This window comes from Anopheles maculipalpis, chromosome X, assembly GCF_943734695.1.
Source record: "Anopheles maculipalpis chromosome X, idAnoMacuDA_375_x, whole genome shotgun sequence".
Taxonomy (NCBI): Eukaryota; Metazoa; Arthropoda; class Insecta; order Diptera; family Culicidae; genus Anopheles; species Anopheles maculipalpis.
In genome coordinates, this window is record NC_064870.1 from 16,528,543 (window position 1) to 16,672,721 (window position 144,179).

General features: G+C 41.8%; 1 protein-coding gene and 1 pseudogene across 1 annotated transcript; both read right to left on the reverse strand.

Annotated features, from left to right (window-relative positions):
• Positions 1-11,830: 11,830 nt before the first annotated feature.
• On the reverse strand, positions 11,831-100,487 carry LOC126563939 (uncharacterized; annotated as a pseudogene).
• On the reverse strand, positions 81,233-92,106 carry LOC126557999 (uncharacterized). The gene is made up of 4 exons (XM_050213934.1): positions 91,810-92,106; positions 83,946-83,993; positions 81,927-82,382; positions 81,233-81,852 (listed from the first exon to the last, which is right to left on the reverse strand). The coding sequence occupies exons 1-4, from the start codon at positions 92,104-92,106 to the stop codon at positions 81,367-81,369; spliced, it is 1,287 nt and encodes a 428-aa protein (XP_050069891.1). The 3' UTR covers positions 81,233-81,366.
• Positions 100,488-144,179: the final 43,692 nt, after the last annotated feature.

The window sequence follows — 144,179 nt, forward strand, 5'->3', positions numbered from 1 at the left end:
ATGATGGAAACGAATCATTTTGCCCCTACTCGTTCTTACTGTCGCTTTTTTTTCTGCTTCGCATTTTTTGTTTCCCAAAGTCACGGTCGTCGAATCGATTGCCTTGTCTACCGTGCTGCCGAAAGAGGAAAGCCAAAAAGCAAACGCTACCCTCAAAGCCTTTTTCGGTAGTTTTGGAAGCCTTCCACCGGGGGCAGCTGTCTTGAAAAGGAAAGCTCATTCACTCACTAATCGATTTCTCCGACGCATGTATCGATGCCACGCTGTCGTACCATATGGCTGTAGCTGATTAGCTTTGGAACTACTTCGCCGCCCGGAGCGTTTAATTTAAATCTCTTCTACCGTAGGCAGACGGCATTTATAAGCGCTCCCGGTTCTTTGCTTGTGCGAGCGTCACTGGCTCGCCTCAGTATCGATATTGGCTTCCTCTCGTCCATACCAACCTTCGAAGCTTATGACTTTGAAGTCAACGGCGGTTGCTTTTCGGGAAGCTTGGAGGGGAGGAAATCTGATAGAGCGCCAGATTATGAGTGGAATCGCCAGGACATGCACTCAAGCTAACAAGTTCGTTAGATTAATGGAACGCCACTATGGAGGCGTGGTGGATCGCAGCACCAGGTGAGGGTTTACTAATTTTCACACTGGCGAGAAATTTGGAACCCCCTCTTGCGGAGCTTAACTGAGCGGATCGAAATCAAAGTATACTTCCACCATCGATTTGCCGCCATCAAAACGGGTTAGGGTCTGGAAACGGTTCACGCTTAACAAATTGAATGCACACTACTTGTCGAGCTTCCGAAGTCCCTTCATTCGAACAAAGTTTGATCGTCCCACGGTGGTACGATACCCAGTAGCGGGTAGATTCTAGACTCATTCCACACACTAGTACACATTACCCTGCGGTAACGCCTTCAAACCTTTAAACGTTAATCGACTACGCTAGAAGGTACCGTAGGGCTCTCGTGGCAAAAGCTCGTCCCGCAGTGTGATTTGATTCGTGCACACCGGCATTCACCACCACATTTCTTTACCTACCGGCAAACACGGGCAAGGCGAAGATCAAACAGAAGTCCCACCCCACCCCCCACAAGAGTTCCACACTGGAACGCGAACATTAAAGTGTGCCTGTCTGCTACCGTGCTGGCAGCGTGAAAATTGGGTACGCTTCGAGCAGCACAGAATGGAGATGGCAGCGAGTGTGTGGGAAAATTATTTTCTATAAAGCCCCAGGTTTAGCAGCATCCTTGGGTTAACTTATCAAGACACCCTGTCGTCGTGCAGAGATCTGAGGGGAAAAAAAATTCTCTGTCAAGGAATTTCACCCAAAGGTGCGCAGGAGGCGGGATCCTTCTGCCGCGAAAACGCTTCGTTTGCATATTTTACATACCCAACGTAGTGATTTTTTTTTGTCGGACTCGAAAAAGCTTTCCACCAAATAGCCCATTTATTTTGAGAAAAGTTCATTGAACCAACAAATAAATAAATAAAAAAAAACTTTGTTCAAATTGGATGAAGATATCGTCGAAATGGGGAAAATTTGCGTTACCAAACTGCTATTGACGATGATAAGTTGGCACTCCGGCACCTGGGTTTTAGACTTCTGAACAATGTAGTTGGTATCTAATAGAGCTTTGTTGTGATTCTACCATTTAAAATCTTTTGAAGAACAAAAACCAGATCTTTCACTTCAATTTTCATATTCACTACAGAAGGTTAGGTTACAAATTTGTAAAAACATAAATGTCTGTCTAAACTAAATCTATTAAAATTGTCTATATGTTAATGTACAACTTACATATATACTAAAGCATTTTAGTAACAATAAATTTCACGTATATTTTGCAGTTTCATCGCCAACATGGGGTTTTGACTAGATTTAAAAAAGCAACAGGGCATGAACGTAGTATTTGTTCGAAGGTAATTATCTAACCTGGCATTTTCACTTTGTTCTTACATCTTCTGCTGTTTTGTAATGGTAGCTAAGATTAGAATTTCCAGTCGTCCTCAAATGTGTCAATACCGATAAACATGACAACGTAAAACATTTTTTTTAAAAGGATCATGGAAATAAAAGTTTGTAGTTTTAGCTCTATAATCTCAAGAGGCCTACCATACCTATTTTCCTTGCCTTGGTTAACTTGTAGCTGGATAGAAACTCAGTAATTGTTTCCGGTAGCGTTCACCTTTGATTGTTTCTCCCGGTTTCAGAAGTTCGTAGTAGATGATGCCGAGCTGGTCCCACCAAATACTCAGCATAACTTTCGAGCTATGGATGTACGGCCGAGCTGATGATGTTGGGGTATGACCGTTTTTTTTTTTCGTTCGAAAAGAAAACAGCAACACCTCCAGCATATGGCGCTTTTCCGGCTCAAAATCAGACATTTTCAAGAACTGTAACATTTACTCGCACGAAATAAGCACTAATTTGTTTACACAGTTTGATTATGTTATTCCCGAACTAGATTTAAGACGTTTGTAAATGTCAAAATCACGCCACAGTCCACAGTGGCCAAATCGATTTCAAAACGGCCGTTATTTATTTGTGGACTTAATATTTTGTATGTCTAGTACTTGTTTAGTCATTTCGGTTAAACGAGGCATAAATTGTTACAAATTTTGGCTTATATTTTTTCTAAAATAAAAATGTTATTTTTTTGAGTAAATTTAAGGCACTTTTCTGCTGGATGTTTATGCTGCAATATATTTCTACTGTCTCATCGCAATACGTTTTCTGTTCCTCTTCACATATCGAACGCCCTTTCCGTGCCGAACTTCTTTCATTTTATTCCTTTTTGTTTTTCTATTTTATATTTATTATTTATTTTTTCACATTTTACACGCAGAAGCTAAAATTGGATACGGCCTAAATGTATCGGAATGGAACGAAAGAACGTATTGGAACAATTTCACTAGACCGAATATGCCCTAGATAAGGCAAATAATAAGGAGGAAATGTCTTTATTATTTATTATGTCAATTGTTTCAGTGATGACACACGGTGATTGACAATATGGCGACGCGTCATCATACTTATTGATAAGTTAATCAAATACATTTCTAGGTTCTAACCGGAACGGGCAACACTAATAACAAGAGCTGCCCTTGGAAGCTTTCAGCACTTCAACTCGCTTACAGCTTATAAAATAATTCGATAGAGGTAAAGCCCATACGAAAGAAATTTATTTACAAACATCGAACACGCAAACTTAGCACTCGTCTTGCTTTCATCGCAATTTCTAAAGCATTTCAAAATGTTGGAAACGATGTGAAACTGTTAATAAATCTTCAAAATCAAAATTTCGATTTCAGTTTTTTCTCCATTGCACCACTCTCCACTCCATGCTTGTGAATGGCACCAGGTTCATAAAAAGCGATTACACTCAGAACCAGCAATGTTTAAGACTATTTTCTTTGAATTACGTTTTAACAAATATAACTGAGAAAATAGTGATAACTTTCTAAAAAAACTGAGCTTTTGAAAACAACACCTCGTGGAAAATCAACGAGAAACAGTTGAGAATAGTGTTGATAAAATGTTGACGTTTGCTCAATACCGGCTTAATTATATGTAGCTTTTTGTTGCTTCTTTTAGAAAGTGTATCCTCGCGGCCACGGGAAAAGCAGCTGCGCAGACACTTGATGAATTTATAAAAAAAATCTTAGCTCTTGTGGCCCTGAGCCTAAAGGTTTTCTTAGACAAAGTGTACAACGAAAAAAGCCTTAATTTAAAGTTTAAATACACATAAGAAAAATTCAAGTTCATGACATAGTACAGGCTTATTTAACATCGTTTGTAAACAAAGTACGGACATACATAACCATGACACAACACTTTTGCCGTCTAAAATATTTATCCAGTGTGCTTCCCTAGCCGTTGATCGTACCTGATTGATGAAGTATTAAGCTGCTTAACTCAGGGTTACACTTCGAGACGAACATCTTCCCATTAGCCACCTTTGTCAGCTCTCCGCTTCAACACCAAATGGTTGCAAATTTTCTGTACGATACGGATAGGCGACCTCCAGCTCAAATTTGACAGGCGATCATCTGGGCGATACACTAATCGGTTGATCACAATCTGGACGATCTTCGCACCAGGGTTCTGTCGGAATTTCGCCGTGTTGAAAGCATTATGTTACACTGGCTATTAGTGTGTGAGGCATTATTCTCTGCCCTTTCTCTTCGTTTCCTGATGCAATTATACAATGTAAAAGGGGGAAAGCGTTGTTTTTTTTTTCAAAATTTTTACTTGCAGCAAATGTAGCACCTAAATCGAAGAAGCCCGAGGCAAAAACGAATGCGACCAATACGCAAACAAACAACACAATGGAGTGGAAATCTGATTCGTGACGATCCCCTTACATTGCAAGATGCGAAATCGCGCAGTAGGATTATAAGTTATTCAAGGCGTGAAAATGATATGTTGCGCGAATAGTCAACACCTCTTAGATGAAACTGTGTGTGCGGTGCTGCTCCCTTGAGAAGATTTCTACCAGAATGGTTACGGATGGACGGTAAATCTTTAAGTTTCATTTACACCGGCGCAACGGCAAGCGGCCGGTCGGATCGCTGTAGAGAGCCTAGAAATTATTACCTTCATCACCCTTTGTCCGGATGGCTTTCAGATTTGTCAAATAAACGGAAGAAAATGGAACGAGAAGCTATATTGAAGAAACGTCCTATCCCAAGCCCAAGTTCTCATAATAGCTGACAATAGGAGACCATTTCACGGGGCAGAAAATGAATGTGACAGGGAAACAACGTTGCCCTAAGCTGGATGTTGGAACGCACAACGTTCTTCTTTTTTTTTATTCGAAGGAAAACTCATTTGTCACAGCCTTAACTGCATTGTAGCAGTTTCTCGATTCCCGAAACTATTATGTAGTGGCAAATCCCTTCCTCTTTATCTGACATTAAAACGAAACGCTACAAAGCATCGGAATCGTATTCATCCGTACGAAGGGGACCAACAAAAAAAAAAAGGTGGTGAACTAGAAAAAGGTCCCTGTGTCAGTGCAGCTGCAGCAGGTCGAGACACTCGTTACACACACATATAAAAAAAAAGTTTGATCCGCTTTTCAATGCGCGGAATGCGAGGAAACAGCGCACAGCTAACTACGGGAAATAATCGCTCCTGTCCCGTACCCGTCAGGAGTACCACCGACAGACAAATGCCGATACAATCGCTAATGGTGCGGAAAAGCTGCCCTCATCTAGCACGACCCTGACCATGACCCGTTGGAACTTCGTTAGTCTACCGGCAATCACCAAGCAAGGGTATTCCTGTTGCACGTTATCCTAACGATATTCTTGCATTAATACCACAAAACCCTGCAGGTGGCAACACGTTCCTTGCGGTGGATAGATTTGGAACAGTCGCGAAACGGCCTAAGTCGCAAAGCTACATTAGTGACACGTGCACGAAAACTACAACAGTTTATATATCCTGATATGTCTCTGCTGTACTGCATAACCGAAAATGCAGCACGGGAAGTCACGCGCTAGTTCACACACACATATATGATGAACACATTTTGGTTGAAATCCATACTACAGTGCGATGCATTCGTTTAGCCGCATATAACATATTGATAAATTGCTGAAAAGAAAACCTTTCCACTTCGTTTCTTCTACATCGTTATTAGTTTTTCAAATCATTGATTTGTAATCTCAGCTCATCATTTGTTTGCTTTAGCTAGCTCCAATCGCTATAAAACTAAAATAATTTATTTTTATTTATTTATTTATAATTAATAATGACGGTCCAGTGCCGTATTGTCAACACCGCTTGTGTTGAGTAAATTTTATAATCATCTTGATAAGGCATTTCCTCCTTATGCTTTGCCTTATCCCGGGCATACTCGGTTATAAAACTAAAATAAGATGTTGAATAAATAAAATTAAAAATAAGTAAAATAAATAAATTAAAAATTTTCACAAAATATATTAAATTTTGTTTCCCTAGTATTTGGTAGCTCTTTCTTTATTTGAAATGACTTCGACGGTTCAGCTTGGGCATTGAACTAAAGAAAATTCATAGTTTTTTTCGTCGATTTGCTCCCAGCATTCCTTTATGCATACTTTGAGGTCCTTTTGCATTGCTGAATTGACACTCTTTTGCGTAAACCTTGGATTCGATTTGTCCCCAAATGTTATCGATAAGATTACAATCTAGACTACAATCTTTCCACTCAAGAGTGGTGATTTCCTTCGAGTCAAGTCATGTATTTGGTAGGCGTGCTCCATGAATTGAGATCCTGCCGATTCATCTGGTTAGTCATCCAAATCATACCAACAGTGGTGGTAACAATCAGGACCATCCTAATTGCATTTTTATTCATTCATTAGTCTAGTGCATGTGGGGTTGCGCAAACTTCAATCTATAGACTTTATGTTGAATTGTAAGTTTAGGTTTTGGTTTGGGTTTGGTCCATTTTATGTTTGAACACACGAATAAAGATGACGGCAGATTGGTGCACTGGGAGATCGAGTTAAGTCGTAATTTGGCGGTGATTAATGTGATTTTGTGTTGCTTCGTAATAAATTCGTCCTTTTTCTTTGGCTGTTTATTCTTTTTCACATCTTTTTTTTTATTTTTTAAATATAACTACGCACTACCTGTTTTGGTTTGTTGATATCATATGCAATCTTACGATAGAATTTAGCAAAATTTGCTAAGGCACAAATTTGGCCCTTTACGACAAAGTTCATTTGATTAACTCTACCCATGCCTGGAAAAATCAAAATCAGAGCTAAACACAGCAAAAGTAACACTGAATAACTAAGAGCAGACTTACTTCTAAGCAGAAATGGCATGAGTTTTAGGAAAGATAACAGGATTTCTAACAAAATACTGATATATATTCACTGCATCTAAATGTAAAACAAAAACTATAATAAAAATTATGATAAAATTTTAACTACTACCATCTGGCAAATGCAGAAGCTGTTGAAAATTGTTTATAAACGTAGTTGAGCATGTTGCTACAACAACTATGTATAATATGATTTCTTGAAACAAAACGCGAAAAATTATTTTTCTGATGTGCGGCTAAACGAATGCATCGCACTGTATTAGACAAGCATTTCAAATATTATCAAAAACAATCTCTCGAAAAGAATTAAGTAGCTTGAACGTTGTAAATGCTTAACAAATGTAATTTATGTTTCTGATTCTTAAATATTTCCTGAGCAACTGTGCGAACTTTCCCAGAGAATTTTCATAACAAAAGGAAACTAAAAACGTTTGTATTTATGAGGATGATTTCATTTTCATACCGGGTGTCCTTAGGAAATAAAAATCAATTGCTGAAAAGATATTTTGTATTACACGCCACGCACAAAAAAAGTACCATACATGCTTATACAAATACAAACAAAATCGCAATAATAGACCATTTTACTGGAAACAATCCTAGCACACAGCAGACGCAGTAGTCCTACTTCTTGTAATCAGTAACCAAAACGAAAGGGAATGATTCAAGGGAGCCACTGGCCGGTCCGTTCAATTGAATTAACAAATGACAAACACCTAAAAGGTAGCCCGTAATGTCTTGCAGACGAATGGGTGCTCCTTTCTGGAAAAATAGTTTCATTGAATGCGTGATGCGTCCTCGTCCATCCGCTATCTATACGAGCGAGACGTATTGCTTTGTCTTCGGCTCTAACTTCAAACATACAGCCAGGCTGTATCTGCACACCGATACCGCAGGAATACGCAGGAAACCAACTTACCACCATCGAGGGACAAATCGAAGAGGGTGCTCCTACAGCGCGCACAGCCACAATAGCACAGCGGGACACTACGCAGTGCATGATTTGCAGCTCTAGACCGTTTGTCGCCGGATTTTAGCGGGGAATTGTCACGTTAAAAGATCAGAAGGCATCTCAGGTAGTGAGGTGAAATACCGGGTATTGTTTCGCGGTGTGAGAAACGCAACGGCCAATTGAACAATTTTTTTATTTGGTTTTACTTATGACATTTGAAAACGCGTTTCTTGTTGGCTTGGTCAACATAAAATTACCATCTCAACTTTTCAACTAGGCAACACACTTTAACAAGGATTAAAATGTGCAAGGATATTACCGTTAGTCTTAGATCATTATAAAGTTTCCTTATGATATATGATAAGTTATCCAACGAAAAATAGCATAAATTTAAAAAATCAAACACTAACTTATATCTACAAGGTTGTAACTGTTATAAAATTTAATGAAAAAAAGAAAATAAAACCGAGATACTCTTATGAAATGAAAATGCAACACAATGTGCTAGGAAACAAAATAACACACAAAAACTTGTTTTTTATTCCTCCTTTTTTGGCCTATGAGAAAGAACCAATGATTACAAAAAAATATTTTTTAGTTTGTAATTATGGACATGGTCGTATCTGTTTTTAACTCAAATAGTCATTTCATTTTGCTCAAATTACATAAAAAGACTCAGGATCGACTCTTCCGGATCCTGCAATACGGTAAGCTTGTCCCATTCGTTGCACAGATAGTTGGAAACTATCAAAGGGGATTCCGAAACGGAAAATCTAACACTGACCAGATCTTCACCATGCGGTAAATATTGGAGAAGATGGCTGAACAGCAATTGAACACGTACCATTTCTTCATAAATTTCAAACCCGCATACGATAGCATAGCCTGGGTAAAACTCTACGAGGCCATGAGCTCTTTTGAAATCCCGGCTTAACTGGTCAGGCCAAACTGTTAGAATGATCAACGTTACATGCCAGGTGAAGGTGGATGGAAAACTTTCAGAGTCCTTTGCTACCACCAAAGGCCTGCGTCAAGGAGATGAGCTCGCCTGTCTCCTATTCAACTTGGCGCTAGAGAGGGCCATCCGTGACTCGGAGATGGAGACTTCGGGAACCATCTTGTATAAGTCAACCCAGATCCTGGCATACGCTGATGATATGGACATCATTGGACTGTGGCTCTCCCAGGTAGCAGAGGCCTACCAAAGGATAGAGTAGCCGGCTTAAATCCTCGGGTTGCAGATTAACGAGGCAAAGACCAAATTGATGGTGGCACCATCAGCGGCCCTACTAAAAAATCCGGAACTACGTGAGGGCGATGTACGGATTGGTTACCGCAAATTTGAAGTCGTCCAAAGCTTCACCTATCTCGGTGAAGTCCAAATCAGCACCGAAAGCAGCATAGAGACGGAGTTGTGCGCTAGGATGCTGGTGGCCAGTCGGTCTTTCTACAGCCTGAGGAAAGATCTCACCTCAAAAAACCCTGGTGCGATGGTCGAAGCTATATCGAAGCTGTATCGTACCTTTATAGCCCCAGACACTCACATACGCCTCTGAGACATGGACCCTGTCCAAAACAGATGAAGCCCTCTTAGCCGCGTTCGAGAGGAAGATGCTTAGAAGGATCGTTGGCCCCGTATGTGTGAGAGGACAATGGAGGAGACGCTACAACGACGAGCTGTACGAACTTAATGACGTCCTCACCGTCGTGCAGCGAATTAGGCTCGCCAGGCGCCGATGGGCTTGTCATGTTATATGCATGACACCGGACGATCCAGCTCAGAAAGTTCTTTAAGGCTGTCCACACAGACAGACGAGGCGTGGTAGGCCCAAATTGATGTGGAAGGATGGCGTGGAATCATCCGCCATCAAGGCCGGGATAACGGAATGGCGGACGACGGCGCGAAACCGTGAGCGGCTGCGGCAAGCTTGGGGTCTTGGCGGTTGCGGTTGTAGCGCCTGATAAGTAAATAAGTAAGTAGAAAAAAACACATTTGAAATATGAGTAGAATATGCGAAAGTTAAAAAATGTTTTTTTTTTCCCCTTTTTCAAATACATCTCTATTCATCCCTTGATTTTTTTTTTTTGGAAATTTACGTATATTTTAAGGGAAATATTTAGTTACATATTCTGCCATTAAATAACTAACTATCTGTGGCAGACAAAAATAACCAAAATGAATTGAAAATGGAATGAAATAACTAGGTTGACTGTCAACAATTGTCTAAAATCAACTAAAATGTTAGTAGGGAACGTAGTGGTGCTACCAAAAGCTTTAATTGTTGCAAGACATTAGACGAAGAGTAGTTTCCCGAGAGAGTAGGTGTGTTCTAGGATGAACTGTGCATGCCCAGATACGGTTATGAGAAAAGGAAAATGGTCGTGATTTAGGACAAGGAAACTCATGTCCATATATGGGCATGAACATAAAAAAGACCTTGACCACGACACAGTTAATGACTAAAAATTTGCTATTTAAAGAGTATGTGAAGCTTATAATTTATCTGGAAGGGTCTGCTAGCGTGCAGAGCAAATTAATGATATATATAATTAATTATATATATAAAGCAATGAATGATATATCCAGTAACAACATCAGCCTTTTAAGAACACTTTAAAATTGATCTCCTCTTGCTCAATATGTTAAAAATATAAAATCTAATAACTCTTTATCACAAAATCTGCTTTACCCACTGTGCACTTTTCCCTAATAGCTCTGGTGGTTAGGTTTCCTAACTTAATATTCATAAAATAAACATGGAAAATCCTCTTCACAGTCATTATGAGGAACAAACAGTTCGTTCGTAGTGTAAGACACAACTTCCGTAAGCTATAGAGTTTGTATTTATTTCCCTTTTCTCTGAAAAACTTATATAAATTAAGAAATATCCTCAGCTAATTGAACCAGACAAAGTTGCACTAAATTAAGGCATTGTCCACTTGACATCCACTGCTACCTATATTCCACTACCATTGCTCCCTCCGACACCACTAATACCTTCCGGGAAGGTGTGAGTACACACAACAAGAAACACGATGTACACTACTGCTGGTAGTGCCACACCACGCTTGCACAACCGCGCACAACCAGTGCAACACCAGCGGAACAAGTACGAGACATTCGTCTCGCAAACTACACCAATCGGCCAGGCAATCGATACGCATATTCGACTCACGTACAGCCGATAAATGAATTTACGAGTGCCACCCGACACAACCACCGGGCATTGTTGGCCTGCCGTTTGCTTCAATTATCACGGGAATTGCCGGTCGTAATGGTTTCGTGCAGTGCGAATAAGAGATTGTGTGTGTGTGTGTGTGTGTGTGTGTGTGTGTGTGTGTGTGTGGGTGTGTGTGTGTTTTATTTTTTATTTCGTCCCTTTTGCGTTGGTTCAGCTAGGCATCAGGCAGCACTTGGGACGCTTCGATTTTGCAAGTCACTGCTTCCGCATGCGGTCAACGTTTTCCGATTGGAGCTATCTTTATTGCCCGCGTCCGGAACTGTTTGAGTTGATCGTAGTGTTGTGTTGTGACGGTGAAAGCGGTTCCGTTTACATGACCACCAGGGTTGTTTTTCGTTTTTCTTGGTTTAAGTGTGCGCGTTTTCGTTGCTGCGAAAAAAAGGAAGAAATTAATGGTTCTTGAAACCCACGTTTAATAACCCAAGAAGGTAAAGGATCGACATTTTGTTACTAACGATGGTTTATTTGCTGAAAGATATCCAGCCATATTTATCGTTGTCAAATAGGTCACATTAAATTGGAATGAAGATCCAAGACATTCAATAGCTAAACGGAGGAATTTGGGTTAAATGGAACCTTAACCGGATCTGTCTAGTTCTTTGGAGCAGTCTGTAATAAATCAAGGTGCTGCGTGCTTGAGTGCTATTTTACGACTGATCCGTTTATTCTACTTATTACATACACTTATCTCAAACGCTTACAATACTTTTACATACTACACTTATGCATACTCAAACGCGACACTACATTCTCCCTCTTAAACGAAGTTTACTTTCCTATCTCGGATATTTTGATCTAGGTTATCGTCCTAGTCTTTTTGATCACTTTAATGGTGGACATGTACGTGTTAGTGACACATTCTTTTCTTCCGATTGCAAACGGTGCACATTTTTATTTGTACAACACGTCGACACATGACCTACTTTCTTGCTATTGAAACACTGCCACATGCGTGCAGGACATGTCTGTGGGTTATGAGATCTGCCGCATCTATAACATTTACACTCATATTTTTGCTCACTCTGTCTTTAATGTGACTGCTACCGCTGTAGTTGTGCACCTTCGGGCCGACGCTTCTGCTTGGCGCATACTGAATTGGCGCCATTTTCCTCGGTTTCACTTTCGCCGTAAATGCCTCGTTCTGGTCATCTGTAGCTTGCCACGTTCTCGCAATATTTACACTCGAAAGTCAGCTCAGACTCACGAAAAAGACGCTTTCTCTACTCTTCGTCTCGAACCCCAGCAACCAGCTGATCCCACAAAGAATCCGACAGACAGCACTTAAATTTACATGATTGTGCAAGTGCTTTCAGCTCCACTATGTACTCTCAGACCGACTGATCTCCTTGAAGACAGTTTCTTAAGTTGAAACGCTCCGACACTATATTCACTTTCTGTTCCAGCTATTTTTTTAACTTAATGCACAGTTTATCATAGTTGACGGTTATTGGCAAATTCGACTCCAAGCTGTACAAGGATGATCATCCGTTCGCGTTAGCAGCATGATCGTTCACTTCGATGCTCTGAAGTCGTTTACTTCGAAGAAAATGCCATGAAAATGGGCTCAATCTCTATAATCAATGACATGATTTTTCTGCTTTATTCTCGTCACCAAATATATGTAATAAATTAAGGTTATTACAATTATTACGTATACTTACATCTAACGCTTACAATACTCTCACATACTACGCTAACGCATACTCATAAGTGACATTACACAGTTATAAATAGAACCATTATACAACACTAAAGTTCAAATGCTACATCTTGGAGCCTCTCGTTACTATCACTTACGTATACAACCTTAACCTTAAATTTACATTAATTAGTGCAATCAAGCCATGATTCCGTTGGAAGTCTTTTTATTTATTCTAACCTCAACCGTCCCCCCTGTAGTGGGGAATCACTATCTAACTACATGGCATCAGCAAGTCTAGTAAGCCATTCGAAGACCGGCGTGTCCTAAAAAGGTAGTTAAGCCAAGAAACAGAAGAACCTCAAAGTAACGCAACGCAAGTTGCTGGTCGAGTAGTGCGCAATGTATACATTTCACAGGAAAATATTTCTTCCAAAGCTTTCCGTTTCCTGACATTCTTTTCAATTTTTGTGAATAATTAGCCTGCAGAACACCGGAACGTCCATCCTGCGCTGAAATGCTCCGTCCGCTAAGGGAGAGCGACCCGGTGATAAATGTTACCCAGACGCTTAATTAATGAAAGCACGACATCCAACCAAAGCCAAGGTTTTGTTCGGTACACCGGAACAAAACAGTCGCCCGACAGCTCGATGCCCTAGCAGCTACAGATGGATGTGTTATTTATCATTTTCTTTTGAACCATCCGACCTACTGGTCTGACCGCATGCGAGAAGTAAGTCTTTTTGTAGACGGTAGTTTTTTTGTTTACCATTGTTTGCACTTCTTTTTTCATTTGCTAAAATTATTCCCAAACGGACGTCAAAGATCAAGAGCTCATCGTGTCTAGAAAGGATGCTTCAACGCCACCGGTAGTCATTTTCGAATCGAATTGAAACGTTTAGATGACATCCGTCCACGTACGCCTATCGCAAATGCTTCCTCCTGGTCACGGTACCAATAGCCAGTGTGCGTTGGTGCATTACAAAAAGCTCCAATTTCCTTTCTTGCGGTGGGATGATTCATAAGTTTGAAACAAGCAACAATCTGCATCCTATTGCCATAACCCGCGGGAAGGAAGTCGCCTTTTGCTTTTGCTTTTATTTTCCTTTGCCGATAAATCATCCGGCAACTGCGTACCAATGGCTCGATTTCGGGGATAGCTGTACTGGTGTAGCATCCCGCTGCGTTATTGGCGTGTTCGTTTGTTTTTCCATTTGTTTGCCTGTTTGTTGTAATTTTCATCGTTCCCGTTATCGTTAAAATTATTTATGAATCCCTCTGTCTGGCTGTTTCGTTTAGCACATGTATCAGCGACATTGTTGTTGCTCCGATTTCCGAAATCAGCATCCTAGGAGAGAAAATTTTTCCACACTTATTCTCCTGTTATCATCCTGTTAAGCTTCAAAGGAAACAACAACAACAAAAAATACAAAAATGCGTAACAGCCATCCACCTTCTACCAAAACAGCTAACCGACGAATGCTTTGGTAAACGCAAAGAATGAAACACAGGTGAAACAAAGACAAAACAACACCTCTGTGATCCAGATCTAGTGTACGGGGCGTGAATCGGACGGGCGGGAACATATACGAAAAAAAAAAAAAAAGGCAGATAGAGGGACCCCGGCATGGGGTCCCCGATTTCGCGTCTTGGCATTGCGATGCGCATACTAATGAGCGATAAATCATCACTTGAGATTTCGAGCGCGTTGCCCTCGACCGTGGCAAAGGAAATTATGTGCCAGCTTTCCAGCTTCCAGCGTGTCCGGTCGCCCGAACCGAAACCCAACCAGCTGATTTATGCTGACCGACGGCGAAAGCCATATTTCATGATTAGAAGCAGTGGCCACGCAAACAGGGCAGCGAGCAGAAGATTATTGGATTAGAGCGATTTTGTCGTCACCAATCACGCGTAATTAACAGGCCTTCCTTCTGTGCGTGGTAGTAGTAGTAGTAGTGCAGTGGCGAAGGTTAACAAGAGCGCCGTCCAGGCGACCGTAATCGGAAGTCCCGATCTGGGACGCATTTATCTTCCCCACGGTTCGAAGCGAACAGCGCCCCGGAGGAAACATTCGGCGGACGATTCTTTCACGTGCGCCCAAGGTATGGGAGATATCTTTGGTGTGATTTAGACTTCACCTGTAGTGGAGATACCTTCAGGACATTGCCATTCTAGCTGAAATATTCACTGCAACATTTGCGTTCAGCCGTGTAATGCTCTTCAAAGTAAGGTAAATATTTCTTACCAATATAATAACGTCTTTTCGAAAACAACAAACTGCAAAACAGCAAAATTCTCTCGGTCTTCAAGGGAAAGCACCAAGATAGCCAATCAAGTGAAACATGTGGGAACAGAAACCGGAAACTCTTTGACGTAGGACGAGCGGGGACGAGCTATAAAGTACATCAAACTGAAGTAAAAATAAAAACTCAACAACCGTCAAGGTCCCTTTTCGCTCCGAAACCCGAGCGTGATTGAGATTTATTACGCAGTAAATAAGAACCAAGCCCACATTACCGGCACCGCTCGTTTGCTCCCAATCACGGGGACAGAGCGAATCAGGTCGCGGGCCCAGTTGATGTAATTGTCGCAAAGGTTTCGCATACAATTCGCTAGTTGGAGAGGTTGTGTCCATCGGTTGAGCCGTTGCTTGATCGAAACAGGCCACATAACGGGGCGTTTTTTGTTGAGATTCTTGCAGTTGTCAATATTTCTTTGTATTACAAATACCCAACTCACAGGGAGATCTTAAATTTTTGCTAAACAAAAACTCTATTCTGCGACTTAAAGGTGGAGAACGCTTAGGGGAATCCGTTATCAACATATTTTCATTATTTGATTAACGGACTTACTGAGTGCTAGAAAGACGAATATCCTTGAAAGAAAGATATGAATGTTCTGCAGTTAAGGTTTTATGATTTTAGAAAACACACATTTGTAACTTTGATGAAATTTTTATTTAAAAATAAAAAGGCGGTCCTGATGCAATTTGCAGGTGATACAATTGTCGCGTAATCGGTGGTCTAGTTGACAGGTGGCTCGGTGTGTCGCGTATCCATGGCAATTGGTGAGCATGTGATAGACGGCGAAAAAGCTGCAGAGAGATTTGCCAAGGATGTAGGAATGGGTCGGACGTATATGTCTTATTCGAAGGCGGGATAAGACTCGTTGATGGTGACTGGGCACGAATCCAGCAAACAACGATTATCGCGGATGCAGGTATGGAGTCTAGGAACTGGATGTGCCTTCGGAGGTACCGTGTTCCAGAGCGGCCAGAACACTGACACTGTCGGTAAAGATGACGTTCGATCGGTCGGTCTGAAGTTCTTCATCGGCAGCTAGTTGGATAGCTATTACTTCGTCAGCGAATATGAAAGTGTGATTAGGGAGCTTGATGGCACAGTTATCGTGACTTCAATGGATCACACAGCTGGCTGCCCGGATGGAATGTGAGCCCCGGTCCAGTCGTGTGAAAATTGGCGCCGCTGTCGCCTCAAAACCGTACCGCGATTGTGAGTTTTTATCATTGATTTGAGCTTTCGATTTGAGTAGCGATCTAGTTGGCATCGGTGTTCATTTCGTAAAGAAAGGAATAAGTATCTAATCCTATCCGGTTCCTCCGATCATCGTTTACTTCTTAGTCAGCTCAGGGTTGAGGCCATGATGGCAAGGCTAGGTCTCCAACCCATTTCCAGGATACTACTTTCTTGGCTGATTCAGGCAAAGAGTTCCCTGTGCTTTTCTACGCCTAATGCCGAACGGGTCTCTGACGAGCACCTTCATGGTTAGGCATGAGTCCAGAATTCTCATCACGAGCTTCAATCATTATATCCTTCTGGCTTTGGCATTAAATCAGCTTCGGCTGATGACGGTTACCTTTCGTTTCTACGGTATTTGGAGGTAGCTTGTGAGGTCTCTCGTAGGTCCTCTTCTCTCCCCAAACCAAGTGTCTTGTCGGAGATCCCATGTAGTTATTTAAAGTCCTGTAAGATGCCAGTCGAGAAATAACCATCCACCCCTAACGTACAGGACGTACGCTACGTATCCACTTTTGCTTAATTTATCCATAAAACCCATCTTTCCAATAGGTTGGATTTCCCGGTATAGTCAAGCTCAGATATTTGGAAAGATCTGTTTCCGTTAAGTGTGGTGTTGACGTATTGAGTCGGAATAGAGTATGTAGAGTCTGAATTATCCTTCTAGAAGCGTGGAAACCGTGTACAAATCAGCGCTACATTACTATATAAACTGGCAATAGAATAATCCTCCGTTCCTCCGTTAGTCATGCTGATTAACATGCAGAATAATAAAAGTCAAGGTAGCCCAACATAGCAGGCCTTGCCCGCTTGAGGTCATTACCCAAGGAAAAAGAATATTTAATAATTACATACTGTATTCAGTTACTATAATAGCAATAATCCATCAAGCATATAAACTAGTGATGGGGAAGTAACGCTGGACTTGTTGGATCGGGACAGTTGTAACGTACCTATAAGTCGGGACACGAATGTAACGTACCTGATAAGGTCCAAAAATAAAACAAAACTACTTGTCACCAACAAGTATAAATTTAGCCCTGTAGTAGAAGAACCTAATAGTTTTGAGATTGCGAAAATGATAGGTAGATTCAATTTTTCATATAAAATTTTTTATTTAATAAAAATGCTACGGAGGACAATGCGGCACTGGACCGTAATAATCAAATATAAATTTAAAAAATGCTACGGAGGATTGATACCATCACCGGTCCTTGTACCTATATATACGAGACTAACAGAAAAGACACATGTACTTTCATAAGAGCAACAGAGAAAATGTCTGCACTTGATGAATATTTGTGAAATTTTTCACGCTTTTTTTTTTAAAAAACGAAACTGTATTATATTTTTTAGTTCCTGAAGTACGACCTGGCCGTTTTGCTTGTTACAAATATTTGATAGTTGTGCATTGATTAAAACAGTTTGAAATTTTGTGAGGACTGTGACTTTTAAAGCCCTGTCAGACTTGATAATTTTGGTTGGAATAAATTGGGAATTTTGTTATGGATGAAAGCGATTTGACACAAGTTACCATAGAGGGGAAAACTGAGTTGCACTTGACCTATATACTATCTGCCACAATGCAAAAAAATGAATTATTCCATCTATGCGATCACATGCACACCATGGAATTTTCTGTCAAAAATTAAGGAAATTAAATTTTGAAACAAAATATCTATAACTAATAATAACAATAATTTAATGATAACTACTAGGCTTTCTGTTAGCAAAATTTTTCTTTGACGTAAGCCTCAGCTATTTCGACATTCAGGTCCAAAGGAGCTAGGCTCTCGTTACCGGTACTTTTTTTTACAAACTGGTTCGTTAGTTTTTTCCGATACTTTTCCCATCACTATATCACTACACAAACATCAATTTAAAATGAGAGTGACAATTTTAGAACCAAATGGACGAAGTGAAATAAACAGTGGAAAAATATTTGAATCTTACAGCGTAAAGCGTTACAGACATACACTTACACTGAATTTTATCTTCAATCAATTATCATTGGAAGATTATTTTGCAGCAATGCTCCATAGTGGCCATAATTGATTGCTGTCTTAAATCATGTCCGATGGCCGTGCATTGACACCGTTGTTTCAAAGAGACGTCAATATAAATAAGTACAGTGAATAGTTTAATATCAAAACTAGACAATTTTTTTAAACATTTCAAAACAATGGTTTCAGCAATGTTTTTCTACCTTTACTTTAGTGAACATTACCAGTTTGTCTCAAAAACGCTGTATAGTAGCAAGCAATCGCTTACTGATATGATTCTTTAAGGAGCAATATCATCCCAGCTTATTGCTCCCCAACTTTAGCAAAAATTACACCATTTTATTTTTGTAACATTTCCACCATGGTATCCAATCCTCTACCCCTCCCCGTCTTTAACCATTCTTTCATTTACCAAAAATAAACCATGAAATCACATGACAATAAACCAAACCAAACGATTTTTTACGTAATAAACAAGATCGTTAATCTCAAATGATCTTTCCTACACATACACACATCAAAAACGTTTCCATCGATTTTTTTTTTTCGCAATACAAACATTCGGACACATTAGACCCACGCAGTACAACAAAATGTTATCCTCCCCTCAAAATATCGATCGTATTTCATTTTTAGAGCGACAATAAAATGCGACCCCACGTGACAAGCGCGCTCCGTTTCCCTTTTCCAAAATACTTCCAATGTGTGTTTGGTACCTTTTTTAAAGTTTCGTGTGCGTGTGTGTATTTTTCTCGTGTATTTGTTTTTATTTTCCTTAATGCCGTTGTCTTTCTTCACCCAAGTGATACCAAAGAAACGCAGACCGTGTTCTGCGACGCGGTCTCAATTTTCTCATTTTATTGTTTGCTGCATGTAAAAAGTATTCATTTCCTCCGTTTGCATTTCTTCATCCTCGTGTTGACTTTGCGATCGATCGTTGTCTCGTATCTTCGTTTTTTTGACCTGTCTTTTTTTTTTTTTGATTCAACTGCTACTCCATCCCCAAATCCATCGTTGACGTACTCCCACCATGTGCTTAAATTCATGTTCATTTTTGCACCCTCTACCTTCAACAGCAAAGTTTTTGTTTCGTAAGATCTACCAATTTGCGACATCGCGACGACCGACGAGACACTTGAAGGTGCTTCACGTATAGTTTATTACACTCTGGGCATCGTTCAATGGTAGCGTGCATTGTTTTAACGCGCAACATGGCAACGGCCATATTGTGCACCCAACCGTCCCAAAGCCTTGGATGAATATCTATTTCTTCGGCTCTTACTATTTCTGGTTTTTGGTGCTGTAACCCAAGGAGTGTGTTAAAAAGCACGTGATGACCTTCGCTACCTTCAATCCGTTCCGTAGGAACATTTTGTGACCGGTAACATCCTTTTCGATGTATGTGTGCTGTATCCTTAGCGACATTCGTGTATTTGCCATATGATAAGCAATAAATCGTGTTAGATTTATCGACATTTGTTCCTCCAAGAACCAATGTGTACCATAAATCTGGGCATGTTGGCTAGAAACGTACAGAATCAACACTAGCTATGTGTGTATGTGTGTGTCCTGACAAGTGTCGAGATTAGCCATAAAGAACGTCCAATCTAGCGGTAAAGCACAAAGCTATCAAACGCTAAAGACTATATGAAATCGGACCCAGCTATTGAAAATCCCTCACGTACTCAGGATCGCAAAAGATAACATTTCAGCAATGTAGGCGCACTTTAATCAACGAAAATGGCTAAACAAATCAGGATACGAATCAGGATGCATACTCACCGAAACAAAAATAAAATAAAAAAAGAAGTGGATGCAAGACATTTCATACATACGAAGAAATTCTAACGCTAATAATCGGTATCACCGGGGAAGTGGGGACACTGTGAAGGACCATTAGCTGCAGAACATATCATATGTCCTTTATTGGGTTTCTAGATCTCCATTTTCGATGAGCTAATGGAGAGGAAACTCATGTTTATTTAGCATTGCTTTGGATTGCATTAAAGAAGCCATTTTGGCTTTAGACTAATCACGCTTAAAACTAGATCATTTGATTTTTTAAAGTCCAGTATAAGCCAGCCATTTTGACTGGTTTTCTGATCCGATTAATCCTTTAGTTCAAATTTGGAAAAAATGGCAGCATTTTGTGCAAAATTTTACAGCGATTACGGCTCATCAGCGAGAGACTTTGTGCATCAATTGGTTTTGCACTCTGTTGGAAACTTTATAAGATTCCCAACGCCCTGTCAGTTAGGAGGCGCCAAGAAGAAAAGGAGAGATAAGAAGGATCAGAAAAGGGCAGGACGAGCCTGCCCCGAGATCAGTTCCCTAACGATCGAGTCAGTCGAAAACCAATCACGAGCGGATAAAGATCGGAAAAACTAATTTTTTGGACATCGGACTAATTTTTTGGTTTTTTTTAATCTCTAAGAGCTCAGCAATAAAGGAAAAGCTAAGCTATACGCCAAAAGCAAAAGAAGCCGCTCGTTTTTCAACATACTTCAATATAACAGTATCTCTGGTAGATTGACCAAACTCATCCGTATGAGCAGCCCGAATATTTTTTTAATTTCATCCTTATTGGTAAGGTACCAAGTTTTGAAACGATATGTTGATTAATTAGTCTGAGCTGCATATACACAGCGTGAGATGAACAAAATGCAGCCATGTAAAACTTCATATTTTTTGTGCGTTGTAAAAAAATGTCGGAAATAACATCAAATTTCACAATCAATTCAGATTTGTTACAATAAGTCACCTTTGGCACGAAAAATGACCTTCAAATGGCGCGTGCTGAGTGCGATGGTGCTGAGTCCTGTTGTCCAAGGACTGCAGTCAAAATGTTTGCAATTACGCCATCACGCTTAGAACTCTATCACGATAAATTTTTCTCCTCATGAAACCAACAATAAATTGCTTCGTTGCGCTTGTAAACAATATAATGAGCAGTCACTGGAAGAAATTTGATAGCTGTCAGACGCGCGGTGCAAAAATGACAGCACTCTGAATTTGGTTGCAGTTTTTAATCTCATCCTGTATATATTTGTTTGAGCCTTCATGAATTATTACCTTATTACAAAAAAAATTAGAATGTTTAAACCATGTTTTCACCTTGACTCGTGTTTCAATATTTTGTAAAATGCAATTAATTGCACTTTGGTATCGTAAATATGTTGTGCTACACACTTTTCTATCTGTCCAAAGAATTATTTTGTGAATAAATATTATGTTTTATGTGGGAAACAAAGTGATTTATGTTTAAAAATGAAAAAAAGGGTTATATAGAATACTAAATATCCACCCATAAACATGAACAGTCATTCTGGCTGGTCCTGTCAAAGTGGCACATTTTTAGTTGTGATCGTTCTAATGTTAATATAACACGACGAACAATCGATTCAGTGTAAGTTTTTATTTCATAAGACGGAGATATGAATATTAAGGTTAAGGGTACTGATATGAGTTCATGTAAATCTTCCTTTTCTTGGCTTAAGGACCTCTAAAGTCACACCGGTAATTGAATGGCTTACTAGACTTGCCAATTCCACATAATTGGTTAGTCAGTCCTCACTACAGGGGGAAGGGTCCGGATGGGACTTGAACCTCGGTCCTGTCGTTTGAAGATTTGCGCTGCTGTCGCCTATACTACAGGCCCGCCTGCCGTCATGTTCGTCTAATTATCCTTTTTCATTGATCCATTTTCGTCTGGGAGATTTTTTTTTCGCAAAACAATTGTCATTTGAAGGAACTGCTGAGGAATCAAATGACTATAACAAAACAGTTCAATTGAGCTCCTATAATTTATGTTAAAGCCTTCCTTCATGTTTTCTTCACGTTTAATTAAAGTTTTTGTAAAGCCTATAACATCCTCAAACGCCACTCCAAAATGTTCATCAACATAGACAACCACCATTTCGCTTCCACGTTGGTTTCTCCGTAAATATACACAAACTCTGCCAGCGAGTCCCAAATACGTATGTTGACTAAATATGATTGCAATGGTTAAAATTTGTCTGAAATAACTATACAATCTCACCGGATTGCTACGTCTCGCACTAGCAATCGCCGAATAGACAGAGTGGCAGCAGTGTACGTGTCGCGTGAGGAAAAACAAACACTCCGGAAGGCAATAGAAAGGAAAACTCCCAGCCGGACAGCTTGGAAGAAACATTGGTTCCGCAGGCGGTATGGTCCCGCGTTCCACCCCATTGGTGGGACGTAATTTTCCTTGCTTCCGAAAAATCCAGCCAACCATACGATAAGATAAACACAGACACAATATTTTCATTTTGTGCATCGTTTCATTCGCTGTGCGGCGAGGGTGGGGTGTTTCCAGCATTGGGATAGCGCGTCCCGCGACGCCTACACAACAAATGGGAAGAATCCGAGTCATCGCCGTGTTGGCATGTTCTGGCTGGTGACGAGGTCGACGAGGTAGGATGGGATGACTTGTTTTTGCTTCGTTTGCATCCCGATGGCAACTGTTTGCCGAAATTTCGTACGCGTTGCCATGACGGGTAGAATTCCCAGCCCAGCAGTGCCCAGTCTAAAGTAAGCAAACAAATAGCCAAGGCGTACTGTCCTGCAATACAGAGTTGCTACCAAGATTAAGATTACTTCTGTTTGTTGCAAAAAAAAAGAAATACACCGACGGAAGCCTTTTAAACAGATCTGTGTGTTTGTTGTTTTCAAGATTTGCAAAAACCACCATCGTTCGGTGTCAGTTCATCGATTAACAGCGTTTCGGTCGGTAGAACTTTCTGTAGCGGATAAAATATCCAAACACGGTCCAGCAGATCGATACAGAATCGCTGTTTCAAGCTATCCGAAAAAGGTTGCAAAACGAAGCGGCGCGTTCCGTTCGTAATCGCGACATAAGCAACATAATTCAAGCCGCCATTCACTGAGGGTTTGCAGAAAGCGCGACCAGACAATCTGCACGCACAACCCGGACGAACAAACGGGCAAGGTGAGTTCTTTTATTGAGTGACAATTTAATTCAACCTCGTGTCACTTATCTGATTCAATTTATTCTACGTGCGGCTTCCTTTGCTCCTTCGCAATCTGCAAAAAGGGGCTCAGCGCCGTCTACTTTCTCTCGTTCTCTCCCTCGCTCTTTCGCTATCCTGCTCTATTTCTATCTTCCCTTTCTTCTTTAACTTTTTGAAGCTTTCCTGTTTGGTAGCAACGCCTAATGAGGGTTCTGCTGGCTTGGGTGTCAGCTCGATACTGGACTCTGCAAGAGTCACAGCCAATGTCAGCCCTCCGGTTGATGGATGTACATTTTCGCGTGGAACTACTGGGAGTGTGGTGAAAACGGGTGTAAAAACATTTTGCCGTTAAGAGCCTCGCGAGAGATCGACTTGGATGTTGCAACATCCTCCAGGAACAGAAGGGAAAGTGACTCAGGATGTCCAAAACCTTTTGAAATCTTAAACGACAGTAAGCCTCCATGAAGTAACGAAACGGTCATTTTGCCTCAGTATGCAATGTACATATAAACAAATGATTTTCACTATGAAAGCGACAGATAGAGAAAGCGAGAGAGAGAGAGAGAGAGAGAGAGAGAGAGAGAGAATAAGGCGCAGGATGAACAACAATAACAATTACAGCATCTTCGCAAGGCTTTAAACTATTGTGGCATAAAACCGTTGTGTGCCTATGTTAAAGTGTTTGAGCTTCTGGTTTACGAGCCTCTACTAGCGTCAACACGCAAAGAGATTAGCGTTCAACAACACGGTTTTATGCCTAAAAGATTCACAACTAGACATTGAAGGCCAAGTTAATGCAATTTATACGGACATTAAAGGACAACCTTCAATAATGTGTCTCATGACGTTCTTCTTGGCAAACTCGAGAGACTAGGTCTGCTAACACTCTTGGTGACGTGACGCCGAACGTTTTTACGCAGTAATCCTGGACACATACACCACAAGATCTTTCCGTTCACACTCCATTTTTTCCATTGAATCCGTACGCCAGAGAACCATCGAACTCTTCAAGCCACATTATGTGACTTTGACTTCTGGTGCAAGCCCAACGCTTTAACTATATCCATCGATAAATGTGTCTCTATCACAATAAGTCGATCGAGAGCACTCTTCAGCCATGAACTAAACGGACAAATCCTTTGTCCGTTTAGTTCATGAACATCCATGAACAAACGGACAAAAAGATTGTGTCAAAATACGAGGTTGTCTTTCGAAGATCAGCTCGACCATATCGTGGCAAGGTGCAACCAATTGCTAGGTTTGGTTACAAACATGATGTAGGAGTACCATGATGTACTCTGCACCATGTCGCTATACTGCTCACTGGTTCGATCGCTGAGCGCTGTTAGTACAGTCAGGTGGCTTACCTTCCCCGACCTACCGACTCGATCCTTAGCGGGGCTCTATTTCATTCTAAGTATCGTAGCCTGGACTATACGTCTAGGTGTCCAGGGTTGCCGCAGCTTGAACGTATTTAACGATCCAGACTTCATTGTTGGACTCCTCAACGGGTCCATCGATTTTCCAAGTGTACTGGTGGAGCTCGTCGGTGGACCTATACGTAATGTTCTCAGTCACGGAGCCCCGGACCATGAGTGGCCTACATGCGTTATCTCTTCAGCTCGGTTGGTAGGGCGTTTGATCCGGGAATGTTAGTATCACAATTAATTATTCGAGCCTCGAGAGAAAATCTTTCAGTTGTGCGTCAAATGGTATGGTAATTTTCCATAACTATTGCAAACGCCATGTCGCCGACAACACCTAATCAATCGGTTTTATTTAAATAAACAAACAAGGCGCACCAGTTTCAGTGTTGATGTTGCAAAACTAAAGGAACAGAGGATCTTACCGCATTACCCAAAGAGATAATTGATAATTGATTTGCCGCCGTTGACCTGCTTTGGTAAGCTCACGTAGGGCTGAAAAATTGAATTTGTTTCTAGGCCAGTTTTCAATAGTGAAACCTCCAAATTTTCATTCAACTAGATAATATACACATCTGCGGTCATAATCCCCTTGTTATTCCAAACTTCCGATTCCTGACCACGCAAACGATCGCCAAACCATAACGGTCCCCACCTACATGCTTTACCGTCTTCTGAATGTATAGTTTCTTAAGTGCGTCACTGGATCTGCGCCATACCCTGGATCGACGATTTTGTCCAAACAGCTCATACTTGCTCTCATCTCTCCACAAAACGCTTTTCCAAAAGTCTATGGACATCCCGGCGAACTTTTTGGCAAATTCCAATCTCTTCCGTTTATGTTTCATGCTTATGAAAGGGCGCTTCGATGCCAAACAACTTTTCAAACCACTTTCGTTGAGGCGCCGGCGTATGGTACGGCGATCGACATCCAGATTTATCGTTTCCTTAATTTCCCTAGAAGACAACTTAGGGTTTTGCTTCGCCAACCGAATTCTTCTCGCATCATCACGACGGGTCGTCACGCGATGACGTCTTTGTCCAGATAAGTTGCGCACAATTCCAAAGGTTTCGTGTTTTTTCCAGATATGCTTCACAGCTCCTATAGAAATCGAATACTTTTCAGCAATTTTCCGGAAATCAATTCCTTTTTTGCGATCGCTTAAAACCAGATTTCTCACATCGAGCAAAATTTGTTTTCCTGACATTTTACACTTTTCATATGACGCAATATTTCGATCCACTAGCTTTCCAGTAAAAGAACTGTCAAATAAGCCACAGGGCTATTTTTACAGAGATGTCAGAACGTTAGTTAATTATCACGGCAAGAAATAATGTCTTTTTAAGTGTATGATTTATTTTGTCCATGCTTAAAAACCAACTGTTGGCTATAACAACTTTTTGTATGCATATATAGTTATTTTTCGCTTCTAAAGACAGGCTCTGAGAGCATGGTTTTTATCTGAAAAATAAAGAAAATATTCCCCAAATAGCATTTTTACTTTGCGCGTATGATTTATTTTGTCCAGTACTGTATTTATAAATATATATAAACCATATCTTTCAGTCATCGTCAACCAGATAATGATAAAGATAATACAATTGTTAAATGTCATCGATCGCTCTATCGAGTAAACGCAGAGTTGCTGCACTTCAACAACTAGCCGCGCTTCACTCGCAAAGCGGCAAACTTGCTTCTTGTATGGTCGACCTAATGATTAACCCCGTAAAGGAGAGACATGGACAGTGGAGGCGTTTTTTGTCCGGGATAAAGTAAAGCGATGGCGTCGAAGCGTCCTCCAGAGAGGTTGGGATATTTGGCAGACGATAATGCGATCGTGACCGTGTACGGCATCGAGAACTTCTATAGCAGGCCAAAACCGCGAAGTATCTGTCAGCGCCTGAAAAGTAATTAAGTTATCAAAATCGAGTAAAGAGAATTGAAGTGTTTCGAATTCAAAATTACAGCAACAACTGTAACACATCTATCGCTATTGATTTGCGTTTAGTATTTTGATCTTACTAGATCACCGTAAACACAATAAAACAGTCTTCGTACTCTTACCTTTGCATGAAACGTCAACACTTTGGAGAGCATATCAGCGTGTTGCAGCAACGATCGTTATAGTTTCCACCAACTCTCCGCACCTGGACCGTACTGTTGACGATAGCGTGATGTTTTACGATCACGTTTACCGCCAGAACCGTCCACCACTCCAGGAACATGGTGGAGTCGTGTATGATGGGCCACTAATTAGATCACAATGACCACACTGCACATCCCGCCACACCCGAACAAACATTCAACCGCACAATGGTCCGACAACCATGCACCGTCTTGGGCGTGTGTACGGGGTCCGTGAATGTATATCTGTGCACATGTATTTTATAACGACTTTACAACCTTTGCCTTGGCGTACACGGTGCTGCGTGTGGCCAGACGACCAATCGTTCGTATATAGTTTTTATTTTCTGTTATTTGCTGTGCCGCAATGGTATGCTTTTGTATTAATGTACCTTTCAAACTCTGCGAAACAAAAAAACACGGTGGCCCATCCTGCTTCCAGACACCCTTTGCCTAGCACTGGTGGTTTGAAGGATCCCACATCGGTTGGAGCCTTTGACGCCCAACGAACGAGATTTTTTTTAACACAAGGACATCACATAGTGGCGCACCCGTCGCGTGTTGTGGACTGACGGGGAGCAACGTTCAGTAATATTTATTTTGTTTTAAATGCTTCGTTTTATTATGATATAATTTTATAGCTACAGCACTCTTGGACTCCCAGCCGTGCCGAGTGTGGTTTTGGATGGATCGCGAAAAAAGAAAACCCATCATCCTCGTTAGGGCTTTTTAGCTACAAGGTCAGCGTCGTGTTCACCGCAGAGCGGTTGCAGTTAAAAATCGGCTCTCCTCGAAACAAGGGTTTGAGCCGTAAAGCATTTGTTTTTTTTTTACCTTTTAGAACGCAGTCCCGCCGGGCTGGGTCGATGTTCGAGTCGATGATTTTTTTTTTGTAGCGGTTTCGTGTCGCCATCCTACCACCTTCTCGGTGGAGGTAGCGGCGTTTTCATTGCGTTGTCTACGTTTTCTACGCCACCAGCAGTTCTCCAATGAATGGTAGACGGTACGGACACTGACATCCGAAACTGGGGAGATATAAAAGCGTCTGGACTTTGTGCGAGACCCCTCGCACTCGCACCGTGAGTGCACCGTGGTCCGAGCGCAAGTGACACACGGTACCCCGGCGAGTCCGGGATCATATTTTGATATCGTTTATGGCATCAAACATCGTGTCGTGCCATGTTTTGCATGTTGGCGATACTTTTTGTTAGTTTGTGTTTTTTCTCTCTCTGTCTCTCTCTCTCTCTTTCTCTCTCTCTCTCACTCTTCCGCTCAGCCATCGTATCTTACTCAATTGCTTGATGCATTTGGCGCAAAATACTGGCAGCAGGGATAGGAGAAGAAATCCAATCTAACTGCACCTGATTATATAGCTTGCGATGCAGTTCAAGTCAAAGTTGTACGAGTATGTGTGCACGCGTGCGTGTGTGTGTGTGTCGGTATGCTGGCGCGGTTTAACTTGTTTGCCCCTGGCAGTTAAATTAGGGCAAATGAAGATGTTACGCGATGTTCGAGCGGACACGAACCGCCTTTCGATACTGCTCCACTGTTTTACCATCCCCAAAAACCGGACCACGATCTAGAAGTTCATGGCTCGAAACGTGATTGTGAGGTAAGGTGTTCGATGGAAAATAAAGAGAAAAACGACTGCTCTGTACAAAAAAAAAAAAGACAACGTGAACTGTGTTAGGACAGGACACGAAGTAATAAATAAGTAAAGCGACCAAGTAACAGGTCTGGCGTCAAGAGAATCTCTCAGGTAAATGGCGCGAAGCTTTCCGGGACCGCCGTGTACGCAGGTGGTTATCAAATAGGAAAACTCATGCGCCAGAAAACATATGGTTTAATTACATCTAGGAATTATCTGACATCAACTAGACCGATCAATAACATTACGGAGAGTAATACTGCCCGTGAAACAGCAACCAATTTGCTGTTTAGTAATTTACCTCCTTTCCTCCATCTTTAAGCAGAGTATCAGAATGGCAATAAATCCTAGCTCACAAATCTAACCCCAAAACAGACAATCAGCGGGAAAGAGGCTTCCAAGATAGTCCTAGAGCTCTCACACTTTTCACTACCAGGCAAAAGCAATCGCTACCAATACCTTGCATTGCTCCAGTCTTTTCTGTGCCTTGCGGAAGAGGAGAAATATTCGTCAATGCTTGTCTACGTATGCACAACGCTGTATTGTATGACTTCTAAGAAGTTAAACAGAACCACAACGTAATAGTATGTCTCTTTGATCCACCAGTCCGAAACACAGAACGGCAAGGTGATGGATGCATACGATACGACGGTATCAATCTTGTCTCTTCACCCCATTTAACCTGTGTGCGTATCGGTGTCGGCACAAAAGGATTTCCCCCAGAACCCAGAACTATAACCAAAACCTCATACCGCTTCAAAATCGATCCTTCGAGCAACAAAGTCACATTCTGTTGCTGGTTTTGGTCAGCGGATCGGTGCGTATGTAGCGTTGCATCACAGATTGAAGTAGAACATGGTATTCATTTATACTTCCCTTTTTTCTCTCTAACTAGTGTCCAAACTGCTACTACAAAACACCATGTCATCTGGTTGCGTGGTCCAGATGTAAGACAATTTCTTTTTCCTCCCGTAGACGTTTGTTACGAACGTCAATCCTGCGGGTGGATGAGCTCCAGTAGCAGAAGTAGAAGCGCTAGCGATGCTATAAAATTCAACTTTGAAGCGTATCTAGTGGCCATGTGTGGTTGTATTCCTTTCCTTCAGTATAGCTCCAGACTCAGAACGTCTCAACGCAAAAAAAAAGAGTCACCGAAAGGAGAAAAACCGACAAATGATTGAGTACAACCAGATACAACTGTCCGACCGCATGACCACCGTTTCAGGTGCGCCACTAGCAAAAGCACTTGCCGTTCATCACCGCATGTCAGTGGCCGTTTATCAAGTTTGCTTCACTGCCAACGGGTACGTATCGCTGCAAGTGGCAATCAGTTTTGGGTTGCTTTTTTATGTTTTCCTTCGGTGTGTGTCTGTGTGTGTACATCGGAACTAAACCTCCAAATTTCCACAGGTCAACTTTGAAATTACACGATGGGATAGAGTACGGACCAAATCACTGATGAATTTTGAGAGCACAGGTAATAGTTTTATTTCGTTATTGTAAATTTAAGTAATAATCTTTGGAATTGGATCGGAACTGATAAGTAACTAATGGCATTTGCAGCGGTGAATTTCGCAACACGAGACCCCAACCGATGTAAAAAAATAGAGTTCCTGACCGTAGGGATAGGTCGTACTATATTGAAACTGCTAAGATCGATCTGCACTACCATAGGAAGGATAAACGAAGATGTTGGAGTTTCAACTCAAGTATCGAACCATCAACTTATACCCAGGATAACATTTGTACGTGTAACAGTGGCAATGATGCCTTAGTAAAGAAATAACAATGTACATATTCTTGAAGCGTGAATAAAGTAGTTAGTCGCACAGTTACTGTCCACAATGTTTCTTCACTGTTTGAATCCGCAATATCACAACAGAAGATAATGAGAATCGCCTCTGATTGGTTGGTATTTTTTTTTAATTATGTTATAAACACCCTTAGTCAGTACCTCCTGAACAAAGCATTTTTTTTTTTTCGTTTATTTATAGAGGCTTTGAGTCTTAAAGACTACATTCGCCTCTCTACTGTGTATAAAAGATGGTTTAATCTAATACAAAACTATCGTATATGTGGCTTAAATATTATGGAAAACTATTGCAATTATGGCATACGGCCCACGGCGGGTGGATTGGATGATCGGTGATAGTTGTTGGTTGGTAAGTGTCTGTAGTTCTGCTTTGGCTCTGGTGATGAGTGCAGTTACGTCGAGTCCTTTTTCAAGGATCCGAGCTGCAGCTTCCACTAGTTGGTTGGTGATGATATGTTCCATAGGAAGAAGGCCGTTTTCGTGGTCAAAGCATTCATTAATGGAAGATTTTTGGATGAATTTTGTTCAAAAAGTACTCGAAAGCATCTTTTTCGTGCAATTGCGTAAGGGTGCAGTTTTCAACTAAAAATTGCGGAAAAATCTACCGCCAGTTCAAGAACTACAGGACGATCTGCCGGAGGAATGTGACCGCAACAATTTGTCGTCCGTAAAAGCTTCTGTGCCAACCTATATTGCGTCTTAAGAGACCGAAAAGCTGAACGATAGTGGAAAAGTATTTGAAGTTTTTTCATGAAGAATGGCCGGGCCTTATTGCTGTGTGTTTTGGACTGACTTTTTTTTACAAAGTGTAAGAACTAAATGTGTTTAGCAAAACGAAGGGATAATGTGTGTTTTTACTGTGTGATAAGAAAGCAGGCTTGATCTTGTTTCTGTCTTATAACTTTAAAACAATTTTTTTACAGTTCAATTGGTGGTTTAAATTGGTCGTGATTAGTTTCAATCATAAATTCGTTTCATCTCATTTGGCTCTTGATTCTCAATAGGTGAGGCGACAACGAAGCCGGACTTTACACAGCAGATCCGGGATTAAAATTCCATCTGGACTGTTACACCGTAGTGAGGATTGACTATTCAACTACGTGGTATCAGCAGAGTCTAGTAACCCATTAGATGGGCGTTGTGACCTACAAGGACGTAAGCGAAGAAAAATATACTTAACAGGTCTTTAACGATCACGGCATTGGACCGTCATAATCAATTGTAAATAAATAAATAAATAAATAAATAAATAAATAAATAAATAAGGTCTTTAACGATCAGTCCTAAATACGGAGACTTAGAACTCCGGGTGGGTTTACTGATCGTTCCAGCTCTGTCAATACCGGACAGACCACCTCAGCATTTTAATTATTCCTAGCATTGTAAAAATACACACTACTTCATAAAAGTAGTACAGTCATTGTAGCTGAACCAAACAATTAATAATTGTATTAAATTATCATACACTTAACTTAGACGATGCAGTTTATTACCACCAAGAATTTACAACAAAATGCAAAACAAGACCCGCCATTGCAACGTACAAACAGAAACTAGACATCTACCATATACATCTCGAAATCTCAAAACTTTTTGTAAAAACCCTGATTTGTCCACCTGTGCGCAGTGTGCTGCCCCATTGTGCAATGTACACTCGGCTACCATCTTGACAAAGCACTACTTTCGTTTTACAGATTTGCACTCATTAGATTCTCGGCTCGATAACTTCACCACTTGTCCTGCCTCTGGCACTGCTTACCCATCCTTCTAGTGCCAATACGGCTCGTGTTGCGGTCGGTGAACGATGGTCAAAATCATTTTGCGTACAATGGAAAGTGTTCGACCGTGCCGGTTGACCGGTAACTGACAGGTGCATTGGATGTTATAGTATTCCCCCAGATCCCTTTGCACACAGCTTTGAAGCTGCCTCGATCAAAACTGCTGCTGTGTGTTCGGTGCATATAAGAGCAAAGGCACAAAAAACACACTCACAACATGAAAAAAAGCTCTACGCCAAGCTGAGAAATGTAATCTGTCCTTTTTTGTCACTGGCCACTGTTTGGTTCTTTCGTGCGATGCATGGACCGGGGTGGACGTTGGTCGAACACGGATAAATGCCGGCCGTACTCGAACAGGATAGTCCTGCTATCGGAGATGACCGATACCGACAGCGCCTTTACAAAGCTTCGCCGTAATTCTATAGGCGGACACGTTTGCTATCCTCAGGAACAATCCTTTTCCATGTAGTTGACCTCGTTTCCATGGCTGCTCTTTTGCTGAACTGATGAAACTTTTATAGGTAGAAAGAAGTGGTAGATTTTTTGGTTTGTTTGTTACTTATGTACGTTGTATGTTGTTTCGTTTCTGTAGATCGGTATTACAACAAGTATATTCCCAAACATACTTCAGCTATGGATGACGATTGTCTATCCAAGTCCTGAACAACCAATTTTGGTATTGGTTGTTTTGATATTGCTTGCGTCTCTGTTCATTAGTGTGTTTGGGTTGACGGAATTCCAGTTATGCTTGACGTCTTGTTGTTTGTATGTTTGTAAATCTTGTTTGTTTTATGATCTTACAAACCGAACACACTGTACAATATCAATTACAATTTAAAAGACGGTACAAATCACAATATTCAAGTTCACGGTCTCAATGAAACTGAGTCTGTTCATATTCACTTCTGGAAGCGTTTATTTGAGATCTTTGAACACCTAACGTCGTAGAAAAAACTAACTCTTACATTAACTGATGAGGTGTGAGACTCTCTTTGTGACGCACCTCACATCTACCAAGCCCGTAGGCCATCGACAACCCCACTTTGATAAAGTGATTAGCAATACCCATTTGTTCTAATTTCCCTCCTGCAAGCTCTGACGTCGTGGAAAAGAGCAGTGACGTTCATATATTTATCCTCGCCGCCAAACATAAAGCTCAAGAAGCGACTGACCGCCGTGACGCATCGATAATAAATTGTGAAAGTTTCACTTCTCGCACCGAGGAACAAATTTTCACACTTGCGCGGCAAGTTTGCATAAATCAACCGTAACAAAATTAGGCATTGTTTTGCAGCACTTTCGTGAGCGATTGTTTTACAATTTGGGCCACAAACTTTTCACGGAACATTTTTCACCTAATTCAAAGATGCATTGCGACGCATTTGGCGCAAAAGGAAGATGTAAGGAGCCAAAAGGTTATCAAGTTGGAACGAGCAAATAATAATTGGAGCAGTAAAAATATTGCTAGTCAACCCATTCTTATAATTGACATGGCCAATTTGGACAGGCCGGTTGCTAGGATAACAAATGTGCCTTACAACTTCAAAAGTATTTTACTTGTCCTTTCTGACTTCCGTTACTTGGTTTTACGCGTAGCTGGAAGTAAGGCCATCGACCGTCTAAAAAGGATTCAAATTCTGGTCCTGCATGGCAGCCAACGGATCTATTTTTTTCCTTTAAAAGAAGTTTTATGCCATTTTGGCTACATTCACAGTTTTGACATTAAAATTTTCGGTTTTAGTGCATTATTTCTAAAAGCTAAGTTCGATTTTCCTCTCTTTGTTTTGTTAAATTTTTGTAACGCGTTTTAGTGTTTTTTTGTTTAGATTTTTTTGCACAAATTCGTTTTTTTGTCGTTTGCAATTATGTCGTCGATGTTTACATCAAGTTGGTGTTTTGTTTTTTGTTATTGGTGTACCCCTAACAATCGGCCAGTATGTAGCGGATAGATAGTTCACATCCACAAAATTTGCAATTTGGCGGATCTTCCTTTGCCAGGATGTAGCGGCGTGTAAGGTTTGTATGCCCTATACGTAGCCTGGAGAGTACCACTTGTTCTTTGTTGTTGATGTGATCCGTATTTGGTATGACAGATGTTTATTTGTACCGTAAGAAGGTGTCTTCTGATGATTTTTTCAAGTCCTTGTTGGAGATCGTTTGGTTATCAGGTTCTAAGTTGCGACCTTCGTACGTCAGAGAGTCAGCTTCTTCGTTGCCTTTGATCCCAGTATGGCTTGGGATCCAACCGAAAGTAGTGAAAGGTTTTAAAGGAAGGTCATCAAGAATTTTGAAATAAGAGGTCTTTTGATTTTCCGTGTTCTAAGGCAGCCAAGACACTAGCGCTATCTGAAAAGATAACGTTAGGTTTGGTGGAGCATGTCTCTTCATCTGCCACTATGATCATCGCTATTGCCTCAGCCGAAAAGATTGTGGTATGATCAGGGAGTTTTATTGCACATTTCGATCTGGTTTGAAAATATTCCACAGCCAGCTGAATCTTCGTACACTGAACCGTCTGTATAGATGTGATGGTTTAGTTGATATTTTTGCTCGATTAGCTCGTTGAAGTGTATTCTCGATGTGGTTGTAGTGCATCCGGCTTGAAGATTTGTTTTCATTGACCAATCTATCGTAGGACTGTTTCGGTTCCAGGGACGTTCTTCAACACGTGTTTGCTTGTTTGGGGATGCGATGATTTGTAAGAGCGTAACATTCCTCTTTTGCTCTTTCCAAGAAAGTTTTGGTGTCGATGTTTTTCCTTATGAGACATCCTGCGGCTGACACTAGTCTGTGGGTAATGAGATACGAAAATGGAAGGTGGCCGCTTTCGCAGATTAACGATGAAATGGGGCTGGTGACAAAAGTGTAATCGTCAGCGTATATAAAGATTTGTATTTCAGTAGGTAAATACCCAGATAATGATTCCATACCGATCAGGAACAGTGTTGGGGATAGAATCGCACCTTAGGGAACCCCATTTTCTAGTAGTTGGCTTACTGGAGTGATGTGGCCCGATAAGAACCCTGAATGTTCAATTTTTTTAGGAAACTGTCGACGTATGATGTTAAACGGCCTCCGAAATTTTATTTTTTTAACTGACTAAGGATTCCGTAACGCCATGTTCGATTGTAGGCCCTAGAAATGTCGACTATCGCGCTGGCTATGTGGGTTTTGTTTGTTATTTTTCCTCTATTTAGCAGTTCTTCTAAGGCTGCTACATATGTTACTGTTCCCCGTCCACTCCTAAAGGCGCGCTGACTAGAGTTTATTAGTTTCCTATTCTCTAGTTCTCTAGACTAATTTTCTTCTGTTTACAATTATTTCCAAAACTTTACTGATGCAATTGAGAAGAGATATTGGTCGATAGTTGTCTACTTCAATATTTGTTTTGTGTGGTTTTTGTATAGGAATGATGTAGCTTGTTTTCCATCCATCAGGAATAAAACCTTTTTTCCAGATATTGTTGAGAATTTTTAGAAGGTCAGACATTCCTTTACGAGGAAGATTTTTCAGCAAGGGGTAATGGATGTCGTGTGGTTCTGCAAAATTTAAATTGCATTTTTAAAGCGCCCAACATAGCTCTTTTTGAGTAAAAATTTTGTTGTATTCCTGGTCATTTTGGGAATTGAATTTAATTTTATTTTCTTTGACTCGTGATTTGTGTGATTTAAGGTACTTGGAGTAATTTTTTGTTGCCGATGTATTTCAAAAATTATCTGCAAAAATCTCAGCTACTTCAGTTGGAGCTGATAATATTTGATCATTCTTTAAGAGAAACGGGCTATTAGTTTTCCTTTAAGCAGGTTTACTCGATGCCACAAGTCTTTGGTGGACATATCTGGATTTATTTCTCCAACAAATTAATTCCAGATTTTTCGGTTTTTCCAGCTTTTTAGGCTGACATGGCAGCTTTATTTACCTCTCGATATCGCTCGACTTAAATTTCTAGAAAGGTATTATTTTTAATTTTGCTGGCTTTTCGGAAAACCTTAAGTGCTTTCCTTTTGGTACTGATTGTGGAGGCTAATTTTTTGTTTCACCAAACTACATGCTAAGAGCAGTATTGTCCATTTGATCGTGGAATACTATTTGAGGCTGCTTATATGATAATGTCGCTGAAAGTTGACATATTATTTTCTGTTGAATGTACTGACAGTAGTGAGGTTATGTTGTCCTGATATTTTTTTCCAGTTTGCTTTATAATACTTCCATCGAGAGAGGAAAGATTGGAGAGCTTGACGATTAAGGAAGATGAGGTAATACAATGATCTATGGTTGAGGTAATACCATTTGATGAAGATGTTCTGGTAGGATGATGATTAACTATGGTACGAAGATGATTTTTTTGTAACAATAAGCCTCTTGAATTTGATTTTGACATTCTCATTGTCATCGGACCCCATGAAGGAGTAACATAACCCACTACAATAACAATTAAATTTTAAGGATCGTGTCTATTACTGGACAGCAATTCTCAGGCAATAGTCCTAACATTTTAAAGAATTATCAAATGATAAGTGTAACGAGCAGCTAGAGGCCCCACTAGAAGGTTGCGGTTGTTGTATTTATTGTTTTACGTGGCTTTTTTTCATTCGCCGCTGCCTTTCTTCTTCTTCTTGGCTTGATGACCTTCTGTGTCACGCCGGCCTTCGAAATGGCTTACTAGACTTAGATGGATAGTAAGTCCTCACTACGGGGAAAAGGACCGGATGGGATTTGAACCTCAGTCCTACCGTTTGAAGACCGGCGCCGCTGTCGCCTTCACCACCATCTATTTATTACACCTATTTATTACAAAGTAACAATCAAATTTCAGAATATATGACGACGACCCTCAAATAAATTAATATTTTTTCCGTCTTCTCGATATTATTGGACACCACAACCTGCAGGTGCTCACTTAGTCAATATTTCTCCCTTTCTCGGTAATATCCATGGCATTCTGTTAGAAGGTGCTGTACTGTGACGTCTAGGCCACAGTATTGACATATCAGTGGTGATTCTATCTTCAGTCGATGAGTGTGGGTCAAACGTGTTTATCCAATTGTTATCCTAGACAACATTCTTTGCTCGTTGTGGTTTGAGAGATCAGCCATTGTCAGCTTGATTTTCTTAAGATGGTTCTAAGGTTTTTGTATTGCAAGTGTTTTGCCGACTCTGTTGTACCATCTCCACTAGAAGGTGGTAGTAAGTAACTGCATCTGTTGCTTTAACAAAATCTGAAAAGTTAACCCTCAGTTCAAGGACAAATGCGCACCTCCGAAAAAGAACCCAACCTGGATCACTCGAACAAGAATTGCAACAAACTGAGCACAAATTGAAAGGACAAAAATCATATGGAAGGCGAAGGAGGTTGAAATCTTTCAAAGTCCGATTCTACTATCATAAATATAGAAAATGTAGGGAAATAGGATTGAGCTAACCCTCTCCAACTAGGCGCTACACATTAGCTAAATCCAAAATCAGGAGATCATCTCGTATCACTGACGCCAGTACGTAGGAGGTAACCAATAAAATAAATAATTTGAAATGATTAAAGCACGCGGTGTTTGAGCTATGAGGAACAGTGCAGATAAAGCTTTTCAAGTCAGAATACTCGCATACACTGCTGAGACAAGAACTCTGTCCTCAAACAGTTACAATCCTCGAAGTGACGTTCGAATTCAAATTAAGTGTGTGTTCGGAGCTCCAAGCTTTTATGGAGCTCTAGCAGCGTCCGATCTCCTTAAAATAAGTTGTTTGGACAAAGGAATATTCGACATTTCCTACATATAATAGGAATATAATAGGAAAGGAATATTCGACATTTCGAGGCCTCGCACAGAAGGAAGCCTCTTGGAAAGTGGATAGGACGTGTTCATCATGAGTGACATCATGAGCAAGCGCTACTCCAGTGGGTCACACACTTTTCTGACAATTTTCTACGCTACGCTGAACCATTAAAACGGGCCCCCGGGAATCAGATGCTTCGATGAACCCCAACATCCGTTATGCTTCGGACATCCACCAATATTGTTTTGTTACTGCCCCGATTTTTTCTTACTTAACTGTATAATTATTTACGATAAACCTTGGGAATACAATAATAGAACTGAAGCAGCTGATCTTTCTGACAAATGTACATGAGATAAACATGGGATAAGCTTGTCCCGATACGATAACATAGCCTGGGTAAAACTCTACGAGGCCATGAGCTCTTTTAGAATCCCAGCCAAACTGTTAGAATGACCATGACCAACGTCACATGCCAGGTGAAGGTGGATGGAAAACTCTCAGGGCCCTTTGCTACCACCAAAGGCCTGCGTCAAGGAGATGAGCTCGTCTGTCTCCTATTCAACTTGGCGCTAGAGAGGACCATCCGTGACTCGGAGGTGGAAACTTCGAGAACCATCTTCTATAAGTCAACCCAGAAACTGGCATACGCTGATGATATAGACATCATTGGACTGTGGCTCTCCCAGGTAGTAGAGGCCTACCAAAGGATCGAGCAGGCGGCAGAAAACCTCGGGTTGCAGATGAACGAGGCAAAGACCAAATTGATGGTGGCACCATCAGCGACCCTACTAAGAAATCCGGAATTACGTGGGGGTGATGTACGGATAGGTTACCGCAAATTTGAAGTCTTTCAAAGCTTCGTTGGCCCCGCATGTGTGAAAGGACAATGGAGGAGCTGCTACAACGACGAGCTGTACGAACTGATGGCGTGGAATCATCCGCCATCAAGGCCGGGATAACGGATTGGCAGACGACGGCGCGGGAACGTGAGCGGTTCCGGATTCTGCTGTGGAAGGCCAAGGCCACAAAGCGGTTGTGGCGCGTGATAAGTAAGTAAGTGAGTCAGTACATGAGAGCTTCAAAATGCATCTTGCATCTAAGGCATGCTCTCTGCAGCAACAGCTCTTTTTACGCTTGAACTTCCTATAACTATACACTAAGCGACTACAAGTTGAAAGTCTTCTCTGATTTACATGATTTTAGTTGAACGTTTCATCATCGTATGATTCTAATGGTACGCCCTCTGAGAGACAAAAATCTGGGCTGCCAATTTGGAATCGATGTTCATTATAAAGGTACTTCATTAATGCTTCCACTGCACATTCTTGAGCAATTTTAAATGAGCAATAATGATGCATTCTGCACTACAACCAGCAACCCTTGGTATGCAAATATCAGCTCGCATCCATTTGCAAATCGGACTGGAGCATCTGTTGTAATAAAAAAGCATTCCTTTTTTTACTGGTTAGAACCTGGAACCAGTGAGAGAACGACGCGAACACAACAGAAATAAAAAAGACACAACTTAAACTCAGATACAAACTCTAAATCAGATCCCTCGCTGATGCACCAACCGTTGGCTAGTTCTCGGGGCCCGATGGCGGCGATCCATTAATCTTCGACACCTCTTAAACGATTGCAATTATTTAATTTCAATTGGAGCTACTCCACTGCGGGCAGGGTGAGCGAAGGCTGGTTGCGATGCGCGCTATGTGAAGGGTGCAAAATTGGAACAACCCAAACTGCCCCGAAACAACAAACACATTATCCTTTGATCCTATCTACCAACGGCTTCCACCCGCACATCCTTCCCTTTCAGTTAGATAGCCGTCTTGGTCCTGTGTTTCGTAAGATACATCTTGCGACGATGTACGGATTGTAAGAGAACGGGCAGTAAGAGGCAGAGAGAGAGGCAGAGCGAGAGAGAGAGGCAGAGAGAGAGAGAGAGAGAGAGAGAGAGAGAGAGAGAGAGAGAGCAATGTATCCAGAAAACGCCAAGGTATCGAAGAATCGTTCAGCGAGCATGCTTGTCCGGTTCGGCGGCGGCCCGCGCGAACAGATTTTATTTATTTATCGATTGGCACATTTAAATTTAAATACGAACATAAATAAAGCATTTTCTCGCTTTGGCTGTGCTGCCAGTTTCCCATCTCCCGCCAAGCTTTCTCTACGTCTCTGTCTGTGTCTCTTTCGCTCTCTCACTCACAGCAATTCTCCCTCAGACCTTCCTAACCTTCCACCCACCGCCCATAACTGCATCAGCTTGCGAGCCGCATCACATCACCTCTCAGAATCCGAAGCATATCAGCAAAGACGAAGCTGCAGCAAGAATGGTCAGGCATGAATAAATAAAAATACACACACACACACACACACACACACACACACACACACACACACACACACAAACACACAGAGGGACGAAAATTCGCTAGGCGTTGCCTTTATCGTGATCGCTTTCGTCCGCACTACGATGGTACACACGTTGGCGCTCGAAACAACAAAAAATCCTGTGAGCTTTCGCTGCAGTTTGTTGTTTGTGTTGTATCATTTTCATTCATTTTTTTTTGTGTATCTTTGTTTTGGTTTATGTGCGGAGGAAGCAAAAAAAAAAATTGCACCGCTTAACGCATCCCATCCAAGGGTGGAGAGCACTTAATGAAAGCGCTGTTCCGGTTAGCAAAGCGATAAACTAAAGGACCGAGGCTTGCGTTCACTATCGAACGCAAAATTCGGCGCCCACGCAACGCTACGTTGTCCAGGCGCTTATCACGAAAACTGGCAATGCGTGTATGTATGTATTTTTCTTTTAATTTTAATCGGAAGGTAAAACCCTAAATCTCCTCCCTTCCCCACTCGTCTAGCGACCCTGCCAGACACCTGCAAGGGAAAATGATTAAAGTGTGTCTTTGCGAGTGTGCGTGTCGCCATGAACGGAACATAGCGGAACATCGTACGCAAGGGTTTACTTCTTGTTGTTTGAGATTTTTTTGCAAAACAAACAAAAAAAAATGCATAAAAACGAACGAACGGTACCAATGCAGAATGGGGCAAAGAAATTTCGATGAATGTGCTATAAATCTTACTGATTGTGACGCTGGAAAAGCGCTCCCCCCTCTCTCTCTCTCTCTCTCTCTCTCTCTCTCACTATCGTGCTCGGTACGCGTAATTCAATTCCCACCTTTTGGTGCTGTTTTATTTGTTTCTCCCTCCCCCGCTTGTGTGCGTTTTCGTTGTTCTTACGTTATCTTGACCCTTTTCCCGTCCTGTTCCATCATCCCCCCCCCCCCCTTCTCCTCGGCTATTCTTCCCAAAACCTCAGCCCTTGGCTCCCCCGTCAGGACATAGACAACACACAGCTAAGGTGTCTGCGACTGGAACTAATTAAAAGATATAGTCAGCACCACGTACTCCGGCATCGCCGCAGGAACTTCGCACCAAACACAAGGCAGACGTTCAGTCATACCACCGAACTGTCAAAGATTGCGGAAAAGGCCAGCGTCTGTAGCCGATACGAGCGTTAATCAATCTTCAGCCACGAGCAACGCAAACCCCAGCCAGATTTATCGCCACAGTTTGCCATTCTGGCCCGTTTTGTTTTCGCAAAATTTCGGGGGCGGTAGAGGAAAGTTTTTGTTTTTTTTTTTTTTTTTTTTTTTTTTTGGAGATACCGGCCAAGAATTTCAATTGAAGTGTCCTCGAAACCGGATGACCATCAACCCCTGTGTGCCCTCGTACGGCCAATCGTGACGATCATGAGATCCTCAGACCTTCAAACATCACCAACCCGCCGCACGTTTGACAAGATTTATGGTGGTGTGGTGTGAACGCGTATTTAAAAAAAAGCACACACACACACACATACCGATACTTTCGACCCATCTGCATATGGGCGTAAGCAGCACAAGAGACTGCAACGGAGTTGAACCTTCATCGGTCGGTACTAACCCCAAGGCCCAACGAATAATCACCCGTGCCCAGATAATACCGGCCATAGTGTTTTGCCTGCAGTTGGTGTGAATTAATTTCAAGCGAATGGGCAAGCATCCCCCATGCAACAAATTAATTGATGACGGCAAAGCCACAAATTATTGGCGACTGGTCGGTAGGCAAACAAATACCGGTGCGGACCGGTATTTGTTGGCCGGATTTATTGTTGGTGCATGTCGTTTCAATGGGATGATTTTGATTGATGATATCGTGTTAACGTTACTGTTTTTTGTTTTGTTTTTATTTTGCATGTCAAAAAACACACGCGAAATATTCACCAACAGCTTGATGCACAACAGCTGCTGCAGGCAAACGATAAAATGAAACGAACTGTTGAGTTGATGGGATCTATTCCTTTCAAGCCACGAAGCTGTTGACAGTTTTATAATAAAGTGCGGTGCGGAAAATTCTTTAAATCGATGGATCGATGGACAGTGGCCCCAATCTTCACACGGAAGCACCGGGGTTCAAATCCCATCCTGACGTTTTCCCTATTAACGTGGTATTAGCGTTTAAGTCTAGTAAACCCGATTCGATGGCCGACGTGACCTAGACCTAGTAAGTGGAAGGATAAAGCCTTCTTCTTGCCCGAACGACTTATTGGCTCACGTCGGCCATTGAATGGATACATAAATCCACCCATATCGTTTAATGTGTTACAGAGACCTAGTCTAACAAACCTTAAAGCGTAAAATCGAACAATAATCGTGCCACTGTTTTTTTTTTTAATTTGTATTACTCTTGCCTGCAACAATGATTAGAGCACAATAAAAATAGAGAAAACATTACTGAAACTAATTACATAATTAATTATAAGACTCCTAGGTAAAAATGAATATTGTTAATCAAGTATGTATGAGTAAGAATATATTTATCAAAAAATGGTGTATTTCATATGTTGATACTACATGGTTGGATACTCACCTCACTACGGAAAAACGGTCCAGATTGGATTGGAACACTGTTTCTGCCCTGTCAGGAACGGAGTCGCTGTCGCACCACCGGACCAACCCCAGCCCAGACTTTATTTTTAAAATTTGAAATTTGAAATTTATTCCAACTAAACTGTGGCGCGATATCGACGTTTCTAAACATTTAAAAATATGTCTTCTTCTTTTTGGCCTGCTCTGGATTGAGCACGTCGCGTCGACATGGCCAGGTTGCCAATCCATTTCCAAGTAACTCTAGGGCTGCTTTCGATCTCCGACAGGTTAGACACAACTTTGTCTAGACAACGAGCTCGCCGTGCTTCTCTACGACTCGTGCCGAACGGGTCGCTGACGAGCAGCTTCTTGGTGGGGCATGAGTCTGGCATCCTCATCACGTGCCCCAGCAAACGTATCCTTCCGGCTTTGACTACCGTCAGGATATCAGCACCGCCAAACAGCACACACCAAATATAGTCCTTATCACCCGCCGTTCGAAAATGTCGAGAGCGTTGGCCTCCTCCGTCAGCATAGTCCAAGACTAGTACCCGTAGAGCACTACCAGTCGTATCAGTGTGCAGTATATCGTACATTTCGTGTGTTGTTGAAGTCTTTTGGATCGCAGGAGTTTGTGGAGTCCGTAGTAGGAATAGGAGTCCACGATTTCACTGAAGAATGCGCCTTCGGATATCGCTGCTAACGTTGTTGTCCGAAGTTACAATCGTACCAAGGAAGCAGGACTCCTCTACCACCTCGAGATCGTCGCCGTCAACTGATACTCTGCTTCGGAATATCAAAGCTCGCGTTTCGCTTGACACCCTTGAAGGCGATGTTGATAAACAAACGGGAGAGTCCATCCCCTTGCGAAACTACATTACGAAACTATCTCCTTGCACTTCACCCAGTCCATAGCTGCCCTTAACAGCCGTACAAGCTTCCCGGGGAATTTGTACTGCTGCATGGTGTTCCATAGTTCGATCCGATCTATGGTATCGTAGGCTGCCTTGAAGTCAATGAACAGGTGTTGCTTAGGGATCTGGTGCTCCCGGCAGACATGCATTCAAAACATGTAAACTGTGTAAATAGACGAGTGATTATTTCGTACATGCAAAAGTCCTTTTTTCATGAATATCTCTTATTTTGAGCCGAGTATGTGCTGAATACGGAAGGTGTGGCTGTTTATGTTTTAATCGAAGAAAATGGCAGCCGAAGTGTATCGAGAACTTTTGAATGTTTACGGAGCAGCTGCTCTAAGTAAACCAAGGCGTCGGGAGTGGTTTCGGATTTGTTTTAGTAGATTCTATTTGAATTGCACTGGTTTTGTCTGTGTGCATTGAAGCTCACGATACTTTTACAAAATCTTCGGATAATTGCTCGAGCAATATCGTCAGCGTAAGCATTGGCTCATGATCTTTAAGTCATCTCCTTCCGTATGATATAGAGGTATATTTTTTAATCACTTCTTAAGAGCTTAAGTTCTTAAGAGTTAAGACAGAAGTTAAGAGGTTAGACCTATCATTTCCAATTCTTTCATAATTTCTGCCTTCGGTTGTCCGTTCAGCTTGAATATTTTATCTTTAAATGATAGTAACGCTTCCTACAACCGAGCATGCTCAGGATAAGGCAAAAAACCAAGGAGGAATTGCCTTGAAGAATTCGTACAAAATCTGCTTTAGAAGGATGGAAAATATGGCACCGATCCCTAATTCTTAAACTAAAATTAAAAATCCTATAATAGTAATATTTGAAAGCCGTTCTTCTCTTTGTTACTTTGTGTTATTTTTGGGTTGAAATTGGATTACATGTTTTTGCAGTGTATTTTCTAGCCTTGATTTAAGCATGCGATTAAAAATTCTTAAATCTGACTTCAGCAAAGTAATTGGTTTTAATTCGTGTCTATTGTTTGCATGCTGTCCTTGTTGTAGATTAGTTATTAGTTATAAAATTTTGATCCTACTTTTCTGGTATTGTCTCGTGAGATATTTTTCTTCTATAGGTTCTTCTCCTTCTCAAGATTTACATTTGCTACAGGTCTTGGCTTACTGTTTCTAGCTTGATTGAGTTGATTTACTAATCCCTGGATTATCAATACTACGTACTAGGAGGCAGATCGGATGCCTTCTGTTTATACGGATGTTCATAAGAATAAAAGTACAAAAATCGAATCGAAAAATTCGAACCAGCAAACGAGCGAGTCGACTCCATAACTCTATGCTAGTTCAAGCCGTTAGTTCGGGTCGTCTTCTAGGTGCAATGGGTTCGGGATCACCATATGCTTCGATGCAACAACAGGACGATGCGAACTCGTTGCACTCACGGGTTGAACTTGATTCCTACAGGAACGAACCTAGCACCAGTCCGATGCAAGTGTCCAAAAAGTGTCGAATGACGCATCACTACAATGTACCTAATTTCTTCTACCGTAACTACTTTATGTGTACTTCCGCTCGCTTTTGTGATGCCTGCTGTTGGTAAGATAAATAGAGCCCGTGAGCTGTTGCCAAGATGTCGTCAGTAGTAGGTTAAAATGTTTCCGATTGTACGCTATCACTCGCAGACAGCTGCTGTTTTTTCGCAGAACTCCTCAAGCTTCGCATCTAGTCTTTTGTGAGCCCTGCGTTGTAGTATAGCGTTCACGAAACCGAAGCCAATCCGATTAGTGATCCCTTGGCCCAACGTCTTTCACATCTCCGCCATCTTCGCCAGCAACATTCACCCACATACAAACAATGTTAAAAATAGCAAACTGATATCGAAAAAAAAAACTCCCCCCGCTGAAGTTGAGATGGCGCAAGATATCCGAAACTTTACCCAGTCAGGGCACGAAGGCATGGGTGCGCACGCCTGCCGGAAGGTGTTGTAATCTTCGAAACAATTCATTCGTTATCGCTTCGGCAGCCAGCCATTAAGCATTCGCGTGATTCCCAGTTACTGCAGGATTGCTCTCCGAATCGGATCCGGTTGCCGTTTGCTCCGCCGAAGCTCACCGTTTCCTGCACCTTCCAGCAGACACGTGATATGAACGTGTTCGCGATATCGATACCACGACCCCCGCGCATCATCTCTTTAAGATTTCATTTCAATGTTATTTATTTTATTTGCAAAACCCTCAAACCACCAGTCCGCATCCTTCGCAACGCTTCGATTGCAATCCGACTGATGCTGGGTAGGATGTAAGCTCGGTTCGTTTTGTTCGCAACGGCACACGGATGCACGAAGGAAAGCGGATCTTGTGACGCCATCTAAGATTCTGACAGCGGAAACGGACAGGCGTTAAATGATGCCGTGTGCTTTTTACGCGTACGAAAGAGAATATTTCGTACTTGTCGTCCTACTGGCGTGTTGTAGATAGTGTGGAAGATGCGCAGACAAAAGCGAAGAAATCTTTACTTCCGAGCACATGCTTTGGTAGATCTGGCAGAATAAATATCTTGAATCTATCCTTGCCAGCTGACGCACGCTCGGTATGCATATACAATGTGGTTCTCGAAAAGCAATACGCATGGCGTAACACATTTCAGACTTAAAATAAATATCTAAATACTTCTATTTTCAATATTACTTGCCCAATTCAATTAGAGCCCAGTATGTATGCGTTTCAAATTTGTACTACTTACGCTACTCAATCATATTAGAACCGTTTTAGGTACACCCTTCGTCAATTCGACAGATTTACGTTTCTTCAACAAACAGTCTTCAGTAGAATGCATCTTGATTAGATGACCCTAGAAGATTGTGCGCTCCGTCATCAACTAACTGACGATAGAACGGTTAGTTAGTTACATCGCTAATGAACACTGGTAGTTCTTTGTGATATCATTGTCCAGCCCATAATCCAATTCCTCAACTGTTTTAAAACACTGACACACAGTCTTCTGCAGAGCACCATTATTGGTGCTCCTTCTTTGCAACAACAGAAAAACCCTCATCGTTCGTGCGTACACCAAACGGATTTGTAATCATATAACGTAGCAAGGATGTTCCTTTGGTTTGGTCCCACCAACCAGAGGTGCAGACGTACATGCATCCGATGGTGATAAGATACAGCACTACTCACTCTGTTGCCCCGTAAGGTGACGTTCGTTCAAGAACACTACCTCAGCAAACAACGCCAGCATACCGACGACGAGTGTGACAAGCCGGTGGAGTTATGTTACGATGAAATTTTCCAAACCGGATACCGATCTATTGCGGCCAACGTTAAACCACCGTAAGCTGCTACCTTTACCGGTCGGCTTCCGGACTTGAGCATTTTTCGTTCGTGCACAAACGCAAATCCTCATCCCAACGGTGCGTGTTTCTGTGTGTGCTTGAGTGTGAGTGCCAACATAAATCATCTCCACTCACACGCCTTAAGCCCCGGGTTCATCCCCGGTGCGTTCTGGCGATGGAACGGGTGAAATTGGTCTGGGTGGAAAAGAATCGTCCATAAATTTTCGCCTTTTGCTTCTGGCTATCACCAATAAAGATTACAGATATTGTTATTACCATAAGTTTACCTTTCGGAGGTCCCATTCGCCCGGTTCAAGTTGTCAGGATGGGTTGAAGCGTCGAAATCCAGTAAATGGAGGGAAGGCTGCGAGACGTACCGCATTGCACAATGCCGATTGTAGACCTGAGGATGAGGTGTTTGCGTTGGGGCAGGAACAGTAAACAGCGTAACAGTTAATTTCTGATCCCGACGCTTAAAGGATTCCACCGCGGTTTGGGTGGTAATGGAGCGCAGGACAACACAATCTCGATACCACCGGTGCTGTTGCACGGTAGAATTCTGACTACTTTAAACGTTTTGCTGCAGCAACACGTCTTCCATGAGGCTCTGATCAAGACATGGGAAGGATATTAAAATGTGATGTTTTACCAATTCTAGACACTGGCATGGCACTAATCAGACCGTACCTACAGTGCAGACTATTCAAAATCGGACACTTCGAATTCAACCGTTCTCGCTGCATTCCAATGCAATTATTAGTTTTTTAGACTTGTAAAACATCATCAAAAGTGTGCAGTGGGCTTCTTCTACTTCGCTTCTACACGGTGATGTGGAAAAAGAGTTTGGAAACCTCTTTTCTACGAAAATAATGGGGAACAAACACTCGGACACTTTGATTTACTAGGAATTTTCGTATGATATGAACAAATTAAGCGAAGATCAAACTAGAACGCATCACTTCTTTCTGTAGCGACTTAGTGATTGGTAGAAAAAGTTCGTTTCAACAATGTCGAAGCAAACAACTGTTGAAGTTAGAAAAATTGTAATTTCTAACATGGAAAAGGGTAGAAGTGTCAGAGAAATCAGTTAAATCACCAATATTAGCCATTCAACAGTCCACGAAATGATGAAAAATAATAATAATGAGGGTAGAATTGCTAATAAAACACCAAACAACGAATCAAAACGCAAAATTGATGATAAAGACGGACGACACATTATTCGATAAATACCGAACAATCCCTTTCTGACCTCAGTTGAATTAAAAAACAACATCAGAGTTATTCGTAATATTGATGTAGATTCTGCAACATTTCGGCGTTATATAAGAAAACAAAATTTGTTCGGAAGGGTTGCAATCAAAATATCGGTCATATCGGAAAAGAATAGAGTGCTTCGGCTCGAGTTTGCCAAAAAATATATGGACAAAAATTTAGAATTTCGGTGAAAGGTAGTCAGATCTAATCCATTTCAAACCTAAGTTTTCATTGTATGATGTATGTTATTATTGTTATTGGTAGGTTCTATTTACGAACGAGACAAACATTAAACTCTACGGATCTGATGATCGCCGCTACGTGTGGAGAAAACATGTTGAAGAATTTAATGGCAAATTTACCATTAAAACAGTAACACACGGTGGAGGCTTCGTCATGCTATGGGGTTGTATGACATCAAAAGAAGTTGGCAAATTACATGTTGTACGTGGAATCATGGATACTACGCATTACATCGAAATTCTTAAGGCAAATGTTCAGCCAAGTGTTGAACAATTGGGTATTGCAGATGATTATATGTTCTATCAGGACAATAATCCGAAGCATAAGGCATGGACGACACTAATGTGGTTGTTGCACAACTGCCCATCAGTGTTAGCAACTCCTCCACCAGACCTAAATATAATCGAGTATGTTTGGTACCAACTTAAAAAAAATGTTGCAAAACGCAGACCTTTCAATTGAAAAAGGCTGGTGGAAATAGTAAGCGTAAAATGGCATAAAATCGATTCAAATTTTTGTTTGGAAATGGCCCAAAGTATGCTGAAAAGATTGCTAAAATTCTGTAATAGATGCTCATGGTAATGCTACTAAATATTAATATAGCTTTTTTCAAATACATTATACGGTGTCCGACTTTGAATACCCAGCACTGTAAGTATTAAGATTCATTATGGTTTCAAAAACTGTTGGTGCAACATATTATAATGACCAGCATGATATCGAGGAAATGATACTGAGTTCTAAACATCGATTCACACTTACACCGAATATAGTAATTCGAAGGTACTACGGCTACCAATAAACTTTAACGGAGATTGTCATATGCTAAAATATTGCTGTTTGCAACAATGCAGTTGGATCGGCCTGGTGACAGAGGCAACAACAGCGCCGGTTTTCAAACTGCAGGAGCGAGGTTCATTTCGTCGGAAGCTACCAAGCTGGATTTGTTGGAGGCAAATCGACAACCGACCAAATCTTCACTCAACGGCAGATCCTCCAAAAATGCCGGGAGCACCAGATCCCTACGCACCACCTGTTCATTCACTTCAAGGCGGCTTACGATACCATAGATCGGACCGAACTATGGAACACGATGCAGCAGTACGGGTTCCCTGGGAAGCTGGTACGGCTGCTAAAGGCCAATACTGACGGGGTGCAATGCAAGGTGAGAGTTTCGAGCATGCTGTCGGAATCGTTCGAATCTCACCGGGGTCTGAGGCAAGGAGACGGACTCTTCTGTTTGTGGTTCAACATCGCTCTGGAGGGTGTCATGCGAAGCGCGGGCTTCGACATCCGGGGCTCGATTTTCACCCGATCTCTCGGAGTGGCGGAGTGCGAGGCGTACACCCAACTGAAACGCGAGGCCAATAGAATTGGAATGAGCATCAATGCGACGAAGACAAAATACCTGCTTGCCGGAGGCTCTGACCGTGATATAGCCCGACTCGGAAGCAGAGTATCAGTTGACGGCGACGATCTCGAGGTGGTAGCGGAGTCCTGCTACCTTGGTACGATTGTAACTTCGGACAATAACGTAAGCAGCGAAATCCGAAGGCGCATTGTTCAGGGGAATCGTGCCTACTACGGACTCCACAAACTCCTGCGATCCAGAAGACTCCAACAACACACGAAATGTACGATATACTGCACACTGATACGACTGGTAGTGCTCTACGGGTACTAGTCTTGGACTATGCTGACGGAGGAGGCCAACGCTCTCGCCATTTTCGAACGGCGGGTGATAAGGACTATCTTTGGTGTGTGCTGTTTGGCGGTGCTGATATCCTGACGGTAGTCAAAGCCGGAAGGATACGTTGGCTGGGGCACGTGATGAGGATGCCGGACTCATGCCCCATCAAGAAAGTGCTCGTCAGACCGAGTTTCCTGGAAACAAATTGGGGACCCTGCCATGTCGACACGACGTGCTCAATCTTGAGCAGGCCAAAGAAGAAGAAGAAGAGCGGGGTTCAATTGTTTGAAATCTTTGTCGTTAACAGTTAACATACCATTCTGCTTATTCTTCTTATTCTTAGACTGTACATCCTCACGTGATCCTTAAATCTGTTGCCGTTTCTGCCTTCCTTGTCATGAAACAAGGCAAATGAAACATGGCAAATGCTCCTTACACCACTCCTGAGCGATCGAAGTCTTATGGACAGGAGCTGAATCCTGTTGGACACCAAAAGCTTTCATTTCGAAAAAGCTTTAAAAAGTGGCTTTAAACTTGTGTGGCTTTGAAGTGGACGAACGTGTTCTACATAGTACTCCTTGTTGATTTTAACACTTCTTTCAATAAATAATAACCTCAACTTCCCTGTGGTCGAGATGGCTCCAAATTCCATAATCGCTGACGCATTTTGAAACCGCTCGACTGCTTATTTATCGGCTGATATTTCCCGAATAGATGCTCCATAAACACGATCATTCCGCTTATTCAAGGATACCTTCAGAGTGAACAGTTTTTCGTCCGAAAAGATGATATTATGACCTGTGTGCGTCTTCAGCAGCAAGCTAGATGTGGTTACCTTGTCGGCAATATTTTTGATGGTTAAGTCATTCAGAATTTTCTGCTTTTTAAACGTATTGCAACCAAGGTCCTGTTTCAGAATGCTTTGCATGGCAAAGGGGCTCATGTTCATTTCACGCGCCATCTTTCTTCCCGAGTGAGCTCGATTCCGCCGGACACGTTCCTTTACCGCTTTTATTGACGGTGGACTCCGGACTCTACGTTTTTTGCTCGATTTCTTCTTTGGAACAACCGTGCCGGCCCCTCGTAGCGCTTGACGGTCCGGCAGACGAATAATCTGATCAAATTGCGATGAGACAAATTCTGCCTAATCTGAATGTTGAAAAACCTTGCAAATGCAAAATTTATATTTTCCTGCGGCTTAAATCCATTGTGATTACTAAAAACCTGAACTAATATCTAATTGTATGTTTTGCACATAAATAGTAAACAAGTTAACTTGTCAAAATATAATCATGTGTTTGAAAGACAGAAGACACAATAAAGGAGAACTCGAAAAAGTGTATCACTTCTCACGATGTCACCCTGTAAACTCAACAAAGTCAAACTGTATCCAAAAAAAATCCATACTCTAAACAATATCCCGAAACGTCAAAATTAAATGTCTTAGGGCAGTTCCTGCTGACCCAGGCAATAACCGATTCGATTTTTAAACTACAGCGTTGGATCTACAGCTACGGCGTGCAGCAGTAGATTTTTTTCATTTTGTAAAATCATTACGAACATCTTAATTTTCAATCGCAATTTTGTTTTCGTTCAAAAGTCACCTACTCATTGCCTAGGAAAAAAGAGTAAGAATATTTTGCGACCTATGATAATCTTACTTTTTTCCAGTTATCAGATCTGATCCACACAAAAGTAGTAAAAAAATAAAGCAAAGCTGCTCTAAAAAAGGTTTTTTTCTTAGGAAATTACTATTGCCGAATAAACTTTTTTATAGACTATAGTGCTTTGAATCTGAAATGAGATTTATATTCACCTTTTTGATTGATTCAAAGCTAAGCTATTTTTCACAAAATCTTTATTCTAATTTGACAAAAGAAAAACTAACTCGATTCTTTCAAAATTGACATTTCAATTGACGTTACATTGCTGACTGCTTCTGATTCGTTTCTTCGTTATTTGTGCTTAATGATTTATTATTATTGTTGCTAATTAATTACTACAAAACCAATAACATTTGTTTTAATTCTTATTCGCCCTGTGTACAAGAATCAGTTCTAATACTTAAAAATAAAATGGGACGTTAGGACCAAGAGAAAACCTTGCGTTTTTAAGCAACAGATAATCACTCTAAATCAGCGACTGACGTTGTATGTGAAAATATTTTTTTGCTTTAGAGCACATCGTTAGTAGAAAAGACATCTTTCTGCAGTTTTCAGTAGAATTTATTGAGTATTGCTTTTTAAGCGATATTGGCCCAATTTGGACGAGCTTCAACGTCAAAAACAGCCCATTTTTAACAATAACGCAAATTGCTAACATGTCTACTTAGTCTATTTTTTTATCCAAACGGTAATAAAGACAAAGAATCATACTTGAAATTAGGTTTATTTTTTCTTGGTTTGCTATTGTTTCTACAAAATTAGGAACCAAATCGCATTGTCTACTTCGTAGAATATTTGCTTCAAGCTAAAAATGATTACATTTTGATTGGGGCCTTAAATTTTGTAACGTTTCGCATTCGAAATCAGGTCAGTATACAGTGTAATGAAACAGTAACGAAATAAATAAACCATCGACCCTCTCTCGCGACTACTAATCACCCAAACTGTCAGGCAGGAGCAGTTCGATTGAAGTTGGTTGCGCTTTCCAACGTTGAATTCATACCCAATTTTGCAGCATTATTTGCCACACTGCCACCCACCAAAAACCCCACTTCATCCCCTCCCATAACGCGAGACAGTACCCAGGACAATGGGTTACCGACAGACGCGATATCGACCTCGTGTATCACCGAACGCGCCACATCCATGTACCGAAAGGATGGTTCATTAAACGACCGGAGCACAGAGACTGTACACTACCCAAAAATAATACAGCGTTAACAACGCAAAAAGCGAGACACAAACAGGGATGACAACAACAAAAAAATACACTCCTAACTCTGCACAAGGCAAATGTCGCGTGAAGCGTTGGGCGTACCGGGGCTGTGCTTGGTGCATGGTGACGGAAGCGTGGCGGAAAATAATAAAGCTGACAATGTTAAAACGACAAGGCAAAATAAAACAAATAACCGATGCGATAGCCTACTTGCCTTTATGTGTTCGCTCTCGCTGTTTGCGGCCGCACCGGTGTCCACCAACTTTCGCCCTTTCCTGCGGCAAGTTCTTGGGGAGTTATGGGCCCGTTTTGCTACATCCAGAGCCCGCATCGCCAAAGACATCGGGGCTCGATTTGCGCACCCTGACACAGTGCGGTGCCGATTCCATCGGTAATATATCATTGTCGTTCGGTTTTTCGCGACACGCAGTCGCACAGCAATCCCGTGGCCCGTGTGGGGGAATCCGTGTGGGGAAAACAATAAGCCGATCCGGACGCGACGACCAGCGGAGAGTCGTAGAATGGGTTCTGGCTGCAGGTTGCAACGATGGATGAGCTTGGGTCATCGGCCATTGTAATGTGCCCTCTCGCTAAGGATCTGTCCGGGCCCTTCGTCACTTCGTGCATCTACCAGCACCCGCTCTCCCCCTCCCTTCTCTGCTCCTTCCACCCCTATCTACCACCCACCACCATGCTGTTTTGGGATTGGGTGATAAGTGACACGTTTCACGTGAGACGACACACTTCAGACGGTGTAGAGTTTTGTTTTGCCCCGCAGCTACGGCTTTTTCCGTAGCTCAATAAAATGCTCAAGACTAACATCCTCGTTATTTATTTATTTGCATTTCCATTTTCGCCTGCCTACGGGCCCGAAATGCGTAAATGTTGTTGCTGACGGTTTTTGGTTTTGGTTGTTGTTGTTGTTGTTTTATTTTCTTTTTGCGAGAGAACCAACATTTCGAACGCAGATGTTGCAATATTGTTGCATCTTTTTGGAACGATAATCCACGTAAGAAAAATTCGAATCGTTTTCTTTTATACTTTGTTCTAAGTATAAATATGGAGTTAAGCAATATGATTAAACTGCATTATCGATTGCTTCTTCTCCTTTTTCCTGGGTTGACGACCCTTCTAGTTCACGCCGGTCATCTTACGGCTTACTAAACCTTCTGATGCTACGTAGTTGGATGATCAGTCCTCAAAAACGGGGGATCCCGCTATTGTGATGGTGGTTCTGATCACGGCATCTAAACAATATTATTAACCATTATGATCAAACGTCTTTATTGAACGCTAACTATACAGGGTGTTACGGGTTTGCTTATAACTAAAGATTGGAATGGCATATCAACACAAGCGAAACGGCAATCGAAGGCTAACCTACTATACAAAGAGAATGAAAAATATTTAACCAGCCCGAATTGTGAAAATGGATCACGTGCATCATGATGATCCTTGCCGGAAAGCCGAACCAGGTTGAGTGTGCGCAGTGTTCTCTAAACACTGTTAAAACCATCCAGAGCGAGATGGAACCAAGCAACGGCGATTACGAGAAAGTAGGAAGGAGAACAAAACATTCCCGACGAGAAGATAGCGTTCCCAAGGGCGCTATCTTGACCAATATACCGATGCAAGATCCGGGAGTTTGAATTCGGTCGTTGGCACGCCGTATGGGTGAACGGTAAAGAAGGTGTTGAGCTAGTATCTTCGGTATTCTTCGTACAAGCGCCACAAAGGTCAGCTGCTCAACGAAAAAGACTGCATTCGTGACTTGCGTCTGAAGAACCCGAAGAAACTGCTAAATATGAATAAGCATCCGGTAGAACCTGGGATGAGCTGGTTCTTTTCGGACGAGAATTTTTTTTTTGTCAGGACCAGAAATTAAACGTCCGGAACGTGATGCCACTGTTCTTCTTTAAAAAAGGCGTCCGGATCAATTCCGATCACTATATTAGGATACTGGAAACGATAATGAACCTTTGGACTACTAGAGTGGTCTACGGTAGGCCGTATGTACTCCTGTAGGATTCCGTACTTTGCCTTTGCCTCTTTGTGCCGAATTAGTGACCTCCTAACTCACCGAGTCTGAATCCTCTGAATTATTATGTTTAGGTCGCAGTTGAACCTGACATTAACAGATCGTCCAACAACACTACGGCGGAATTGAAAATTAGCCGTTTAAAAATTAAGTTTTTGCGGCCCTTCCCAGGGCCACGACTGCCAGGGCTTGCTCCAGGGTCTCGAAAAAAATCGAGGCAGAAATCGATTCCCAGAGAGGATATTTTGAATCATTTACAATTGATTACGATGGACCAGTGCCTTATTGTCGGGATATTTTGAATTACGTATATTTAAAATACTTTTTGTATTAAAGAACCTAACGACGGATTCATCCTGCATAAGGCTCCAATAGAACTGACAGCGCCAATTTGACAGTTTACAACGCCGTAATAAGTATTTCCATTGACCGTCGACGATTTTACGAAGCGAGATAGGCGAAGTAACACCTATATTGAGAAACCTAGCGATGACGTAAAGATTTGCATGTTCGATATACTAATCAAAGAGATGAAGCTCTAGCATCAAACATCAAGTCCATACACCCAAGATGGTGAGCGCAGTGTGATATTTTAAATATAACTGAAATACTACTGTGCCTGAAAAATAAAGGACTTTGCGTTTCTTTTTCAAATGTTTTTTTTTTTTCGAAGTAATCCCCTTCCTATGCAATGCACCTCTTCCAGGTCTTCTCCCACTCCTCGAAGCAGGTGGATAACGCGGATGCTGCGATGCTCATTTAGTTCCGCCGTCGCTGTGGCTTCCATCTCCTCGATAGTGTCAGACCAGTGTCCACGAAACAGCCGTTTTAGCTTGTTAAACAGCCAGAAGTCGGCTGTCGGCACAAGCTAGCAGCCAGAAGTCGGCTGATTATCATGGTGGAGAAACCAGTTGTTGTTTTTCCACAAATCCGGCCGCTTTCGCCGGATGGAGGCTCCCAAAGCTCTCGGCGATTGTTGACCAACAAATCCTTAACTTGCACGATGTGGGCGTCGTCGGTCGAGGTGGATGGTCACCTCGGATGGTCACACGGCCATTCTTGAAATCACTGTACCATTTGTACACATTTTTATTCGACATAGATTCTTCCTCGAAAGCTTTTTGTAACATCCGCAATGTTTCCGCAGCGTTTACTTCATTGCGCAAACAAAATTTGATACATACGCGCTGCTCCACAAGCATGGACACGGTCAATATGGAGAAAACACTTGGCGCAGCTCCGAAAACAAATTGTCACTCTTAGCTGAGTTGATGGTATGACTTGAAACGTGGCAGAACTGTCAAAAACATACTAGTACATATTGATAAACGAAAATTGGACATCCAATGTCACCTTAATTTTCGAACACAGTAGTACGTACGCTCCGGTTGAATGCTGAACTTGATCTTAACTTATTACTTTGCTATTACTATTACTTTAAATATTTTGGGATGGTTTGGTGGTCTAGATAACTTCTTCTTCTTCTTCTTCTTCTTGGCTTAACGACCTTTCTAAAGTCATGCCGGCCATCGATATGGCTTACTAGACTGCCGATAACCACGTAGTTAATTAGTCAATCCTCAAAACGGAGGGAACGGTCCGGATGTGATTTTAACTTCGGTCCTGCCGTTTGAAGACCGGCGCCGCTGTCGCCTACACCACCGGGCCACCCCGGTCTAGATAACATCGGTGGTGAATTCACACGGTAGGACCGGGGTTCGAATCAGTTCGGCACCGTTCCCCCGGAGTGAGTCGAAAGATCTTTCAATGAATTACATGCGTATTTTAAACTGTTTAACGACGAGAGGGATGTTCTGACAGTCCCGGATGGTTCCGAACTGATATAGCGCTTCCATTTCTCGGAATTGGAACCGGAATCACACCCGTCGAATCTGTATGTGCGACAGATACCAATAGATTATAGCCGTATTTGGATAGTCCTAAATACGGTACAACGTCAGCCCTACACGCTCTACTATAAAATAGAAAAGTAGGAAATAGCAAACGCTATTTCCGCTTCGTGGTCTTGTGTTGTTCCAACCATATTCCAACCGTCGTCTATTATCTCAACATTTCTGTTACACAAATAAACGTAATCACAGCTTTTTAGCTTAGTCACTACCACTCAGGATATTTTACTCCATCCAATTTGAAATCCAAATCCAAATAGATGAACCATTAAAAAATATTTCAGCTTCCTGATGTAAAAATAGTGACAACACCTAGGACGAAGCACACATAAACAACGGCAACGTACTGAAGGTTTCCATCAATCACGAAAACAAAATCATATAGATAGGTTGGTTTGGTCGATAGCATTGAAACGGTGTGTTTCATGAACTTTGAGCAATGTTGACGTTACTTAATCAATCGGGATAGGATACCACGGCCTTCCTGGCATCACTTTCATGGCTACACCACCTTATTAATAGTAGGCATTCATTGAGCTCTACTGTCAAAGTTCTTTTATATGTTCGTCTTGACTTTGTTCACTGCTGTCACTGCTAATATGATTTTTTTTTTTTGCTTTACTCCACAAACATCCTTATTTAGCACAAAGGTTCATAATATTCTTCTTCTTCTACTAGACTTAACGGCCTCTAAGACCTCTAACGACCTCTCTTCCCGATTACACGAGGACTGACTATCCAGTCCTCACTATGGGAGGACGGTCCGGATGGGATTTGAACCTCGGTCCTGTCGTTTGAAGACCGGCGCCGCTGTCACTTATACCACCGGGCCGCTCCCAGTAGTGTGAGGCCATAATACGTCTGCAATAGTGAAAACAAATATATTTTCTTGATTTGCTTGCTATTTCAACTTTACCTGAACGTTCCACAAATAATTTTTACTTCCATAGATTAAGCCAACCAATTCTACAACAGTAAACGTCATTTATCGTTAAAGTAAACTGGCAAATAATTTGATGATTGCTTACCAAATTTGTTGATTTACTAGCGAAATTAAATAATTTGCTTACCAAATTTCAATTATGAGATATGTAAGTATTTCTCTCGTGATGCTGCTTCTCGCTGCTATTCTTTTTTATGTATAATCCCATTCTCACTTAACTAGCAGCAGGCCAGCTTGCCAGGATCTACAATAACATGATTCATGTATGCACCGCTCAGGTAGTATCTTTCACGGCTTGACAAATTGAGTTTTATTTCAATTGTCATCGAACGATCGTGTATCATTCTGCATTCCTTCTCACCTCATATCCATTCACCTAAGATACTGTGCAGTGTGGCTCGCTCCTGTTTTTTCACCCCGAGTCTGAGAATTTTCCGTTTTATTTACTGTCCATCGCAAGGGTGAACTACAGCAGACCAGTCCAGGTATGATGTATGGTCGGAGAAAGACACACCAAGAAACAAAAGAGAAAAACTTCAGCAGCGAAATTATATATTCCTACAGCTTTTTGCAAGCAAAACAAATCCACTTTCGCCACCCGCCTCCCTACGAGCGTCGAAGAAATGTTCGAAGATTTGCAAAGAAAAAAAAACAAGTTCAAACAAACAAAACAAAAACGGCAAACTGCATCATCGCAGGCGACCGTTGAGGCAAATTGATTGTCATTTCAATTTAAATGTATGCAGATGAAGTCAATTCATCGCTCTTCTGCACACCGAATGATTTCTCGTCCAACAAGCAGCCTATGTCGTCGCCTGAAGTACCTCGACGCTGGACGGACCTCACTGCCGCACAAGGAAGTCCCGACCCTTACTGAACATTATGAAGAATGTGACAGGGGCTCAGTATTCGATTAGTGCGGCAGACTCGACACCCACTACCACCCGGGTATGATCCAAACCGCACGTTCCACAGCAACTAACCACATTTGAAGATAACCTCACCTAACCTCAAACCACCTCGTGTTCGGATTGTGCGTGTTCTGGTTTACCGTTTTCATGCGATGAGCACTATCCGATCGATAGATCTGCGTCCGGTAGCCGTTGTGCAACATCTGCTCCACAAAGTAGCCGGGATAAGATCCATATCTTTCCAACTGCTTGAGAAACGGTTTCTTATAACGTTTACATGTTTTAGTTTTTGGGTTAGGCATACGTGTTGACGTAGGATTTTTCCCCTAGGCTTTTTTAATCGCAAAGATTTGCTGTAGGGATATCACAAGTGCGAATATACTTAACAGTAAGAAGCGACAGGCAACAGGCAGCAAACAACACGGACTACTAAGGTACTAAGTGACAAAAAGAGGGATAGATAGAGACAATGAGAAAGAGAGAGGGAGGGATGAAAAGTAAAGAATTTGTATGCTTTGGGTCTGACTAACTGGCTACTGGTCTAGGGTAAGAGAAGAGTAGCCAATATCGGTGAAGGTGTGGGATACGTAAAGACCGCTCAGAAAGGTATCATAAACCATGGCGCGACATCAACACGCTCTTCGTGATACAGGCGACCGACAGTGACCACGAATCCTCTTCTGACGATTGGATTTGACGCGGCTCGTTCGGGAATGGCAACAGTGGGGCACGTAGGTACCGCGTACACACTTATCAAGATCGTAATACAGAAGAGGTCTGGGAAAATTTAGATGCCTGTCTGGCCGATACTACAGCGCTGGCGGATAAAAACGGTACTGGGGCATGTCGTGACGAATAAGTATGTTGAACTGTTTCTGGCTATCGAAGCCAAATAATATGTTGTTCAAATGAATTCACCCTCGTAATATTTCCTGTCTGCAACCAACTGATTGTTGGGATAAAGATTTGGAATTGAAGCGATAAGTTCCATCTCAATACTCATCCATCTATACTCATTGGTCGATTTGAAATGTTTATAATACGTGTCAAGCCATCAGAGGCTCCACTGATGACTCGTTCTACGAGCAAATAGTTTGTCCTCACTACGGCCCAACGGTTCGGATCGGATGCGAACCCCGGTCCTGCTGTGAGGAGACCGCCTGTCGTCTTACCACCTGACGTTATTAATATATAGTGCAAATTATTCACACTTCTCTCTTGGCTCTATAACATCGAGAAGCTTTGGCCTGCCAATAATCGCTTTTCTTGAGCTAAGTGCCCGTAACCCGGTAGCTGATCATGCATACGGGGCCATGGCCCACACAGCATTCGGAACCCAATCCTGTCGTATAAAGGCCAAGCATCTGCTTAGTATACTAATGCTATGATAAGCGTACTTCTGATGGTTCAGTCCATTTTCAGAGGATTAGATCAACTGTTCGATGTCGTGTGATTTTTACATCGTCAATTTTATTCCAAATCTCAAAACTAAATCTACATCTGGATTTAAAGAGTCGATTACCAATAGTAGACGCTTTCATTTTGCTCCGAGAAGTAAAGAGAGTTTATTTACAGTAATTGTTTTGTAAGTTTTATTTCCACCCGTGGATATTAGTGATCTGGTCGTAGAGGCGACAGTAGCACTAGTTTTGACATGGCACAGCCGGAGCAAAAAATCCTATACGAATCGTTTCTCCGTTATGAGGAAGCCATTGACTAGCCGCCATATCCTAGAAGCCAAGACGAAAATCTACGTCAAAAATATAATACTTAAGACGACGAACAGTTTATTGGGCTGCAAGTACAAAAGGTCGTTAAAGGAAAAATCTAAAAATTCAAAATTATTTCAAGTAGAATGCCGTAGCAACGATCCGTTCACAAAATATGACCAAATATTTAATCTCATTTGGATCATCTGCTCATACGTTGGGCCAACTATTCTTCCTCGAATACATTCAAGTCAAGGAAGCCAAATCAATGAAGGCAAGTACAGGAAAGATAAAGAGAAAATTCATTACAATGAGAAAAAGAATTGGTCATTTTCACTGGCAAGTCTTCATCTGTCATCGATGTTATATGAAATACTTTTAAAAACTGTAACTTTTTCATTCAACTGTTCTCCTTTGTTGCATAAGATTATACTAGTTGTTTGAGAAATTTGGACAACTATATTATAAATATTCTATATGTAGTAATAATAATGTAGTGGGGGCGGTCCGGTGGTGTAGGCGACAGCGGCGCCGGTCTTCAAAAGGGCAGGACCGGTGTGCAAATCCCATCCGGACCATCCCCCCGTAGTGTGGATTGACTTACCACACTACGTGGTATTCATAAGTCAATACGGCCAGGTCGTTCTTACGAAAACTAAAAATAAAATAATAATAATGTAGTTAGACAAATGATTATACAAAATCTATACATTCAGCTTCTGGGAGTAATCTCAAACTCAAACATATCCTTTCATCCTGCTTCTTCTAATAATCCTTTCAATACTCTTTCTTGTTATATCGTTTCTGGCGAGATAGAGATGATTTATGATCCAGCAAAGAAGTTCATTTTCGATCCAAGAACACCATACAACCCTTGTACATCGATGTACCGCGTGGTAGCAGTGCACTTTATTGACATATTTCCGATCGTGTCCATCTAGCTTCTTCCAAATTTACCAGACACTGCAGAAAGTGATTGCAGCAAAGCGCAATCATAGGGTCACCCACCGAATCTACTATGGCTGCTCGTTGGACGTCCACTGCGCGTCCTGGAAATCGTGCCAAATCAGCAACAAGAAGCTACACCACCACCCATTCTCGGGTGATTCATACGCCACCGTAGCTAAGCCGACGAGTCTCCGTTGTATCTCGCGACGAATATGCCAGCTGACGGAAAATTGGAAAATCCTCTCCATGAAAGCGATGCCGTACTGCTGATGCTGAAGCTAATCACTTTTAAGGGCTGCCAGCACCATCATCCTCGCAAGCACACAAACAAGACGAAACTTCGATATCAACAATCTTTTTCCCCCATCTTTACCATCTTCTCCTCGCCTGACCTCAATGCTCGTTTGTTGCGAATTACAGCAAACCGTGGTGCAGTAATACAGGACACAAACCGTCGCATCCCGGTGGAAATCAGGGTTATAACTTCTCGCAAATTGTTTTCCCTGCAATGTCATTATATTTTATCTGTATTTCTGATTATATCTGATCGAGTTTATTTATCTCCTCTCACAGGGTCGTACGGAGGCTTGGCGTATCCGGTTCGCGTTTCGCTTCAGTTTCTCGGGTACGGATGACTTACCGGAAGTGGCAGATGCTGGAGCGAACGTACGCTTCATCATTCGGCCGGTTGACAGTACGGGACATTTCTTCCAAAAGCGGTTAGGACGTGCTTCTAATCTGTTCAAGCCCTTTCGGCAGAGTGTATGAAGCCGAGAGCTGGGACATCACCGGGTTTTGACAAAGGCGCTTGATTTGCCATCATCGCGTACAACCTCAATCACGGCCCGAAAACGAAGGTAAAAGGCGAACTATTTATTTACCCCAACAGACTGTATTACCAGTTCTGATATCGTAGTTTATGGCATATTGTACAATGTGTTGCCACTACCAGCCTAGGAATCGCGTTTACATTTTTGAACCTGTTGTAGAGAATACGCAACATCAATACCTTGGTTTATTACAGATCGCGTACTTAGTTGGTATGTATGTATTTAAAGAATTTATTGCTGTTTTACTATTTTTGGGAAAACACGATGTTGTTCTACAACGTAAAATCGATTTCCTCGTCTTAGCTTGTTTTTCCACACCATTATACTTCAATAAGAGTATTATGCTGCTGTAGTACGCCTACGCCTGTACTACTGACTGTACTGGCCGTTCTCTAACAGTGAAGACTTAAATAATTAAAAGTAGAGCTAACTAATTAACAGTGTCAGTGACTTCACTTTTACAACCGAGGTTCAACACGTTAGAATCGAGGTTCAGCTGCAATCCGGAAAATCTCCTCGCAATGAGGACTAACTATCCAACTACGTAGAAACCATAAGTCTTCTTCTTATTCTTCTGACATGGCCAGGTCTCCAAATAGTTTCCAGGAAACTCGGTCCAGGGCTGCAGTCCTCCATCGACGGCTGCATCCGATCTCCGACAGGTTAGACTCCACTTGATCCGGAGAAACCATAAGCCTGGTAAGCAATTAGCATGACCTTGGACGGCACGTGTTTACACGTAAATAATTTTTCGGACATCTTTAGAACTCCACAAAACGTATGGAGTTGCTCTTTTTCAGACATGATTTTCTATTTTCTATTTCCTAGAATGCTTTTATTTTAGAAATTTCTCTAAATTCCACGAAATATTCAGCCAAGATGTTCTAAATTTTATACTTCTACTTTACCACGGCCCTCACAAATAGTATGTCATGAACTGTAAATGGTGTCACTGTTCGAATGTTTCTTCTGGTAAACCACGACATAACAAACCCTTACCTGGAGTAGTTGTAATTAATTTTTTCCGCATTTAATTAAGCCAACAATCGTAAAACCATAGTGCCATCTGCCCGCCCAACAATGTCAGATGGTAGGATTACGTACGCTTGCTGGATGCCGAAATCACTTACCAACAGGGTCAATTCGAATCAGACATTGGCACGTTTGATTGAGTAGCTATTTACAGAAGTATTAAGTACATTAACGATGTTTCTCTCTCTCTCCCACGCTCTCTCTCTCTCTTTCTCTCTCTCTCTCTCTTTAAACTTCTCTTTATTTTTTTTCTCCTTGCTTCATCTTCCAGAGAACTTTCACTATCTAGCGTATGATTCGGCACCTGTAACGTTCGGCACAGATGTACAAGATATGAGTTTGCGAGCTGAATCCATTCAGTGAAGCGAAAAAACAACCACTCTGCAGGCAGTAGTCGGATGCTGTGTATCATAAACCGATTTCCGGCGCGCCAATCACGATGATTGATTGGAACGATGAATTACAACACCGATCTCGAATCAACTCAATGACGTAACGGAGAACTACTGAATGACAAGTGTGACAGGTGGTCACTTTATACACTGCATGCCAGCAATATTTCACGCCTATAATGTTCACTACACATAAACACACATACGCACACACAGTTACAGCGTTAAAAAGGATAACCTTTATAATTTGACATACAGAAATTAACCTGTCCGCCATGTTGAACCAATTAATGATGTGTTGACCTTCTTCCATATTAGTGAGGAATGCTTCACTGCAATCTCTGGAATCATGTTCGGAAGCAGTTGGAACTCATATTGTTTACATCAAGATAAACCTACAATCATATCTACCTCAACGAACGTCTTACGTGTCAGTAAACCTTCGAGATAGGTTACCAAGCTGTTCAAGTTGTCAGCGAACAGCTAAAACCATGTCCCAGTATTGTTTTTTTTTTCCACGCTTCGGAATACATTCCTGCGTCTTCGTCAGCAAACATTCTACTCCACCCACTCCACGTTGCAAACACATTCATCTTTCCACACCGGCCAGGATCAAGGAGACCGGTCGTAAACTGTCCAATTTTCGTTCGTCGCGCGGCACTAAACGCGGCTGAAAGCGGAATGGGTACCGCAGATTATAAACAATCGTAAATCGTCTCCCCACCCACCCCAGGGGTTACTGGCGTGCACACGTTACAATCTCTTCCCGTGCCGACCGTGCACGAATGTAATTCTCCCCAAGCCTTGCTTTACAAGCGCAAACGTATCCGCATCCTAGGACGTTTGCGTGCCACATGCAACTGTATTTCGTAGACGCTCCAATTGACCACCAACTTCAACTAGCAGCTTGAAGTTTATTGTCTATTTTGGGTCTTCGCTTTATTGTCGGGTTCTGATTTGATGAAGTTTCGTAGCAATTTATGGTCTGTTTATGGACATAACCTCAACCATTTCGTTGTGCGTGTCCCCGCCGTATATCTACCGGACGCACCGCAGAAGAAGCAAACACCTCCGCTTTTGATGAGATACCCAAGACGAAGATATCCCACGACCTATCGCGCGGTGCGTTCACTTTTATTTTTTTATTAGGGGGTTTTTTTTTTAGTTGAGCTGAATTTGATCGATGGACATTAGTGAGTGAAAACAGTCAGCTGTTGAGGGAGTTTATCGAAAGACGGACGCAGAAGTTTAGGCGTCTCAGTGGGTACTGGTCGGTTGTTTCTCATTTACGACATAATGGTCAAATCGTCTATTTTTTCATTGTCTCTTTCTCTCTCCTTCTCTCTCTCTCTCACACACACACACACATACACAAATACTCACATACACTTTATCTATATATCTCTTTCATCAGGCTTACAATTGCTTGCCACAAACCCACATTGCAGATGCCGCTGCCTTTGATGGATTGGGATGGTAAAATTAATTTACATGTTCGACCCTTGGTCGATTTGTGTTCGCGTTGCTTGGTTAGCTGTTGGTTTCTTGCTTTACGATGCTACTGATGTAGCCGATCATCATCACGTGAACAATGCCAACATCTTTCTAACAATCGTGCTGATAATCCACCACGATTATATTGGATCACATTCTTGGTCATAAAACAAAAAACCAAACCCGTTCGACTGGTTCAGCAACCTCTACCGTACGCTGATTGGTATCACAAATCCAGCCACACCGGTGACAAGAAACATGGAAAACATTATTGAGTCCATTGCGAACCAGATCGGAAAAAGGGATTGAATTTCATTTTGACACCCAAATGACAGTTTGGAGGCATCCAACGCTGCAATCTTTATCGCGCAAAGTGACGACAACAGATGCTGACAGTTGCCTGACAGATGAAACTTCTCGGATCACACCGAGCAATCGAAAAGCCCACAGATTGTTGGTCCAAGCGCTGACGGGTGCTAACGTGTATTTATGCTTCCTGTCCTGATGGCCTGGTCCGTGCCAAGTGACTAGCTACAACTACTGGCTGTAGCGCTAGCTAATGATAGCAATTAATAAAATCCACGCGTTTTAACAAAGGTCCCCTGTATGCGGATTATCAACCACAACCAGCCAAAATATCCACCTTCCTATTGAACCAACCTGATCTATCCTGATCGAACTTGAAACCTACCAGCCGCGCTATGCCACAGTAAAGACCCATTTGTCACTAAAGTCGCCGCTTCGAAGCTGTGAACAGCCTGTCACTTCACTATCGCACTGTTACGGAACTTCGAACCGGTGTAGCTCGCGCTATAAAGCTCGCCCATCGCACTATGAGGCGCTGATTAATGTCACTTATTAAGATGAAGATTGGAGTCCGGAGTCCGCTAGACCCGGTAGGCTCGGTTGCTAACAGAGCGACTGTGACGCTGTTCATTCCCGTCAGATCAAACGCAAAATCTGACGCAGCTCTTAACTCTCTCCAAACGAGGTACATCCGAAACACAAGGTTGAAGGCCTCGCAGTGACAATCCACTGCTGCTCAAGAAAAAAAACGAAGCACCATTGCCCCACCAGCGTCTCAAACCAGTAACGGAAGGCATCGGTTTGCCGGCATTTTGTTTGCGATTATCATCAGCTCATCAGTCTTCATTATCATCCACCGGATTGCTTTGTGACGGTTCGGGTGTCGTCTAGGTGTCTAATTTAGGCTCCTAAATTGACAGCAAAATTATGAGCTCTCTTCAACTCTTTCTATGTGTTTCGTTCGTATTGAAGCAACTGTAAAATATACAAAACAACGTTATAGACCAAATCTTTTAAGTTCTATATTTAGGTATTTCTTTACATCCCATGTTTTCAAAGTAGTAGCAATACGGCCTAGCCATTCTTTCTAAGTTAAAAAAATCGTAGTCAAAAGTATTCAACCAAACTAATCAACAATAACAGCTTTTCGTTGGTCTTTGAAATAAATAGTAGTAAGTAGCACCTCATACCCCATCATAGGTTACAACACCCCATATACAATAGCGTGCTTCAAAGTGTACAACTAAATTTCAGTGTTGCAACATTGAGTTAAAGCTTACCAGCCTCGCATACGATACGAATCACTTTCAGATGCTGAACCCATGCTCAACAGAAAACACGACCAGCTCTCCAATGACTGCTCGAAGAAGTACTCGTGCGATGGTAGGTTATCTCCTCGGGCAAGCTTTCAGTACCACCGATAACGTCGGCTCAGAATGAAACGAGATTCTCCTTACTGCTATCTCGGTCCACGGTCCCGCTTTGTCTCTTTCAACGGTTTTCCCTCCCGACAACACTCACCCTATCGTGCCTTTTTACCACGCTCAAACCACATTCATCCTGCATCACTTTTTGGGTGGGCCTGCTTCGAATGGAGTAGAAAAACTGTAACAGGTTCCCAACGTTTCGTGTGGACCAAAGTGGTTACTGTTATCTGTTGTTACCTTTCTTCCAAAACCTTTGGCTTCAAGCTTTCAGTAAACTGGTACGGTGGAGGACGAATCGTTTTGGGGTTAGGGCTCCGGTACCATGACGATTCGAACCTGCATGTGATGGCTATGTTATCGTAAATTATATGCTCCAAGTTAATTCAATTATCTGTCTGCATTTTTTTTTTCTTGTCGTCTTTTGTTATTTGTTTCTATATTTACCTTTTCCGCATTTTGCTGGCGTATTAATTATGATTATCATTTGCGGTTAATTATTTCGGTCCCTTTTCAGGCAACGTTTTTATTCGTTCCCTTCTAAATCGCTCGTCCCATACATGCTTTCTGGTTTCTCAAGCAGCACGCTACGATACAAGCTAATCGTAACCGACCGTAGCTAAAGGTTGCACCGGGTGCATTGCAATCGTCGTTGCATCTGCCCCGGGCTCAGTACATCGCTTTACCATCGCAGTGGGCCTCCCCACCGTACAGCTTCCATTTTATGCCGGCGTCTTACGAGCGAATGCGAACGAACGAAAAATTGAAATAATGATTTAATTACACGATACCGGTGGACCTCCGGTAAAACATTCCGCCAAAGTGCACTGATCATTACGAAATGACTTCATTAGTATATTTATATACGTGCGAGCCGTTTGGCCAATAATGGTCGACCATTAAAAATGCGTTCAAAAGAACCTCCTGCTCAGCATATTGCTAACATTAGGCGATGGATAGGCAAAGGATTACTCCCAGGACCCAGTTTTATAGACGTTGGAGCCAAGAAAATGTTCCGAAGCGATTTATCGCACTCCGGTTCACATTTGAATCGATGCGGCAAACTGTCACATTCGGTAAGAGGTTTACTCTCCCCTGCACGTTGTACCTACCATTTAACGGAAACAGCAAAAATGGTTCCTGCTCCGGAAATGATAAACGTTTAACGGTTGAGTGTCACTGCGAAGTTCTCTGGCTTCATTATATGCGGTCTATTAATTTCATTCCAACAAAAGATGCGTTTCAAAACGACCACGGATTCCATAATAGCCTGCCAAAAATTACCCGCGACCCTACAAGAGGAACTTGATGTCTGACCCGACTCACTTCAATTCCTTAAAAGCGGGTGTGGCCCCGGTGGTCATTGGTTTGCAAGTCTGCAAGACGACAACCAGTAACTACATCCCAAAAAGACTATAACTCAACGCCACCCCGTGACCCACTGTGGTAATCTATTCCGTTGCGCTACGGACCTGAAGGTTAATGACCGGATCGTTTCGGTCCAAAGGAAATTTCCAAAAACTTTTAGTCATGATGCAACAGTCCCTGCACTTTTCGACCATTCCATAGTTTATTGCACAGTGGTCGGACTGAAATGTTTTTTTTTTATAATTATTCTCATGACAACCTAATCTTTGCAACCAATTCTTTCCAAACAGACGAAGAAATTTTTATTAAATGAGAAAGTTAAAGCGATTTTCAATTTATTCTTAGTAATGGAGATTTACAGTACTACATTTTAAACACATTGTGATAAAATATTTCTTCTAACAACTCCTTAGACAACGATCGGACTACGAACTATCTAAATGATGTTGATCAGTCTTAACACTAGAACCGCCGATGGGACTTTTTTGTCCCATAGGCAAACTACGTTAAGATGGCTGTTATGCGCGAAAGTATTAAACTACATACGTGCTTTTACTTTTGCTTACTACGTGCTTATTTTTTCGCAATCATCTATCGGCTAGTCTATATAAGCCCCCGGTCTTAAAACGGCAGGACCGGGGTTCAAATCCCATCCGGACCGTCCCCCCGTAGTGAGGATTGACTAACCAACTACGTGGTATCGGCAAGTCTAGTAAGCCATGTTCGATGGCCGGCGTGACCTTAGAGGTCGTTAAGCCAAGAAGAAGAAGAAGATTTAAGCACCATTTTAGTACACTCTACTGCAATTTTAGTGGTAGCACTGGCTCGTCTGAGTGCCCCTATCCTCCGCTCTCCACACAAAGCATTAACTGCTGGCCATGGCGTATTGGGATCCCCAGGACAATACTTGCAGGTCCAAACAAGTTGCTTGGTCGCTGTGTATGCTCTCCCAAACTCGATCAAGTACAGAGTTGATGTAGTTGGCCAAATGTGTAGAGAGTTCTCCTGTTTAGTCATTTTCCAATGTTCTGGATTTGGCGGGAATCGATGCATGGGTCTTGTACAAAAAACTTACAAAAGAAAATATATCTAGACGCGATTTTCTTTTCAAGCTAGGCGAAGAAATTGCCAAAGAGTACGTTGAAAATAAGAGCGCCAAAGCTAGCTTGCTTGTGTCAGGATCTTGCGCTGGAAGTTCTCGCCTGCGCGTCGCTGCCAGGACAAAATATTACATTTCTTCAAAAGAACCTGGTTCACATAAAACGCATACGTACGAAACTCTTTTAGTAATTTTTTTACATGAAGTATAATTTTACATTAATGAAAAAATGACCTTGATATCCTTAGCATGCGGTTGATGTGATCTCCATTCGATTTTTTTAATGTTGATTGAGTTGCTATTAAAGCTTTATTATACATAATTTTGATGTTTTTTAATAATTTTACCACAAGAAATCCTTAGGTAATAATAAACATGTCTTATGTATACATAACGAATGGGAAAAAAATGTCCCATATGGTGGTTCTAGTCAGGTTGAAAAGTCCGGCGGGTCTAGTGTTAAAACCCATCATATACATAAATTCCGATCATGCATATATAAATCTCTTTGTAAAGGCTACTGATGCAAATAAAACGGATGAGTTTGCACTGTTGTTGCTTATCGAGATCATAAAACGGTTGCGAAGTCTGTGTCTAATTGGCAGGTGGCTCAGTATGTAGCGTATCCATGGCAATCGATAAAGATTTAGCGGACGGTGCTATTAAGCTGCAGAGTAGAGGACTGGATCTGTCTAGGATCTGTCCAGTTTTGGGCGACTACTGAGTTGGTGTATCGTATGGCATCGCGGAGTGAAAGAGTGTTGTGTGGTTCGGATGGACGGAGCCAACCAGCGTTAGCAAGTTGGTCAGCTTTCTCGTTTCCGTTGGTGCTGTATGTGAGGGTCTTTGCAAATGCCCGATGTTCTAAGGTGGTAAGCACACTGGCAGTGTCGATGAAGATGAGATTGGGTTTTACATTGCGGAATCCTTTGTCGGTGGCTAATTGAACGGCTATCGCTTCGGCAGAGAAGATGGAAGCGTGATTGGGAAGCTTTACGTCGAAGCTTAAATGGATCACAGTCCCAGCTGAGTCTTGAAGAACGGGGCCGTCTATAAAGATATGATGAAAGTGTTTACATTTGTTCTGGACTAAGTGAGTAAAAGTACTATTGGTGATATGTCTGGTTTTCCGGTTCCACGGAGTGTGCGTTTCAGTTCCCAATTTAGTATTACAGGTGGTACCAGGTACCAATTCTCGGGCGGATAGATTTTCGATTTTGGTTCTGGCACGAATTCCCGGGCAGCGAGTTCAGTATTAGTTCTGGTGGTGACTGCAGTTGCGTCGATTACTTTCTCAAGGATCCGAGCTGCAACTGCTACTGCGATTGGCTCGCGTGAAACAATCTCGATCCCTTCGAGAAGTTAAGTACAATCAGGCGTTGATAATGCGGTTCTGAGTTAAGCGGGAGCTGAAGTGAGTTTACTGAAGATAGGACAACTGTGTAGCTTCCATGCCATATTTGATCTGTCCATATCTGAGAATCTCAATCAGAGCAGTTTTCAAATACCAAATAGATCGTCTCCCAATGCATTGGTAAAACTATTAATTTGCGTTTAATTAAACGCTTAAATAATGGTAGGTACAGGTCCGGTAGCCGAGGCGAAAGCGGTGCTGTTCTTCATTCGCTAGGATCAGGGATGAAATCTCATCCGGACTCTATCTCGTAGTGAGGACTGACTGTCCAACAACGTGGCCGGCGTGTTCTATGAGGTCGTTAAGTCAAGCAGAAAAAGGAGGCCCTACCTAGTAGTGAGAACTGACTATCTAACTATCCAACCACGTGCTTAATAAAAGTCTAGTAAACGAATACAGGACGGGCGTTACCAACACCAAATACGAGTCGTTAAATCAACAACCGTACCGTGCGTTTTAGTAAACCATACGATGTCCGGCGTGACCTAATAGGACGTAAAGCCAAGAAGACTTATACCGACGGTATAATAAGCATTGACGATTGAATAAGTTTTCATGACTTATTTCAAAGAATATCGCTGCTCATGCATTAAAAATCAATACACAGTTGCTACTGAAGCTCTTGAAGCTCAATAACTTTGCACGTGAGCTTCTCGAAGAAATAAAACAACAACAAAAGAGTAAATAGCTTACTTTTCGTCGAAGATTTTCAATTACACTTTCCATAGTTAACTTGCTTCCTCTTCCTCACAGCTCAGTAATTTACAAAATTGAGTAAGTCTGGAAACCACCAGATAAACTAAACCAACTCAAACCTCCACCCACGCCTCTTCACACCGTCGGTTGGGCATCTTGGCGTACCGTTCATTGTACTGCCGATCATGCTGCGACGTATTCCGACCTTCGTCCGGGTGTTTGCGAACTAATGAAAACTAATGAATACGACAATAACCTTAAATTAGATTGACCACACCGCCACACTGACACTGTAACGCAGGGAATGGTTAATGGATGCACCATTCCCGTTTTCGCGAAAAGGATCCCTGCCACGAGCGAGAGACACCGGCCATAATTCAATCGACTCGATGATGACTCAAATAAAACCATGCAAATTATGCACCGAAGCATACACCGACCGACGCTTTCGCATCGGTTCAAGATGCACCGGACTAGCCAGCCTGGCATACAGAACCATACAGACTGCATCACTTCAGCGCGTTTTATCGGTTTGACTTGCAACTAACCTTTCCTGGCTCTTTCGCTCAGCCCTACCCCCGAACGGACGGGCCTTTCTTACTAAAGAAGCGTAGCTTAAGAATCTCCGCTCAACGGCGTTCGCAGAAAGCGGCAAAAGCAGGTGGAAGAGGGACGGGGCAATGGCGTCACAGTGCATTGATATCGCAGCACAGTCGTGATCGGTATCGGTTTCCGTGCAGTGAGTCCACTTGACTGACGGCCAGCCGTTAGATCTTGGCGTCCTGACTGTGAACGAAAACGAGAAAATAAAACAACGCTGCACAGCACGAAACTTGATACACCTGCCGAGTGGTACGCTCAACTGCACTTCATCGCTCTGTCTGCGTGATCTGCGCTGTTGTTTTGTTGAAAAGTTTTCGAAAACCAAACCAAAAATTGAAGAAGAAAAAAAGCAACACATCTGAGAAGTCAATGGCGATCCTCTCGCAGAATGGGATGAAAGGAAATGTGAGATGCAGCTATTTGTTGCTGTCATCAGTGATTTTTCTTTACACAATTTTTATTTTATTTTTGCAATAAAGTTTTCTTTAAACTTCTTCGAAGAATTGAAACATACAACTTTAATAAAAAGGGTACTAACAGTAAACAGTAACAGCGGAGTGTATTTATATCCAACATTTGCCAACATTTGCAAAAAATCACAAATTCATGTAACATGCAGGGAAAAAATAAAAACCAAACATATCATTTTAATGAGCTCTGTTTTACAGTGTTACAATGCTTCCTTTATTTCAGCGGGTTTGAATAATTTTTCTTTTTTATAACCATTTGATGTTTGTTGTGCATGGTTCATTACTGACATTATACTTGATTTATTCGCATTGAAATCCGTTTTTTCAAACCTTGCCCAACTTACTTACTTACTTACTTAATTATCAGGTGCTACAACCGCTTTGCAGTCATGGCCTGCCACAGCAGAAGCCGGAAATGCTCACGGTCTCGCGAAGTGTTCCCAGCCGTCTGATATCCCAGTCTTGATGACAGATGATTCCACGCCATCAGTTCGTACAGCTCGTCGTTGTAGCGGCTCCTCCATTGTCCTTTCACACATATGGGGCCAACGATCCTTCTAAGCATCTTCCTCTCGAACGCGGCTAAGAGGGCTTCATCTGTTTTGGACAGTGTCCATGTCTCAGAGGCGTATGTGAGTGTCTGGGACTATGAAGGTACGATACAGTCCCAGCTTCGACCGTCGCGACTGGTTTTTAGAGGTGATATGTTTCCTCATGCTGTAGAATGACCGACTGGCCACCAGCATCCTAGCGCATAACTCCGTCTCTATGCTGTTTTTGGTGCTGATATAGACTTCACCTAGATAGGTGAAGCTTTGAACGACTTCAAATTTGCGGTAACCTATCCGTACATCACCCTCACGTAGTTCCGGATTTCTTAGTAGGGCCGCTGATGGTGCCACCATCAATTTGGTCTTTGCCTCGTTAATCTGCAACCCGAGGATTTCAGCCGGGTTGTATATTTTATACAATATTTATATTTTTAGTGAGTTGACTACTGTTCTTTTATTTCTCCTTTTTGGCTTTACGTCTTACCAGATCTCTTTAACATTGCTTAGCTTACTAGACTACTATTTACTTACTACAAGCCTTATACCAGGTAGTTGGATAGTCAGTCGTCATTACGGGCGAACGGTCCGAACGAGATTTGATGTACGGTTCTTCTGTTGTCGCCTCTATCACCTCTACTATTGCACCACTACCAACACTTGACTACTATTCTTCAATTGATGTCATATTGTTCCATTGTATTTGCGCATTACTTTTGCAGGCACAATGATTCCTGACTAAGCATCCTGACAGCTGCCAGAAAAGCCCCGTTTGTTTAATAATTTCATTGCTTCTATTTATAAATTGATAGTAAGACTTACCTAGTAAAAAAAGGGTTTCACCATCTTAGGAATAACGAAGTAGGAATAATAAATCTCATTATACCTACTTAACACGTAATTCTAATGACAACTTCAAAATGTCAGGAATCGTGCCATAAAGGATTAAATGAATGGGTTATGGCTATAGATCAGCTGCTGATCCCGTGATGAAAATGGGGTACAAGAAAAAGAAGTCACGACAACCATCTTGGTGCAACGATGTTGCCTGTAACAGAACCTGCCTATTATGTGTCCATGTTTTGAAGGTTTCGGTACCGTGTAATATCGCGACAGCTGTCAAGTTAAGTTGATTGGGCTAGTAAGTCAAACCGATCCGTAACGACTTATTCTGTGTTAGAGTACAAGCGTTTGATCCAATAATCATTCTTTGTCTTAAGACTAAGAATTGCCGGTGTGGCCCTTCTTGCTGGCGAGGTCTCCGTGGCCGGCTGTTGGCAACCTTGCAATATCTAAAACAGATGGTACATAAGTAAAAAAGATTTTAAGGTCATATATTAAGTCATAATGCAAACAAGAATAACAAGAACAAATATTCTTCCATTTCTTTTTTGTGCTTTTGTTCAGCATTCTGAGACTTCCACAAATAATCCACAAGACTTCATTACGATCAAATAGAGACCGGAAATTAAGGGCCCAAAATATTCCAAAAAAGTCACAAATCAATGACGACAACCTAGCAGCAAACAACGATTCAATCAAGCCGTAAATGGCAGGCGAAAGCTTGCTTATGTTATAAATTCTGTCAAGAAATTACAAATTACACTTTTTGAGCTACACTTATTGCTATATCATAACAAAGAGTCTAACCGGCACGAACGAAGATAATGATTTCCTGCAAAAACAGCTTGACAACAACACCTCTTAGCCACACTAACCATGTACCGGATATGGAGTTGACGTGAAAAAAGCCATGATAGCATTTCCTTTTTGTTTGTATTTTTTTTTTTTGTCAACACGCTGCAATGGAGTTTCCATAAACGAGGATCGAATAGGCGGAGCATCATGTAAGGAAATGCATTTTCTTTTGCGTCTTCTTGACTGGCGATGGCGTTTCTAAGTGCTTCGCAGGGTGATGTTTTGAACGTGAAGAAGAGCCTCACAAATAGGAGTGGTTTTCAAACTGTTTTTACAGGATAACATGGAAAAAAGAAAACAACGAAAATGGAGGGGTGGGGGGGGGGGGTGAAACAACGAATTATGATGCGAGCGAACAACAAACCGAAAGGATTTTTACGGTAAACAAACACAATGACACGCATACACATATACACCGGAAGTGTTGTACCCTCTTGGACTAGCGCGGGCTTCTTCCACGGGTACAAAAAAAAAAAGCCGAATGGCTGCCCAGGGTTTGGCGCTCAAAAACAAATCTCTCTCGCTCTCTCCCTTTCTTTCTCTCTCTTTCTCTCTCTCTCTCGGAAATACACTACAGATAAACGGAGCGCCACGGACAGATCGAAGCTACCAGGAACATGTTGTTTTGTCGTTTCGGCCGCCATGCTTGATGTGCATCCCAAATGCACCCCAATCAAAGTGCAGTTCTGTTTCGTTTTCGGTGAACAAAAAAAAAAGCTTCACGCACACATACGCAACGCTTCGGGGGGAGAAAAAAAAGCGGAAGGTTGGCGGTAAGTGGCCGCGGAGAGGGGACAGTGAAGAGGGTGTTTGGGCTGGGACGATTCCACTATCATAGATTTCAACACACATACGCCCACATAAACATAAAATCTACTCACTCAGTTGCGAATGCGGCTCCTTGAAACGGATACACAATCGGTTGCGCCGAATGCACTTGAGTGTGTGGCAATGCATCGCATGAACGCAGCCAAACAAAAACGCGTACGGCGCTCGACGCATTCCATTTTCAAGTACCTTCTCCTGCCCTCCACTTCCTCTTGCTTGTAGAGAAAAAACAAACATACACATGCACATATATGCAAAAACAAACCCCTCTCTCTCTCTTTCCCTCTTTCTTCCTCTTTCTATCTCTCTCTCTTTCTATTCCTTTAATGTTCACAATTTTGCACAATTATCAAAAAGGAAAATGGGGCGTCAAGACAGAGCGAGCTAGAATTAAGGAGGGATCGGGATGGGAATAAAGCAAGAAATACGGGAAATCAGGCTTCCTTTTCGAGGCCTACCTTGCATTTACCTTCTGCTTTCCCATTGGCACACATACACACACACTTTAAAAAAGGATCCCTGTTCCTTGCAAAACGCACCATTCACAGGGAACGAATGCATCTTCATCAACTGTCAAGGAAGGTGTTAGAAGGGTTCGCACAAAAAAACGTCCGTTGGACCGAAAACAAGTGTGAGAAGAGAGTGATGAAACATACAAAAAAAAAAAATGCAAACCCGGTATTTTCAACCGGCAGTTGGAGAAGTGGATGAACGGCGCCAGGGAAGCGGCTGCCTGCCGAAGGATACGGATTGGGCTTTTGTGCAAATAATGGGGCGTGTACGGTGTCACTCTTTTGAGGATGGTTTTTCCCTAACCCTGTTCGCCGAAAGAAACCGAAAGAGGGGTTATGGTCTACGAAACACTCAAAAAACAAAACATGTACAGAAAAAAAAACAAGAGTGGTCAAGTGGGAAACGGAATAGAAAACCCTTCCAACAAAAAAGGGGAGGACGCATTGTTTGCTACAGCTGGGCTGGGTGGTTATCAAAGAAGAGAGGCAAAAACAATGTGCCGTACTGTAGCTGCATCTAGGGAAGCAAACATTACTGGCGCAAAAACAACAGGTGGTGTGCTCCGCCCGATCGCTATTGTAATTGCCTCGGGAGGAACCCTCACTCGTATGTTAATTAGAAGTATTGTTAAATTTTGTCAACGCAACAAAATGGAAGTCTGGCTGATGTGTTTTTTTAAAATGGCGCCACTAGCCAAATCTGTAGCCTTCCTTTTCTTCTTCTTCTACTCAAATTCTTTGCTTTTTACAGAAGCTGCTACTTATGCCAACTTTGATTTCCTTAGCCGTTATTAGATAATCAGTCCTGCATACGGCGAAACATATCAGATACGATTAAAAACCATTCCTTTGCGTTAACAACTGGCGTCACTGCCATCTGTACCATATTGTCCCATTTACATATACTACGATATCCCATTTATAATGTGATGAATGTATCAGCAGCATCTTAAGTTTCTATTGCGATTTAGTATTCGTTTTAAAATACTCCATCTTCAGATTCTAGTGAACGCTGATGACATAGACTTGATTGATTTGAGATTCTCATACGTAGCAGAAGCTTAACAAAGGATCGATCAAGCTGCGCTAAACTTTCGTTTGGAGATCAACGGGACGCAACATAAAAATCGGCATCGGCAATTACGTCGATGTTGAGCTACGTACAAGGCTGCTGGTTTTTAACTGGTCGTATGACTAGTTAGCCTTTTCCGCTCCACGCATCGCGATGGACGAAGAAGCTAAAACTGTGTAGGACTTTTTCACATACGCCTCTGAGACATAGACTCCTTCCAAAGTTAACAAATCCATCTAACGTTCGAGAGTAAGATGCTCAGAAGAATTTTTGGTCCCGTGTGTGTGTGTGTGTGGAACGAAAATGAAGAGCTCCACGAGCTGTAACGTGATCTTACCAACGTGCAGCAAACTCGACTCGCTAGATACTGGTGAACTGGTAATGTCATGAGAATAGAACCGGACAAAAGTGTCAGTGAAGTCCTTTCAAGCCGTCCACATGATTAAAGGAAGAGTGTTAGGCTTTAACAGAGACCGAATGGTGGCGTAGTTTCGGCCACCAGAAACGCACAAATATCTTTTAAGAATCCCGAACTCATATCTTTTAAGAATCTGAGGACTTTAGGACTAGGGATAGAAATAACTAGGATTGAAACAATTTTTGTTTTTTGGCTTAACGACCTGTAAGAGCACGCCGCTCATAGATTGGCTCAATAGATTTGCTGACTTGGGGCGAACGTGTAGTATAGATGACAGCGGCGCCGCTTTTCAAACGGCAGGACCGAGGTTCAAGTCCCACCCGGTCCGTTTTCCCGTAGTGAGGACTGGCTAGTAAGTCATCGTGGTTATCGGGAAGAGGCTCTAGTAAGCCATTTATAGATGGCAGGCGTGACATAGAGTGTCGTCAAGCCAAGAAAAAGAAGAAGAATAATTGAAACCCGCTTCTGTCGTGTGAAGACTGAAAACAAAACAATTATAAAGATATTATTGAGATAAAACTATACGACATACTCAGACATACGACATACTGTACAAAGACTGAACAATTAAGTTATGCTCTTTGCCAACTTTACTAACCGAATGCTTCTATATGGTTCTGAAATTGATCACGCTAACACATGGCCTAGCATAACTACTGCCGAAACAATCTAAAAGCGATTCTTTTAGATCCCAATTCCGATTCCGATTTAGATAGTGCGAATCCGATGCCGGACAATAAAGTCAATCAATAGTAATCAATCATTAGTAATCAACAGTAAACGGGTTTTATTTCATTTAATGCGATCGTGCGTCTCCCACAGGGTGATTATTTGTTTAAAAATCCAACAGTGTGATCAGATTGGGAATTGTCCACTGGCGGATACTGCACAGTTGTGTTGAGGTGCTTCATATTTATCGCATGTGTGTTTATGTTTTTTTTTTTGTTTAATGATTTTTTCTACCTTTGTCAAAAAACTCGACGAAAAAGAAGCAACAAAATTGCAGAAACAAGTCCTGATGCATCTCATGGCACGCAGGGCATGGAAAAGATTTATCAACACATGGATCGTTTGCAACGATGGAGGTAACGAATTTTAGTGTAAATGATGGTCCCACGATGATGTCAGGTGTGTAGAATCTCTTAAAATCCATAATATTTTTCTGGAAATATTTGCAATGTGTTTGAATAAAGTCTAAATGCTATTTCTTTAAGTATTTGAAATTTAAGTGACTAACTAAATTATTCTGGAGGACTAACTATCGAACTATGTGGAATCAAAAGTCTCGTAAGCCATTCGACGTCCGTCGTGACCTAGAGGGTCGTTAAGCTAGGAAGCTTTTTCTTAAATGATTTAAAAATTAATCTTAAATCATTTTCTAAAACTAAAAGACCGCTGCACATAAGTAATATAAACGATTGAAGATTCCATCTACATACCAAGTATTTATGTCATTTGTGGCATAATACTTGATAATAAATTATGAACGATAAATTAATGCGATAAAGAAAATAACATGAAATATAACGAGCATGCCCGGAATAAGGTGAAAAACAAGGAGAAAATGCCCTGTTTATTTAGTTTATTAAATCAGTTACACACCATTATACATTACAAGAAAAAAAGAACTAATAAAATCAAAGAATATGGAGGAAATGCCATAATAATAATGTACCATGTTTAGGTCATCACAGATGCTGTTGACAATACGGCGATTTTCCGCCATACTTGATAAGAAAATAAATAAAACAAAGTAAAATAAAAAAACAATAGCAGTTTGACATTTCTGACGTTCACATTAACAAATTGCACATTCCGATCAAAACTGCCATCATCTCGATCGGGCGCAATCTGATCCGCTATGAATACCACCACCCTGCGCGACCAATTCTCTCTCACCGCTATCAAAGTTATGTGAGAGCAATCTAAAAGTGAAAAAGTATTTATAGTGCCACAGCCGGGCACGTTGAACAACGTACGATCGTTCGCAGGATTGGGAATGTATCAAACTACGGATTGTCATCAAACGGGTACAGCGGATATCAAGTCTTAGATAAAATAACAGAAGGTATCACACTTTTCTTTTAATATATTTTAAAAGAGCTTTATTTTACAATGATCTTGAGTCAGTCTTTTTACACAAATGTACACATACTTGCCTTATTTTGTTTTATGTTACATCTTTTTTGATAAACTCCTACCCACTCACCGGATCTTTGGGAATGGGTGAAAGGAGATTCTTAATATTGTATATTATTTTTTTTCCTACTCTATCGATTTGTTGTTAGTTACGGTTAGATCATCCAAAAATGGGCTTTCTTTGCATTTCTTGTGTTTTTTGTTTCTTTTTCTAGATCGATTGTTCTTACTTTCTCGCTTTCTTGACTACAGCAACAGTAGCTTGTTCACACCTTTTATTTTCCTAAACCATTTAAATTTCTCATTTTTTACAAACAACATTCCCATGCGATACGATTTGCGAGTCACTTTCCTATCTGTTTTTCTTTTGTACCTAATATGATCTGCAGCACAAATCAGTAAGCCTAGTACACCCTGTTTCTTGTTTTTAGTTCTAACGTACTGATTCATCCTCATCGTGCTTTTGTTTGGATTTGGTTGTCCACTGTATAGCAGTAATTTGCATCACGTTCAAATATACGTTGAGCAAACGAATCGTAAGACGTAAGGTTGGTTGTTATATAGGTTCCTTCTACCTTAAGGTTTTTTTTTTCTGTTTGGACTGGTACACTTATCTTCATTCAGTTCTTCTGGTGACATATTCACGTTACATTTTCCCAAATGGAGAAGGTGTTGCAGAGTATCCGCCTATGTGATTTTATTGGGTTGCTAAGCAGTAACTCACTTGAAATGCATAATTACCTTATTTGGTTTATTTTTTACTCTGCTGCATTTCTTCACCCACCTAGAACGCAATGGAAGAAGGTAAGGTGGCTAGTGTCTGTGAGTATGGATGTTATCTTGCTACACCTAAAACCATTGCTCCCTAACCCCCGAACGCTCAATATCTCTTAGCTAGTTTCACAGTGTTGGGCACCCCTGTCATCCATTTTTTTTTTTTTTTTTTGTAGTAGACTAAATTTGTAAGCAGTTGTAACACATTTAAATATCTGTGCCTCTTCCATACTAGCCGAACAAGTGCTCCAACAGTTCCCGTTTGGTTTAATAGGCGTGGTTCGGGGTGGCAGTTATTTTTCGGGTTTGAGTCAAAAAGCACTTTCATGTTCCACACACTCACACACATACATACACACATTCATACGCTCAGACATACTTTGCCAACAGCTACGGAGAGACCGTCCGCATCTGACAGAAGGAAGAAAGAACCTGGGCGAATTGCCAATTTTACACGTTCTAAGACTAGTATTTCTTGTTTGCGTAATTCAAACCTTTGTCGCTTGACATTACTTCTGCTTCTGTATTCATTAGTAATAACTTATTCGTCTTGTGCTTCTGGTTTGGAGAAAAAGATGCGAAGATAGAGATACTGAGTTTGTGCTCCGGGAAGCAACCATAACCCTAGCATCACGTTGACAAAATAGAGCTTTTGCAACGTCAGGAACGCCCAAACATTACTTCGTTTGGACCCGAAAAATTTGTTGAAGCAAAAAGCAAACGAAGAGATCTCCACCAGAATGTCAGACGTCGAGCAGAAAAGACTTACGCGCTCTTAGGATCGTTGATCATAAATAAACTATTTACAGCAGCGAACGACGCCGGCGTCTCGGTTCAGCATCCCTCTATCAAACGTGCAGAATCTTCGGCAGGATCTCGCTTTCGATCAACAGCTCTCGGTCCTCGTGAGGACCCGGCTTCCGGCGGACTATTATCACAACGGTGAGCGCCACTAGCACAAGGGCAAGCAGTGCGACGAACACGCCTAAGATGACAATCTCCTTAGAGCTACCGGACGTAACACTCGACAACTCAGATCTGCTCCGATTGAACGGCCAGAAGCTTTGATGTCGATGGTGTTGTTGCTGCGGCTGCTGCTGCTGCTCGGAAAACATCCGGAGGTCAACATCATCCAAGGACGCAGGTAGATTATCCTGATCAGAGTCTATCCGATTGGAGGTAATGGACTGGATGGCCGAGTTTATGGAACCGTTCCCCAACACTAACGGTGGCGGTGTTTCGGTGGTGGTGGAGGTGGTTCCCTGCAGACTTACAATCACCGCCTCGCTGGTATCGACAAGCAGAACTGACGAGCGGATGAGCGAATCCGTTTCCTATTGAGAAATGACGTTCGCGGGATAAGTACGGCACTACACTCGAAAGAGTTTCGGCTCCTGTCACCACTTACCTTATTTCGGCAGGTAACGTGCACATGGTACTTGGTGTTGGGCCACAGGGATAGCTCCACTTTGGATGTTTCCGTTAGCAGATTACCGGTAAGGCCACCGCCGGAGATTTCCCACGACACCAAGCACTGGTGGTACTCCTGCAAGCGAGGTTCCTCACTTGGCGTACTGGGAGATGGAGGAATCGCTAACGTCTGCATGATACGGGAAACTCCATCCCGAGCAACGACACCATCTCGCGCAATCCGTGACAGGCGCTCGACATTTTCGCTTGCTGCGAGCGGTGACGGTACGACCGGATGTGGCTGATGCTGTACCAACTCCTCCGGTGTCGTCCACTCGATGTCAGCCGTCACCACCGACTCGTTGCGTATCAGACGTACCAGGCTCAGGAGCAAACGGTGAGCTAGTTCATTCTCTTTCCGGATTTGGTGGTTACGGTTGCACACGTCCCAGCACTCTAGAAAAAAGGACTGGTTAGAGAACTTCTGTGGATACTAACTCACTGTTTGCTGTTTGCTTTCAAATGCTTTGGAAACATTTCTTTGCTACATTAAACTAGATCTAAATTCAGAAGAAAAAAATCTTGTATTTCCTAAACATAAAACCTCCAAACTGTAACCTAATATTAGAGCGAATGCAACACGCCCCCACACATCAATTTGCCGAGTTTGGGTCCACCTCAATAGTGTTTCCACCTTCCCTACACGATAATCCTACATCTTCCAAATCACAAAACATACCAACACCCATCGTGAAAGGTTACTACCGCTAACAACAAAAAGCAAGGGACCGTGCGTGTCTTCCTAAGGTGTCCCATAAATCTAAAGCATCTTCGGACGTTCCCTCGGCCTGCTCGTTAGGGTTGACCGATAAGCATTGTGCACCATCCACTGCTCCTTCACAAAGAAACCTGTTTCACACTGTGGATAGCTGTTCGGGAGCGTTTTGTCTTTCCGCCTTATTACCCTTTATCTGAAGTCGCGGCAGGACATAGTTTATGAGCCCAAACCCCGTCCACATTCTTCGTCCACTCGTCCTTTCCCGTACGTTAGGAGTGACACTTCAAAGATATGAATATCAGGCACCGTACCTGCACAGCACGCCTGTTGGACGGAATACACATCTAGGAGCAGGTGCGTACCCGAAATCCAGGCAAAGCATTTTGAATATTCCCAGTTCCTCCGAGACACCGTCTCATCGAACTGATTGTTTTAAATATCGACCGTTTCGTTGCGGCAGCAAAAGGAAAGAAGAAAGCAAAAACACGGAGTAAAATCACTTTACAGCATCCCCGGACGATAGGAGCTGTCTTCTAGGAGCTTTTAAGGGTTATATCAAACTTTTCCGTTCCAGTGTTGGTATTACGGTAGAAAACGATACGAACCCTTCCACACCGTTGGAATGCAATCAGCACTGCATCAACACACCATTATCTCAACGATACGGTCCCATCCATCCTATCGGTGGACCAATAACTACTGTAAAAAAAACGTTGCTAATGGAACTGGAACATCCAACCACTTCTTCTTCGCTCAGATAGCTTTCTTTTCGAACAAGTTTACCCGAGCTGACCGCAACACGGAACAAGGGTGGTTAAATGTAGTCTTCCTGCTTGCAGGAGAAATATGCGCTTGCGCTCGAGTGGATATGTTTATGATACAAATGTCCATGACTAATTGCTTTTAGGAAGTAGCTGCACTTGTTTTCCCCAGCTTCTAAACATACATCCAATTCTGGACGTGATGATGAAATTCTAGCCTGTACTTTGTTTTGGAAAACAATTTCCTTTGAAGTTAAAATGTTGATCTCAAAGTTCTTTAAAACCCTACAAGTGATCTGTGCTGTACTTTTGCTTCAGAAAACTATTTTTTTCCAGTTTAACTCCTTAAAAATGCTCCAAACAAGTTTGTTCCAACATCAAATAGTGAATTAAGCTGGATAATACAAGGCGTCTGATGGGCTCTCCCTGAGTAGCTGGACTTACTAAAACACTTTATAAACATAGAATTATCGCTTACCATTGAGCACTCGCGCTGCTGTGTGCATAAAATATCCTTGATAGATCGCTGGAAAAAAAGCAGAGAATGTAAATCACATAATTAGTATATTAAAATAGAGATAAATTTCTTAACGTAATTTAATGTCCACAATTGATGTTACATTCGGCCTATTATGTGTATTATGCTAATATCACTACTTAAATTTATCTCAGTTGTTGCACGCTGCCTACATTTGAGTGTTCCAGAAACATTTTTTTTCACTCGAATACAGTCCCAACCACAGTACCGCTGGTTGTACTACATCATCACCTCCAACACCTCTCCGTGCGCCAGTTTCAACTACTTCACACGCTAAATGACAGCTAATTGCTTCGCTACTTCTTGTTGGTGGTTATCTTCCAGAACAGAACGGAGCTGCTGACAGGATTTTTGCGAACCCAAAAGGAGACAAGAACACGGGAGTAAAAAAAAGCATTCTTAACAGTGTTGGACGAGCGCCAAACCGGCCGCTAAGTTATGTCCACCATTCAAAACGGCACAGTCTGTTTTTCCGGACGATCTATTTTATTGTTGTTTTTTCTTCTTCGCCATCTTTTCATACACTTTCCCTTGTGTGTTTCGTTCAAAAGTTTCATTCTGGCGCTAAATGTTATTTCTGCTGGGCAGGAAATATTATTTTTATATCGTTGTGAGACGAGTTAAGATTATGTGCATTTGATTTTGGCCAATTTCCCGAGATTTCTTTACTTTGTCTTGTTGTTGCGAAAAAGGGTTTGGGGTGTTTTTGAAGATATTAATGTCAACTCGTGCTGCGGCAAGCAAGACAAAGACAATGTTGTTAAGCTAGTTTCGACTCTTTGTAGGAATCCGTTGTCCAACAAGTACGAAACAGGGAATAATTGGTTATGGAATGTTGGAGAATAATATGAAAATCGACACAAACGGATAGTTTTTGAGAAAACAATTCCTGCTAAAGTGTTCCACCCGAGTAGAGATGGGCAAAATTGGCGTAAAAGTGGAACTGGTTCCTGATGGTAATGGTACCGTTTGAAACCGTTGGGAACCGCCCCACCGTTGGTAAACGCTGTCATTGGTTTCGGAACCTATCCTTCAAAACGTATTTGACAGATAAATGCCGGTCTGAAAATCGGGATGCATTTGTGCATGCAAAATTTCGATTTCGTTTTGGATGACAAATATCTGTCAAATGATATACGAGGCGTTGTATTGATCCCCAGATCCCGGATTGATGGCAAATAAAAATTGTGACTGTTCAAATTTTGAAATTTGGTGTACGCAGTCGGACAAACGAGTGGAAGACATTTTTCCCTTAAAGGCCCTTAATGACAGATGAAATCCAAAATCAGAATTCGAGAATTCGTCAGAAGTACTACGCAGGCCTTTGGACACCAAAACTTCTGAGCGGGTGGCAGGTGTCGACATAATCCGGCGGAGCGTTAATGGCTGACCTTCCAACGGCTTACACGCGTGTTAGGATCGCTTTGACGCTAAGAATCGGAACCGGAATCACACATACGGGGTACGTTCCAGACAACTCATCGACACACTCGACAGTAGAACAACAAGACACCTATTAATTTAAGCCATATACTGCATGATTTGTGGGTATACAATTAAGTAGGAATGTATCCTTTTCAGATACAGCCTATCCACACGGTGGCACAGTACCACCGATGCTCATAACTTGTCTTAAATTCGATCACCAATATACATGTCTAGTACCATTATGGAATCACGAGCAAGGGTTAAGACACCGATGTCACCCGTTGTTTGTTATCCCGACCGATCCAATTTCCGGCTGTTCATTCTCTGGCCCTTATTGAACCTTAGAATTGAACGAAAATTTGCCGGCAGTTTAATCACCCCTGTGTACCGTTTGCCGATTTCGAAAAATGGCTCAAGACGACCGAATCAAACGTCTTCCTGCCGTAACATGGACCCGATGACCGATGACCAATCGTTCGCCCATCCTACCGGGCACAACGCTGCACGAAACAACACTCCAGAGAGGTCCTGTGGGTGGTGATCATGGTGAGTTTTGCGTACCGAACGCAGACAACAATTCTGCAATTACGTGGCTTTTCGATTAAAAGCACTTCCGCCACCTTGCCACCCAATCACCAACATTATTTGTGGACATCTGGGACCGCTGCTTTCGGACACGTTGCGAAACCGTTTCCTCCGGGCCGCACGCTTAATTGGTATTGTTCGCCTGGAAGGCATCGACACTATTACCACTTGATCCCGGAAGTGAAGCGGAAAACACATCGCACATCACTCGGAGGACCCGGAGTGTACCCCATCGTCTTCTCTTCCTTCCCTCCGCATCAGAACCAGACTCCCTGGTTTTTGTTCCGCTTGGAAAACTCGATGGAACGGACTCCTAGGACTTCGGTTCGTGTTTTGCAATCGAACAAAATTCGCTTTCCCGCAACCGCGAGAAGAAATTGCCACTTACTCGGTTCGGTTAAGCGTTGGCAAATCGGTATCATTCGCTCACAAAAGCCCCCCGTCCGACTACTGTTCCGAAGCAAAACTACACGTCGGGATGTGCAAATCCGTGCCGCGTCAGTTTTCATTCCGCTCCCGTGACCCTACGGTACGCCATGATTTGCATGTCTGATGATTTTTCGAATTTTATCCATTTCCTGGGATACAGGACGGCGATGGACGGACGGATTGTGGGGAAGGCGTGGTATCGGGTGAGACAGTCGCGCAAAAGAGGTGTTAGGGATCGAACAACTATCGATAAAACTTTTGCCCACCTTCGGTAGTGCGCGCGACTAGTTGCGGAGCGATGGTGAGAGACACACAAAGCAATGCGACCGAACCAGCAATGGCGAACCATACCCAGGGTGTATGGACGGTTGCTGTGTGATGTTTCAATAATGCAATTGATGGTGATGGCTGTACCCTGCTTGGTACGTCTCATGTCATCGGTGAAACCGATGGACAGTGCCAGTATCAAACTGCTTCCCGATTGCCGGACGATGGTACGTCCCGGCACGGTAGGATTTTACCGGTTGCAGGTAAAATCGCGCTCGATTATTGTATCGTTTTGAGAGCGCACGTCCAGCTTGACGAACAGGCAAATTTAAGAGGTGGATTGCTTACGTCGTTGTGCTGTGCAAACATTAGCAGTGAACAATTGAGGTATTTTAATAAAATATTTCTCTCCTGGCTAAATCCTGGCAGGATGTACGGTGGTTGAGATTTTATGCAAAACTAGCAGTACGTTTTATTTTGTTTCCTTTTAATAAAACATATTTAACAGTGTTTTTGTCCAAAGATACAAAACTGTCTAGAGATTGGCGCGTACTAATGGCGCGTATGTTCAGTCTTCAAACGGCACGACCGAAGTTTAAATTCCATCCGGACCGTCCCCCCGTAGTGAGGACCGACTATCTAACTACGTGATAAGTCTAGTAAACCACTCGATAGCCGGTGTGACCTTAGAAGGTCGTTAAGCCCAGATATACGTTTGATAGAACACGTGCCTAATTATAATGCTCTAAAGTTTGACAGAAGCTCTCTAAATCGAGCATTAGTATTATGGTTAATGTGATCTGGTTGACTAATAAAAAAAATTCACCATAATGGCGAGAACTGCCAATGTCACTGATATTCTCCGGAATATTATAAAAATTGGAGCGGTCTAATGGCAAGACAAAAACAGCGCCGGTCTTCACGCGGCAGGACCGGAGTTCAAATCCCATCCGGGACCGTTCCTCCGTAGTGAGGACTGTAGTATCGGCGAGTCTAGTTAGTAAGCCATTAGATGGTCGGCATGAAGACGATCGTTAAGCCAAGCAGAAGAAGAATATATAAAAAATTAAACAAGAAAGGAGCTTCAACTCAACGGACAGTAGCTTCCTTTCCGTTAACCATTTTCCTTTCATCTGTATTAAATTCAACCTGTATGTGGTGGGGCCGCCTGTGTGGGGGCAAGGCATGAGGTTTATAATCATCAATTTTACTATCAAGATAAGGTACAGCATAATCAAAACAACGATAAGAATATATCTCTTGAGTTGAATTTACAATTAACTTTGAAATCCTCCGTTAGCAATACGGCCTTGACGTTCTTTATGCATAAAACAAAAAATTGAAATCCTCCATTGATACGAAATTGTAACTAGGGCATGAAGAGGAAAAACATTAAAAAGAAACGCCCTAACGGATCTAATTGGGCAAAAACATTTTGTTTTTCTTTTTTGATTAAAATTTTTTGATTATTTAATATTTGTTTACAACTTCGCAACGAAATCATCACTTTAACAAATACTCGACGGAAACGTGAGCCTTGCGCGAAAAGCTTGACAAAAATAACACTTCTCTAACTCGAAATCTTTATGCCGATTTACTCAATCCTGTGTCGTGACAAGTATGTAATGATGTGCATCGAGCCACCGATTTAAAAGCTTAAAATCAAAACGATCCAAAGGCGGCCGCCTTCATTCTCTGTTATGACGGATTCACACTTCACAAGACCTGAATAGAGCTGACGATGCGCAATTGAGGGTTTACAACACCAGAATACGTATTTAAGCTGACAGATACCGATTTTACGAGGCAGAATTGGCTAGGTAAACCCTAGGTATAGCTCAATAATCAGTCCTGACAACGGTCCACATGGGATTTGATTCCCAGTCCGGTCGTTTGAAGCCCGGCGACGCTGTCGCCTCCACCACCGGACCACCTCGGCAGCTTCGCAAACCAGTAAATCATTTCAATTATCAACTCCCTCTTTCTCTATTCCAAGAGTTAGCTAATACCAGTAACATAAAAATGAAGCAAACAGGAATCCGAGGAAACTAAACTTCACTGATCAAAGCCTTGGTATAAGCCGCTATGCAATAAGCTATGCAAGATTTATAATAGCATTGCCTTTGTAAGGTTTGTTCGCAAAATCATTTATTTTATTCATTATTGAGTATGACGTCAAGCACGTGCAGCCAAATCATTTGCTTCAAAATAAATTCACAGCAAATTATTCGTCACACTAGGCTATATTTAACTATCACAAATTTGTTTGCTTCGTTCTAACTTCGAACCAATTTTTTTTTATATCTTTCTTTTTAGACAAAATACATACAACAACTTCCCGACGACTTCTGGAATTCATGTTTTGGTTTACACCCGTAGCAGGATAATCAGTCTAGGCGTGCTGCTAGAGGCCGAGTCCGAATGAGATTCCATAAACGGTTCTTGCCGTGTGAAGGGTCAGCCTCACAACCACAAAGCTCCATGATTTAGATGATACACCTTCCGATATTTCCAGGCATACATCTATGGAAACGAAATCGATGTCCTTCAAGACATCTTGTCACCTTCAAAACATTGCCCCGATAAGCATTTCCACAAAAACCTTATAATTAAAATAGAAGATTTCACCTAACATTTTAAGGAACGTTGTTTTACGTACGTTGTCTTGTATTCTAAAATTTTTGACGTTTCTGCCATATTGGTTGATATTCTTTCTTTCGAAATTACAACTTCGTTTTGCTTCTCTTACCCAATGCTGTCACCCTCGATTCCTTTGCCAATGCGTTTTGCACACCTCGTGACTCCCACCAGCGAGGAAAAGGATCAAAGTATGATAAATTAATTCAGTACGCATCTTCAGCGCGCCCTCCCATTGATTGGGCAACCGTCGCTATTTCTGGACGAGATACCCTTCTATCCCTTATCTGATTGCGATTGCGTTTGGTAACGACTGGGTACGATCTCATCTATTGCTTTAGTCCTGCCGAAAGCATTATAAAGCCAACCGAGCCTTCAATATCGCCTCATTGCAAAACTTACCACTCGCGACGTGAGTCCTGACTAAGCGACCAACAAGCGCATTCACCTCACGTACTGACTGGGTAAGTTTTTGGGTTGCTTTTCGTTTTTCTTTGTTTGGATCTCCGTGTTCTAACGCGTTTTGCTTTTCCGTCTCGTCGCATCCTTCAGGTTTGGGTGGGAGGTGTTTTCTGCCCTACCTACACCATTTTCAAGCATGAGCACAGCTGGAAAAGTTCATTCTACTGTACTGTACCGCATAGATACATGGAGGGTTTACGTGTGACATCTCCAACACTTGAGCAGAGGAGTGTTTATGTGTGTGTTTTCGGTCGGATGCTAGAATGCACAGGCAGAAGTTGAATGCAGTGTGCAAAAGTATCTTAAAGGAAAACAAGAGTACTGCGCAGGACAGATTTATTAATTGTTCAAAAGGGTAACGGGTATTTTTTGTCACTTTACACAGTGGTTTAGAAACGCCGACGAAGGGCTATAGACCGAGCGACCAAACGTCATCTTCACCGACAATGCCAGTGTTCTGGCCGACCTGGACTACGGCACCTCCAAAGACATACAGCTCCTAGGCTCAATACCTGCGTCAACGACAATTGTTGTCTGCTGGATTCCGGGTGATTTCGGAATCAACGGCCACGATATAGCTGATCGTCTGCCAACAGAGGTCGGCTTCGTCCAGCATAAGTACACAACACCCTTTTTCCCGCCGAGATATCAACCGATTGTCGCCCAAAACTAGTTCTTAGCAATAAACTCTGCCCCATCAAGCACAACACCGCTTCATGGGAAGATACCGAATCCAGCCACCATCAACGTGTTCTATCCCTCCTTCGAATAGCCCTATACACGCCTGGCCCATGCCTACATTCTGTGGCGTTGACAATATCGCTTTTTCAGATTTTGTTTTCTTGTATACAGTCGAGAGGCGAAAGTAGAAAAGTGATTTAGAATAAATTCAGTATTTGTGGTGCAAACTAAATACAACGCTATGCAAATAACGTAATACTGGCTACATCTCTGACTCGAGACTCTCACTCCCCTTCCTGTTCCCTGCAATATCCAGAGTTTCAGATCTATTAATTAACACACCGCCACAAGCAATCAACCAATGGTTCGCGAGATACAACATAAAATCAAAGCAATAAACATTGAAAAGCGAAGATTTTAGCTTTGTAACACACAGTCCTGCCGTCTGAGCAAAACCATAACCATTAGTGTTGAGATCTCCCTGACACTTATAGCACATCAAACAAATCTATCGGCAATTTGATGTGTTTCCCTCGGCTTTGGTCCTATCCAGAACCTTGTTAAAGCCGCAACTTAAAACTCTCCCTTGACATACTCCAAAATTCTTGTAAATATCTACTATTTATTCTTGAAGTATTAATTTCTGTTTTAAAAAATACTCCGACAGACGTAGGTCTGTTGAAAACTCAGTCAAGCAACCCTCAGTCACATCAGCACGGTTGGACGGTTGCTTCGTGAAAAGGTGATAGCTTAATCACCAGGGACGATGTGAGGCTACAAAAGCCAAATTGATGCACACAAATCGCGATTCCCGACTGTCCGGATGCACTCCATTGAGATAAATTTGCAACAGCAGCAAAAACTTAACAAGACATAAAAGAAACCATCGTTCCTACCAGCTGCAGCCGGCGGCATTTATGATCATCGTTGATTTACGTTCGTCAAGCTAATGCGTATTTTTTATTTATGTGTGAGTGTGTTGGCGTGCGTTGAGGTGGTAGAAACCCGACAGTCAAACAGTACTGGCGGATGTGATGCATTTATTTATTGTGGACTTTGTGTTTTCAATTTTTTAACCGACGCTGTTTTATTGCTTTCAGCGCTAAAGCCGAAGTTTTCTAAGCAGTTTTGCAAGAATTTTCTTATCCTTTTTTCCATTCTGTTTCACTCCAACACAAACACATACACGAACACACACACACACGCACGTACATGTACGATGAGATTTGGAAGATTTCTTGTGCAGCCTGGCCGGGCAAACCCGTCACCACTGCTCGATATAAGTTTAACCACAAATGCCTTCCGAAATGTTTACCTTTTGCAGGCAGCCCTCACGGCAGCGTGTCGTCGAGCGGGTCCGGGCCGGTGTTGGAGCCGTCGCGTCGGCTGCAACCACAGCCGACAGCCCAAACCCATCAGCAGAGGGCGTTGATCGGTCGTTGGTTGATGGTGGACGCTTTGATTCGACCCGGTCGACCACAAACTTCGCGTGAAACCGACGCACCGTCGGGACACTCAGATCGGACATCGTTTCGGGCGCTGCCAGCAGGAAGCCAACGAGCGCAAACAGTACACCGGCCCGTACACCGATGGCGGAGGATGCGGGAACCATCTCGGCAACCGGTTACCGGTGTTCACCGCTTAGCACAAACTTTGAAGCAGAAAAAACCCACTACAGTTGTACAGTTTACAGAGTGAGTAATATAAAATCTACTTCAGCAGAGGACGGATCTTTTCACCGATATACCGAGCACCGGTGGTGGATCGGAACACTATCACTTTGTGCACACTGTGGCGCGGTTTTGGTTTCGGACCAAAACACCAAGCACGGTACGATAAGAGAGATTTATCTTCAAACTGCACAATTGACCCGAAACAAGGATGATTCACGGTGGGCCAACTGCTTAACACCGCCGTACGGGGCCACCCGGATCCGGTTTTCTCAAACTCATCACTTTTATTCCGCCAGCTTTCCGAACCAACCCTTAGGGCGCACTTTCTTTCCACACTGATGTATCCACACACACACACACACACTCGCTCCCAAACGCACACACTTGAGCACGAAAAAGGTACACCAATCGGGCACGATTCGCAGGGCACAATACAATATTTAGCTTGATTTGATGTTGATTGATGAAGCTTTGAGCTAATACGCTTTTCTGAGATGATTCCCGGCCAAATTCCAAAAACGGTGGGTACGCGTTAGCCGTTTCCGAGCGCGGTAGCACACAATACGTTCACAAGGGGTTCAATCTGGTAGAACCTTTCACGACCGCTGCACAAATGAGATTGAACGGTCCAACTGTTTCCAGGCGCGTTGTCAGCTTCCCAGCACGCACGGTCAACCACTCACTCTCACGGTTATGTATCCATGCGCGCTCTTTACTCTTGTGCTAACTCTTTCTATCTATAGCAGCGCATACGCAGGGTAGAAAATCACCCACGAGTCTCTCACCAAGGTATCTCACCAACCGACACCCATTCTCCCTCACTCACGTTATGTTGCGTGCTGGTGAGGAAAACTGCTCGAATGTTTATGACGCCCTCCTCGTACAATTATGCTTTATGGTAAACTTTACCCGTTCTATAACCGTGCTTGTTGGAAGGACAGAGGCAAAATCCATCTCACTACGCTTTTACTGTCACCTATAATAATTCTTTTTTTTTTAATTTTCGTACTAACATTAGCTATGCCTGACCTTGTTAATTGATTTCTTTTCTCGAACCTAAACAAGTGTTCTATAATTGCACTGCATTAAATTTTGTTTGACAATTCTATAACTATGACAACAGCATGGGTGCTAGCTGAGCGTACTATTACCTTTCTTATCTTTGACTGTCCAGGCAGTCTGAAGATTATAGATGAGAATCTTCCTTACAGGAAAGTTGGAGACATCAAGGCATTACCTTTGGTAGGGGGACTCTCGATCCACATCGGCGGAGCAAGTCGTCCAGGCGACTTAGGATATTCAGAACGAATATCCCTTACAGGCATGTTGGAAGTTTGAGGCCTTACCTTTGGTAGGGGGACATTCAAACCGCTAGAAAGAATTAAGTGCCTGGTTTGGCTTGTTGAACCTTCTTTCTAGAGCATTCCAAGAAGCCAAATTTTCTTTTTGTTGTTGCATTTGTTCAAAGACTATTCGTGTTTAATTTAATTTAATTTATTTAAAGCTTGTGTGCACTAACGCTACACAAACTATACTTAAACTAAGCTTATGAATACCTTAACTTAAAGACCTTAACTACTTACTTACTTATTTTCACAATAAGAACTTATTACGCACGCACCGGTCGTTGGTACGGTCAGCTGCGGTACACGACGAGAAGATGTTTAGGAGAGGATGAGGACGAAGCACACGAGTGGGGGTGTGTGAAGAAATCGCAGAAAGTAGATCGGGAGCATCGGTAAACTCTACGAGAAGGGGAGCAATAAAAGACGATTGAGCAATCATGCGGCGAGCTTCGAACGATTCTAGGCACAAAGTATAACATCTTGATTCATAATCGGGCAGGTCAGAGGAATGATCACCGAGGTTTTTAACGAAAACGAACCTGGTAAAGGACCCCTGAACCTGCACAGACCAACGAGCAGTACAGCACCTAGATGCAGAAGGAATTGTTGAAATCTCTGGTGACTTTTTTTTAACATACCAATAATTCTGGACAATACGGTATTGTATCGTCATAATTTATAGTAAATAAAATTACCAATAATACTGCGAGCTGTACTAACAACGAAATCATCCTGAGGGCGGAAAGTGAGGCCACTATCAAGCCAGACTTCAAAAGCTGCATCGCCTATTGCACTGGTTGTTTTGAATTGATATCATATTGCAATGCGTCAATCGCTAGCCGAGGGCGCTGGTAGATTCTGTAGTATTCGTGTTTCAGCGGGCGTTTAGTCAAAATCGCTATTTAATACATTTCTTTTGCCTGAAATCGTGCTTCGTTGTGATGTTTAAATTATATTTAAAGATATTTATTATTTCGTTTGTAAAATTATTTCCTTTCTTTATTTACGCTATCCACATAGATCAAACCCATTAAACCAATAAAACAATAAAATAAAGTCTTTTTTTCAAGTTCGTCGCTTCAATCCCACTTTTGTATGTTGAAGTCTTTCTTACCGCTGTTAGCGTGCGTTGTTCGCGCTAGTGAGGAACATTATTTATGTTACAACCTTTTTTTTTTCGTTTATTTATAGATGCTTTGAGCCTCTGTGACTACATTCGCCTCTCTCCACCCACTATTGAATCTCTAATCCCATTACATAGACCACAGTTTCCTTAACGATGCTAATTTGTGGTCACCATTGCATGCTTTTTTTGTCGTTCCAAACGCCGAAGCAGCTTGCCCCGTTCGGCAGTATGATCCACGGTGCGAGATTGCGCACGAGCCAGAGAGCACCAAATAAGGGTAAAGAATCCGGAACGATGATGCACTGGGGTTGGGTTAGCATCGGTGGAAATGGCTACATACGTTGGTAGGATTCAAGCAATACGATCCCGAAATGTCCGATCGAATTGCGCAGGGAGATGCAACACCACCAAACTGTGAACTGTTTGCCACTCATAAGCGTATTGAAGGCGTGCGTGCGACGACAAACTTATGGGTGCTTGCCGTTCTCATTTCGTTGCCAAATGCTGCAATGTTACCCGCATTACGTTGCGTGCGAAGGGATCGGCGCGGTGGGATTGTCTGCGGTCGGTGGAGCAAACGCAACCACCGAGAGGTATCGAATGGAATGCAACGGCATTACTTCACTTCCGCGTACGCGGTTTGCTGTCGTTGAATCGATTGAACAGCCCGCAGAAAGTGAACATTCGTGTTTTTTCGTGGGCCGGGTACTCGTGCCTTCACGCCCAGTTCACCAGCGTTTCGTTGTGCGTTCCGCGTTGCATTCCGAAACGTTCTCCCCGGCCACCCATCAAGAGATGTCCTTATGGAAAGATGCAGTATTCCCGCACGTTTTTGCTAAGGACTGGGAGACGAATCGAGTGTGTGAAGAAATTTGCTTTTCGTCGCTAAGGGTTATGCTATGTCATGTTATAGTTCTCACTCATTTCCTACATTGTTGCATTCGTGCGCCAGCTGTGGCTTAGCCACTAGCAGCTAGATTTGTTGTGGGAGTTAAGGTACGCTGTTCATGAGAGACACGAGCTGTAAATTAAACAACTTCTCCAAAACAACTAAACAAGGCCTTTTCACTTATACTATTGATCAGGGTACTAAATGTGACGTAGAAAACCTTTTTTAAGAGACTTCATTGCGTAATAAAAACACCAAGACATTAGTAGAATGGTTCTGCTTATAATCCCGAACAATCTGATCCTTGGAAATATCAAATTCAAGAATCCCTGGATTGAATTGCAGATAGACCACGAATAGATAAACCGCCCAAAACAATCCTGGCTGTTGAACACCGGAAAGTATTGATGGATTGCGGGTGGATTTGCGATGTATTTCCGACTGGAGTTAACATGTCTGTTTACATTGACCGTCATGGTCTTAGAGGACGACTATACACCGAGGAACAATCATAACTGAGAGGTGCACAGAATCAATCCTCGAGAACAATTCCACTTGAAACAACAGATTTTTTATCGATAAGGTTCTGATCGGTTATCAGCTAGAGCTTGTCCTGTGATGAACTTAGAATGTTGATAAATTATTTTCCAATCGTTTTGTACTAGACGAACAGCTACTAGCAAATACACTGTTGCTCCTCTGTGCTCCACTGTTGTCAACTAGCATTGAGGGAACCAAACTCAAGTACAACAAGTTACCCGACACCGCCAGAATAGTAACAAAACCGATAAAAAAGGCAATTCAGCGACTCAAACAAGATATTATTCTAAATAATTAAGCAAACAAACTGTGCGCACAAGCTCCACACTGCGCCAACAAGAAAAGAAACATATTAGAGATCAGCTGTGAAAGCTATTAATTTGGCCTACAAAATCATCTCTCTAAAACTGCAAGAACGACTTGTCCCATTCGACGAAAAGCTACTTGGAAACTTCTTCTTCGTCTTGGCTTAACGATCTTCTAGACCATTCCGGCCATCTGATGGCTTGCTAGAATTGCTGGTACCACGTTTTTGGATGGTAAGTCCTCACTACGGGGGAACGGTCCGGATGGGATTTGAGGAACTATTAGAGAGGACTCCGAAGCGGAATATCAATCCCCGACCAGATCTTAGCCATGAGACTAATGTTGGAGAATATTTTGCAGTAGCGAATACTTACTTCTAACAACTCTTCATCGGCACATGACAGCATAGCCAGAGTAACACATTATCACCATCGTGCAGCGAGTTTGGCACGTTATGCTTCAGTGGAGTGGTCATGTCATGAGAATATCACCGAACAACGTAGTCTATAAAGCCGATCTAGACCAAACTGAGATGGAGTGATGACATTCATGCTTTCGACAAAAACGCTGGGATATTTGTTTGAAAAACGACTATACCAGTTGTATAGTCATTACAAATTGCTTTATTCAAACCTTCATGACACAGTTGTTTTTTTTTATAATACTAAAACAATGCTTCAAAATGGTCCTCAGACTCCTGAAAACTAATCCATGAATCATTGACCACCAACACCATACGATCTCACCATAACAAAACACTGAGATCATCCCCATTGGATGATACAATACTAAATAGAAAAAATAAATAGCTAATAAAACTCTCCCCTACAGCCAGCGCGACATTTGCGCCAAGAACGACAAAGAGATTCATCTTCGGGAAAGCTCTATTTCGGGAAATCAATACCACCGACCGTATGCAGCCTTACGTTCGCCACGAAAACAGGGGACCTGCCGATGGCGGCGCTCCGAACAATCTTGATCAGCGCACACACAACAGTTTTACTACCTTTATTGCGCACATAAACATATTCATCGGTTTCGGGCTATCTTTATTTCTTATTTATCGAGCAATAAACGAACCGGCTCAGCTTAAGCTGTCTGGCGGACTGTTTTGTTTTTCTTTCGCTTCTTTTTATTTGGCGTTTGCAACCGCTATGTTTTATCCGACGTCCCGTACAAAACTTCCTTCGTCACCCTTACGAATCACCGCCCTCCACCCTGTCCTGCCTTCTCTTTACTCTTTCCCAAGAGGTTTTTTTTTTAATCACTTCACATCGACAACGACGCGCCTTTCGCGAAAGACGACCCTAGCTTGGCCGCGTGTGCTTTGCGTCTGTGCGAGTATTTGGCAAGCCAGAAAGGTTGCTTCTCCGCGATCACGATCGAAGCAATCTCTGTGTGTGTGTGTTTGTGTGTGTGTGTTTGTGTGTGTGTGTGTGCGTACTTTTTTTCTTTCTTTCACAGACCTCTTTCCATCCTATGTGTATCTCGGTTCGTTTTGCCTTTTTTTTTGTACTGATTTCGTCGCCGCGCCACCAATTCCGCTTGTTGATTTTAGCGATCATTTATTTTATTCCATTACTCGTTGTGCTTTCTGCTGTGCAAGCTCCCTTTCTTTCGCTTTCTTATTCTTGTTTTGGAGTATTGGAGGGTTTTATTTTATTTTTGCTTTAGTCTTGCCTTACTTACCAGGTACGTGTGTGTTCTCGCTGCTGCACATTTTGGAGATTTTTCGGTGGATTTCATTCCCTTTGTTTTATCTCAGTTTCGCTTATCTCAAGTTCTTCAATGAAATTTCAATCCTTCTGTGTGTTTTTGCTGCACTTACAGATTTTTACTTTGTTTTTTGATATGTTTTTAATCGTTTTTTTTTTCACTTTCTAGCACTCTGTTAAATCAAACTGAGAAAATTTTCTCTTTCATGATAATTCTTTTAAAATAATTTAAATAATCAATTAAATTTATAGGTTCTTTTTTTAAGTCTAGTTCTTTCCGTGCATAAAATTAAATGAAAAATCGTTTTTGTTTAAAATTGCATATTATTAAAAATCTAATCTGTTTAAAAGACTTTCAATTATCATTACATCAGCAATATCAACAGAATGGCTACAAAGCATTGCTTTTACTATCTTTTCGCTAAATTCATTGACAATGAACTTAAAAAGAATTACACTCAAATATCATGTATGACTAGCTAAAGCGTTCCTATTGAATGTATATAATGTGTTCTAACAAAGACAATCACAAAGATAAAGTGAGCAAAAACAATCAAACATCCGTCACAACAACCCTCGACTTCACCTGGTGTGTACAATTTTAATCGCAACCCAAAATAGCATTTACAGCAAGCCGTATTCATCCGGTGCGGATAAAGTGTTTTTGGGTTAGATGCCATGAGCGCCACGAAGTACAACACAATGAAAAACAAATAGTATAACTGGATCACCGAACTGGAACTACCGAGCTTGTGGTTCCGCCGGATAAAGTCTCGCCTCGTGGTCACTCTCGAGCCACACGAGGGATAAAGTTTTAGGGGCTTAAGTCAAAGGGCCCGTCTCGACTGCTTGATGGATTTATTGTCAGTTTCTCACTGATGGATGGAGCTACCTACTACCGTTATTGTGGTCATGTGAACAAATTTATAGAGCTGAGTTCTATTAAACCTCCATAAAAGGTGAAACGGAAGGAGAGTAAAGGCAGATGTGTGCTTGTATCACAAATGTTTAATGGGTGTATGGTAAACATGTGCAAATTTTGACAGTCACAACATGCATGTATATTAGCGAATTCAGTTCAGGGATTCAGTAGTCGATGCAATATAGAATTCCGTCCAAACAAATAGACAACTACCATCCAATCTCGCTCCTGCATAGCTAAGGTGCTGGAAAGAATGGTGAAGCGTAGACTAACACAAGAATTAGAAAAACCGCAAACTCCTTAATATGCGTTCCGGTGTGGCAGAAGTACGGAAAAGTACTTTGCCACAAGTAGAGATCACCACATAGGCTTAGCAGTAGTAGACCTTAGTAAAGCCTTTATCCGTACTTTTCGTCAAATAGCCATCTTTTGGTAATCTCTATCCATATTTTTAAACCATACGAGTTTTCTTACTAAAACATCATGATTTCCATGAAATAAACTGACTATTTTATCTTTTAGTTTATCTGATATTACTACTCGATCGTTGAAAAACGAACACGTTACGAACTTTAGCATAATCTTTCAATTCCCTATTCACATTGTTCGACCATCCCAACTTAACATTCATGTAAACTTTATGTAAAATATTATCTGACTTATATTGTATTGTTATTGTTGGTATTGTTTGATCAACTCAATATCGATAATTGACGAAGACAAAATCATATTTAATTGTGTAAACTCGTCTTCTCTCTCTAAAATTTCTGCTAAGGGTAATTTGATGAACCCATCCACGTGACCCGTACATGTTCCTGGCCCATGCTCTATCACATATTCATAATTCACTAGTAACAATGATCATCGGTGAAACCTAGCTTCTGCTATAGAAGATGTTGTTTTTGATGTTTAAAAAAAAATCTTTTTTTTACGCCTGAGTTATCAGTTTCCATGGGGCAGCCCGCTGATGTAGGCGACATCGGCGCCTGTCTTCAAATGGCAGAACCGAATTTCAAATCTCATGCAGACGATCTCACCATAGTGAAGGCTGACTATCCTCACTACGTCCATCCATAAGACAAGCAATACGGCCAGGACGTTCATGACATGTCTGAGGATTATGCGCTCTTCCACATCCGTGATCCCCATTTCTGGTGAAATTTTTTCCGCACTATTGAGATTTAACTCCGACTTCGTAGAAAACGTTTTCTCAGTCCTTCACATCAAACACCAGCTACTGGTTGTCAGCTAGAGAGCACATGAATTTACACAATTGTGCGTGTGGATTCAGTGGCTCATCTTCTCGTAGTTCACCGTTGTTTGTTGTTCAGGCAACACCAGCTTTGATACGAGGCTATACAGCGACGCTCCACCCAAAGTCCATAGCATAAAGGCCTTCTTTGATGGTTTCATCTCCTTTACTGTACTGAATAAAATATGCATTCGTTCCGAACACTCCCGGATGGCCTTGTCCATGAAGAATGGTGCAATTTCACTAAATAATAACATGACTTTGGCTTGATTCGACTTTTTGGTATTTTTATCCTCGTCGCCAACTATTATAGAATTACGTGTTGCTCGAGTACTGTTCCATGAGTAACGATCAATTGCTATCTACCAAAAATATTGGGTCCGCAAATAAATAACGGCCGTTTTGAAATCGATGGAGCCACTGTGGCGATATTTTGACGTTTAAAAACGTCGTAAATCTAGTTCGTGAATGATTAAATCAAACTGTGTAATCAAATTAAGGCAGCCATGTAGTGTTCACACCGCATAGCTACCCGCAATATTTTACGCACTATCGATGATAGCAGCAAGACCTTCGGACCAGTACTTCATCTTCACTGATAGCCTTAGTCCTATTGAAGCACTGAGATCTCCGAAGGCTGAGTCAGGATTTCCTCACCATAACAATCATTGAACTGCTTGGCTCAATGTTCGATAATGCGTTTAGGATCTCGCTAATTTGGGTCCCTTCTCATTGTGGAATTCCCGGCAATGAGAAGGCTGACTCACTGGCCAAAACAGGCGTCCAAGAAGGCGCTTTTTACGACCGACCTATCTCGGCCCAGGAGTTCCTTCGTTTTCCACAGCAACTTTTCCTGTCTCGCTGGCAGAGCATGTGGGAGGCGGATGAACTCGGGCGATTTCTCTTCTCGATCTCTCCGCAAGTGTCCCTGCGGCCTTGGTTCGATAGGCTCTCTGTAGACCGGGCATTCATACGAATGATGTCTCGATTGATGTCGAATCATTTTGCGTTGAACGCTCATCTACAGTGTATAACTCTGGCTCTGACAAAAGTATGTGGCTGCGGTGACGGATTCCACGATGTGGATCACCTTCTGTGGTCCTGCGTGGAATTTGAAACCGCAAGACCCTCCTTGTTGAGTGCAGTCGAGCATATCGGCAGACGAACGGTTACAGAAATTAGAGAAGTGTTGGCTACCAGTGACCTCCCCTACATGAGGATCATCTTCCGATTCGCCAGAGACAACGGTCTTGTCCTGTGGTTCCACATCCCTAGTATCCTTTCAATCCTTATTCGTATTCCACCATTCCTTTTTTGTTAAATGTTGTGTTGTCTATGTCTTAAGTGTATTTTTTTAAGTGCCACGGGTGATCCGGACGATCCGCTCAACAGCACTCGAGGGCGATTCCAACACTGCCGTAAAAAGGAGGCAGCCGTTGTTGAAAGTGCAGTGTTCTCCACTCCAGTCCAGCTTTGACACATTGAATTTGACAGCGTTGGCGTCGGTTTCGGAGTGTTTGGCGGGTTCAGTCTCGAGAGTAGTGGTGTCGCTTTCGCTGCTGCGGGATAAAGCTAGTCGATCGTTCTTTGAATGGACGTTGACTAGATTGAACTTGGAATGTCATTGCTGGACTGCTGTCTTAACAATGTTTATTTATTTGTCACAGTCGAGACCAAACCACAAAGGTCAACAATAGAACAGCCACACCACCACAATAGCCGGAATTTGGATGCAACCAACCACCATCATTACAATAGCCACAACAATAGTCCCGAACCATTAAACACTCACAGCATCCACCAATACATCATCATCATCACCATCCACAAAAGTTCTTAGTTCTTTAAAATGTCTGATTTTCAGTCGGATAAGCTCCATATGCGGGAAGTGTTGCTGGTTTTGTTTCGAGCGAAGAAAACGGCAGTCGAAGCGCATCGAGAGCTTTCGAGTGTTTACGGCGATGATGCTCTAAGCAAAACAAGGTGTTGGGATTGGTTTCGACCGCCGACGAAGGACTACAGACCGACCGACCGAATGTCATCGTCACCGACAGTGCTTGGAACACGGCACCTCCAAAGACTCCCACATCCAGCTCCTAGACTCCATATCTGCATCCCCGACAATCGTTTTCTGTTGGATTCCGGGTCATTCCGGAATCAACGGAAACGAGAAAGCCGACCAACTTGCCAACAATGGTAGACTCCGCGCTGATGAACCACACAACACCCTTACATGCCTTGATGCCATCCGCTTCACCAACACCATCATCTCCCAACACTGGAACACCACATGGCACAACCTAAGCAACAAACTCCGTCCCATCAAGCATAACACCGCTTCAAGGGAAGATACCGAATTCAGCCACATCCAACGAGTCCTTTCCCGCCTTCGTATAGGTCATACTCGCCTTACACACTACTACCTCCTAGAAAAATCCAGTCCTCCACTCTGCAGCTTCTGTGGTGTTGACATCACCGTCTGACACATCCTCACCGTTTGCCATGGAAACACGATCCACCGGGACACCTGCCAACTAGACCACTGATTACACGACAATTCTATCACCCGACAAACTTCAGCAGAACCGACTTATTCTATTTTTACGGATCAGTCATTTATACAGAGAACTTTAAGCAATAGTTTTAACTAATTCATTATCCTATGTCATAATAGCAATAGTGTTCCATAATATTTAGGCGAATGCAGTCTCTAAGACTCAAAGCCTCTATAAATAAACGAAAAAAAAAATGGTTTCGACGCTTTCGAAGCGGAGATTTCGCCGTGGGGGATGCTCATTCGTGAAGGAAGGCCCAAAACGCTCACCGACGAAGAATCGACGGCTTTACTGGTGTAACTCGTCAGGCCATATCATCACGGCTGAACGCGTTAGGCATGATACAGAAGGATTATTTATTCAAAACTCTGGTTACCTTCAGGAATATACAAAGATAATTAAACCTAATCGTATGTACTATTCCTACATACGAAAGCTTGCTTATCAGTATTAGAATTTAGAACGCACACAAGAGGATGCAATAAAATAATAACTCAACTCAAATAACTCAAACAAACAAACAAACAAACAAACAGAGGAGATTGCATTGAAACTGCAGGTTGTATGGATAGAACATTTTTTAACAAAGAAATATTCTTGACCAGTTCGAGAATATTCCCAATAATCTATAGAAACAACACTTCTGTCCGGTAGCGTATACAATTTAGTTATCCTGATCAGCTGTAGAAATCCTCAAAGCTGCTCTCAGTCTGGCACAAACGTCTACGAATGACTCCATCTCAATCTAAACCTACCACGATTCTCCTGTCCACGTGGATGATAAAAAAGCTGATAGCGCTCGCCAATTTAGCTGCTCCTTCATTGTACTTCCAAATATGGAGTCAATATTGAACTCGTTGATCATTTTGCAAGCTTTTGCTACATGGTAGAGCCTCAAACCAATGATGTCTATTTCATCAGCGTATGCCTGAATGTGGATTGACTTCGAGAAAAATTTGCCGCATGGTGAAAATCTGGTCACTGATTGATTTTGATTCGGAGCAGCAACATTTCGGAGACATCAGGGTGAAGTGATGCTTCGCGAGCATCACATCTATTAGACTCCATTTTGTATAGTGAAGATAAAAACTATGTGTGGTGTAATAAATCAATGGCAAACATAACCAGATTTCTGAGAATTTACTATCCACTTTTCAGATAAACATTCGGAGCATGCTGTTTGGAGCGGTCCGGTGCTAGAGGTGACACCGGCGCCGGACTAGAAACGACAGGATCATCGTTTGAATCTCATCTGGACCGTTCCCCCGCAGTAAGAACTGACAGCTGTTCCAACTACGTTGCACCATCTCGTCTAGTAAGCAATGTAACGGCCGGGGTAGCCTAGTAGGTTGTTGAGCCAAGAAGAAGACGAGAAAGATGGTGCTTTACAAACTGAGAATTTAAAAATTTACAAACCGAAAAAAAATTCTTTGGTACATGAATACAGTGACTGCCAACATTCTCTCTTACAAGCGACATAACCACATCTCATCTCCAGAAAAATAATCCAACTTGAAGCAATAGCTATTAATTCAGAATGAAACAAAACACTATCTCTCCAACTGAAAACACTCCAAGAAAGTAAGGGAAACAAAACAACTGGCAATTCGGTCCTGATTTTCCACACCACACATTGATGGATCATGTGTGACGATAGTGCATTTTCCATCGAATTCGCAATTCACCCATCATCCATCCGTCATGGCAAATGATACGCAAATGATATGCGCCAATATGCACCCACCCCCCGTCACCCAAGCCCACTCTTTCACCTGCTTTCTGCGGACGATCGCGAGTTTCTTGACGAGAAAGATTTGCCGTACGATGCGATGCGAAAATGCATTCAGTTGAATGAAATGGCGGCAAAACGATGACAAAGGCAATCACCGTCATCGTAACCAGACACACTAGGTGGTAGGCAAAGCTGCATTTCGTTATGCGACAGGAACATACATCGAATTCCAGCGATGGAAGAAATGAAAATGGTAAATGATGGATAGAAGGGTACGGTGAGTACGGGGCCACGCGAAAGGAGAGAAAAAGAGGGTGAGAGGGCACACGCATGACAAATTGCCTCGTTGCCTCCGATTGTGCGGTTTTCAAAATCCGTTGCAGCTCGATTGATACGCAAAAGTTACTTTTCTTTTTGTGATTCATTGTGTCCTGTGGTCGGAATTCGATTTGAAACTTTAAACAAAAAAACCTTCTTTCTGTATTGTTGTTTAACAATAATTGTTTAATAATGTTTACACTATTAATAATATTTAAAGCGGTTTGTAAAGAGTTTTTGGCTCCTAGCAGATAAATGATGGATACCTTGTTCGAAGAGCTTTCACCTATGAAACCATTTTGAAACGGGTAGTGTCGAAGTCAGTTCTTCTGCTACAATAGCTAAGGCTATTCTTCATACGATGCTTTTGATTTTCTGATTTGCTTAAGTCGCTTTGATCTAGTGATGAGTTTTGGTATCAGATGCAGATGACAGTCTAGTCATCTCTTTCGCAGATGGGCAAAGTTCTCGTGATCCTTTCTGTTATCCTTATACCATTGTTGGTGTCAAAGTTAACCGTGTTTCACATGTCAAGGACCTTGTTATAACATTTGTTAACTCCCTGTCATTCATGCTCCACATAGATTCTGTGGTCAGTAGAGCACGAAGGTCCAAGAGTCCTTCGTGCTCTTATAAACTCTTATAACGTGTTATTAAGAACTTCGTGCCTTAATAAACACGTTGCTTGGAATTTTTGCGACTCGTTATGTTTATGGGCACTTTTCTTCTCATCGACCAGATCATTGTAGTTCAGTTATTTGTAGTATCCCCCACTGCTAATGTGCAAATCCAACGTATTGAGCAAGCGCTGAGATCCTTCTCCAGATTTGCTACTTCCAAGCTACTTGAAGTTCTGGACTCTGCTCTTCCTCCCTATGAGTCCAGATGTCAGCTGCTTGGCCTCGATACCCTGGAAGGTTCCCGCTCTTTCTCCCAAATTTCCTTCTGAACAGCATTCGATGCTCAAGAAGAGTCCTTAAATATGCATGGCGGGGAGTCAGAAATGTAGTAAGTTATTTAAAAAATATTTTTACTTTCACAAAAGTCTTAGATTTCTATTTCTGCACGATTTTTAACTCCATTGAACACCAGGTGTTCCTATAATCGTGTTAAATGGAGGAGCAGAGGCGGGTCTTTCTATAAGCAGACTGAACGGCTACGTTGGGCCCCCTTCACTTCGAAAGAGGTCCGAGCTGAAACCCAAAACGAATTGGTAGTCGTAAATGGGCCACGACAGGATGTAGGATTACATGGCCCTCCCAAAAAGGGCCCCAACACCATTTCCACTTTGGGCCTTAGAAAGGCCCAAACTGCCTCTGAGGAGGAGTGTGGCAAATCTCGAATAGTATCCAAACAAAAACAAACTACCGTATCTTTGAAACTATCTTATATTGAGACTATGATGTGTACCATTTTGAAGAAAAATCCAACAATAAAATTTCTTATAATTATGTTCAAGGAAAGCTTTTAGGCTCGCGGAGCAAAAAATTAATTAGCAGCTATCTTTTCTAGTTTGTCTTTCGAATATCTATCTAAAGCATGTTAAAATCAGGCTTACCATACTCTAACAATCGCTCTAACTTTTCAGAAAGCGCCCACACCTCCACTTCAAGAAAAAGTAAAGATATTCAAACTGAGGTCAACGAAGAAATTGACCAATACGTTGGAAGCAAATGGCTCATTCTTTTACGCCTTTGTCCATAACTCTCGTGTCTCATCTGACCACTGCAACTAAGCTGGACGCTACGATTGTGAGAGCGTGATTAACAGATTGAGTTACAACATCCCGTGTTGCTTAGTTTGACTACGTCTTCGCTAGTCTACTTCTGTGCTGACATCCTTCTGCACAAAAATAGATTATAAATTGAAAAATCCTGGATGCAATTTTATTTTACAAATTATACTTTAAAAAACTATTTTCTGTTAATACCAGAGTACATTATGAGGTATAATAAGTCAGCAGCAGTACCTTCTATTATGTTAGTGAGAAATTTCTTCCATGTTTGATCAAAAGTGTTTTAAGTCTTGCTGAATCCATCCAAGTATTTCAACGTCTTAACCACCGAAAATCCTATAAAACTCGGCTCACAGTAAAACATAACGTTGCCATTAGCTCCACATTCTACCTACCGCACGCGTGACGGCAACACACAACCCACGGTAAGGCAGATGGTGGATCGATGGCGACGACAACGACGGCGATCGTTCGCAGGGGATCATATTCTTTAATTCCGTTGCACCTCATCTTTGTTGCAGTGCAGCATACACGGGGGGACACAGGGTAAGGAAACGTTTTGCCTCACGGTCGACCCGGCTCACGATCTCTGCCCGCCACAGATATTGAATTATTTCATTATGTTCTTCCTTTCGGGTCCACCAGCTTTGCCCCCTTTGTATAAGAGCAACCACGCCAATCCGCCCTGGGACGGATGACAACAAATCCTCCAATCTGGCGAGGGCGAGTTACGATGCGATGAGAAACGGCGGCAATGAAACGATTACACAAACGAGACCACCCGAAATGTGATGAGAAAGTCGTGCCAGGGCTGCGTTTTTTTTTCGCTCTATCACATCCTTCCGATCCACGGTGTCTCGCCACTGGAATTATTTTGCTGTTGCTGACGAGACGACAGGGCTTGGATTGCCAGATTGTTTGTGACAGAGGGCTCACTTGGTGGCAATAGCGTTGGTGTGCTTTATTTTATAAACCTTTGGTCGATGAAGTGTAAGAACTGTGAACGATGTAACAATCAAGCAAGCCTTGAACAAACTTAGTCGAGAGACAGTTCAATCATGGGTTTATCCTTATCAGGATCTGGTGAAATTTGAATCCCTGTTCGAGCCGCTCCTACTTATGTGCCTCATTTACTAATACCATCGGCTCTTGGGCCTTCAGACGCTAGAAACGGAGGATCGAATCCTATCCGAACTGTCACCGCGTAGAACGCGTGAGGACTGTTTATCTACCTACGTGGCATCAATAAGTCTAGCAAACCAATAGATCGCCAGCGTGACCTAGCAAATAATTGAGCCAAAAACCAATACATTTTACACTTCCACAAAGTTGGACAAGAGCTTTCAGCGTTTTTAAATATTTGTTAACCGGTGCTGCAACATGCGGTCGAGTTTTTCTAGAACATTGGGCCTTGGTGTCGATGATGTCTTGGGCTTCAATTCGTACCGCACCCAATGTACTACTTAACGAACTTTGCAAGTTCGTCTTGGGCTGGCGAAGGATCTTCAACGAGCGTTGCCTTAAAGTTCTCTATCTTCATATTTCAAGGATCTATTCCTAGTCCTTGAGCATGGTCATCATAAACTTCCTCTAATATACGATGAATTTTGGATGCCTCATGCAGTAGTCAATCAGAACTCCTCGCAAAAAGCTCTGTATTCCGTACAAATGTTGCCATTTTATGAATTCTTGGAAACTACTTTTTTACACATCAGGAAAATGATAGGTGGAGGAAAAGAAAGCCTTACGATGACACTTCAAAATGTTTAAATGTGTTGCAAGAATCCACCAAAGAAAAATTGATTAAATTAATTGATTAGTTTAATTAATTAATTTAATCAAATTCTTCGAGGCGAGTATTAACTCTTTCGTTGTGAGTTTGATAACAACGAAAGAATTTAAAATTCTTGGCGCTTCGAACCCGAAAAGAGTTGTAAAAAAATATGTTGGAGGAGTTTATTTAAATCATTAATTAGAAAGATTAAAATCATCCACCTCTCTCAGTAAACATAACACTAGTTCAAAGTCTAAATTGTTAAGCAATATTTAGAATAGTTGGGGCTACCCGTTGATAGACCCGGCGACAACCGGCAGTCTAGTAAGCCATTTCGAAGACCGGCGTGACCTAGTAGAAGGTCGTTAATCCAAGAAGAAGAAGATTTAGAAAAAGTTACCGCAACAGCGTTGGTATACACCAAAACCTTCAATACAACAACAACCCATTCTCCCATGCGCCAAGGATTCTAACCTACAGGTTTGAACCTTCTGTCTTCGTGTACCGCTGATTCGCTGCAATCGGCAATCAAGGCCAAAGGGCATTCCATTTCTGTGTGCCGCCAAGAATCTACGCTTCGTATAAAGCACAGGCGGCATAGTTCTCGAACCGCACTATACACCGCACCGAATGTCCCGGTTTTTCTCGAACCGTTTGTGTTCTTACTTCTTTTTCATCCCTTCAATTTTCCGAATCACGATTTATCTTCAATTGCTTCGGCGCGGTTTACTAATGGCCTTCCACCAGCTGAACCATAAATCAGGCAGACTGAGGCCGAAGAACACCCAAACGGGCGCTACAATGTTGCCAAAGTGCAGCGGGATGATATCAAGCCGCGCTTCTGCCAACTCTCGGTAAGATGTCTTGATTTCCCGGCCCATTTGCAACGTACACCGACACCTCATTCCCAAACGTTCTGGCGCAAGTGTACCAACGTTGGTCGGAAGGAGAGCTAATGCAAGAGACAGCGTGGTGAAAAACAAGAATGTCCCCGGGGTAAGTCTCGAAGAAAAAAGACAACAACTTCGTTTTTTGTTTTTTTTGTTTTGGAATCCAGAATCGAGTACCATGTTGGTGCACTCAATTGTCCGAAGATACAAAGTCACTGCTTACCTAGGCACTTTAATAGCCATGCTACCTCACAGGGACCGATTGCGTGGAGCGATTATCCCGCGAGATCTGCAATCGATTGTGGCTATACTGGAAAATGGTATTGAAATTCCTCTGGAGAACGTGCAACAATCGGCTTGCAGTCGGAAGACACCGGGGATAGCAAGAGAGGAGTTATAAAAATAGTTCAATAAGCAAACGAGCGGCTATTAACATGTTAATTTGAAATTAAACACAACTAACCGAAACGCAGTAGGTGTGGGAAATATATTGTTGTTAGAGCATTTTCTCGAGAGTTCCTGGTGACAGGACAAAGCGACGGTTACAATGTTACGGTCCAAAGGCATTCAAAGTTTAGCCAACAAAACACAAGACAAAGAACACACATACACACACACACAAACTAACACACCCAAATGGAAAATGTGCTCACAGTGACTCGCTAGCTAGAAACAGAACATAGATAAATGTCTAAAGTGAACAAAGTGTTCTTACTATGGGCGTTGCAAACTTTTCTAGACCTGAAATAAGAATACTTCCAAAACAGTCAACTTGTGCACCCATTAATTGGGTCTTGCTTGTTGTTTTCTTGGTGAAATAATGCATTTTTATACACACACACATGTTGCTCATAGTGCATCCAGCTGGTAACCATTTACACCACAGCAAGATGTTCTATATTGACCGACACAGAATAGCGAATACATCCGCCATGAAGAGGTTAAGGAGTTTACCATTTTCGGTAACACAAAGTTTTGGGAGCTTCATGTCCAAATACTAGGATGTAAGCTGTAGCTAAAACAAAAACAACGACAAAACGGCTAATGGCCAACCCTTACAATAGTACCACTAGCACCAAGTGACAGTCGCTCGTAAGGTTTTCCGTGTGGCCATTTTGCGATTTGTTTTCCTTTTTCAGACTACTTCCGAGTGCACTATCAAAGAGCGCCGAACGAAAAAAAAAGTGCAAAAGCACACGAGCATGGTAGAATGCTGAACTTGGTAAAACATGTTTAATTTGAGCACATTTGCCAGCCGAAGCGACGGTTCGCGGCGAAGCGTGTCTTGTGATGAGGGTCGTCTTGTAAACTTTCTTTAGCCCCCCCTTTTTTGTCTTGCTTTGTTTTTGCAATACCGTAGCTTTACTCCCTGCAGCAAACTGCCGGAACAAAGTGTTGAGTTACAGATGCAGTTTAATTTTCCAGCATGACAACTTTTTGATTGAAATATTGCTCCTGCTCACTTGCGAGTGTGTCTATATTTATAGAAAAAATACTGTCAATTTAAGGGATGTCAAATGCTTCTTCTTCAGAGTTTGGTTTTTGCTTATTTTATACAGATTTTGGGTTTTTTAGACGCTGGAACAAACGGGCTGTCTAGGGAGTAATTGTGTTGAGTTTTGTTAAATTTTTTTTTGTTATCCGTACAGGACGGACTGGCCAGCAATCCTAAGCGCAAAAATCACCCGGTCATACCCCAACATCATCAGCTCGACCGAACATCCATATCTCGAGAGTTATGCTGAGTATTTGGTGGGACCAGCTCGGCGTCATCTACTACGAACTTATGAAACCGGGAGAAACAATCACTGGTGAACGCTACCGGAAACAATTGATGAGTTTAAGCCAAGCACTGTGTAAAAAACGGTCAGAATATTCATCACGCCATGACAAAAGTTATTCCGATGCATGACAATACTCGTCCACATGTTGCGCAACCTGTGAAAAACTAACTTAATACCTTTCAAATGGGATGTATTACCGCACCCGCCTTATTCACCGGATCTGGCACCATCGGATTTCCATCTGTTCCGATCCATGGCATATGGATTGGCAGTCCAGCAGTTCTCCTCCTTTGCACAGATCCAGAATTGGTTGGATACCTGGATTGCGTCGAAAAACGTATCATTTTTCCGAAAAGAAATCCGCGATTTACCCGAAAGGTGGAAGAAAGTAATAAATAATAATGGCCAATGCTTTGATTGACACCATTTCTACAAATAAAAATGCCACGAGTAAAAATAAACTTGTGAAAAAAACGGCCGTTATTTATTTGCGTACCTAATATTTACATATTGTGTCCACCTATTTCATCGAATCGAAAATAAAATATTCTTTAAAAATACATCTACCAATGTTACTATCAAATGAACACGTTTATTTAATCGACACCTGCTTCTATAGCAAATGGTCACTAAAATGTACAACAAAAAAGTAATTCTTCATGAAAAATTGAAACAAAATCACATGTGTTTTTTTTAAGAGCTAGAGCCAAGTCACCACAAAAAACCAAAACAGAAGCAGTTGTATAGTAGTCGTATATATAACACATTAACACGATAACTAGAGATTGGGGTATGAGTGAGTTAGAATTCTGTAAAAAAAAGCGTTCCCTTGCTCAACGTTATGCAAGCATAAGCGCTGCTTTAGTTTAACGTGCAGATGTATAAAAAGCGGCAGGTCAAAAGTGGCCGAATGTCAGAACCTGTCAAAACACTGCCGATGCCAGTGAAACAGTGAACCATTCCAATAACGCAATCTCGCACCTCGCATCCGTGGTCATGCAACTAACATAAACACCGCTTCACTTACACAATTCATAATCATTTAAATAATCCCACACACAAAAGCATGACGTCCGTGTGGGTCCATATATTTTTTAAGGGCGCGTTCTTGCATTACACCCGACCGAATCGTAAGAATCGTTGACCGAGCATGCGTATCGGTACATGGATGTTAATTAGCGTAGGGATAAGCCCGTGCGCACGAGCGCATCCTTCGGCTGTTGACCCCTTCCAGTTTTGACGCTGGGAAGCAGAAGCTGCGAGCATATTGCCGGGTGCGTTTGAACTGAGCCCGATAATGGATCGGGCCCCTGGCTGGTTGGCCGGCTGGTGTCTGATCTGTCGAAGATTACGATCACTTTAAGCGTCAATCAGTTTGATGTTTTACTTTTAGCGGTACCGATAGGCTGACAGGGCTTATATTGAGTGGGTTTGGTTTGGCCTTGAACGCATTGAGCAGCAACACAGAAACCATCGGTGAGCAGCACGATGTCACAACACGAGTTTGTGGTGATGGAATGATTTTATGTATACTTGAAGCACAGAACTAGCTCTAACTTAGCGAGTAATTGGATAAAGCTAAGATGCTTAATGTTAACCGTTTCATCGCTGAGCAAAAACCGAAAGCTAAATATATTTATAATTTATTGTTACGCTTCAATACCGTATTGTCACCACCGCTTATAATGACTGAAACAATCAACATTATTAATAAGGCATTTTCTCCTTATTCTTTGACTTAACTAGGGGATACTCGGTTGTGGATGGATAGAAAATTCGTATTTTGTTGTAGTGGCGGATTCGTTGACTTAGGGGCCTCGCCGATAAAGAGGGGAGGAGGGTGCCGGCTAGAGAGTATGTAAAATCATTATAACAAATTTTCGACTTTTTGCCGTTCCAGGACTACAACCAAACAAAACATTGTTGGGACAGCACACACAATTATTTACATGAGTACCGTATTCCTAAGACTGTCCATCAGTGACAGCTCCGGCTCTACGTGGTCAAATCAGATACAAGAATGATCGGCAAGCTCCGTCTCGCAGCAGGAAGAGTGACTTCGCTGCTTTCAAGAATGAACCCGCCAAACAACCCCGAACCCAACGCCAACACAGCTAACCATTGATGCCAACACAGCAATCATTGTGTCAAGGCTGAACTGAACATTGTAGAAGGATACAATGCTTCTTAGTTCATAGAACAGACAATCTGAACTGACAATCCGAACAATCTATGTCATATAATTGTTCAATCTAAACAAGCTCATTGTTTCAAACATGGCGACACCTGCACTGTGATCTGCGAAACACTGTAATGGGGACGTGGAATCATAGGACACGACCATTGTCTCTGGCGAATCGCTAAATGAGCCTCTTGTAGGTGAAATCCCTGGTAGCCAACACTCCTCTTAGTTCTGTACTCGTTTGTCTACCGATACGCTCGACTGCGCTCAACAAGGAGGGTCTTGCGGTTTCAAATCCACGCAGGATCACAGAAGGTGATCAGTCCCCGCAGCCACACATTTTTGTGTGAGCCAGAGTTATACGCTGTAGATGAGCATTCAATTCAAAGTGATTCGACAACAGTCGAGACATCATATTGTCAGGTCTACAGAATGTTCGAAACAAGACGAAGTCGACAGCACACAGGAAACGAGGGCATCGTGATCCTAAATCAATTGAGGCAACGACGGGTAACCACCTTCAAGCCGGTTCATATCAAAAGAAGTAGATGGAGTCCAAATATTACAAGACCAATCTAGGCAGACATGGACTCAACAACTGAAAATGGGCTTAAAGTACACATTTTGGTCTTATTGATTAAGAAATCAACATGGTCCTTAAATGTCAGGAACCCATACACCATATACCAAGGTTCCTCGCACGAGGAGTGACAGCTTAAGTACGACCGCACAATACGATGACTTTGAGATCATTGACATGGAGCAAAAAGCCATCGGAGGGGGGTATTGATGTACAAACGTTAAAAACAATAGGAAAACCAATTTAGGATACAGCTTTGAGGGACCATCAAAAGCATTGGAATGAAAATCTCGAACCTTAGTTTTGTACGAACTACCGATAAAACATAATTAAAAACAACATCTTGTCATGGTAGTAACAGTTAGTTACAAAATCCTCTCAAACAAGAATGTCCTTTTATTGATTTTATTTTGTTGCCTATTTTTTTCTTTACCCCATAGCTAGATAGCAACTTCAGCAACTATCAAAGCCCATCTTCAGACTGTTATCCAGCTACGGGTAACATTCCAGTTAAGAAAGCCAGAAGTGACATGTCAACAACTCTCAAGGTTGTAGAGCTAAGGTAGAAGAAGAAAAAGATCAACTCTGCGCAGCTGCGGTAAACGATCCGGATGGGATTTGATATGGGTTCAGCCGTGTGAAAGCCCTACAACTCCAACCAGTTCCACTCTCTATTTACACTTTAAGTGGTGTGAAACTATGAATACTTCAAAGAGATTGCTGATACTAAAGTTATTAGAGACACATCGAAAAGCTTCAACAGCATTATCTGGACTGCTAGTTGACCCGATGATCATTAACGAAAGTGGGTTTAAAAATCAAACATTAGTCCCACTTTTAAAAGCATTCCTTTACGGTAGCATTTTTGCTTTGCTGAGCCGCGTACATAACCTACACACAGTGATGTCCTGACTTTGTGGCTTGTCGTTATAGACCATTGGTATCAAAATATGACGAGTCGTTTAGAAGTGGTCCATGCAAGGGGCGGAGAAACCCGACATTAGCGGATCACATGATGCGCTGGTTTGAAGGTTGTATAAGAAAAAAAAACGGATGAAGATTCCAACCTGGTTCCTAAAATCGGCCAACCAAAAACAGTCAAAACCGATTCCGGCGGTACATCGCCGACGACAACCGCTAATGGAATATTAATAAGGTTCGATAAGAAAGAAAGGTAAGAAAACCCAGCTGAAAAACAAGTTACATGCAGCTGCCGGGCACGCAGGAGTTGTTTTCTTATTTTTTGTTTTTATTTCAAGCAAGAAAAAAAAACGCAGTAGAACGAGTGAATACGGTCGCTCTGGAAGGCGGAAGGGTTGAAAGAGACCGAGAGCAAGAAGGGAAAATAAATCAATCGAACGACTCCGGTAGAAATCAGTAAATATGGCAATCTGATCGTTGATTTAGTTTTCTAATTAATTCAATTTTATGGTTGCGGATGGGTTCACCTTCTTTTTTTTCTATTCACTATTTTTATCTCGGTCGAAGATCGTCCATTTCGGCAGCCAGCATTTGAATGCTATGCCGATTACTGCTGCTTCAGCACAGCTAAAGGCAGCACAGGTTGGCTGGTTTGGTGAGATGCCTTGGATACGTTCTGACCGGTTGTACGAAAGATATAATGGTTAGATAGGTTGTCAAAAGAGAGCACCCAGAGAAACCCAACAGTGGCAGTATCGAGCACAAAGGTGACGGGAAAAACAGCACGTTTTATAATTTGCCGTTCTTCAGGTGGGTAAGCTTTATTAACTGGTCTTAAATGCATGATGTTGCAAAATGTACAAAATATGATTCCAACTTAAACACAATGATTTTTTTTAATTTCTTTACCAGAATCATATGTATCATTTATTGACATGAACGCAATGGTCACGATCAATTTGAATAATGTAATTTAAGTTGAGCTGCAAGAAGCTCACAAGCGGTCCGTTGAATTCAATAAAACAAATTACGAATATTGAAAGAAGATCAGAGCAGCTCAAGGACAGAAAGCATGATCATAACGAAGTGTCCTAGCCATCTAGGGACAAAGATATCTGGAGAGACTTGTCACTATCATACATCGGTTTTTGTTTTTATTTTCAGATTTGGGATCAGAAATTGGGGACTACCAGATGTGCGGACTGCGGATGTCATTCACGCAATATATTAAAATGGTCGACTCTGACTGTATTAACTTCCGAGTCATCATTGAGCTCTTCTAGGTTTCACTGAACTTACTAGATTTGTCATTAGATACTAGATACTAGATTTAGATAGAGCCTATCCTTACTACGGGAGAACGATCCGGATGGGATGTGAGCCCTAGTCCGTCTGTGTGAAGGCCGGCGCCGCTGTCGCCATTACCATCGGACCACCCTTCGTCGGAAGCTGTCAAGTTGAATTTGTTGGAAAATTGTTGACGGAAAGCTGAGTTTGTTGCCAATTGATCACCAAACAAGGTCTACTGAATACACAGATCTCGTAATAGCAGTCGTTTGGCATCCAGGCGGGCGTCCGAATCGTATCGTTGTTGCACGCATTTTGAATACAATGAAATTTTCTCGTTATTTGGTAGTTTATGTATGTTATCTACCGGTAATAATAAATTAATCTTAATGTGCCTGTGCCTTTATAAACAAGTCAAAAATGGATTGCAAAATTTCAACGCAAGTAAAAGCTAATACCTGTGTATACAATACGACATCCCGACACGACATACGACAGCTTCTCGAGAAATACAGAGTGAATCTGTTCGTTCCACGATACAACAGATCGGACCAAACTATTGACCACAATCCATCAGTATGGATTCCATGGGAAATTGGTACTTCTGTTGAAGGTCACAAGATTAGATCGGCAGTGCAAGATTAGAGTGTTGAACGTTAAGCAAAGGGACAGACTCTCTACTTTGTTGTTCAAAAACGCTCTGAAAGATGTCATGAGAATCGCGAACTTCGACATCCGGGGCACAATTTTTACCCGAGCTCTCCAAATTTAAAGGAAAACATTTGCGGAAAGGCGACCGGTGACGAGCTAGTTGAGCTGTTGCACGGTGCCGATATCCTGACGATAGTGAAAGCCGAAAAGATACGATGTTTGAAGCACTTAATGAGCCCCATCAGGACGGTGCTCGCCAGTAACTCTTGGTTGGATCAGTTGGAGTCGAACTTGGCATGAATCCGATCCATTCGTGGATGGAAGAATGCAACCGTGAGCCCTGAGCCCTAACCATGACGTACAGAAATGCTTGACAGAGCGGGCCATGAGGTTTATATATTTAAATTATGATAGAAAAAAGTTTAATTTCTTAGAACATTTTTATTTAGTACAAAAGTAAATTCTCACAAGTACTATCCGGTCCCGGTGGCATATTGATAGCAGCGCTATTCGCTAACATAAAGAAACTGCCTGAAATCTCATTCCCAAAAAAGTTAAAGAAAGCTAAAACTGAACTTTTAAGAAAAAAGTAATCACAAAACGATTTTGTTTATTGTTTCTGAGTTCTATTATTATTTGAGTATTTATATTACCGAATTTCACATTCTTCCTCCCTCGAATGCAATTATTTTTACATCTGTTTGCAACAGGTCACGTACCGAAAAAAGCATGCTAAGACGTAGCAACTTTGGTTAGTTTCAAATTTACATTTCTTGCAATGCTTTATTGCTGTTGAAATGACATTTTAAAAATCATAATGTCTTTTTCGCTCAGCTCTTAACATTGCTCCGGTGCTATCTATAGCGTCAAAGTTAATCAAAATGCAGCTTGATCTAAAATATCTAGAGGAAATAACACGCATTACGCATATTTTGCCAGGATGCACGGAAATGGCCTCACTGCACTGACAATGCACCCATTTGGCTTGGACCCGAAAATGCAAGATAGCAACACTGCGGCAAAGTTGACTTTCGGTTCATGAAAATCTTCTTCCTACCAGAAGCTGTTATTTTTGTCGAAATTGGTCTTGTAGCTTGCAGCGGGAAACAAGTTCAGGTTGGGATAAAGCAAAGTTTTCCATGGCGCGCCAAGCGTCGTGAAATGCAGTTGTTTAGACTGTAGGACGGTTAGATAACAAACTGCTAGCAAGTCCTGCACGGTTGAGAAAGCAATCTGCCAGTGTTTGAACTTTGGCCTCGGTACGGTGCCGGGTCTGTTGTTCCGGCCAATCGGGTGTACTTCTTGGTCTACCCTTGCGTACGTTCGTGCTCGGATTTGTGCGATTGAACTAACAACGTGCCACTGGTGAAGTAGCCTCCGGGATGGCTCTTGTACCGATTCAACTAGATACACCCTTTTTGCAACGAAGAATTTCACACGCAAAGTTCTGACAACATCTCGAAACTACCAAGAGAACATCATTGCAGCGACATTACCGAAGGTCGAAAAAGGCGACCCGAAGTTTGCATTCCCACCGTGCCAACTTCTGGCCGTGACAAAACACAACCTCTAATACCCACTGGTCCGGATCGGCAGCTGAAAGGCGGTAGCTTCCGAAACGAAACGACAACTTTCGGCTGGATCGCTGGCATCTGTCAACGCACCGCAAACGAACGTCAAGCATCCCATGCGACGGGTAATCAAGTTTATAAAACAATTTCACCAAAAATTAACGAAAATAGCCCCACACTAATTACGTACCCTGCATCACCATCATCATCATCTTCATCCGCTCTCGCTACACTGCCAAATTCTCCTGTGCTCCTGTGCGCTCTCCTTCGACTTCGTCCAGCTTTCGCAACGGTCAATTTGTGCTCCACTGGGTGGTCGCGAGGATTCTCCAAATAATTTCCTTTCCAACGACTCAAACGCTCCCTTCATCCATGCAAACCCTTCTTTCCTCGTTTCCCATGCACCATGTTTTCCCTCGAAAGTTTTCGAGCTACATCGACTTGATCAAATGATTCTCGAACAAATTGAACACTTGAAGGTGGAAGCGAGAAACAACCGTTTCATCACATCAAAAATGCTTCAGAGTGAGCCGACTCCGATTTGAATCCTGTTCTCGAATATAGTACTGCTTTCTAGAATGGCTGAGTTAGGTCCAAGAAATACCAAGTAGTCCAAGTAGTATTCATTGAGAGCGTTTGAGTAATTCGGTTAGTTTGCCAATTCTGGACACAGAGGATTAAGCGTGGTAGCTTCATCGACTAGTGTGTTCATACTGCTAAAACAAAAACAAACTAAAAATACGGTCCAACGAAAAGCTGGGAAAGCAAGTCACAGTCCGTCTGCGGTGCTCTCATCAAATCACAAAAGGTCATGATTATCCGAAAGGCAAAAGGCATTACCCTGACGTCAGTCAGTCCAGCTCCAGATTTTCGAGGCTAGTTTTTTTCTTCGGTCGTTGTTATTGGATGTTTTATTTATTTTTCCACCGTTCGCTACACTAGATTGGGATCCGCTGTATAAACCTGCCTCAACTCACGAACCGTAAAGAAACAGCCTACCAAAGAACTCATCGAATTCACGTGAAATCCTCGAACTGGTCAAGGTATGTATATTTAACTTAAATTTGCTTAGTGTTTTGATGTGTGTGTTTTTGGTGGTTCTGCAGGATGTATACAACAGTGCTGCCAGCACTGTAAGAGAGCATATAGGCAAGCATTACACGCGCTCAGTCAGAAAACGTGCATCAAAAATACAAAAAAAAACCCCGAAGAAATTGGCAAAACAACACCAGCGCAAGCACCTCAATCTTAACAAGATAATTACTCACTTTAGCGATGAGAAACGTTGCCCTGCAGGATGCCCACACACAGTCAAGCAAATGGTCTGGAAAGATAAAGCAAACGGATAGGGAAACTATGGCAGGAACACACAGGCGAAAGGGGGAATCAAATCCCACAGCGATAGCTTTCCTGTGCTTGCGCTGTCTTCCTCTTCCATCTTGCTCACCGAAATCAGGACCTCCCGAAGTTGGCAGAATTTGGCAAACGTTGATCCGACTGGCAAATGAACATCATCATTTCGTTCCGTACCGTGTGGCCGTTAATGAATTCTTTCCCTCCGGTCAATGCATTCGGCCCGAGCATGTTGAATAATATGTTACTGTAAGATGCCATGCCACCGTTTCCTGTGCTACTCGTAACGGTCTAATCAGTGATCTGCATCTGATGAAAAAATCTTGCTGGTTCCAGAAGTTTTTATTTTAGATGAATATTGCTATGGTGCACTAAAGGATGTCTGTCTGTGAAATCAGTCCCTCGACTAACTCGACTGAAGTGTACAGTAAACTTTCAAATGGATCGGCTTAATGTTATAAGTAAAATAGTCTGCTCAAAAATAAATACAAATGCCAGGGATCAGTATCATGGAACTATTCCATAATCTTTTTTCGATTTCTTCTGCCAATTTCCACACTAGGCAGTTTATAGTGCCCAACTTTACACCGCTCCCTTATCTGAAGCTTTCGGGATAAATGATAGGCCCACAACATCATCCACCAACCTTAATTAATACTTATTTCCAACCATATCATCGTCCTACATCCTCTTCACGCAAACACAGTGCTCCGAACGGTTAGAGACCGGTGTGCACGACGTTGAACGACGGTTCAGCTTTTGTGCTCAATTTCTTTGCGAGTGCTCGTGTGTCTCTGTGCGTGTGTATGTACTTAATCTGCTGCCAGCCGAATCTTTGCGGTAGGTCTTCAGCCTTCAAATCGCTGGACTGGGCTATCCTCTCACCTCACAACCTACAACAGCTCGTCTGCTTCCTCACTATGGATACCGTATGTGCCCCAACGGCCGCCACAAATAGCACTCTTCTCCATCTTCCTGTTCCATGTTCCAAAGAAGAACATAAGTGTGAAAATGCAATCGCCAATTCCTGCTTTGTTCTGTTCGGTCTCGTGGTTGTTTTCTCTGTTGACCATTCATTTGTCTTTTATGGATTTGAGCCACATTATTCTTATGCACATGTCTCTTACTATTGTTTTAACTAAATTTATAATTAATTTTAAGTCATTAAATTACACAACTTTTATTAAATTCAATGTTCGAAATATTAAGGTAGTATGAAAAATTAAGGTAGGATATATCAAAATATATTGCGTGTACACGAGGGGCGCCTAGGTGGTAAGGCGACAATGGCGCCGGTTGTCATCCGACTGAACCGAGGCTCAAATCCCATTCGGACCGTTCTCCCGTAATGAGGACCTTAACTATCCAACTACGTGGTATCAAACAAGTCTTATTAAAACAGTCGATAGGCCCATGTACACGAGACGAACAAGCTCAAGCTTTGCCTGACAGCGAATCTTTATTCTATGTATTGGTACATTCGAGCAGAGTGGGCGAATTTTTTTCGAGCACACAAGATTCTCTGATTTTTGTGAGCAACTTGAATCTTTTGCGATCTTTTTTTTTTATTCTTTCTTTATTGTTTACATTTTATATATGTGTCATTACAATGGAATATGTTTGTATAATGGCTTCGATTAAGAATCTTTCCTCATTGGTTCATTTTTCTTAGCATAACCGAGTATTGAATAAGTAAGTTATTTACAAAAAACTCACGGGAGCGACAAAAAAAAAATGTTATAATTATGAACTACCTTACATCTAAGAGAGACTAACCTATCTTATGATTAAATTATCTAGTCTATCCTACTAGTTGTTGTACGAATTCATTTTCACTCATCTTGCATTTAAAATAATATTTTCGCAAAATGGAGTCAACATAATTTACAATACGTTGAGAGTTTGTTCTTCTGTGCAGATCCTCAGTACGGTACCATGGTGGAACATTTAAAATTATTTTAAGCATTTTGTTTTGACAAATTTGTAGTTTCTTTAAATTTGTTTTGGCGCAGCTCCTCCATAATTAGGGTCTGAAGCACGCGTTATAAAGAAGCAATTTATTGCTTAGATTCAATTTTGATTTTCGATGTACGAGTGAGTATAAGCATTTCAGTGTTTTTTCAGCTTTTTCAACAGAATTTTCTAGGTGTGTTTTGAAGGTAATACGATCATCCAAGGTTATGCCTAGGTCATTATTGGATTTGCGGATGATGTGGCGTTCACCCTTATCGGGAGGGACCCACAGGAAATCAGCAACCATGCTACGAGGAACCTGGAGAGGATCGAGCGTTGGATGGATGCAGTGGGTCTGAAGCTGGCCCATCAAAAGACCGGCTACATGATCTTCTGCACGCATCACAACCCGCAAGTAGGTCAACTACAAGCGGGTGGACACACGATCACTTCCACGGAATCGCTCAAGTACCTCGGCGTCGAGCTCTGCCGCAAGCAGCACTACGGCCGGCATTTGAAGAAGGTCTGCACCAAGGCAACGCGTATCGCCAATGCCTTGACCGCTCTGATGCCGAACAAGTGCGGCCCCAAAAGCAGCAGAAGGGGAGCCCTGGTTAACGTTGGGAACAGCATTGTCCGTTACGCGGCACCATAGTGGGGACGGACACTTCTACACAGAGATATTCATCGCACAACCGTTCAGAGGACACACCGCACAGGAGTACTCCGAGTAGCCAGCGCCTTCCAGACGGTTTCCTACGATGCAGCTTGCGTGGTCGCAAGTACTATCCCGCTAGTCCTCCTCCTAGAGGAGGATATTCGCTGTCATGACGACAAGGTAGCGAGGGGATATACTGGACCAGACATACGAAAGCGACGCAGAGAGGAGACCATGGAACGCTGGCAACAACAGTGGACAGCCGGAGCAGAGCAGCAGGGATCGCCGGGGATGAAGACGAGGAGACTTATCCCGGACATTATGTCCTGGGTAAATCGTAAGCACGGAGAAATTGATTTCTTTCTATCTCAACTCTTTACAGGGCATGGGTTTCTCCGGAGCTACTTCGTCGAGAAAGGCATCCTCGACGGTTCGCCAAACTGCCCGGTGTGTGAACATGACGTGGAAGATGTCGACCACGTAATGTTCCACTGTCCACGGTTTGCTCGGATCCAACATGAGATGCAGCAGCAGAGCCACACCCGCCTGACGATGGACAATCTGGCGGCGGAAATGTGTGCCAACCGCGACACCTGGGAAGCAGTCCGGACTGCCGCTCGGACCATCTTCAGAAACCTCCAAGTGAGGTGGAATGAGGAAAGCCCCCCAACGGCAAGACGGAGGCGACATCAACGACGGCGGAACACGGAACAACCAAGGTAGCAATAGCTGCCGCCGTAACCGCACACAAAGGACTATACTACAACGGAAGCAGCAGCAGCAGCGACGAGTAACCAGAGCAGCAGCAGGAGCTTAGATCCAACCGGTAGTAACGGCTACGGACGGACGGGTCTGAGCAGCAGCAGCGGAAAGGAAGGCACGAAGCAGCAGCAGCAGCTGAGACAACAAGGACGAATGACGCAGCAACCACGCGTCAACGGTATGAGTGCATTGCACAAACGAACCTGCATGGAGTACTACGCACATCAGCGCATCGGCAGGTTTCGGATCAGGTCGAGGAGTGGTTTAGTTGGGTCGCATCGGCTGCCGGGTTCGCTTCACGGGCCCAGCGTCACGATGAATCCCACATACCCCATCTTGAGGGTTGGTCTGTAGCCGCAGACCACCTTCCGAGATGGGGACCTTTTGAAGGTTCCCTCCCCGTTAACAAAAAAAAAAATAAAAAAGATTATGCCTAGGTATCTTGAATGTTTTTTCCAAGGAATATTTGTGTTATTTATATGTATGTAACGTTGCGGATGTTTTCGTTGACTGGTGTATTTAGTGAAGAAAATAGCCTCAGATTTGTTGCCGTTTACCTTAAATTTCCATTTGGTGCAGAATTTACTTGGCCGCTTTAATGCGTTGTTTAGCGATCTGATAATTGTTTTTGGTTGTTTTGATGATGCTGTGATGGCAAAATCGTCAGCGTATAAATATTGTTCACAGTTACTCATAGATGGTATATCTGATATGTAAATGTTGAACAGCAGTGGCGATAAAATGCTACCTTGCGGTACACCAGCTTTGGGTGCAAATGTTTCTGATTTAATGTTTCCGATGTGGACACTGTGCTGTCTATTTTCAAGGAACGATTCAATTATTTTGACCAAATATGGAGGATATTTATAAAATATCAGTATATATCATGCCTTGGTGCCATATGTCCCAAACTTCCACACCCAAATGATGGTAGAAACGGATTATCTTCGCTTGCACTTTTAGACAAACTGAATGTAACGAATGCTGGTCTGCAAAAGATGCTGGAAAAGTTATGGTCAAGGAGATCAAACCATTGAAAAAGGCTCGCAAATCTGTTTTATATGAGCCGTTTGTAATGGTATGGGTGAGATTCGCCATCAAACGATCGTGGCGTGTGCGGGAGCCTAATGGCCGGCGTGACCTAGAGTATAAGGCCACAAAGCAAAGAAGAAAACTCACATAAGCTTTTAGTTTAGACATGGATTCAAAACTTAAGATATCTTCTCATTCCCGCGGAAAGGAAAGATGTTCTAAATATTGTTTAACGCTCTAACGTGTTTTCATGATGAAATAGCTGCTATGAGCTATATAGATTGAGCTCCCTAATACAACAAAAAAAAACAAGAAGGAAATGCCTTGAGAAGTTTGTACAAAATCAGTTCAAGAAGAGCTGAGTGTACGACTTCCTGTGTCCTTAATACTTAAAACTAAACAAATAAATCTTCAGGTCTTTTTAGTCTTTATTGTAGCATGTACTTAACATGCTAAAAAACATTGATTTAATCATCATTTCAGCTACAGAAGCTTACCAATGCTACATCAATCCTTGTGTTGAAATTTACCAAAGTGAAAATTAAACTAAAGATGGCATCCATGGCGGCCTTTCTAACAAACGCTTAAATAAAAAAAGTCCGAAAAGTAAGGCGGCATTGAAAGTCAAATTTCCCGCGCCAAAAGAAGCCTCTTGTTTTTAATTTTCGTTTGTCAATATGTATGTTTTTGACAGTTCTGCCACGTTTCAAGTCACAACATCAACCCGGCTAGGAGTGCCGAAACATTGCGGAGGTTACAAAAAGCGTACGGGGAAGAATCTATGTCGAAGAAAAATGTGTACAGTGATTTCAAGAATGGCCCTGTGAAGGTCGATGACGTTCTAAATCAAGAATTTGGTGGTCAATAATCGTCGGTCGACAAAAAAAAATCTTTCGGAACCTCCATCCGACGAAAGTGGCCGGATTTGTGGAAAAACAACAGCTGGTTTTCGCCCTCCCATATGGCCATCATTTTGAGGGAGTTTTTCCCACACAACTGACACCCGTATTGTTCCGTAACCGGCCGTATTCGCCAGATTTGGCACCAGCCGTCTTCTGGTTGTTCAACAAGCTAAAACGGCCGCTTCGGGGACACCGGTTGGACACTATCGAGGAGATAAGAGCCGCAGCGACGGCGGAACTAAAAGAGTATCCCAGTATCCGCGTTTTCTACCTGCTTCGAGGAGTGATGGTTAAGACCTTTATTTGCCCTAATAAAAAACCATTTAAGAATAAAACGCAAAGCCCTTTATTTTTAGGGGCCCAGTAGTACATAGCAATGAGTCGACACGGGCCCAAAAATCCTTCTGAGTTTATTTCTGTCCAACACATCGAAGTGAAATTCTTGAACTTTGCACAAAGTACATAGCTCGGAGGTGGTTGTAAGTTAAGGGACTAGGCTAGTTATACTACTCTATAGCATCACCATTGCCCTGAGCACTTCAAAATCTATGAACCTTTTGCTTGCCTCAAAAATTGCATGTTTTTGTGTGACGAAACTTACGTGCCGCAAAAGGTGGATGGACATTTTTAAACTATACAAAAGAAAGGCTAAGTTTTAACAGTAGTTGCCGGAAACGCAAGTATGATCCACCATGCACGAAACACATCAGCAAAAAAAGGTCACACATACACACGCACAGATGCGGTAGCCCGGAAAACTGGAAATGGAAAACTTTATCTGCTTCAAATTTCTCGCATCATTGAATTTTCATGAATTATAATTCGGCTTATCGAGGACGTTTGCCGGGAAAAGCTCCGGGACTGCGCGCTGAAAGGAATGAAAAGTTCATTTTGTTCGTAGTCTAAACCGGAATGATTATGTGCTGGAAGTGGGAAAAATCGAACCGTCGTCGACATTGGACGTGGTGGCACTATGACAGCTGCTTGCTATCTTGTGCTTAAGAATTTTTATTCTTCCCACCGGCCTCATCCGCCATCCTTCCCGTACCTGTTTTTGTTCCTCCTTATTTTATTTTTTGGCAAGCTGTAGAAAGATAAGAAAAAAATGCAAAGGATGTTCTTCTGCGTGGATGAATGTGACACACACTTTTGTGAGCGTGCAAGAAGGTGGCTTCGTCGTACCGTGAAAAATAGAAAAGAGACAAAGGTGACCAAAAGCTCAAGGCATATTTTCTCCCAAGGCAGGCAAGGCGCTCGATTGGCTTACTTACTAACTTACTTACTTACTTACTTACTTACTTACTTACTTACTTACTTACTTACTTACTTACTTACTTACTTACTTACTTACTTACTTACTTACTTACTTACTTACTTACTTACTTACTTACTTACTTACTTACTTACTTACTTACTTACTTACTTACTTACTTACTTACTTACTTACTTACTTACTTACTTACTTACTTACTTACTTACTTACTTACTTACTTACTTACTTACTTACTTACTTACTTACTTACTTACTTACTTACTTACTTACTTACTTACTTACTTACTTACTTACTTACTTACTTACTTACTTACTTACTTACTTACTTACTTACTTACTTACTTACTTACTTACTTACTTACTTACTTACTTACTTACTTACTTACTTACTTACTTACTTACTTACTTACTTACTTACTTACTTACTTACTTACTTACTTACTTACTTACTTACTTACTTACTTACTTACTTACTTACTTACTTACTTACTTACTTACTTACTTACTTACTTACTTACTTACTTACTTACTTACTTACTTACTTACTTACTTACTTACTTACTTACTTACTTACTTACTTACTTACTTACTTACTTACTTACTTACTTACTTACTTACTTACTTACTTACTTACTTACTTACTTACTTACTTACTTACTTACTTACTTACTTACTTACTTACTTACTTACTTACTTACTTACTTACTTACTTACTTACTTACTTACTTACTTACTTACTTACTTACTTACTTACTTACTTACTTACTTACTTACTTACTTACTTACTTACTTACTTACTTACTTACTTACTTACTTACTTACTTACTTACTTACTTACTTACTTACTTACTTACTTTTTTCCAACTTTACTTCATTTTCTTTTTGCGCCATTGTTCGCTAAACATTATTTCCACTCGGTTTCCACTCGACCATTTCCACTCGGTTTTTTTGTTTTTCCCGAGCATGCTTGGTTAGGTGTTCGAATGTCATGGAAACAAAAAATTGCCTACCAAAAATTTTCAACTACGCAGCGTCATCGCACCAAAATAATAGTGTTTGTTGAGAACATTTTTGTTTCAGTGTGATATATAAATTTTGAGATCATACAAGATGCATGGTATCTTTAAAAATACCCTTACTCCAATCCCTTCCTTGGTCACCAAACTTCGTACATAATTTTTTCGCGTTTTGCAGTCGGTACTAAAAGGCTTAAGTTTTATTCTAAAGAGAAAGCTAATTTTGCAACATTCTATTCCAGCATATTTCTTCACCTACCACACCAACAACCATATCACTTCTTGATCACGGCACTATAACCTCATTAATAGCCTGCAGTAGGAAGCCGTAAAAAATGATGGAGCTGGTTGAATCCCCAACACATGCCCGTACGTATGCTAGCCGCTGGCTGCTGGCTGGTTAAGGCGGTACCGGTCTTCACTTTTGCTTCAAAAACTTTTCATCTCGCTATCGTTTAGACGCTCTGACGTTCCCTCGCCGGACCGGGCTCACACACCAAAAAGCAACGACCACCGTCAAATACGCGGCCGTTTTGGGTGACTCGAAACATTTCCCTACACACATATTTTGAAACGGCACAAATTGATTTTTAATGTACCCTGTCATCAATGTCGAGTAGTCTGACGGGTGCGCGCATATTTTTATTGTTGTTATTTTTTACAATCTTGCCACCGCGCCAGCTTGCGATAGCAAGGTTTCTGGTGGCTGTGGCCAGCCGCTCGTCTGGTGAAGACGGAAAGAAAGTCTTGGCAACAGTTCCATCCTTGTTTGCCTACTGCGGCAAGCTGCCAACATATCGCCATGGCACAAGCGGTAATATTTAATGCTAATATCGTAAACGAAAATCAAAATCAAAGTAAAAAATATCAACACCAAACATACTATGATATATGCACACATCGATACATACAAAGTGTCTTTTTCAATCGTGCCCGTCAACCGTCACTGTTGAACATTCGAAAGATGCTTAGGGAGACATGGAGACAGGAGTCTATATAACAACTGTCTCCAAATTTTGAATCTGCCATTCCCTCTTGCGGGAAGCAATCATTGAATGCTTCTTATTTCGCAGACGAGATGCGATATCATTTTAGGAGTGATATCCATGCACCAATGGTCCAAAGATAGAGGTCAAGACAAGTAGAGAAAGCAACAGCATCCAAACATCAGTTTTTTTTTTTTTTAAAGATTCCATACTAGACTGTGTTATAATATAACAAATAAGAGATGCATGTATTTATTTAGCCCTCCAAAAATCATTTTTCTTAATATTTCCCAATCGATCAACTGTTTTGCGAATTATCAAGAGTGTGCTTCAAACACCAACCAACACCTAACCTCAAATTTGTTATATATCACCACCAAACTTCTCTATCGTAAAAGACCGGATAATAAGATAAAGCGCTGTATGATAACTTTAACATATTTATTATTCATTTATTTTATTAACTGCATGTGCATCGATTGCCTATAGTGATGACCCAACTACGTGGTATTGGCAAGTCTACTCGGCGTGTCTCACCTCATCGGCGTGTCTCACCTCACCTAGAATTTCGTTAAGCCAAGAAGACGATGAATTAATTGCATAGGTATGACTTAATAATATAACTTAAATCAAAAAATCATCAATCATCAACAAATTATATAAGTCGTGAGCAACATGCATTCATGCCCAAACGATTTGTCACAAAATTTGGAAGTTTCATGGATTAGGGTCTACAGATTGATTGCGTGTACATCGACCTAAAAGCGGCCTTCGACAGCATATCGCATGATATACGCTTGAAGAAACTTAAAAGGCTTGGTTTCCCGCACTTTATGCTGAAGTGGCTTCTCCCTACTTGCTCATCTAGCCAGTTCACGAGCAGTTCTGGAGCAACTCATGGTAGTACTTTAGGACCTTTGCTGTTCCTGTTATATGTAAACGATGTGTATGAAGTACTGATAAATGCTATCGATATGAAAATATTTATGCCAGTGAAGATAATTGACGACTGCAGGATGCTAGAGAATGTTGTATTGCGTTTCAACAGTTGGTGCTCATCAAACTTACTGGAACTGTGCGTTAATAATTGTTATGCGATGTCCCATTCGGCCCATTTTAGAGTAGGGTTTGATCGTTTGGTGCCCGTATGCCGCGACATGTGTATATAGATTAGAGGCCTCACAGCACAAATTCTCCCAATACGCCATTTCAAAATTAAACTGGAGGGATCGTACCAATACAACGAAAGCCTGTTACTGTTAGGTTTACAAACGCTAGAAAAACGACGAAAGATCGTACAGGCCACATTTATAGCAGGTTTAATACTAGGGACAATTGATGCACCTTCTCTGCTAAACAAAATCAGTCTCTTAGTCTCTCGCTTAACGTCTCGACAACAAAGAATGCTACATAAAACTAGGTATAACACGCAATACGACGCAAACATACCAATGAGTGCAATGACGCGTGGATTCAACGAGTATTAAAGTCACTTCGACTATAATTTGAACACTAGGACTTATAGGAATTTTGAAAACTAGGACTTAGGGGGCGGTCCGGTGGTGTAGGCGACAGCGACGCCGGTCTTCAAACGGCAGGACCGAGGTTCAGATCCCATCCGGATCGTTCCCCCGTAGTGAGGACTGACTAACCAACTACGTGGCGTCGGATAGTCAGTCAGTCAGGATAGGAATAGGTTGACTGTGATTTAGACGCTGCAATAAGAAATGTTGTACACGGTGCTCTTGTTCAGCTTTACCTGAGAAAGTAAGTGCTTGAAAATTGTCATTTTTGATAACTCGACGTACGTGGTTCGCTAATTGTTAGCTGATTGCTTGTTATAAGACACTAAGAGTGTAGTATAATATAGTATGTAGTGGATTTCATAACAGATTTTAAGGTTCCTCAGTAGAGGCGGATCTTCCCATGGGCGGATTGAACGGCTACGTGGCGCCCTCACCTCGAACTGTGCCCCGAGCTGAAGCCCAAAACGAACCGGTTGTTATAAATTCTGGCTTTCTGTCGTGTATTCTGGTCGTGTGCTGGCGGATCTGATGGATGGGGCCCCGAGAGAAGGATCGACCTCTCCCCAACCCCCGCCTCCCTCAATCCCTCGTCACACAATAGAGATGTACAGGGGCCTCATATCTCCACTCCCCGCTCTCCCAAGGGCCCCAAAAACCATTTACGCTTAGGGCCTCAGAAGGCCAAAATCTGCCTCTGGATCTCAGGATTGTCCGGTCTTCACACGGCTGGACCGGTTCAAATCCCTTCTGGACCGTTCCCCCGTAGTGAGGACAGGACTATCCAATTATAAGGTATTATCACGTCTAGTAAGCTATTAGATGGCCGGTGTAACCTAGTAATTCGTTAAGTCAAAAAATAGAATATGTTGGACTTGATCTTGTATGTGATATTCCAGCTTGTTGGATGCCCTTTTATATTTATCATTTCGTACGAGAGTACGATATGCGGACTTGTTGTCTAGGCTACAATTTTATTAGAGTGTGGTTTTATTTCATATACCATTTGCTCAAGCTTTGATGTCTTTGCCAAATTTATTTGTATCGTAGCTCTTTTCTGTTTGGTTTTTAATTTAATCTGAAGTTTCTAATAGTAAAACACATATGAGTGTGAACGCACTGTCAAGTCGCGCTGTCTTATGGTTAAAAGTTCCTAGTTAGCTAACTGTGGTGATATCTACAAATCGTCATGAAATATTTACCGAGCAGTGCGCAATCCAGATTTTCGATTCCATCTATGATCGACCACCATCTTTATTGAAGCTATTCTACAAAGCTCTACGCAGCCCTTCTTAAAGATGATTGCGTGCAGTTTTGAAAATACAAATTATCGGTTTCACAAACCTATTCCCATGTTCCAAACACCGTTGTATTGCTCACCTGCAAACCTTAAAGGGCAACACCGTTAGACACATTCTCGTTTTCGCTTGCCTTTTCTTTCCATGTTTTCCCGCTCCATCGCACTCCACCGAACCTCCTGTAGGATTATTTATTTATATTTACTCCTACTTTCTAGCGCATCCCTCACTAGAGTTTGATTGGCCGAGCGTCATCATCCCGCTACTTAACGCCCGGGTGCTATAATACATTTTAATTAGCACTCGAAAATTATAGAGTTATATTTTCTATTCCCTGCACACTCCCAAACACTGCTGGGCAGACTCAGTCGAACTGGTCGGCTCCTCTTCAATTAAGCCGGATAAGCTTTCATTAGGCATGCTCCGTGAAATCACTCAACGCCGTTGCCACCGACACCGACCAGCATTAATTCTGGCTGGGAACATTGATTTCTAATGCCTATACAGCTCCAGTTGCTACAGTTAGCTGTAACTTTGTTTTTTTTTTTTTGGCTTTCCGCTTACCATCGTTGCACGCTGAATGGCAAGACGTTTACAGCGGAAGGCATCCGATAGGGTCAAAATTTCAGTCGCCGCTACCTTTCAGCGTAGTGGACCATGACTTGCAACAATATGTTACACATCGAAATACGAACATTTAGCAGTTTGATCTGGTTATCTGGTAGGTACAGTGCTTGTCAATATTAACCAACTGACGTAAATAATGTTTTTAATTAGTGTGCTCATCTCATGCAGCGTAAATTTTATTTTCTTCTCGAAAGGATATTGACGAATTAAATCAGATAACTTACTACTAATCTTAATAAAAATCAGAAAAAAGGCTACAACCAAATCAGCTCTTCGCAAAACGTACACCCTGTACACCAGATTGATTCTTTCCATTCCAATTATTTTTACCTTCAAACGTGGGTTTTGACTGCTTCATTTGGAAGTACAGAAAAAATACTCTAGAAATTAAGCTAACGGTATGTTAATGTGTGCTCATTTTTACAGTATTGTAATTGACGAAACCATACATTTCTCACTATTAAAAAAAAGGTTACACTTATTTATTTATTTACAATTGATTACGACGGGCCAGTGCCGTATTATATTGTGGTGGTAGTAGTAGTAGTAGTAGTAGTAGTAGTAGTAGTATATTCGAGTAAAAATCAATGTGTGCAATATACAAATATTACATTATTTTAACGGGTTCGATCTCGTCTTTCCTCGTTATTGTTATGTTATTTTTGTCGATATTGAACGTTAAATTTACCGATCTGGCGTTGGAAAATGTTTCCTGGGGAATTTTGTTTTGCAAAAAACTCACATGAATAAACAAATAATTTTTAATTATAATTAATTATGACGGTCCAGTGCCATGATGATGGTGGATGTTGTGCGTTTTGGTGGTCCGAGACTATTGTTGTGACTATTGTAATGATGGAGGTTGATTGCATCCGAATTCCGGCTAGGGTGGTGCTGTGGCCGTTCTATTGTTGATCTTTAAGATATGGTCTGGACGGTAACGAACAAATAAACATCGTTAAGACAGCACGAACATTTATTTGTCTGCGTAACAGGTTGGCTGATAAGTCCCCGGTCTGACACATAGATGGCGCCGCTAGTATTAAATGCATATTATTTTTATATAGCACCAACCTTCAAATGATTCGTGTCAAAATTTGACGTCTCTATGTCAATAAGTTTGTGAGATAGAGCGTCTTTTGTCAAGCAACTTTTGGTTGCTTGACGAACGAAAAAAGAACGAAGAAGAAAAAAGTGTTGTTCCACCAAGACAACGCACCGTGCCACAAGTCATTGAGAACGATGGCAAAAATTCATGAATTGGGCTTCGAATTGCTTCCCCACCCACCGTATTCTCCAGATCTGGCCCCCAGCGACTTTTTTTGTTCTCAGACCTCAAAAGGATGCTCGCAGGGAAAAAAATTGGCTGCAATGAAGAGGTGGTCGCCGTGTGGTGGGAAGAAGAATATTTGTATTCTCAGTCGCCATGTGGTGGGAAGAAGAGATTCACTGTCGCCATGTGGTGGAAAAGAAGAAACTCGGACTTATAATCGCGACAAGAACAGAACAACGTGATTGCTAAATGTGCGGACCAATACCTTTCTTTTATCTGACTGTCCAGGCAGTCTGAAGATTCTAGATGAGAATCTTCCTTACAGGAAAGTTGGAGACATTGAGGCCTTACCTTTGGTAGGGGGACTCTCGATGCTCATCAGCGGAGCAAGTCGGCCAGGCGACTTTGGTTGTTCAGAAGGAATATCCCTTACTGGCATGTTGGAGGTTTGAGGCCTTACCTTGGGTAGGGGGACACTCAAACCTCTAGAAAGAATTGAACGCAAGGTTTAGCTTGTTGTACCTTCTCTCTGCCTGTCTGTGTGGTGTCTGAGGCTTCCAAGACCGCTTTATTTATACCCAATCTTGCAATAGTTTTTGGTCGTTTTTGTAACCAATATTGTTTCTCAGTGGTTGTTCTTATTGCTATTGCATTTAGTACAAAAATATTTACGTAAGCATAAAATGTGTCACGGTGCGATTGATTGCTGCACTTGCAAGAAATGTGTCGGATATCATTCGTCGTTGGATCTATATGCTTGCTATGCATGAAGTTACTTGTTTGTGTTTTGTTGTTTTGTGTTGCTGACCACTGTCTAGACTCGCTGATTGTTTTGAACTGATATCATATTGCATTGCGTCGCTCGCTAGCCGGGTGCGCTGGTAAGTGTTTGAATGTTCATGTTAAGGCGTGCGCGTGGTCAAAATAGCTGAATGTACATTTCTTACGTTCTTGGCTAATGCAGGTTATTTGTTAAATTGGTGAATTTCTGCTCACCGTATAATGCTACGTAAGGCTTGTTATATGCGAAATAATGTATACTCTAAAGAGATGTTTAGGAGATATGCTACAGCCGAAACTGAGGTCTATTTTGAGGCCAAACCGAAGGAGTACTACCAAAATGGTATCAAAAAATTGGAAGGTCGTTATAATCGTTGTATCGCTCTTGAAGGGAACTATGTTGAATAATATAAACGAATTTTGACAAAAAAATGTGTTTTTCTTTGTTAGACCGGGGTCTTATCAGCCAACCTATTACAGTGTTCTCCATGAATAAACAAATTATAATTATATAAATCTATGCTTAATATAGTTTATATCCTAGTTTTTCCGTATTTTTCCTATCTTACTCTATTTTTATTCTAGTTCTTTTTTATCTTTTTGAAGTCGGTAGAATTGTATTGGCATATTAAAACTCAGGTGTTTATAAACGGTATGGGTTTCGGTAAAGGTAAGGTGTGGGGAAATGTGGGAGTAAAAGGAGGATGGGGAAAATTGATTATTTAGCCAGTTATTGTGTTGGAGTTCATGGGGTTTCTATTGTTATAATAAGTTGTTAATTTCATAATGTATTGTTCGATGGTATTTGTGTTACACCTTCTGTGTACTGACTATGTCATGTACCATGGAGGAACATTTAGACATTTGTTCTGACTGAATTGAAGCTTCATTTTCTGTGTGTTTAGCACACATTATCCGAACAAGGGAGACGTATCTATGATGATTGGTCTGATTAAAGCAGTATAGAGCAATAATTTGAAAAACTAAGCTGTGATCTTCTGTTTAGAGAGGAGAATAGTGCACGAAAGATTTTTTCACATTTTATAATTGTGTTTTCTGTATGATGTCCAAACGTTAATCTTTTGACAAGTAATAAGCCAAGATACTTGACATTTTCCACAGGTTGTGTGGTTGAAATTTTATTTGCACTCGTGAAACGGGTAAAAAATAATGCTTCCGATTTATCTCTATTTATTTTAAGCTTCCATTTGAGACAGTACTTTGAATAACTGTTAAGTGCATTATTAACAGTTTTAATTATAGTCTTAGCTATTTTTTACCATTGACACTTATTGCTACATCGTCAGCATATAAGTATTGGTTGCAATCCTTCATTTTTGGTAAGTCAGAGATGAAAATATTAAACAAAAGAGGAGAGAGTACACTTCCTTGCGGAACACCTGCTCCAGGCGTGTATGTTTCTGATGTGCTATTTGAAATGTGGACTGAGTTTTTCCTGTCGGCGATGAAGCTATGTATAATGTGAATTAAATAATGATGAAACTTTAATTTTATGAGTTTAAAGAGCAAAGCTTTATGCCAGATGGTATCAAACGCTTTTTCTGAATCTAATAATACTAAAGCGGTAGATTTTTTTATGTTACTATTGGAAATAATGTCCTTTTTCAGTCGATCTCATTGGTGTGTTGTAGATAGTCCTGGTTGAAATCCAAATTGACATTTTGGAATGATATTGTATCTGTCGGTGTGGGATTTTAACTTTGTTGCACTAATCTTTTGGAAAATTTTTCCAAGACAACTGAGAAGGCTGATAGGTCTGTAATTAGCCGCTTAAATATTATCTTTCCCTGGTTTTGGGATTGCAACTACTTTCGAATTTTTCCATTTGGTCGGAAAGCATCCTAGCTTTAAGCAACTGTTGAAAATTACGTTTAAATGTATTATAAGATTCTTCAGAAGTTTTTTTTTATTGCTTTATTATTTATGTTATCTATCCCAGTAGATTTTTTGGGTTTTAGATTTTTTATAATTTTCAAAACATGTTTTGGCTTAAAAAGTTCTCTTGGGATCCCATCCCCCAACCTACTTATACCCCATCCCTACGTACATCACTCGCTACCAACTACTAGGCTTGAATACCTCGGGTCGTACGCGTTGCCGAGCCTGCTTTGTGGCTGGTCTCCATCTGGGTGCGATCGACTACGTCCGTATCTTTCCGTCCCCGTCCTTCGCTTGGTGTCTTCACCCGTCGCGACGCTGCATGGTCACAACGATCCCTTGCTTCGTTGTGTCATGAGTTTTGATGATGTTCTGATTTTTTTTTTATTTTAATATTTACATATCGTCATTTCGCTTTCGTTTCGTTTCTTCTTTACTTAGAATTTTTTCCTTTTTTTCTTTCCTTTTCCTTTTTGTGTTCTGTTCTTGTCTCACGGGATCATTCCTTTTTAATTTTTAAATAGTTACTGATTAAGTTAGCTAAATTTTAAGAGTACATAAAATTGCAAGTACATAAAATTGTACATAAAATTGCATTGTACGCAACCCTTGTCGCGTACAATGAATTGAATAATAATAACAATAATCATAATAATAACTTCTTAGGATTGCGCTGAGCAGTATGAAATCTACTCATACAATGTCCTTAGAAGTGATATCCGGAGTGATGCCGCTAGACCTACATTTTTTGCAGCTATCACTTCGCCTTCTAATGAGAACCACAGTATCCAATTCACTAGTGATTGAAAACTTCAAAACGCTTCTAGAGACAGGCTCTAAGTGCAAAATCATGAAATTATATCACGATTTTGTATATCTCCAGGCAAATCCTAGCACCCCTAGCGCAAAAAACCGCTCCACTTTACCAGAGTCCTACAATTCCCTTTTAGTAGTCGACACCTCCATACGAACGGACACGAAGAACATTCCAAATGATCTTCGCTGGCGGACAGTTCCCAGAATTTTTGTGGACGTACTGCTCATTATAAGCGCTGATCCTCCGGACCAGTATTTTATATTTACTGATAGCCTCAGCGATGTCAAAACACTGAAATCCGCCGAGGCATTTTAGAGCTCTGATTACTTAATACAAAAAATACTGAATATTCTAAGCTCTTTGTTTCATAAAGCATACCGAATATCGCTTATGGCCTGCTCATTGCGGAATCCCCGGCAATGAAAAAGCAGATTCCTTGGCCAAGCGAGGTGCATCTGATGGTTATCTTGGGAGCCAGTTGCCAGTCTCCACGGCACGATGCTCAAATGCGGCGCTAAACACGTGGAACAAGTAAGGACAACAATATCAGAATGATACCTGTTAGCAACAACATCCGCAATCGAGCTCACCCGGGGTAAGGTGCACTTGAACTGAGGGAGAAGGAAATGTCTACCTTCCAAAGAAAAAAAAAGAAATTAAAAAAAACAATAACTGAGTATTCTCCATACATGTTACCGGCATCACGGGTACTGATAGCAGACCACCAGGAACGCCAAAGGTTTGGAAGTTTTAAGCCCGGGATAAGGTGTGTTCAAATGGTGCGAGAAGGAAATATCTCCCTCCCAGCCGTACTTACATGAGTTGTTAGATATAAGCTTAGCTTTTAAGTTATATGGCCTGGCCGTTTTTCAGTGAACAAAACAAAATATAGTACGCCCGGCATAAGGCAAAATCCAAGGAGCCTTGTGAAATTTGTAATTTTTCAAATGCGGAAATTTCAACGTACCATACGGCAAAGAGCCGTGATCTTCAACTGAAATAAATAAAATCAATTCTCGCTAATTTGGATCCCTTCTCATTGTGGAATTCCCGGCAATGAGAAGACAGACTCACTTGCCAAAACAGTACAAATAGTGAGCGCAGTCGAGCATATTGGCAGACGAACGGGTACAGAAATTAGAGAAATGTTGGCTACCAGTGACCTCCCCTACATGAGGATCATCTTCCGATTCGCCAGAGACAACGGTCTTGTCCTATGATTCCACATCCCTAGTATCCTTCCAATCCTTATTCGTATTCCACCATTCCTTTTTTGTTAAATGTTGTGTTGTCTATGTCTTAAGTGTATTTTTTGTAGTGCCACGGGTGATCCGGGCGATCCGATCAACAGCACTCGAGGGCGATTCCAACACTGCCGTAAAAGGGAGGCAGGCGTTGTTCGAAGTACAGTGTTCTCGACTACAGTCCAGCTTTGACGCATTGAGTTTGACAGCGTTGGCGTCGGTTTCGGGGTGTTTGGCGGGTTCAGTCTCGAGAGTAGTGATGTCGCTTTCGCTGCTGCGGGATAGAGCTTGTCGATCATCCTTTGATTGGACGTTGACTAGAGTGAGCTTGGAATGTCATTGCTGGAATGCACTGGCGAACACTGTACGCAGACAAAGAAATGTGCTGTCTAAACAATATTTGTTTGTTTGTTGCAATCCAGACCAATCCACAAAGGACAACAATAGAACGGCCACATCACCACTATAGCCGGAATTCGGATGTAACCAACCACCATCATCACAATAGTCACAACAATAGTCCCGGACCATCAAAACTCACAACATCCACCAATACATCATCATCATCACCACAACCATCCACAACCGAGTATGCCCAGGATAAGGCAAAGAATACGGAGGAAATGCCTTATAATTATGTGAAAATCTATTCAACACAAGCGGTGTTGGCAATACGGCAGGGGGCCGTCATAACCAATTGTAAATAAAAATAAATAAATAAATAAAATATCAAATCTCAATCAAACCCTTGAGTCGAGCCTTACTCAAGCAAAAATAGTAGACAGCTTAACAAGTCTATGCTATGTAGCAAGGGGTCTTTACTTGAAGGAAACCTGTAGAAAATGCAAATAAGAATTCAGCTTTGGACACTTCTCGAAATTCAAACTGAAACCTTCTTTTGTTTCCGTACATTTAAAAAATCTCAGTTGCCAGTAATATAATGTAGTCACCAATCACTAAGCATTCATTTCCATACTATTTGTCTGGTCAGCTCCGATACATCCCCTGAAACATCCAAACTGTAGTCCGTTGGTTTTATTTAGTTTTTATCCTACTTTTTTACTCAGGACAGATAAACCATAAAAGTTTTAGAAAATAACAGTTTTTACGTTAGAAGAAAACGACGACCTGTTTGGCTACACATAACTGTCAAACAAAGTCTTTGCTAAAAGTCTGCCCGAACCTTGGCTCCTAACACATCCGGTTGCAAAACTATTTCAGCGAATCAAACTACCCATTGACTTTGCTTCACGGATCAGGGTTAGGAAAGATCCTGTAAGAGGAACACCGTTCAAATCGTAAAGTGATAAATCCTGTATTTGTAATTTGAAATGATGTATATATGTAATTATTCGGCAAGAAAAAACTTGTTTTTAACTATTTTAACAGCAGATTGAATGTGGTTGGGGCCCTCAACTAGCGCCAAGGTACTAAATCCGCTATTGCTCTTTGCGATATTGGTTCACCAACATTTCTCACAGCTTCTCATTTAAAAAAAACTTCTTGCACGTGGTGTGAAAATGCTTTAACTTTTTGTTTACCGTTGGTGAAAGATCGGCAGATGTTAATAGCTAACAGATGGCGTGGTTTGCAATTTTATCTTATGGACATCCATGGAAAATATAATTTGCCTACATTTAGGGGCAAAACTGAACAATGCGACGGAGAGCTTTTTCCGTAACGCTTCTCTGAACTTTCACGGTGAGACGACGACATGGTCACGCTCTCTCGGCCGTTAAATTCCGAAGAGTGAAATGTTGCATTGTATCTTTTCGCGCAGCTCATACCATCGTTTGGAAGGTATGCAATGCAATGCGTTGATTGTTCGTTTCACGAGAGCCAATCGCGGACGTTCACCACCATGTCATCCACCAATGGGTGACGGTAATTTTTCGATCTCTTTTTGTTTTATAACCCGGAATAACCAGACCTGGTTATTTCGGGAATATCTGCTGTGTAGGTATTAAATAATATCGGGGATATTATGCTACCTCATGGGGCTCCAGCTCACAATTATGCTAAACACATACGGTAATTTAAAAACAGTATCATACAGCTTTGGGAAGAAAGTTTAAACTTGATTGTTTGTAAGTGAAATCACAGTACCAAACTGTACCATATGATTTTTCCAAAAGTAATCATGTTGATGTTTTCGTGTTACGATTCGATGGTATGATGTGAGTACATTTATGCTATTGGTTGATTTTATGCTGTTAATATTTAGAAATATGTTAGAATTTAGTCTAATATTTACATTGAAAACGAGTAACAAGTACAGGAGTGTTAACATAATTTGGCTACAGTGCTGCTGAAAGTATATTTCAATAGATCTAATTTAATATTTGATTCAGGAGGCTTTCTTGAAGGTCGAAAACAAAAGTATAAAACAATGTTTCAAACAAAGGGTTAGTATATTTGTTTTAATTTATTTTTTAATAATTTTATACAAATTACCCATTTGTGGCATCCAATAGGGATACAGCTGTGCGAAGTTGATTTCTGTGTGTGTGTGTGTGTGTGTGTGTGTGTGTGTGTGTGTGTGTGTGTGTGTGTGTGTGTGTGTGTGTGTGTGTGTGTTTTATACAAGGAGTTTAAAATCTTTATAAAGACACCCGGTGAGGCGACATGGGATTTTTACCCAGTAAAAAACTCTCCTTGGACCCTATGCACCCTCCCACGGGATCACCTCGCGGTATAACTTCATGGGAGGGGCAGTGCTGTGCACTTAGTCTGACTAACACGCGCTAGCACCTATAACACTCTCGTTCACTACACAAACGTTCACAGACATTTACGGACATTCACTGTACAAACAGCACACCATTTAACACTGAACGCTTAACGCTTAGGCACGACCATGTAGCTGGTCGTCTTTCCACCACTGCTGCAGTTGTGTGTGTGTGTGTGTGTGTGTGTGTGTGTGTGTGTGTGTGTTTGTAATAATGTCTAATGACAGTTTGTTTAGCGGTTCATTTTATTCGTGGATTAATTACGGGAAATGGTCTCATCGCAGGATTTGGTTCAAGCTAAACACCACGCGCAGTAAGCCAGCCTATCATAACATTTCGAAGCATATCGTAGAAAACATCGTTTGTTACAACTGTACGGAATACACCACCGATGAAAGATGGACACTTAATTTATACATTTACCAAACGAACAACATCGCTGAAAGAACTTGTGTCACCAAAGTATCAATACTGCATCGAGAAAACATCATCTTAAAAACAGAAACAAAAAAAAACACTCAAACTTACCCGTTTCAACCTGTAGAATAATTAAATAATGGCTGCAATATATTGCGTGAGAAATAATCCGTGCGAGTGCCGAACCTCTGCCGCAAAAATGCAGCTTACCTGTATTTTTTAAACGTTGCCCGACACAAATTGCATAAATTCTCTGCTTTTTTATGCATCATAATTTTGTTGTTGTTTTTATTCAATAAGAACTGCCTGGCCGTATTGCTGATATATCATAAATGATAATAACATAATCAGTGTAACATTATACGACAATCAATCCTAATTGATGCATTCATTAATTAAAAACAAAACGAGAACGAAAAATTACCGTCACCCATTGGTGGCTGACATGGTGATGAACGTCCGCGATTTGCTCTCGTGAAACGAACAATCAACGCATTGCATTGCATACCTTCCAAACGATGGTATGAGCTGCGCGAAAAGATACAATGCAACATTTCACTCTTCGGAATTTAACGGCCGAGAGAGCGTGACCATGTCGTCGTCTCAGCGTGAAAGTTCAGAGAAGCGTTACGGAAAAAAGCTCTCCGTCGCATTGTTCAGTTTTGCCGAAAATGTCCGTGTTTTCGGTTGCCTACTTGAATGTTAAAGCAACTCACCAGTAGCGATGGGCGCTCCGGGTCGGAATCACGATTCCGATCCGGTCCAACCCAAGAATAGTTTCGATCCGATCCGAAAGAATGATTCCGGATGGTTCCAAAATCAAAAACACTTCCGGACCGGTTTTACGTTGCCGCTCCACGTAGCTATGGAATGTTTGTACCGATTGTGTCATTTCCGATCATTCCTCACTTACTGAAATACACCTAATATAATGCAAAAAACCGCATTAAAATCGGTCAATAAATGAGGTAGTTAGCGAAAATAAAGTGTGTGCGCGAAATGCATACACCACCCAAAACCCACCCATCCCACACGAATGAAAATTCTGCGCGACACCTTAAATGCACGCACATTGAGCGTAGAAGCAAAGAAAAGCGAGAGGAAGAAAGGAGAAGAATACATCCACGCGTGTATTACTGTGCGCTTTCGCTCACTCTCACGCAAGGTCACGACAGCGTTTAGCCGAATTAAAAAAAAAAAACAGCACTATCATTCGTCGCGCAAAACAATGACCCAAACCAAACAATATATGCCATACTTCCTGGAGAATCCGGATTGGCCTCTGATCCGGAGTGCCCTGACACATGAGACATGTTTCAAAATCTTCCAAACGCTTCATCGTTGAAATTGCTACGACAGTTGCATCGTTGAACTTGCAGCCATGAGTTATGGTGGTAAAAGACTAGAGAATGCACCCCGTAGAATATTTTGTGTACAGCACTGTGAGATTTCAATTTTATTTTTATAATTAATAATGACGGTCCAGTGCTGTATTGTCAGATTTCAATTTTATTGCACAGTGTGTTTTTAGTGGTCGTCAAAAGAGATAGAATAAATATGATGGGCTTGTTTACGGACCAAGGGGGGTAGGATAGTCGCCGTTTCTGCTTTGTTGTTGAATTTCAATACCAGCTGATGCGTAAATTTGTAGGTGGCATTATGATGTGCATGTAAAAGTGAAAATTATGAATCGAGAGGAAACTCGAGCTGATGCTGATGCGTAAATACCACGCATGTTAGATGTTGATGGTAAAGGTCCGTGTGCAGTGCTATCTCTTTTGACCACCACTAAAAACACACTGTGCAATAAAATTGAAATCTCACAGCGCTGTACACAAAATATTCTAAGGGTGCCTTCTCGAGTCTTTTACCCTTTCGGTCAAACCGATTTGACACATGTTACCACGGTATGGAAAAAATAATTCGGCTCGACCTATGTACATTCTGTTACTGCGTGGTAAAATGTGTCAATGATACCGTGAAGAAAGAGAAGAAGAAGAAGAAGAAGAAAAGGCGTGTGTCACTCTGTAAAAAACATAAACAAATCTAGTTATTGGTAAGGCGCTGAAAATGGAAGACAATATTCTTCTAGCGGTAGCTGCACTGTTTATGGACGAAGGGAGAAAGAAAAAACGTATCACTCAAACATTCATCAGTGGTGCATGATTCTTCTCTCACCAGTGCTCACTATATCACACGCATTCGTGTTTAGACGATTTCAATGTATATGTTTTGCTGCAGATATTTCTTTCATCTAAAAATAGTTTGAGTATTTACAACAAATACAAAAATATTTGTTTTATTTAAAAATAATATAATATTGTTGGAAACTTTATAAGGTTCTCAACGCCCTGTCAGTTAGGAGGCACGAAGAAGAATAGAAGAGATAAGAAGCATCAGAAAAGGGCAGGACGAGCCTGCCTCGGGATCAGTTAGGGAACGATCGATTCATTCGAAAACTTATCACGAGCGGATAAAGATCGGACAACTAATATAAGCGCGCGCGAACAGCGGACTAATTTTTTGGCTCTCTTTATTGTATCTCAAGAGCTTGGTAATAAAGAAAAAGCTCAGTACACTGAAAAGGCAAAAAAGGCTCGTTTTTTAACAAATATTGTTATATGATAAAAAAAAGCATAACAGTCATTTTGAAATTGAATAAGACATGGGCAGAGAAAATTTCAACAGTATTCCATAGGCAGCGATTACACACAAAGCTTGGCACTTTCTGTCAAAAAGCGGAATAAATTTTGACAATATTATAATATATTATAATATAATATTCCATGAACTTTCGTTCATGGAATATTCCATCCAAAACCAAGCAGTGTAATAGCCCTATAATGATGAGGCCCCGGGTCACGGAAAATTTCAAACTATTGAAATCGTTGCGACACTGTCAAAATAGTTCAAATTTGTGATTTCAGCTTTTTCTCCATTGCCCCGTATTGGTAGCTTGGGTATGCACCAGGTTCTTAACCTTTAAGTGGGCAACCGGATACCCGTGTATTTTTTTCAACTTCAAACGGCAATAACTTTTGATTCATTGCATGTATGCACCTGAGAATTTCAGTAGCCTCCCAACTTTTTATTTCTGATTTTTTGGTGCATAAATTGTAATTTTCAGAAAGCAGTAAGTATTTTATTTTGATTTATTTTAAACTTTACTGCGTACGTTGCGACCAGCATACCCGAGTATTCCATACATTTTGTATGGAGAATGACGTTTCTCCTCTTCTTCTTTTCGCACTGTGCTCATTTCGAGTCAAATTCAATCGATTTTGAATTTCAAATGGATCGTTAGTTTTATCATAACATAAGAAACATAATGAACGACTAAAATAGATTTTCGATTTACAAATTCAAGAAAATGTCTAGAGTGTAAACATCTTAA

Coding starts and splice junctions, on each gene's coding strand:
- LOC126557999 (XM_050213934.1), bottom strand. CDS start 92,106: ATGGTTCCCGCATCCTCCGCCATCGGTGTACGGGCCGGTGTACTGTTT. Junction 83,994..91,809: donor GTGAGGGCTGCCTGCAAAAG/GTAAACATTTCG, acceptor CTTTTTTTCCAG/CGATCTATCAAGGATATTTT. Junction 81,853..81,926: donor ACGTTACCTGCCGAAATAAG/GTAAGTGGTGAC, acceptor ATTTCTCAATAG/GAAACGGATTCGCTCATCCG.